At 31.5% G+C, this 139,705-nt stretch overlaps 19 protein-coding genes, 1 non-coding gene and 2 pseudogenes across 34 annotated transcripts; 10 read left to right on the top strand and 12 right to left on the bottom strand.

Moving 5' to 3' along the window:
- Positions 1–12,705: 12,705 nt before the first annotated feature.
- Positions 12,706–14,138, top strand: LOC111309486 (lectin-like protein). Its single transcript, XM_022908526.2, has one exon. The coding sequence runs from the start codon at positions 12,881–12,883 to the stop codon at positions 13,946–13,948; it is 1,068 nt and encodes a 355-aa protein (XP_022764261.2). The 5' UTR covers positions 12,706–12,880; the 3' UTR covers positions 13,949–14,138.
- Positions 14,139–15,156: 1,018 nt separating this feature from the next.
- LOC111309754 (inositol transporter 4-like) lies at positions 15,157–18,445 on the bottom strand. Its single transcript, XM_022908763.2, has 7 exons — positions 18,218–18,445; positions 17,458–17,842; positions 17,297–17,367; positions 16,834–17,169; positions 16,598–16,705; positions 15,918–16,520; positions 15,157–15,756 (listed from the first exon to the last, which is right to left on the bottom strand). Exons 2-7 carry the CDS (start codon positions 17,594–17,596, stop codon positions 15,262–15,264), a joined length of 1,752 nt encoding a protein of 583 aa, XP_022764498.2. The 5' UTR covers positions 17,597–17,842; positions 18,218–18,445; the 3' UTR covers positions 15,157–15,261.
- Positions 18,446–23,986: 5,541 nt separating this feature from the next.
- Positions 23,987–28,238, top strand: LOC111309753 (proline transporter 2-like). The gene is made up of 7 exons (XM_022908762.2): positions 23,987–24,259; positions 25,125–25,349; positions 25,455–25,549; positions 25,806–25,995; positions 27,084–27,208; positions 27,441–27,656; positions 27,754–28,238. The coding sequence occupies exons 1-7, from the start codon at positions 24,175–24,177 to the stop codon at positions 28,129–28,131; spliced, it is 1,314 nt and encodes a 437-aa protein (XP_022764497.1). The 5' UTR covers positions 23,987–24,174; the 3' UTR covers positions 28,132–28,238.
- A 1,027-nt stretch (positions 28,239–29,265) lies between these two features.
- LOC111309752 (uncharacterized) lies at positions 29,266–31,311 on the bottom strand (annotated as a pseudogene). 3 transcript variants are annotated; one of them, XR_016330254.1, is made up of 3 exons: positions 31,234–31,311; positions 30,369–30,616; positions 29,266–29,578 (listed from the first exon to the last, which is right to left on the bottom strand). The product of XR_016330254.1 is annotated as an uncharacterized LOC111309752, transcript variant X3 (transcript). The 3 variants fall into 3 exon arrangements; XR_016330253.1 differs by having other exon boundaries at positions 31,230–31,309; XR_016330252.1 differs by lacking the exon at positions 31,234–31,311 and having other exon boundaries at positions 30,369–30,639.
- Positions 31,312–39,453: 8,142 nt separating this feature from the next.
- LOC149513299 (uncharacterized) lies at positions 39,454–41,236 on the bottom strand (annotated as a pseudogene). The gene is made up of 2 exons (XR_016330502.1): positions 41,160–41,236; positions 39,454–40,550 (listed from the first exon to the last, which is right to left on the bottom strand). The product of XR_016330502.1 is annotated as an uncharacterized LOC149513299 (transcript).
- Positions 41,237–44,684: 3,448 nt separating this feature from the next.
- On the top strand, positions 44,685–46,233 carry LOC111310159 (large ribosomal subunit protein eL33w-like). Its single transcript, XM_022909331.2, has 5 exons — positions 44,685–44,836; positions 44,974–45,009; positions 45,405–45,633; positions 45,720–45,762; positions 45,995–46,233. The coding sequence occupies exons 1-4, from the start codon at positions 44,805–44,807 to the stop codon at positions 45,759–45,761; spliced, it is 339 nt and encodes a 112-aa protein (XP_022765066.1). The 5' UTR covers positions 44,685–44,804; the 3' UTR covers position 45,762; positions 45,995–46,233.
- Positions 46,234–50,665: 4,432 nt separating this feature from the next.
- Positions 50,666–54,276, top strand: LOC111310157 (putative sugar phosphate/phosphate translocator At3g11320). The gene is made up of 4 exons (XM_022909327.2): positions 50,666–51,530; positions 52,801–52,904; positions 53,020–53,248; positions 53,720–54,276. Exons 1-4 carry the CDS (start codon positions 51,090–51,092, stop codon positions 53,864–53,866), a joined length of 921 nt encoding a protein of 306 aa, XP_022765062.1. The 5' UTR covers positions 50,666–51,089; the 3' UTR covers positions 53,867–54,276.
- Positions 54,277–54,586: 310 nt separating this feature from the next.
- On the bottom strand, positions 54,587–58,447 carry LOC111310156 (DNA sliding clamp PCNA-like). 4 transcript variants are annotated; one of them, XM_089748268.1, is made up of 7 exons: positions 58,308–58,447; positions 57,955–58,019; positions 57,375–57,467; positions 56,475–57,291; positions 55,703–55,855; positions 55,503–55,600; positions 54,587–55,316 (listed from the first exon to the last, which is right to left on the bottom strand). In XM_089748268.1, exons 4-7 carry the CDS (start codon positions 56,791–56,793, stop codon positions 54,804–54,806), a joined length of 1,083 nt encoding a protein of 360 aa, XP_089604394.1. In that variant the 5' UTR covers positions 56,794–57,291; positions 57,375–57,467; positions 57,955–58,019; positions 58,308–58,447; the 3' UTR covers positions 54,587–54,803. The 4 variants fall into 4 exon arrangements, with proteins under 4 accessions (XP_089604394.1, XP_022765059.2, XP_089604395.1 ...); XM_022909324.2 differs by having other exon boundaries at positions 57,395–57,467; XM_089748269.1 differs by lacking the exon at positions 57,375–57,467.
- A 114-nt stretch (positions 58,448–58,561) lies between these two features.
- On the bottom strand, positions 58,562–61,508 carry LOC111310158 (LIM domain-containing protein WLIM2b-like). Of its 3 annotated transcripts, none has more exons than XM_022909329.2 (7): positions 61,289–61,508; positions 61,118–61,140; positions 60,457–60,687; positions 59,916–60,015; positions 59,785–59,822; positions 59,580–59,669; positions 58,562–58,983 (listed from the first exon to the last, which is right to left on the bottom strand). In XM_022909329.2, exons 3-7 carry the CDS (start codon positions 60,589–60,591, stop codon positions 58,774–58,776), a joined length of 573 nt encoding a protein of 190 aa, XP_022765064.2. In that variant the 5' UTR covers positions 60,592–60,687; positions 61,118–61,140; positions 61,289–61,508; the 3' UTR covers positions 58,562–58,773. The 3 variants fall into 3 exon arrangements, with proteins under 3 accessions (XP_022765064.2, XP_022765065.2, XP_089604397.1); XM_022909330.2 differs by having other exon boundaries at positions 59,785–59,819; positions 61,289–61,501; XM_089748271.1 differs by having other exon boundaries at positions 59,785–59,819; positions 61,118–61,501.
- A 1,675-nt stretch (positions 61,509–63,183) lies between these two features.
- LOC111309751 (glucan endo-1,3-beta-glucosidase 7-like) lies at positions 63,184–64,563 on the top strand. The gene has a single exon (XM_022908757.2). The coding sequence runs from the start codon at positions 63,316–63,318 to the stop codon at positions 64,456–64,458; it is 1,143 nt and encodes a 380-aa protein (XP_022764492.1). The 5' UTR covers positions 63,184–63,315; the 3' UTR covers positions 64,459–64,563.
- A 1,121-nt stretch (positions 64,564–65,684) lies between these two features.
- Positions 65,685–68,700, bottom strand: LOC111310155 (uncharacterized protein At2g39920-like). Of its 4 annotated transcripts, none has more exons than XM_022909320.2 (5): positions 68,561–68,700; positions 67,743–67,879; positions 66,925–67,378; positions 66,495–66,704; positions 65,685–66,221 (listed from the first exon to the last, which is right to left on the bottom strand). In XM_022909320.2, exons 2-5 carry the CDS (start codon positions 67,810–67,812, stop codon positions 66,011–66,013), a joined length of 945 nt encoding a protein of 314 aa, XP_022765055.2. In that variant the 5' UTR covers positions 67,813–67,879; positions 68,561–68,700; the 3' UTR covers positions 65,685–66,010. The 4 variants fall into 4 exon arrangements, with proteins under 4 accessions (XP_022765055.2, XP_022765054.2, XP_089604393.1 ...); XM_022909319.2 differs by having other exon boundaries at positions 67,995–68,604; XM_089748267.1 differs by lacking the exon at positions 68,561–68,700 and adding an exon at positions 67,995–68,133 and having other exon boundaries at positions 66,079–66,234.
- A 543-nt stretch (positions 68,701–69,243) lies between these two features.
- Positions 69,244–73,332, bottom strand: LOC111310153 (uncharacterized). Its single transcript, XM_022909315.2, has 10 exons — positions 73,054–73,332; positions 72,643–72,795; positions 71,872–72,087; positions 71,607–71,789; positions 71,117–71,338; positions 70,792–70,908; positions 70,557–70,700; positions 70,326–70,427; positions 69,953–70,021; positions 69,244–69,757 (listed from the first exon to the last, which is right to left on the bottom strand). Exons 1-10 carry the CDS (start codon positions 73,243–73,245, stop codon positions 69,512–69,514), a joined length of 1,644 nt encoding a protein of 547 aa, XP_022765050.2. The 5' UTR covers positions 73,246–73,332; the 3' UTR covers positions 69,244–69,511.
- A 687-nt stretch (positions 73,333–74,019) lies between these two features.
- Positions 74,020–76,822, top strand: LOC111310154 (sedoheptulose-1,7-bisphosphatase, chloroplastic-like). Its single transcript, XM_022909318.2, has 8 exons — positions 74,020–74,361; positions 74,532–74,651; positions 74,757–74,942; positions 75,417–75,498; positions 75,598–75,819; positions 76,029–76,129; positions 76,223–76,294; positions 76,383–76,822. The coding sequence occupies exons 1-8, from the start codon at positions 74,248–74,250 to the stop codon at positions 76,662–76,664; spliced, it is 1,179 nt and encodes a 392-aa protein (XP_022765053.1). The 5' UTR covers positions 74,020–74,247; the 3' UTR covers positions 76,665–76,822.
- A 1,059-nt stretch (positions 76,823–77,881) lies between these two features.
- LOC111309484 (lachrymatory-factor synthase-like) lies at positions 77,882–78,585 on the top strand (the record flags this gene model as incomplete). The annotated part of the gene is made up of 1 exon (XM_089748180.1): positions 77,882–78,585. A coding segment is annotated over one exon (567 nt), but the record flags the coding sequence as incomplete, so codon positions are not given.
- A 2,675-nt stretch (positions 78,586–81,260) lies between these two features.
- On the top strand, positions 81,261–84,604 carry LOC111310152 (laccase-22-like). Its single transcript, XM_022909314.2, has 6 exons — positions 81,261–81,444; positions 82,050–82,201; positions 82,304–82,548; positions 82,646–82,774; positions 82,978–83,898; positions 84,155–84,604. Exons 1-6 carry the CDS (start codon positions 81,355–81,357, stop codon positions 84,283–84,285), a joined length of 1,668 nt encoding a protein of 555 aa, XP_022765049.1. The 5' UTR covers positions 81,261–81,354; the 3' UTR covers positions 84,286–84,604.
- Positions 84,605–84,649: 45 nt separating this feature from the next.
- Positions 84,650–84,722, bottom strand: TRNAR-CCU (transfer RNA arginine (anticodon CCU)). The gene has a single exon. It is a non-coding gene; the product is annotated as a tRNA-Arg (tRNA).
- A 656-nt stretch (positions 84,723–85,378) lies between these two features.
- LOC111309750 (transcription factor DIVARICATA-like) lies at positions 85,379–87,494 on the top strand. The gene is made up of 2 exons (XM_022908756.2): positions 85,379–86,435; positions 86,923–87,494. The coding sequence occupies exons 1-2, from the start codon at positions 85,894–85,896 to the stop codon at positions 87,230–87,232; spliced, it is 852 nt and encodes a 283-aa protein (XP_022764491.1). The 5' UTR covers positions 85,379–85,893; the 3' UTR covers positions 87,233–87,494.
- A 4,551-nt stretch (positions 87,495–92,045) lies between these two features.
- LOC111310151 (coronatine-insensitive protein 1-like) lies at positions 92,046–96,298 on the bottom strand. Of its 2 annotated transcripts, none has more exons than XM_022909311.2 (3): positions 95,527–96,298; positions 93,595–94,066; positions 92,046–93,168 (listed from the first exon to the last, which is right to left on the bottom strand). In XM_022909311.2, exons 1-3 carry the CDS (start codon positions 96,021–96,023, stop codon positions 92,356–92,358), a joined length of 1,782 nt encoding a protein of 593 aa, XP_022765046.2. In that variant the 5' UTR covers positions 96,024–96,298; the 3' UTR covers positions 92,046–92,355. The 2 variants fall into 2 exon arrangements, with proteins under 2 accessions (XP_022765046.2, XP_022765048.1); XM_022909313.2 differs by having other exon boundaries at positions 93,940–94,066.
- A 10,369-nt stretch (positions 96,299–106,667) lies between these two features.
- LOC111310150 (uncharacterized) lies at positions 106,668–111,755 on the bottom strand. Its single transcript, XM_022909310.2, has 4 exons — positions 111,060–111,755; positions 110,837–110,952; positions 108,383–108,626; positions 106,668–108,176 (listed from the first exon to the last, which is right to left on the bottom strand). Exons 1-4 carry the CDS (start codon positions 111,444–111,446, stop codon positions 106,812–106,814), a joined length of 2,112 nt encoding a protein of 703 aa, XP_022765045.1. The 5' UTR covers positions 111,447–111,755; the 3' UTR covers positions 106,668–106,811.
- Positions 111,756–112,755: 1,000 nt separating this feature from the next.
- LOC111310148 (signal peptidase complex subunit 2-like) lies at positions 112,756–115,528 on the bottom strand. Its single transcript, XM_022909306.2, has 5 exons — positions 115,309–115,528; positions 115,038–115,189; positions 114,205–114,286; positions 113,170–113,312; positions 112,756–113,073 (listed from the first exon to the last, which is right to left on the bottom strand). The coding sequence occupies exons 1-5, from the start codon at positions 115,408–115,410 to the stop codon at positions 112,977–112,979; spliced, it is 576 nt and encodes a 191-aa protein (XP_022765041.1). The 5' UTR covers positions 115,411–115,528; the 3' UTR covers positions 112,756–112,976.
- A 271-nt stretch (positions 115,529–115,799) lies between these two features.
- On the bottom strand, positions 115,800–119,907 carry LOC111310147 (peroxisomal nicotinamide adenine dinucleotide carrier-like). 2 transcript variants are annotated; one of them, XM_022909305.2, is made up of 11 exons: positions 119,626–119,907; positions 119,462–119,539; positions 119,112–119,186; positions 118,141–118,271; positions 117,883–117,937; positions 117,345–117,455; positions 117,095–117,163; positions 116,920–117,027; positions 116,730–116,798; positions 116,470–116,524; positions 115,800–116,199 (listed from the first exon to the last, which is right to left on the bottom strand). In XM_022909305.2, the coding sequence occupies exons 1-11, from the start codon at positions 119,704–119,706 to the stop codon at positions 116,006–116,008; spliced, it is 1,026 nt and encodes a 341-aa protein (XP_022765040.2). In that variant the 5' UTR covers positions 119,707–119,907; the 3' UTR covers positions 115,800–116,005. The 2 variants fall into 2 exon arrangements, with proteins under 2 accessions (XP_022765040.2, XP_089604390.1); XM_089748264.1 differs by lacking the exons at positions 119,462–119,539; positions 119,626–119,907 and adding an exon at positions 118,561–118,670 and having other exon boundaries at positions 119,112–119,160.
- A 5,854-nt stretch (positions 119,908–125,761) lies between these two features.
- Positions 125,762–127,000, top strand: LOC111310146 (uncharacterized). Its single transcript, XM_022909304.2, has one exon. It carries the CDS (start codon positions 125,866–125,868, stop codon positions 126,781–126,783), a length of 918 nt encoding a protein of 305 aa, XP_022765039.2. The 5' UTR covers positions 125,762–125,865; the 3' UTR covers positions 126,784–127,000.
- The last annotated feature ends 12,705 nt before the right edge of the window (positions 127,001–139,705 follow it).

Raw genomic sequence — 139,705 nt, 5'->3', positions numbered from 1 at the left:
CAATACTATATATATATGTGCACTGTTTATCCAAATATTACATGTAGTCATGAAGTGCTGTTTCTGTCACAGCATATCTTCAATTTGGAATATTTGTTCCTCAAGAACAAGATTTTTGTGTTTCTGAAATGAAGATTGGGCAAATATTGGCATATTCTTTCTTTAATGGTCCCATTTCCTTTAAAATTTATGTGGAAGCTAGCCAAGTTTCATGTCAGTAACACTGAGGGCCTCTCCCAAATTTTTTGTCATCAGATTTCCCTAGCATTACATGTTTTTCCAAGAGCCTTTTGTTAAAGCTAGAACAGAAGAAAGATCAAAAGACAAAGAAAAGAAGTTGATGGATGATGGATCCATGGAAATCACTTTCGGAAACCAGCAATGGCATTTAAAGAGCTAAAGAGATATATTGGGTGCAAGTTTTTCAACCAACCAAAGTGCCATGGACCAAGTTTCCAATCTCTCATTTGCCCCATTGTTTTCACATGAGACCAATGCCTGTTTCTAGACAGACACGAAAGCCCCACAAAAAAGAAAAGAAATCGGCATTAAACCCAAAATTTAATGTAATTGATTCAAGCAATTATTTTAAGAGATAGAATCTAATAAATTTGAATTCAAATATTAATATCTACAATTCCTTTTGCCGTCGCTAAACTACGTTTCTTTTATAAAAAAAAAAAAATGGGCATTTCATCATAGTGTAAGCAAACGAGGGGCTGAAAATTCGTGGCGTGCAATCCCTTTGACATGACTCAGATTTGCACCCATTTTTGTTAACTAAAGTGAGGAAAACAACATTTTGAGATAAGTTTTTCCTTGGACCAATGACTTAGGAGTATGTTTTTTCAATTCTGCTAGAAAAAAATTGTCGGGTCCCAAAGATCACTAATGGGAATTGAGTAAGAAAAGAAAGAGAAGAAATTAAAAACGACCATATTTGCTTGAATAAATGCTTTGCCTCAAAAAGTAATTAGGTACCAAAAACTAAAAAAAAAAACTGATTATATTCTAACTTTGATAGGAAAAGATGCTTCTCACAATTTAGTAATAACATTTCACTTTATTATTTGTTGTTCGCATTTTCATTTTGTTGGATGAAATGTATAATCAATAAAAAAAAACTTTATCAACTAAACTAGATGACACTTTTTATATTGGCCATCTTCATTTTTTAATTCAATCAAGGCATCTTTTAGACTTTTATCTGGTTTTTTTTAACGATCTTGATGATACAAGCACTCTTTCACATTAATTTATACAAAGATTGAACCCAAATAGGTAAGTTTTGTATGAGATAATGTCTCAAAAACATTCATAGAAAGTAAACAAAGGTACGTTTTGCAATCTGCATGATTAATGGATAGGTTTCAAACTTCTATGATATGAAAACATCAAAGAAAAAGTTGGAATTTACGTCAAAATATAGAAGTGCAAATCAAACTAGAAAGCATTTAATTTCCATGTTGCCATAGGCAACCTGATGATGACTCCATTCCAAACAATTAAGCCTATGTTTGAATATAACTGCACTTCTAGTGAAGAGAGGTTAAGTTCCAACCATCACCAATTGAATATAAATATCAATTTTAGTTGTAAAGTCTATTTAATATAAATTTTTTATTAAATTTTTTTTTTCAATTGCAGTTATAATAATTTTTATTACTATTTTTAATTTTACTAAAATTAATCTTATCACTTATCCAAATGGATCCTATATCAGGTAGACATATCCCAAAACATGATGAATAATGACAACAACTAGGGTCAATTTCAAAATTCAAATTTTTTTTTTAGAAACAAGAATATGAACAAAATTAAAAAAAAAAAAAAAAAAAACCCTAATTTTCTTATCAGGCACACAATGTCCCACTTCTTACAAACATACACCAGATTGAAAGCTACAAACATTGATGCCCAACAAACAAATTGGAGCTAGCTAGGATAGAGAGGGTGGGGTAGGGAAATGTCCTTAGCACTAATTGAATTGTCTTTTATATGAAGACCCTCCTAATTGATGTATATCCATGTGACATTGAAAGTCCATGTGCCCTTAAGGAAAAACAATACGGTGTACCTCTTAATACCTTACCTAATCATTTGTAATCCCCTTATCATATACTTATATTTGGGGTTTCGACTTTTTTAATTTTTTCAAATCCACTCATCTGTCAATACTATGTTAAAATTTGAATTGAATATATGTTCATGGATGGATGAATTAATCAAAACAAATTCAAAGATCGTGAATAAAAATTTTTTCTTAAATCATAGATAAAAATGAAATTTTGTGAAAAAAAATCATAGATTAACGATGAAATATACTCAGATATGAACCTCTTTGAACTAATTTTAATTAATCAGTACTCGTATCCACAACTGAAAATGAATCCTCAAGACAACACCTTATATAAGAATTAATCAATACTTGTTTCAGAAAAAAAGATAGCTATAAGATTTTAATTACCAGATAAATTGATAAATTGCTATATATTGAAAGATCTGAAGTTATCAAAAGCCTTTGATCCTAGGCTATGTAGGCAGTTTTAATTTGCATCCAGGTCGAAACTTTGGTTCAAAGAACCATGAAGATATAATTTTCTGAGCATGCAACAGATCAATAAAAAGTTCAGTACAACTTCCTAGAGTTATGAAAATCAAGGTGGTGGCAGCTGGAGGAAAACATATAGATATAGATATAGATATAGATATATATATATATATATATATATTATAGGACAAGGATCATTTATATTTGTATCTATGTTAGTATTCATGATTTAAAATTTTGCTACAGCTGGTTCAAATTATGGGGCAGAAGCACTGAAAACATTTTTTCATCTTAGAAAGAATAATGATATGCCAGCGATTTGTGGTCCAAGCCTCAAACATCCAATTTAATAAAGGAATAGTTGTAGAGGTTAGAAACTAGCTGTAGGACCACCAAATGATAATTGCAAATGAATGAGAAGCACAAGATTTCAAATTTTGGAAAACCCCCCAAAGATTTTTTTTTTTTAAGTTGCCAATAGAGTGTGGTTTGCAAGTGCCGGATATGTTTAGTTTCAGTTACCAAAATTCAATCTTATAACTTCAAATACCTAAAGAAAAACTTGATCTATTGATAGAGTAATTGATGAATTTTTAGTTTCAATGATCAAAACTCGATCACGATATCTTGAAACACCTAAAGAAAATTTTTTAATTAAACATCCATGCTTAATAAGTTAACTTGGATGTATATACTGGTATAGCATCAAATTTTCATTAATTATATATGTGGGGCTATTTTAAGAAGGTAATGTGTCAACAAGTATGCTCCCTAAAATTATTAGGTTAAATTTAAATCCATACCCAAAACTCACATGATATTAATTATTTGGATTAAACCAATTCAGACACCCAAAGTACTTAGTGAAGTTTCTTGTTTGACAAAAGCAAAAAGAAAAAGGGAAATAATTAATCACTAAAATACAACAAAGGTAATAGGGTGACTTAATAATGTTATCATGTCATCATGAGTTAGGCCAACTGAACTGAAGAGTCCATTCTAAACAACAGTGAAATCCAAACAAAAAAAAAATGAAAAACTGTGTGTTGGGAGAGAGTGATCAATTTCATGCACATTTATATGCAGCTAATGGCAGGGTTTGATTTATGTCCTTTGCTCCACCATATGGGTAACAATCACTGGGTGGGTATGAAATTTTTGTCCTTCAAAGAAGGGACATGTATGTCCTCAAAGGTGCTTACCCTCCCACTGCAGCTGAGGGGGACAAACCAAAGATTCAACCAAAAACCCTACTTTCATATATATCAGACAGTATCATCCAACCATATATTTACGCCTCCCCTTCCCACTATACACTTTGGCCTGTCTAAGCATGGCATCCCAAATTTCACGTTGAAAAATTGTAAAGGTATATTATGGTTGTCGATAATGATACGATCCGTTGATAAAATATTAGATTTTTAATTAATTTTAATTATCATTGTTCAATCTATAACAACTTTAAATAAAAAAAATTTACTATGATATATATGTAAAGATTTAAATTTGTATTTTTGTCGACAAAACCTGTAAGTTTCCATAATGCAGAAACATGAGAGAGTAAATATTTTTTTTGGTGGTGGGGTCTTAATAGCACCATGAAAAAAAAAAAAAAAAAAGCCTGCACTTTGCATGTGGTCCATTTATACTTCACTCGTGTGAACAAGATCTGGCACCATATACATCATGATCTGGATCAGGTCAACTGAGACCCTTTCACAGATATTTGATTGCCTATCCAATGGTTCATATTGGTTCTGGAGAAATTAACTAAGCATTGCCGTTGCTGCAGAGAAGCAGCTAGCTTATACATATGCATGTTTTTCTGTACTAAAATTTTTTACTAGATAATTGCTATAGTTGGACCTAGAAATTTTTAGAGTTTTACATGCACATGGATGACTGAAATCATCAGAATGGAAATAGAAACTAAAGCTTCTCTCACTTTTCTAGTTAGGAAGTAACTAGAAAAATGATAAGGCTTGGAAAAAGCAGCACACTGACAGAAAAGGTAAACATGACATAGCTCATTGCCTCATTTCACATGCTAGAAACTGTCCTATAGCCTTCAGGATTTGGTGAAAACTACATTAAAATTAGTCTTTCCCATACTATATATTTCAGTTATATGCATGGATAAAGGGCCTTACCCTACATATTAGTTACCACTTATCAGTAATAATCAAAGGTTAAACTTAACATAATTCCTCTATACCATGTTGAAAAACCAAGCCTATTTTAATACAATTGATGATACAATTGAGTTAAAATATATTTATATACTATTCTTCATCCGATTCTGAAGTATGAAAAGTACCATAATGTCAAAGTGATGAAATTATGACATCCACATTACTGTACTGAGATCGAATTTTTTGAAATGAAATTGATCTAAACTTATTGATTTTGTCAAACAATGGACTGATTTTGATTAAAACCCTTTTTGATTTTTTGGTTTTTCATATTGGAAAGTTGAACATTATGTTGTTCCATCACATATACCAAATTGGAAGGCAGTAAAAACATCTGTTCAAGCAATAAAAGGTAACAAAGGGAAATCTTTTCTAAAAAATATAATAAAAAGAATCCAGGACCAATTAAATTACTCAATATCAGCCGAAAGAGCCTCAAATATCATGCATCTTTGACCATATGCTGCTACAAGCCTGTCTATCTCACTCATCTTGGATTGCTTTGGATCAATTAATTAATATAGTCTATGATATAAATAAATAAATTATAAATCATATGATATACAAATAAATAAATTTATAAAATGAGAATGTATCCCTTGAAAAAAAAGCATATAAAAGAGTTTGGTGTAAGAGAGGTAACATGGAATGGACCACAAAACTTCATTACAATAAGTAGGCAACAAATAAAATTATTAATTCTGCCCACCCAACTTGTTGGGAATTTCTAAGAAGGGATAGGTGACCCACTACTAGTAAAAACCTTTTCCATGTGTCTGGTTGGCTAGAAAATGGGGTCTACAATTAAAATAAAATTAAAATAGCATTTTTTTTGACAAATAAAAACTCTTTCAATTTATATAATTAAAACCCCAAAAAAAGAAAATATTTTAGTCTTTTTTTTATTACTTAACCTTCTCTTTTATATTGGAGGCCTCCCGTTCAAACCACTTTCCTCTGTGAGAGAAAGGAAGAAAAAAAAGGGAGAAGAAGGGTCTTTGAGAGAGGAGTAGCCGTCTGGTTAACACTGCAATAAGTACTAGAGGAGGCATCCAAAGGGATCGCATTGATCCTTTATTTTCAACCCTTTTTTTCCCTCACAATTTTGGATCATGCTATCCCTTTGGATTCATCCTTTGGTAGCTTCAAAGACAAGTATGATGCATACTCCTCCCCTCCTTTGGCAGCTTCTTGCCTTGAATAACAGGAAAATCCGCTGACTTGACCGGATAATTCATCGGAGAATGGCCTGCCAAAGGACTTCAACATCCTCCAAATCAAGTAAGTGAAGATCACAATTAAACTTTGATGTAATACCTTTACTTTCAAGTGTATATCTTTTGTTGGCTTTTTCATGTGTGTTTGAAATCTTTTGCATGAGTTTTTCTTTTCTTTTCTTTTTTTTCATTTTGGTCGGGTAGGGTTTTTCTAGTTTCTTCCTTGTTTTGCTTTTTTTGGAAAAAGATTTTTTTCTCTAATCTTTTGTTTTCCCTATGATCTAATCAATTAAGCTTAATTTAAAGTTAAATGAACAAAATCCCATGATTCAAACCCAAAATCCTAGATGATGAACACATTGGATCTGATTTCATGAAAAAATTTTATAGCTCGACCGACGGATATCGGTCCCCAAGAAAATTATAGAAATTTACCCCAATTTTGTCATCATTATAGTTGTTAACAGTTGTCATGAATTTGATTTTTTTTTTTTTTTACATTTTATATAACAACATGTTTTATTCTTTTGTCAACAATTATGTATATCTTGAGATGAATTTTTAATTTTAGTGATTAAATTTAAATTTTTAATATTTGTAAATATAAAACAATATGTTATCTTCTTTCTATTCATGAACTAAAAACTCAAATATATATATTTCTTTCTAATTATTTTTTTCAGCTCTCTTTGAGAAAGTGTGAGGATCTTTTGATAGATTTGCCAATACTTTTTCTATGATTTCAAGCACCATGCAAAAGTTGAAAAATCAATATTTTATCTTGACCATTTAGTAGTGGAGGATCTAGAAAAACCCAAAAATATTTTGTTTTTAATTCATCAAGAACATGTAATTTTGAGAGAAAAAAAAATTAAATGGTACGTATTGTTTTGTTTTGATGTAATTTCTTGAATGAAATATTTTGTTTCTTGGAATAAGTCATGACCCTGTCCATGAATAAATCATCATTGACAGATAACCAAGTGGAAGCTAGCTTGCTATTCATAATCATTATGAATAAAACAGTGCCTAAAATTACAGACAATAATTCATACATGCCTAGGGCTACAATTTTTTACACCCATTTTTGGAAAGCTTTTTTGATAATTTTACATAATACTTCCAACAATTTGCTTTCACCTTTTTGAAAAATGACTTTATTTTTTTTCTAGAAATGATTCAAACACTGAAAATTAACTTGTCAAATTGTGAAATTTTATAGGTTTTTTTTTTTTTTTTTTTTTTTTTTTTTTGTGGCTCAACCTAAGTTTAAACTGACAAAAACAGTTCCTATATAGAGAAAGCTTGAAAGATATGGATGAATTGTCCTAGAAACAGACTAGCATGGTCACTCCCACACCCCAGTGGCTCTAAGTCAAGACTCCAAATCACATGCTTAAAGGACTTTAATTAGAATCCAAGGCAGTGATAGATAGTTTTTAAGGACTTTTTTTTTCCCCTTCCACTTTTGGGACCTTACATTGAGTGCCCCAAAGCCAAAGGAATCACACACGTGATAAGAGACCTTAAAAAAAGTCCTATGAATCCTTATTATAATTTTGAAAAAAGAAAAGGGTCTTCAATTTTTTTTTTAATCTTCTTGATCTCTCCAATCACATGACCTCTTAACATTCTAATATCTGTACTTTATAATATAGAGGAGGGATACAGCATAAATTTTTTTTTGTTTTATAAAATTTTGATAATTGATTTCAATAAATCCAAAAGATGAGAGAAATAAACAAAAATAAAAAAATATTTAATTTCATCCTTTAGATCTATTAAATTCAGTGATTAAAAAATATATATATATATAAAATTAAAAAAGTTTTATATTGTATAAGTTGATCTCATATATATATATATATATATATATATATATGTGTGTGTGTGTGCGCGCGCGCCTAAACAATATATACTAATAACTACCCTTTTGTAGAATTGCTCGAAGCATTGTATATTTGCATTATTAACATCCTTTGATGAATGAAGGGATCATTTTCTTCAAAGTGAAGAAACAACATCTATCCTCCTTGAAGAAGAAAGCAACAGACATTGACCCTTGAAAATGGGGATTTTACCATACATGTTTGAGACATTTCAATTTCATTGATCACTAGGTGTAAGCTATTAACTTGAAAATAATCAGACCTGACCTAAATACCAGACAGGCTTCAAGAGAATATTGCCTTGAAACTCTTTGCTATGATCTTTACTATAATTTACTAAACCAGTAGTACTTTTTTTTTCTGGTTCAATGCATCATTTCTGTTCAACTCACTTGTACTCAGATCTTTCAGAATATAATAATAATAATAATACTATTAATTTTCTATGCTTTTAACTGTTTGAGAATGAATATAACTCCACTTTCTTTGTAAGTTCAGAGAGACAAATGTATTGTTTCACACATTTTATGAGAAATATTGTCTCATCAAATGTGCATTTGAGTGCGTGCCTGATGATCACACATTGCTTGGAAACTTCCGACTATGCTTTTATTTTTTCACGTTGTTGAGGGTAACATTTTAATTTCTCCGATAAATAATTTGTGTAAATTTGCTATGATATATGTACCACACTTGAATCCATTTTTGCGAGACAGCTTTCGAAAATAAAATTGTAAAACTTTTGGAGTAAATGGGACATGCACTAATCAAGTTAATTTGCTTGCAGTGATTAGATAAACATATATTACATTCAAAAGAATCACGAAATAGTTAAAAGTTTCTTTTGTTTTTGTTTTTACCATATACATAGATTAATGTCATGAAAATAAAAATTTAAAAGTTCTACAATATTCCAATTTACAAGAAGAATATAGATTTCAGAAATTTCCTTATATAAATCTTTGAAAAACGTTCAGAGGAGATTTGTTCGTGAAGAACATGGGTAGGTCAAAATGATCATTTTCTTCAGTATAAACGAAAAAAAAAAGTTGAATTTGTTACTGAAATGAAATGAAATGAAATTGAAAATGGCAAGCAAAATATGGGGTCCCTGGCATCAGAGGGGAAGAATTTATTTGGACAATAGAGTGTACAAACTGTCCTTTGAATGAGAAATATGTAGTTCAAATGTCTCCTCCTTGGACTACACAAGCTTTATGAAGGACACATAAACTGCCAAAGGAAAACCATGGATATCATCTTTTTCCAAGTCACAGGTGAAAAGATTGGATGCCCCTTGCCTGGGGACCCCAACACCTTGACTTCCCTCCATTTTCAAACTTATACCAATTACCCAAAATTTCTTCTTATACCCCCTTTAATTATCTACTTTGTGAAACACATTTTCATCATGTGGTCATGAATTGAATGAAGCTTTGTTAATTTGACTTCATTGGGATATGTACTCATTCATGTTGGAAAAAGTTGTTAACCTTGTATCATTGTTTTTAATGCAACCATTATAATTTCTCTCTTTCTTTCTTTTTTGATTCAAATGATAGGGGACCATTGACATAAAATCCTAACTTAGCACCAATTATGTAATAGACTCTGATTAGCTTGGAAAAAAGAAAAACTTTATTTGGTTATATAAAAAAGTTCAATTAGCCAGCCAGTAAAAGAAAAAGAACAAAGTGACTCTTCATTTGAACTATTTATTTTATAATATAGTAAAAAAAATCCTCAGATTTTGTCCGAGGTTAATCTCTCATCAAACAGTTTTGAAAATTTTAAGGATGCACTCCTCGCATGGGCTTGGTGTATTCAGAATTTTATCCGGATTAACTTTTATGAGTCATTTGGACTAATAATTGTATTATATCATGTGAAACTCAATATATATATATATATATATATGATAATACTATAAATTTATACTAATGGCTATGAATTAATTGGTTTGGGTTCAAAGCTTTATTAAGGCAGAAATTCAAATTCAATTAATCATACTGAGTCCCATTCATTTTTAGACACTGAAAGCCACATGAGAAATTTGCAGATTCCTTCAAATAATGACACTAATAATTGTATCAACAGCCTGTAGAACTTATTTGATAACACCCATTTCAACTCAAATGAAAATAATCTGTTGAAGCAGAGTGGCAAATCCAAATTCAACTTACAAAATGGATGGGCCACCATAGATGTTGGGGAAGAATATGTCCTCCAATTACGTGGTAGTTGCAATCCTTGTTGGTATGAAATCATCAAAGGAAATAAAATTCCATGGCCTCTCCATTTATTTCCTAAGTTGAATGGAACACAAGCTGCAAAGAGTCCTCTGCACCATTATGTTGTATTTGACTTACTTTGCAACCTCATACTCCTTTCATCAAGCACAAGGATAATTTCTCTAGGAGCCAAGTCTTTGGTCTGAGTTGAAAAATCCCCCACCTTGCATCATTGTGTCTATAAGATTTAGATCACAAATGATTCCCCTTTTTTTTTTTTTTTGTCTTTTAATTTACAAGCAATAGAACCCCAAGTTTTATGTATAATAATTCTTCATACTTGAACCATAAATGTCCACATAGGTTAGCCAAGTTGGTAAAGAGAGGAACATTCTTTCTTTTTCAATCAGAGTTCGATCTTTATGCAGAGTACTTCGAGAGTAAAATCTTAAATAAACAAGTCGATACGAGAGAGTGCATACTTGAGTTGGGTTGGTGAGGGGGTTAGGCATTGGAGTACCCCTTACCGTACCTCATTTAGGTTAGGAAGCCTTTGATTTTTAGGAAATTTATGACTTCTTTATCTAATCCCCAATATTTGGTAGGCTTTTACTAAAATGTCTGTCAAGAAAAACATACATATTCAGACAAGAGGGAACATGGTGGCTCAGCACCTGGAAATGGGGTTAGTATTCCCTTTAAGTTCAAAAAGACTGAGAAGACAAAAATTCAAGCATGGAGACGGATACAAAATTCTTATGACCCAGCCAGCAGAACAATCAATGAAAGAAAATTAAAAATTGACTGCCTAGCTACCTCAATAATGAGAGGGAGCTTTTATATGATACAAGACAGAAACTAGTTTTCTTCCATACATGTTATGTATTCCAATCCACCTTTTATTCCATCTTATACAGAATTATTGGTAGCAGAAAAGAAAAAAAAAACTAACATTGATCAGAATATACATATTTTATTTTCGACAATCTTCACACGTGTAGTTAATTATAAGAAAAGTTTTCTGTTACCATATCTTCATATATATAGTTGTCAGGAGAATGAGAGCTTGAAGTTATGATCTTTCTCTCCCGTTCTTGGATCAAAATTTTCAGATTTTATGGAGTGTTGGGTAGGATTTGAACAAGGATGTAACTAATAGGTCCACAAGGTTTGTTGAAAAACATGTGTTCTGTCTGTAATTACAATTATGAAAAGATCTTTGTCAACCAGGCAAGCATATGTTCCCACCACATGACAATATTGGCAAACTGGCAATGCCCATGGCTATATGGTAGGTGTGCCTGCTAAATTAAGCACTTCCATACAAATGGTTTATCCAATGGTGCTTTTGAAAGGATTTGCAAAGTCATTTTCAAGCAGATTTCTCTCTCTCTTTTCTTTTTTTTTTATTGTGCAATTGCAAGTTTGCAACAACTCAGTTGCCTTCCATTGAGTATGCTTTCTCTTCTCTCCAATGAACTTTCTTAATCAATGAAATGCAGAAAAGGGATCATCCTATTTGTCTAACAGCACCTATGTCTTCCCCACTACAGTCCTCTTAACTAGTCAATCCAAGGAATAGTTTGGATATATCAGCTTTCACAAACATAAATTATTGAAGACATATCAGTTTCACAAACTTCAATAATTAAAAACTTCAATAATTAATAACCATGGGTCTTATTTGCCAAGTGGTGATAAGCTACAGCCTACAAGTCCAAGGCTCAATTAACTTTGCTCAGCTCCCTTGGATTCTGTCCGTTGAACCAAAAATGGAAAATGTTGGGAAAAAAAAAAGAAAGAATAGATTATATAAGAAACTTAATTTGACAGAAAAAATCAGTTTGACCCTTTTGGGTTACTTCTTCTTTTTTTTTTATCCTACAGTAATTTTTAAGAGAGTTCTCTGAAATCTGAAACACCCTTTCAGTAATGTTCTTTGGAGTGTTTGTAGCTGGCATGGCAGCTGCAGGACACAATTAAAACATAAGGTTGGCATTTACAATTCTAACAAAAAAGTGTTCATATATAGCCTTTTAGTATCAGGATTCAGACTGTTAGGTCAAGTTTTTTGAAAAAGACACTGATGAAATAGCAGTATTCTAAAATGGCCAGAAACTACAGTTTGCTATGGGCTATCATTGCCAGAGTGGAAGAGAATCAGTCCAAGGAAGCTGAGTCTGCACATCTTTGGTTCTTTCTTTGATGGTCTGAGATATTTCAACCCCGCTTAAAAATGGCAAGTCAAATGGTTTTTTTTTTTTTTTTTCTGAAATTTTTTTACTAACGGTTGTTAAGATTTCAGTTCAACATTTTCATTTCTACCAAGTAGTCTTGCAATCTAAAACAGCAACCCACCAATCTTAACATCTAATCCTATGAAAAATGAAATAGGAAATGCATGATTTAAATAAAATTTTAGACTTTTGCAATCGAAAATTTTGCCATTTATTCTTTGATCATCTTCCAAGTTTTTATGAACCAATCCAATTGTTACTTCTTTTGCAAGCATATTTTAAAACACAAATACCAAATAAGAAAAATTCAGTCAAACAAAGTTAAACCATAACATTTTTTTGGTAAAAGAAAATATAATTTTATGCCATCAATGGAACTTTTATACCCTCATTAATATTATTTGGATAAACAAATCAAAATTTAGTTGTGCAAAACACTTCATCCATAACCCAAGAATGGAACCTTTGCAAACTGCCAAAGCCTTGAAACCCTTTTGATTTGGAGCCCCTGATAACTCACCCTCGCACCAATCCTTCCCAAAAACCAAAGAAAATAAAAAACAATGGCAACATTTTTCATTCACAGCTACACTTTCTCTTTTAAGCTCCAAATCTTCATCTTTCTATTCCTTACATCAAAACCCATTTCCCCTTTTGCCCATCAAGCCCTTGATAACAACCCCAGCTTTGGTCCCCACATTTCCCTCTTTGGTGATGCCAGGGTTGAAGATGGAGGCTCCCATGTGCTGCTCACACGCTCTCACGCGCCGAGTTCTGGACTTTTATTGCTGGATAAGCCCTTCAAATTCGTGGAGGAGAGGAATGTGGGTAAACCCTTGTCGTTTTCAACTGAGTTTTCCTTTTCTATCTCTCCTGGTAATGGTGATGGTTTAGCTTTTGTTCTTATTCCAAATGGTTTTCAGACAAGGTTTCAGGCTCAAGGGTCTTTTGGTCTTTTTGGTGAAAATATGTTTCTGGGTATTGAATTTGATACAAAGAAAGATGATAAAGTTGGTGACTTTAATGCAAATCATGTAGTAATCGATGTTAGGAGTCATGAATCCGTTAAAGTTAGCAATTTGTCATCTCTGAATTTGGTGTTGAACAATGGGGAAGTATTGAAATCTTGGGTTGATTATGATTCAAACTCCGAATTTTTAGAGGTTAGATTGAGTAAATTGGATGACAAAAGGCCTTTCAATCCAATTCTAGCATACCATGTTGATTTGTTGGAAATGTGGGGTAATAAGGATGTTTTTGTTGGTATAATATCTACAACCAATGAGGAATCTTCACAGAGTAGTAGCAATGTTTATTCATGGAGATTTAAGGTAAGGGATGCTTCTAGTTGGATGCATTCGTTGCCTGCGGATCCACAAGGTTATGTCGATAAGGGTAGTCAGAAATTTAGAGCAGAAAGAAGGAAGTTTTGTGCTTTTACAATTTTCTCTGGGTTAATCTTTGCTACAGTATGTGGAGCCTTGTTTGCGTTTGTGATGCTGTTTATGTGGGCAATTTTGGTTACCAGGCACACGGCATTCCGGGTTGAGTGTCATGCCAGTCCTGAAGATTTCAGGTATGAGAAGGTCAATGTGATTGTAGAGAAGGAGAATCAATGGGATGAGGATTAGCAGATGTAGCTTATAAGGTTATGATGTGAATTTTGTGTTGTTGTTGTTGTTGTTACCTTACGTAGTTATGTGACAAACTTTGTTTTTTGTTGTTGTGCATTGTTGTATGTATCTGTAATGCAATGTAGCCAAGTTTTTACTGTAACACATTCTAAATTCTGATGTATGAAAACCATTTTAAGACATATAACCCCTAATGCCACTATCAGCAATTTTGTTGCTTGGATTAAAGACATGTGGTTTAGATTCTTTGAAATGCAAGATCTATTGCTTAGACTCGCATCTTCTCTGAAATTCAAGAAATGTACGCTACATGAGAAGAGCCAAAAACAGAAAAACTTCAGTAATATGAAGAAATGCTTCTTGTGAAAGTTCAGAATCTTGTAGACAAGGCTGCCAGTAATCATACACTAAATGGACTGTTTTAGAGGTGAACCTGTTATATCATCTTAATTCACCGTGGCTTTTCCTGTACTGAATCTATATACAGAGTGCTGCTGGTATCCGATATGAGAATACTTTTCCATTCTTTGTTTCTGTTTGTTGTAAGTTGTAACTTGTGTTCTAGGATTGTTTATGCGTGCTTAGTTCTACCATCACTGGTATCAAGGGGTATTACAGGTTTTGGATCTGATTGAAGACTCTTGATTTGGATTAGTGGAAGCATGATGTCTTTTGCATGTACTGTTCTTTAGACTCACTTATAACTCTGATTTCTCTTATTTGCACAAGTATAACTCTAGAGTTGGGGACATGGGTTGTCTTCCTGATATATCTCTTCCGCTTTCTCCTCCCCAATCTTCTTGGATGGTAGGATTAAACAGAGGATCGGTTTTTGCACTACTGCTGTATGACTATATCCTCCTCCACTGTATTACTCAACCTTTTTATGATTCTAAATTGATCATATTAAATTGGATTTGATGCCTGACCGCCTACAAAATACACCAGTAATGGTTGCTTTTGTCCAAAAGACCAAACCATTAATGAATTTTATATGCTTATGATTGCTTAGTGGTCTCTTTTTCACTTGCTTCTCCTGCATCCCTTGGCATTTCTTTTTGCTTGTTTCATTGGATTTCAAGCGAATCTATTCGTTCCCCTTTCCACTTTTTCTTTTCTTTTCTTTATTCCTGTATTCTTTCAACAAGATTATATTGTAAAACAGAAGATAATTTATCTAAACTCTTGCTTCTAGCCTGTTGGAATTTAGAACTAAAACCCAATTTTGATGTTATAATGAAGAGAAATTTGCAGAATGTGCCTAATTTGAGCTAAGTACAATAACAAAATCTAAGATCATTATTGATCAGTTAATTTGCAGCTACATGAGCTAAGGCAGACTGGGATTCACCCTTTGACTCGCCCCTCAATAATCTTGGCTTGTAACCGGTCTCCAACATCTGCTCAACCTCCTCAATTTGCAGCCCTTTGGTTTCAGGTACAAGGAGATAGATGAAAATGAATCCAATGGTACAAAACCCAGCAAACAGGAAGAAGGTGCCAGAGGAACCAAGAGCTTTTGTCAGGCTTAAAAATGTAACACTAACGACAAAATTGGAGATCCAGTTAGAGACAGCAGCCAGCCCTCCACCAATGCCTCTGTATCTCAGTGGGTATATCTCAGAGTTCACAATCCATGGGACAGTTCCCATTCCAGGTGAGTAGGAAAGGATGTATAATCCTAGGAAAACCACAGCCAGAAATCCAAATTTGCTAGGGCAACCATCCCTGAACCAAGTACGATTTTGTCCACGGCATGAATCCCTTAGATCTGTGGTGAATGCCAGGCATGTTCCAGGAGAGTACTGCACATAGAGAAGAATAAATCAATCAGACTAAATTTATGCAGTTATGAAAGGGGCCTCCTAATACTAATTTAACCAAAATTCAACTCATGGATTGCTTGGTGGCTGTTACATGTTATAGTTTAGATCCATCAATGACTAAAAAAGGTAAATTTACTTGCCTCATTTGCCCTATTAGAGCAGAAGCCACAACCAGCTTTCAAGCAAGACATGCAGTTCCAAGATAAGGGTTTAGGTGATGACAAAAAACTAGGACATGTAGCATTTGTAGGAAAGTCGGTGTCAAACTGGTTGATTTCGGGAGCATGACTGGCAGCTTCAAGGAACATAATTGATAATGTCACAAGGCAAAGGATGATACCAGCCATAGAAATAAGCATCAGTCTCCTCCTGCCATATCTATCAACAAAAGTCATACTGACGATTGAGCCAAAGGCATTAAGACCAGAAGTGATCAGAGAAAGCGCCATTGCTGTCTTGTTTGAAGCAAATCCAGCAAATTGAACTATTGTTGGGCTGTAATACATAACAGTATTGATGCCTGAGAACTGCTGAGCCATCTGAACGGTTATACCAGCATAGAGTCCCCTTCGAACTACAACATTGCTCAAAGCGCCCTTCACCTTTTGTGTTAGACTGTCCCCAATAGCATGCTCATCAGCTTTTTCTGCTTCAAGAGAGAGTTTCAAGGCATTCATCTCATCATCAACTTCATTAGCAGGAAATATTTTCCCTAGAATGGACCTGGCCTCTTCTACCTTGTTCTGAAAAATAATAGAAATTTAGCAACATTTACTTCAACAAAACTTCAAGATTGGATCAATTAGGACAAGGTTTTAACCTGTCGGTAAAGCCATCTAGGAGACTCAGGAAGTGATATCATCAAGATTAATTGAACTAACGCTGGGACAGCTGCAATTCCAAGCATCCAACGCCATGTCCATCTAGTCTGAAACACAATTTTAGGATGAATTGAGTATTAATTCTGAAGATTTTCCTTTTCTGTTGGAGAGACTGCATGGAGTGTTCAATCAAACTTTCCAATGTACTGAAAGTGATAAGAAAGGATAAACTTACCTTAGTGAAGGCCAGATTGATAAGGTAAGACAGAAACTGCCCTCCTGTAATTAGCAAACCATTTGTGCTAACAAGTGCACCTCGAATTCGAGCAGGGGAAGCTTCTGAAATATAAAGAGGTGATGTCATTGAAGCCATCCCGACTCCTAAACCAACAAAAAGCCTTCCAAGAATAATCATCCATGGATCATAAGCTAATGCCATAACAAAGGCACCCACAGCAAAGAGCCCATCAGCAAGCAAAATTGATTTTTTCCTGCCGAACCTGTCATTAATCCATCCTCCAATTGCAGCACCAAAAATAGCACCTAATACAGCCATACTCACTATGATTTCCTGCAAATCAACACATTATAAAACATTGAATCAGTGAGGAAACCAGCCATTTGATGAAGACTGTTTTCTTTCAGCCTTATACTCTTTCATAAACGTGAAATAAGGCAATGGAGAATTATCTAATTACCTGTAAGAATGTGTTCCTGTCAACTTGTTTGAAATCGTCTCGTATATAGAGTAAGGCACCAGAAATCACTCCTGTACTCCAACAAGGGTTACAAATTAAACCAACATATTCAAAAAGAATGACTAAAAATCATTTATCCACTAGCATAGACCTCATCTTACCTGTGTCATAACCAAATAGGAGGCCCCCAATCCCAGCTGACAGTGCAAGCCTCATAATGTATGGAGTCTTCCATGTTGTCTTCCAGCACTCAGTGAACTCTGTCTTGTCTGCTTTTGAAATATTACCACCTTCCACCATTTTTGTCACAACTCACGAGCAAAATAACCAGAAATTTCCTTTGCTGAGAACCTTGGTGATAAGTTCAAAAGCAATACTTACAGTGAAACAGCAACAGAAAAGTTTAGAAGGGATTCAAATTGGTTGCCAAATACATCAGTAGCACTAAACTAAATACGAATATTCCAGGGTTCAATCATGGTGGGAGCACTCCGGGAGTAAAATCATGACTGCATCAGGCTAAATCATGAAGTGGGCCCCTATAACCTGTTCGAATTATAAAAAGAAAAAATAAAAATAAAAAAGAAGCACGCAAGTTAGAAATCTGAATACAATATATCTTGTTCAGCTCCAGATCAAGCTTTCCAAATTGATATAAGCCATGGATAAATGGCATAATGCTGCTCAAAGAACAACCTAAATTTCGAAATAAAATTTATCAATCATAAAATCAGAATCTGTACCAAGGTTCAAGGCAAAAGAAAGTTAAGATACTGGAAAGAAAACATCAGATTGACCATTCTCATTCATGCAAACACCATTAATCTAACTTGCATTATGCCATTAAGCAAAGAAAAAAAAAACCCACAACCGGAAAACTTTTTTGAAAAAAGCATTTGCCACGAAAGTTGGAAACAAAACCTGAAAGAACAGAAGCAAATCGAGAAATGCCTTGAAACAACACCAATTTCACCTCATCGGCCAGTTAAAATTATCCCAAGGAGCAAACTCTTTTTCGCATGCAAGGTTTTGTATGGCTAATGGATTAAATTCCAGGCTTTGAAATTCTTATTAAACTATAAATAATGCAAAAATCAGATTTCTAGTTGGACTCTGGGACTAGTATTTCGAGTTTCCATGTGAAAACCTGACACTGAAAAGTCCAAGTCTATTGAATTTCTATTATCCGCAGCCAAAAAAATGAAGTTAAAACCAAAAGGCTAAAACAGGTCCAAAAAGAGGATTTGAATCTGCTTTTTGAAGTAACAAAATTATATATTAATTATGAATCAAATGTTCTATACATCTTTTTATTAAAACTTATAATAGAGCATTTCAATCTATATTTTGAGTAAAAAAAATCTAAAGAAATTAATATAAATTAATTTTTAAAAATTTTTTACCAAGAGAACAAGTACTATAGTGTTAGGAGTCCATAATCAATTAAAATGTAATTTTAACTAGATATCTAAACAAAAAGAAAAACAATAAGAAGTCAAAACAAATAATAAAATTATAGAAATCCAAGATAAATTAAGAGTTAATCATAATCAAATTTATGTCCTCGACGAACAAATTTTATGCCTCTTGTGTTTTGAAGCTAAATCTCTTACTAAAAAAATTGTGTTCTTTGGTAGTGGATTTGTATTATAGGGTGCTGATTTTCAAAACTTGTCCATATTTTTAGTGACTTGAAAAAGATTCAACAAAAGACTGGGAATTTCAAGCAATACGTGAAATAACTCTTTGATATAACAATAAAAGCAAGACTTGTAAGCGGATCTACTCGTCAAATTCCCATTAAAATAGAATCTACATAAAGAAAAACACTTATCATTTGTTGGTTATTAAAGGTATCTCATAAACGTCCTAATCGAAATATGACTTTCAAATTAAATTTATTAACTAGTCACAGAAAGTAAAACATTGAACTTATCATTGCATTAACTTATTTAGCTCCACCAGACTTTGCTTGATAGGATGGATATTCTTGCTTTTATATATATATATATATATATAAAATAATAATTTTTTCAAAATTTAAAATTTTTTTTCTCCCTTATCAAATATTAGTAAAAGGTATTTTCTTTTCGCTTTTTCATCCGTCTTTGTGTTAGCTTCCATGATTCTAAATTGTCCACAAAGATTTTGATCGTATAAATACTGAAATCTTTTTTCGTTAGCTCTTTTCATATGCTTGTTTTAGCTTTTTGGTTTTTGAACTATTTATATAAATGGTTAGTTTCTATTACAAACTTTTCTTTTTTAAAAAAAATTATCATCTATTTGATATTCATCTTTAATGATATATCATCACCGAGTTCAAAGTCTATTTTAGATTTTCATGTCGAAATAAAAAAAAATAAAATAATTAAATTTTACAAATCAATATATATATATATATATTTTCGTTCAAATCATAATCACGCTCTTAGAACAAATTCTAATTGTTAATTCTAAATTATGTCAATGAAGAAAGACATTTTCCACTATACTTTTCTTTATTCTACACACAACTCAATGATTAAGATATTGTGTTTGCATAAGTACACTGCATTTATACTATTACTTCCCCAATTTTCATGGATTAGTAATAGTCGTAACTTGATCATTAGATTAAAAGTTTTTTTTTTTTTTATCAATAAGAATGCTAGAACCATTAGAATCCAATCATAAAATGATATCCGACACGGTAAGAACTTTAATCATGTTGTGAAAGGGAAACCCAGTGTGTCTTACATTTATTTTGTGCTTAAAATTATGATCCACTAGAACAAATTACAATTAAAATACCACTAATCAACATATAATTAAAGTATTACGGAACATAATTATTTTCCTGACAGCAGCTCTATAGTGGAGGAAAAACCTGGAAAATTCTTGCCTTTGATTCCCTTTATGACTTTCTTTTGATTGGATCTTACCAAAGTGAAATGCAGATATGCAACACTGTCTGGCCTGCATTCTCAATTCCGAGGCTCAAATTTGACCAAAAATGATGCTATCTCTTCTTTAGGGACGAATTTAATTATTTTAATTGTTACTTACCAGAAGAAGTGTTATGGAATTAGGAGTCCATTATCAATTAAAATATAATTTTGATTCGATTCCTAAATAACAAAAAAATAAAAATTATAAAACTTTTGAAATACAATGACTGATTAGAATTTAATTTTTATTAAATTATGGTTCGGGATCAATTAATTTTATGTCTCTTGTTTTTAATCTAAAATTAATCTCTTAATAATAAAATTGTAATTGGTGGTGAATTTGAAAATAGGGTGCTGATTTTCAAAATTTTTAGTGACTTTTTTTCATTATCATCTTTCATTACAATTGGTAAAGCATTGAACTTATCTATGCATTAACTGATTTAGGTCCATAATGTCTTCCATGATTCTAAATTATTCATAATAAATATTAAATCGATCCTTATCTATATATAAGATTATTAGGATTTAAATTTTGATTATTAAAATTAAAAATTCTTTTATTCTAACAACAAATGATACAATTATAGGTAAAATTTTCTTGTAACTCTGTGTTAGGGGTATTTTAGTGTACAAAGTGTAAAAGATCATTTACTTCTAAAATATAAGTTAACTATTAAACAGAGATATTTCGAACGTTTTGATTGAGTTAACGTATCAAATTTATTTAAAATCTTAAGTTTCACGTCAATTCGATCATTTTAGCACTCTATTTGCAAGCACATAAGGGTGCTGATTTATCATCTCCCAAGTGGATCATCAATTGTCAGCTCAACTCGGGCCTACAACTTGAGCTCTAATTCCCATCTTTGAACTTGAGCCACGTAGGTGCAACTTACTCCATTATACAGGTATAAGTCTCCCATTCTAAATGCTTCTAAGCTAACTGGAACTAGCTTCCAAGCATATATATCTTTTATCTTATTCTCTTTTCTACTCTTTAACCAAACACTGATTTAAGCACCAGAATATAAATATATAAAAAAAAAAAACTCTCAATCTTTGTCGTTGACGTTAACCGATCTTGTTATGCTCTCAGATTCTTATCCTTACAGACAGCTATGTTTTGTTTGATCATATTTTCACACATTTTTCTCAAGGCTTATAATTTGGATAACACCAACAAGATTTAAATCGTAAAAAGAGATGATTCTTTCGTTTTTTTTTTCCCAATTAAGTAAAACCCCATTCACTTTGATTCTTGGACGAAGACAATATCATTAAATTTTTTTTTTTTTGACAAAACTCCTGCAAAAGTGAAGCTTAATTCTACTTTCTTAGATGCCAAATCGATGTAGGATACAAGGATAAAATCTTCCATAGCAAAATATGAGGTGATTGTTTCTCAGTCAATTTGATTGGACAGCAAAGTTCCTCCCATTAATTTCAGCTCCAAATTATGAAACCAACTCAGCAGAATATATTGCAATATTACTACTTTTTCATAGGTAAAAAATAAACAAATTCCATGATAATTCTTTTAAAAAACATTTTATTTTACTTTTCCTTTAGAAATCTCTGATTAAAATTGTTTTAATTGCCTTTTATTTTTAATAATTTGGGACAATAAAGGGTAGTCTCCCTCAATGAACGGTCAGGAATACCTAAAATTTGTTCTTGGGGGCCGACAATAAAATAAAATTATTCTTTCAAAATTAAAAAAAAATGCTAAACATTTTTTACATGATGAAACTCTTATAACCATCAAAATTTATATTGAACAAAAACCTTTATGTTTTGGAGTTTAGACTCTTTTTCAGATAAGTTTATGATATGATTAAAAATTTTACGAGAAAAAAAAAGTAGATTTTCAATTGATAAAACTATTTTGATGATTTGAAACACTTATTTTACTCTAAGTTTTTAAATATTAATAAAAAAAGAAAATTTTGTATAAATATTAAAATTTAAATAAAAATTATTTTTATTCATTGAAATAAGATAATTTCAATTTTTTAAAAATTCTCTCCGAAAATTTTCCCTACTTATCGAATTTATAATTAAAATTTTAATGATTTTGAAATTTTTATTCGATTGGTCAATTTTTCTTTTTTTTTTTTGGCAATGTTGTCATATCTAACTTCCACTCCTTTTGTATTGATATTGATAAAGTCTTCTATAATAAGAAGGTGAAGAACAAATGGAAACGAAAAATTTTAATAAAATTAAAACATACCAGCATTATGTTTATGTAAAAAAATTTAGGAAAATAATTTAGAAAAAAATGAAAATGACATTGTTTTTTTTAAGGTGTGTTGACTAGGTTGTCGTTTGCTGTTGTAAGAGCAACACACAGATCTTCCTTAAAAACACTAAAACGTAAGTATAACCGTACAAGAAATTCTTAATTGTGGATTAGATTCTTTACTTATGAACTTATTAAATCCAATGTCTCACATCATCATCTACTGTTAGATGATTAACTTCATCAATGATTAAAATCATCGTTATTGTTCAAAGATCCACGGAAGAAAGAGAATGTCATGATTTCGAGGATGTGATTTTTTTTTTTTATATACCTTTTTTATTTAATGATTAAAAAAGTTTGATTCAATGATTAAAGATATTTAAAAAAATATCAATAATTTAATTTTGAGTCAAATCTCTCTTTTTTTTTATTTGTATTAAAATTTTATCATCATGATATAACAAAAAAAAAAATCTTTTTTTTTAAGTATTAAATGAAAATTTTTGTTGATCATTAGATAAAAAATCATGTTACCATAAATCAAATTTATGTATTTTTATATTAAAATTTTTTTTTTATTTTTTATCAAATATTTTTTTTATTTATAACTCTTAAATTTTACCATTAACAAAATTCTTTATTTAATATTAAAAAAAGACCAGATTATTTATCGAAATAAAAGCATCAAATCAATGATTGAAACGTGAAAAAGAAATTAAAAATAAAACATATTTCTTAGTTTGGTTTTTTAAATTTCTTTTTAAAAGATTTAAAAAAATGAAGTTGTCGTTGTTAGTCAACGTTAAAAATGTTGACGAATAAGTTATTTGTTATTTTTTAAGTATTCATAATCGATTTTGTTAGGAGACTCGAATTTATTAATTACTTGAATTTTTTTCTTCAAATATTACTCATAAAATATAAAAATACTCGTTAATTACTTGAACATGTTAAATATATATTTATTGAGTTAAAATTGGATTTTTAAACTTAAATTTAAAATTTTGATGAAAAAATTTTAAATTTTAAATTAATTTTTAATACATTTTATTAAAAATTTATATTAATAAAATTAAAATTAACTCATTAATAATAAATTAAAATATTTAATGAATTAATTTAGGTAAGATTTTTATTAATAATAAATAATTGATAAATAAAATTATATAATATTAAAAATATATTATTTATAACTGGATTCGGGTAACAAGAATTTTAATATTACAGTTTAAATCCGTCACAAATAATAATTGTACTAATCAAACTCTACTCTAATCCGATTATAAAATACTTTAATTTTACGTAGTCGGATCGAATAATTTCGGGTATCCGTTTAGAGGGTATCCATGGCCGACAACGGCCGTTATCTTTTCTGCAACATGGATAAGGAAATATGTGCTTAAGAAAAGGAAAAAACGGCGGGGTTGAAGAGACATTTCTGACAAACGCCAAACAAGGAGCATTGTTTTGGTTCTTTGAAAAAACCCGGTTTTTCTATATTTGGAAAGCAATGTTCTTGATTGGCTGTGATAATTTTGGCATCAAATTAAAAGGGAAAGCCAGAGAGAGAAAAAGAACTAGAATCGCAGTATAATGACCCTGGCTGTTCCAAATATATATGAAGAGTAACAAGAAGAAGAAGACCAAGAGTTGGAAACAGATTGCCTTCTGAGAGAGAGGAAGGACAGATAGAGCCAAACATGGTATATGATGACAGAAATAAGGTCGAGAAGGGTGATAAGTTACCTGTTGTGGTCCCTGAAACTGCCCATCAAGTCAGCACTGGTATATTTTTAGCCATTTTTATTGTGAAATATTGTTCTTTTCTTAGTATTTATTGATTTTTCTTTTCCCTCCTGTTGTATTTTATTTGATAGTTTCATTCTGCAACACTTTATTATGAAAGATTGATTGTTTGGAAATCTGGGATTTTGTTTTTCTTTTTATCTGCATAGTGAAAAGTAGTTTGATGTCACAAAATTTCATCTTTTTGGGATTTTAGATGATAATTGATTTTTTATCTTTTTATTGCATGTTGTACAGGAGTTCAACTTTTTTCTTGTTCTATCTCTTATTATTTTGTATTTGATGCTGCTAAATTTGATCTTTTCTTTTTGTGGCATTTTCAATTTTTCCTAGTCATAATAAATTCTCTTTTATATATTTTTCTTTTCTGTTTGGGGCTCTGTCATGGTTTTAAAAAGTTATGAGTTTAAAGTAAACTTAGGATATACCCAATAGCCTCTCTTAAACTGTATCTATTTAGATTATATGATTTGTTTGAACAAAGTTCTTCAGTGGCTTCTTGTTTTTTTTTCTTTTTTGTAAGATGAATATAAATGAATAGAGAAAATTTATTTTGATTGTTCTCTGATTTTTTATATACAAAGGAGACCGAGTCCTAGGAATGAGGAAGGGGAATTTGCAAGTGCTGGGACCAAACCCAACCTTGCTGGAATCCACTTCCTAAGAGAGATTAGTGAAACATTTCGGTTCTCTGATTTTGCTTTGTCCAATTTGGGAACCATATTCCATAATAGTGAAATAAATAGGAATCGATTGTCTATAATACTTGATCTTGGGTCAGTTTTTATCTGATGATGTTCCATTTTGCTTTTTAGCTCATTAGACCTTTTTGGTGAATTTTCAGATTCATGGTTCCAAGTAGGTTTTGTCCTGACCACTGGTATTAACAGTGTATTTGTCTTGGGATATTCCGGCACCATCATGGTCCCTCTTGGCTGGATAGGAGGTGTAGTCGGTTTACTTTTAGCCACGGCGATATCATTATATGCAAATATGCTTGTTGCCAAGCTTCATGAATTTGGGGGAAGAAGGCATATCAGATACAGAGATCTTGCAGCCCAAATATACGGTATGAACATAAGTAATTTGAAAGTTGTAGAATCTCATTTAGTATGGATCTTACTGTTGCAATTATTTATTTCATTTGTTGCTTGATGGACATTTCTTTTAACAGGTAGGAAAGCTTATTATATGACATGGGCATTGCAATATGTCAATCTGTTCATGATTAACATTGGATATCTCATTTTGGGTGGTTCTGCTTTGAAGGTAAGACCAGAATGACTAAATACACTTATTTTTCTTGTCACATCTATACCTTTAAGTTAAAGATAATGTTACAGAAGTTTGCAAAACATCTGAAAGAGGATTCGATAGTCTGCTATTCTGATATTTACCTCCTTGTTTATGGTTATCCGCTTTATCAATTAACTTTGTTAATAATTTATATGACGTTCATAGATACCATAGTTAATATTGCTTAAAGTTTCTTTTGAAATTCTTGACATATGGATATGCAATGCAGGCTTGTTATATTCTTTTTAGGGATGACAATACCATGAAGCTTCCATACTTTATTGCCATAGCTGGATTTGTGTGTGCTTTGTTTGCCATAGCAACACCCCATCTATCATCTCTAAGAGTATGGTTAGGATGTTCAACACTTCTCAGCCTGATGTATATCATTGTGGCATGCGTGCTGGCAGCTAAAGATGGTGAGTTATATTTGATATTCATGCTGTCATGTTTTTTTTTTTTTTTCTTACCACATGGAAAGTTTCTTTTAATACTCTTAACTTGTGATTGAAGTGTAGACAAAAATGAAGATAGAATCCTTACTAAATATGTTATTTATAAATTATAGTTTTCCTTCTCGACTTCTCTTTTAGCCCCATCTTTAGTTTCTCTTAAAGAATGGACCTCAACATACAATGACCCCTAGTCAATGAGCAACCTTCCTTACAAAGTAAAGAAAATATTCAGGCCTTTTGACAATTTGGTTCTCTTGTGTGGAATACACTTGTACAAATTCAAGCCTCCATTGATTTCTTGCGTGATATTTGGGTGGGTTTCCCGCCTCTAAACCCTGTGTAGGTGAGCCAGCTTTACGTGATTCATTAAAAATGAGGGCTTTCCAAGAAATCTGACCTTTTGGCCTATTTAGTTCATTGTTATCCTTTTGGAACCACTATGTTGTATGTTCCATTAGCTTGGATTTGGGATATTGTCTTGATTAATGACGTAGGCATTGGTGTCTTTGTTGTTAACTTGTCTCTCAAACTTTTGGACAAAATAAAAATATGAAAATTCAAGCAACTGGATGAAGTCTTCTAGTTTAAAACTAGAAATAGTTACCTTGAAGTCAATCACTTTAGAGCTTTAATTTATGGCGCTGAATATTGCAGTCAAATCATGCTTTCAAGTAACTAAAATCTTGATTGATGTTGCATAGTTTGAACCTTAAAGAGCTTTTGAGCCTCATTTGTATATACACAAGAAACTGGCTAGATCTATGTCGATCGAGTATTAAATAAAGTTGGCTACCGCTTAGCACCTGCAACATGGAGGGAAATTTGCTTTAGCAGTTAGCTGGTTCCATTAAGGCTGTCATCTTACCTTGGGTACATGCTAGGCAATGAAAGAAACATAACCTATTTGTATGAGTGATTCATGTTAACATCATTTAGTTTCGGTCGAGTTTGATTTGGAACACTGATGTACTTTTTGTTGTTATAATGTTGCTGATGCAAATTATAGTTTTTGCTGCATTTATATGGCAATAATGATTCTCTTTCTGTTATAGGAATCAATGCACCATCCAGAGACTATAGCATAACAGGGAAATCAACCGGCAGAATTTTTACAACCATAGGGGCATCTGCAAATCTTGTGTTTGCATTCAATACTGGAATGCTTCCAGAAATACAGGTGGGCCAGATTATTTTAATGATTAAAAGTTCTGCCTTCCAATGTAGTTAGAACCTTGAAACTTCTTTTGAAACTTCTTCCTAACCACTATGAATTAGTTTCACAGGCAAACTGTCTTCTATTCCTTCCTCCCCCACCCCCCACCCCCTTCTTTTATCTCCTTCAGTATTCTGACTACTATCTTTCTGTGTTTAATTTTGTCTCTGATTCGGGAACATTTTTCTCATAACAGGCAACAGTGAGGGAGCCTGCTGTGAAGAACATGCTGAGAGCTCTGTACTTTCAGTTCACCGTAGGAGTTTTACCGATGTATGCTGTTACATTCATCGGCTACTGGGCATATGGATCTTCAACATCAACATATTTGCTTAACAGTGTAAGCGGCCCAGTTTGGGTGAAGGCAGCTGCTAACATTTCTGCCTTCCTGCAATCCGTCATTGCTTTGCATGTAAGCGTACTTGTTTGTATTTCCTGCTTTTCAATAATACTATTAGCCATTTTTCGCAAACCTCCACGAACCTGATTACCTTTCTCTGCTGCTGTAGATATTTGCGAGTCCAACTTACGAGTATTTAGACACGAAGTTTGGAATTAGAGGAAATGCATTGAAATTTACCAACTTATCCTTCAGATTTGTAGCAAGAGGTGGCTACCTTGCTATCAGTACACTGGTGTCTGCTCTTCTCCCATTCCTTGGAGATTTTGAGAGCCTTACAGGGGCATTGAGCACATTCCCTCTAACATTTATCCTCGCAAACCACATGTACCTTGTGGCAAAGAAGCACAAGTTGAGTTCCTTACAACAGTACTGGCATTGGCTCAATGTTGCTTTCTTTGGTCTCATGTCTATTGCTGCAACAGTTGCATCTTTGAGGCTCATAGCTGTGGATTCCAAAGAATATCATGTATTTGCTGATCTTTGATATCTACAAATTCGAAACCTATTTACAGGGAATAAGATCTCTATTACAGATCGTTAGCATTTTTAGACTTCCATTCCTTGAATGATAGTTTTGCCTTTTCTTTTTCATTGGCTTAAGAGTTTGTATTCATTTAACTTGCATCCTTCGATTTAGGCTCTTTTTATTTCACGAAAAATGACTTTCAAAATATAATTTTCACATTTTCAAATGTTTATTTGATTAAATATTAACTGATCAACAAAAAATGATTTATTGATCAATAAAAAATGAGATCATTTTTTTTTAGTTATCTTACAAATTTGAAAAAAAAAACACATTTTTCGAAAAATAACTTAGTATAAGTAAAATTATTCATCAATACTCTTGAGCATAATTTTACTTATAAATAATATTATATTAATAAATAATATTATAAATAATATATTAATAAAGAATATTAAATAAATAAATAATATTATATTATATTAATAAATAATTTATAATATATTAATAAATAATATAAAAATAATAAATAGTTTTATTTCAAGTATTTTTACTAACATAATATTTTAATATTAAATATTATTATTAAAATATAATTATTTTTTAATAATAATAATTTTAATAATAATAATTTCAATACATTTTAATGATAAATAATTTTTAATATTTTAATAGTTATATTAATAATATTTGGAAAAAAAAATTTCATAAAACAATCAAATAAAAAAAAATATTTTTTTAACTCATCCAAATAACAAAAAATCTTTTTCAATTCAAAAAAATGTAAAATTTTTCAAATATTATTTTTTAAAAATCATTTTCTACGAACGTAAATGAATAAAGCATTTTATTCGTTTGTGCTCATTTATCAAGTTAAAACAAATTATTTTTGAACAAAATTAAAGCTCGTATTATAAAAGAGCATATCTCAAATAAAATGTCATTTATGTTGATGAACAAACTTGATTATAGATTGATTATCTCGTTTAGTTACAATCCTTGGTTTAGATTTATCATATTATACATTATAGACGATTTGTTCCCTCTTAACTGGAAAAGCACTTTAATTCCATATCAGATGCAAAGCCTATAACATCAGAATTTTGAGTGATGAAGGGGCATGTTGAATCTAAACCAAAGAACAGATGCATGGATCAGTAGAACCTTGCAAATCGTGTTCATAGAGCAACAATTAAGTGGTGCCAACATAATAGCAATTCCAGCCACAATAAATTGTATATTTCAGAATGACAGTGCAGAGTCTGACCCAATGATGATACAAATGCTCGAGCCATCACATTTCCAGGTTCGATACAATCCAATCATCAAACCTCAAACTCGATTTTAAAAATGGGTATACAACCTTAGAATATAACTGGTTACACAACAGGCATACCAGCTAATTTCTGAAATGAATGCTTCTGTCTTTCAATAACCATCTGCAAATTCCTATGTTCCATGAATTCTGCAAATAAAGAACAGATAAGGAGTCACATTCTAAGAATATCAGGAATGGCTGCAACAATTAAATTCATAGCAAAATTAGCATCTTTCATATTCCTGACAAGGGTGAAATTTGTGGCATGCTTAAGAGAGAAAAGGGAAAGAATAATTCACAATAAAATGAACAAATATAAAGCAACAGAAAAGCCTTTAGGTACAAATGCAGTTATGCCCAACCAAGAGCTGCTTATCTCTGTGATGGATGGCAATTCGAACCATCAATCTTGTTACTTAATTTATGTGTTTTAGTAAAATGAATTTATATTTATCAGATCTGGAAAAAGGATTAAAAGGCCATTTCAGCCTTCCTTGCTCTGACCTACTCAACATTTGGATCATGTAACACATGAAGAACTTGCAGTAATAAATGCTTTTATTTGAACTCCAGTTATTCATAGAGAAACTTTGCAATCATTGTCCAGTTACTTCCAAGTGTCTGGTGTATATTTTAACAATACTAACTGACAAATTGATCTAAGAGTTTGACTTTTTCACCATAAAGTCGACAAGTTAATAGCTTCTCCAAATTTAGAAATAACTATGATCAGTGTGCTTCTGTTTCACAGTCATTTCAAATCCATGTCAATTTGTGGAAATCAGAAAATAAAACCCAATAAAATGGGATGCCTGACCCCACCCCTATATATCACCCACTGATAAGCATGTTCTCAGATACATAAAAACAAGGGAGATTGGGTTGAGAACCTAATACAAATTCAACGAATCATCAGTCATAGACATAAACATCTTACCTAGAGCAGAATCAACCAGAAACTAACTTTACGACAATGCAGATTGCATTGAGTAGTATGAGAGGAACTCTCATGTATTGTGATGCGTAAATGAGACCGATAAGCTGCCCTTTAAATGACTTTGTCTGCCCTGCAGAGAATTCGGAGAAACTCCATCCTCTGGGAGCAAGAAAACGGTCCTCGTTTAATATTGCCAAAGCATTTGCAAGAAGCAAAAAACCTTCCAATATTGTCCACAAGCCCATTTTCTGCATAACAAAGGGTTTCTATCCATCTTCAAACAACTCAACTTCAAAACATTCCATATACAAGCTAAGCTATGAAAACCAAGCAAAATCTGTTAATCATGAATTTGACGAACATAACAAAAATAACAAAAAGATTCCTTAAACACAATCACAGCAAGTATAAGTAAAAACCCATTACAGCATTTTCAGTTCCAGCTACAACAAAATCGTAAATGCAAACTTAACATCAATAAAATTTAGCGTTTATTTTCATTTTTATAATAACAATAAGAGGATTTAGTAAAACCCCATATCAGATATGCAAGCTATGGCAAATAGAGTAAACTCAGAAAAGCAGATCAAAGGAAGTCCAATTTGGACTAAAAATTAAAACCCGTTCGAAAAATCAATGTTTTATTGGATTTAGAAAGCACTGGAGTCATGGGTTTTTAGCGAAATATAGAACACAAAAACAACACAAAACATCAAAATCTATGAAATTTGGAAAAAAAAATCAAATTATCATGCATAAATCAGAAAAAAAGACCATCTTTAAACATTGAACAACAAAAAGCACAAGAATCAAATTGATTAAACGGAAAGATTGGGAACAAAAACAGTAATTAAAGGTTACCTACAATAGATGTGAAGATTTGGTAGTTGCAGATTGAGAGAGCTGGCTCTTTCTCTTTTCCGATTATAAGTAGATTCAATATATAATTAAAAAAAACAAGGGAAAAAACCGTAAATAAATTGGGCGGAAATGGGCCTGTTCGGGTCCAACAAGAAACTAATTTTAAAACCCAAGGCCCAAGAATGTCCTTAAAAAATAGTTGACTTAATGAATATAAAATCAGTATTTTTATAAAAGAGTTGACTAGTCCTGCAGTCTATTATTGACAATACCAAAAATGTATTTAAAATGTATTACGATGAATTAAAATATTTAAAATATATAAAGAAAATAATAAAAAAATTAAAGATATGAAACAACAAAGCCATTTTATCAATAAAATTATGTTTGACAGCAAAAGGACAAGCTTTTGGATATGGGCTTGTAAATTAAACTTTTAAATAAAAAAATAGTTTTTTTTTGTTATTTAGTATTAAGGTTATATAAAAATATTTTTAATGCAAAAGTCAGTTTCAACTTCAATACTAAATTCACTCTAAATTAAATTATAAACACGAAATAATTGTATTGAACAAAATTTCAATAGTTAAATATTGTATTGAACAAAATGATATTTTTTATCCATGTAATATTAAAATCAAATTAAATTAAAAAAATTATGATGGAAATATATATGAATAAGTTATTAATCCAACAATTGGTTTGTTAAAATATTAAGAGAAAAGGTTAATAATTTTTAAATTATAGTTAAATGTTTAATATAATATTTAAATTTTAAAAATATTTAATATAATATTTAAATTATAAATCTATTAATTAATTAATATATTACCTGAATTTTAGTTTGAGAACAAAAACATAAATAGCTATGAAATTATCAACCCCGCAATGTAGTCTCCCATCTGCTAAATCGGATTGACAAAGTGATTATATATTGCTTCGAGGGATATCAATCAACCATAGCTTATCCTTGGCATTCTTGTGATCATATGCTGCAATAATATTTCTACCTAGAAATCATTGTATAATCCCTCCACTTTCGATGCCGGTTGCCGAATTAAGTAGAAGGAAACAATCAGGTGCAGTGACTACAGATTTTTCACTATCCCACTGGCAGGTTCGAGATGAATACATCAGAATACACAGTTTGTTGCCAGTTTTTAGCTTCAGCTCCAACTACTATGTAAGAGCCATCTTCAACATTGTGAGAAAAAGCAGCAGATACATTCACTTTGTTGCTGGTGTGATCCTCACTATCAATGGGGTTGGCAAGAAACAAGGTCGTCCTAGAAACCCTAGTCAGTCGAATAGCCCTCACAAAAAAAAAATCCCAAAAATGCTTGGGCAAGATATACATAATAGAAATTGCTTTGGAAAGACCTTTCCGACATCATTGTGTCATAAATCAACAAGGTTGGTGTGCTCTGCACATTCCTTTTCATTACTTAGCAATTGCTTTTCTGCTATCTCATCTTCAGCTGATTTTTTTTCCTCTCCTTGCTTTTCGTGCCAATCACCTATTCACAATCTTTTTCTGTTCATAACAATAATAAAAATTGAGATCTAAGAATAGCTAAGTGTAGTGCTGGCCATATTAAATCATAAAACTTCACAAAATGTAACTGAATGTAACTGCTGAAATAATTCACAGATTCGCAACTAAATAAATAATTGAAGAAGAACAAACTAACTTGCATGTAAGCCATATATGGACTTGGATTCGCAACTCTCAAAGCTCCATATATTTTTAAAGAAGTCAGCAAATGTTCACCATTCAAAATGTTGACTTAATACATTCCGGAACGTATCCCCTAAACCAGAAAGGTTTTCGATTCCTTTTTAAATTTTAACTTCAAGATCAACCAAAACTTTTCAATTCAGATAAATAATTTCACACAAACCCAACCACTTGTTTTTTTTTCTTTTTTATATATTTGTTATTTTTTTAATTAACAAAAACATATTAAAACTCCAGACATATTGAAATGTCTACATACTTAATCAAAACAAATGCTACAGTATTGTAGTTGCTCACCAAAGGAGTGCTGATATAGCCTCACCAAGAGAATTACATATGCTTTCTACAAATAAAAACAACAGTTAACTAAATCTCCGTCACGCTGCCTATATTTCTAACAGAACTGATTGATTGGAACTAAAATCCTCAACTCAGTTTCCCTTGCAAGACAAAGTGCATTGTTGATGGAGTTAAGGAATACCTTTCCTACACGATCAAATACAATCACATCATTATAAAACCCTAGATGTATGTCTGGGAGGTTTCCGTCATCATGTGGTGCCCTTGAGAATGGAAGCCTTTTCTTCTCCACATAGCAAACTGTATTATATGAGAAATTGCAACGGCATGGATATTGTTTCATAATTACTTTTATTTTTAGTGAGAATGGAAGAAAGATAGAGAATTATTTCAGCAGCCTCAATTGTGTTCTAAGCATCTTTATTTATAAAGATTAAATCCAAAGGTGGTGACCTTTTCATTGTAATGCTTCATTAAACAATCATTTCATTTACTTAAAATACATATTTTTATTCATATGTAATTATTCATGCAAATGCATTGATTTAAATTGCGATTTCGTCATGTTTTCGGTCACGTGTTTGCGGACATTTTTCAAAATTTTTATGAATGTTGTTCTCAAAATCTATTTTTTAAATATATATATATATATATGATACAAGTTACAACATGTTCTGAAATTAAAAATAAAAAAAGTTTTTATGAGATTTCACACCTAATGCCACCACTAATTCCTATGTAACATTGATACAGAATTAATTTAATTTGAAAGTCTCAAATCAGTTTTCTTTAATTTGAATAAAATGCATCGATTTATTTGATTTTATACATATAAATCTTTTTTTTTTTATATAAAGTTGTGACCTTTAACAACACAAGAAAATAAACATAATTATTTTTTAGCAAATATGTAAATTACAAATAGAATATGAAGAGCAAAAAAATGTAGATAAAGATATATGGTAATTATCAATTCACATATATTATTTGAACAGATTAATTCATAGTTTATTTCAAATACAAATAATCTATTTTTATTTTATATAAACTTGCAGGTGTTAGTGTGTATAAGATTATTACAGAAAAGGAAAATGAAAATTGAAAAAATTAGTTTTACTTAATAGAAACTTTTATTTATTTTTATCATTTTTCTTTCTAAATAATATTGTTTAATATATTTAGAATTTTGTCACTCTTTAGTTTTTTAAAAAAATTTAAATTTTTTATAATATCTTAGTTAGATATATAAATTATGAGAATTTAAATATAATTTGAAAAAAATATTAATTTTTATGTATTTATATATATTTTAAAAATTAAAATTACTTTATATATCACACGGATAATAAGCTAATTGATAAATAAATTCATATTGCTACCCACTGCAGCCTTTCCGTTTTTACAATTTTCCCATATTCTTGATTTTTTTTTCAATTTGTTGCTTTTAGTTTTTTTTATTTAAATGCTTATAATTATTAATTTAAAATGACGAATAAATTCATATTTTATAATAAATAAATAAACAATAATTTTAAATAAATATGTATAAAATAAATAATCTTATTATTTTAAATCTAATCAGAATTACCATTCAAGAAGACTAGAAGTGACACATGTTTCCTTACCATCCTTCTCTAGTCTTTTTGTTTTTAAGATTAAAAATAATAATAATTATTATTATTATTATGATTGAAAATAAAAATTATTATAATTATGATTAAAAAAATTTATACTAAATGAATTTTATTAGAATTAACATGTAAATTCAATTAATAAAGTGACGAGTACAACAACACAACACTGATGGGACTGTAAAGTCTAAAACCCACTAAAAGTACAAGGAAAACAAATTCCAAAATTGAGGGAAGAGAGTTATTACCAGAAATCTAGCAACAGTGTCTCTGCATAAAGTTGCACTCCTGAGAAAATCTCAGGAAATCCTCAGTTATCCATTCCAGCTGGAAGCTGCATTCAGTGGATTAATGAAGTTTATAAAAAGTCAAAAGTCTTTAGTAAATGGGGGGAAAGTTTTAAAACAGACATTCATAATCGAACTTACAAAAACCCACCAACTGACAAATAAACTAAGTATATATGTAGATGACCGACTTAGTCAACTGAATATTAGGTTAAACAACTCATGGCCCGATATGCTCAATTGCTTCGGCTTCACTCAAATATCCAATTCTGACTCTCTTCCTACTCTTTGTGCAGAAGCTAAGTCCGCTAAACTTGAGTTCTGCTTTAGTGGAGCGTGGACGAGAATAGCAGCGCCATGACCTCTATAACCTCCATGAACGTTATTGCTGTGACTTCGGGTGGTGGAAGGTGTCCGATGTGAAAGAACTGGTTGTTATCTGTTGGAACGTGGACTGGAATAGAGGTACCAAAATCGCCTGGATTGCCTTGAAAATTAGCACCACCGCCACCTGCTATACCACCGCCACGAGTGTCGCAACCTTGGATCATATTTCTGCGTTGACCATGCAAATAAAAAAACTTAGTAAACAATCTGAAAACTGAGAAAATAAAAAGAAATGAAGGAAATCATCTCAAAAGATTAGGTTCTTCTATAGCGTATTTATAGAAGAAAGGTGTTAGAAAATTACAAATATTAAACCTACCTTGAATACCTACAACTACCAGTTCCACTGCCATTTCTCTCCAATTTTACCTTTTCCTTTCTCTCTCTGGGCCAACCAAGGGAAACTCCTTCTCCTATTTCAATTTTTTTTTTTAGATTTGCTCTCTCCAAAGTCCACAGTGGCCTCTGTTTTCGTAGCTCTACGTTAGTTCATTTTAAGTTTCAGATTTTTAGTTGTCTTAGAAATTTTCATTTTTCTTTTGTTTGGTAATTTAATTATATTTGATTTGATATGATCAATGTAGTTGCCCAGCAAACTGCCCCAAAGTCTCCAAGAAAGCCGATTGCTCAGCCCCCCAAAAAATAAATTCTGGCGTGAAAAGCCTCACAAATGCCGACCTGGAACTGTTGCTGTTCATTGAGTCATGCAATCAATTTTTTATTATTCTTATTAAATTTTAAATTTTTTGCCGGAATTTGATTTGGGATTCTCCATTGGATGCAGTGAAATCCTTAAGTACCAGATTTCAGTTCTATATTTCAATCCAATTCCATAAAATATTTAATTAAAAATTAAAAAATCTTAAAAACTCAACAAAATTGGAAAAAGCAGTTGAAAATCACAAACATGCTTTTTTTTTAATGAATATAAAATCAGTATTTTATAGAAGAGTTGACTAGTCCTATTGTCTAATATTGACAATTTAAAAAATGTATTTAAAATGTATTACAATGAATTAAAATATTTAAAAATATATAAAGAAAATAATAGAAAATTAAAGATATAAAAATAAGAAATCATTTTATCAATAAAATTATGATTGACAGCAAAAGTACAAACTTTTGGATTTGGGTTTGTAAATTAAACTTTTAAATCAAAAATTATATTTTTTTATTATTTAGTATTAAGATTAATGCAAAAGTCAGTTGCAACTTCAATACTAAATTTATTCTAAATTAAATTATAAACACGAAATAATTGCAGACAACAAAGTAAATAAAAAAATAAGAACATAAAATATATGTGGTTAGTTTCTTTGGCTCTTTGTTTTTAGTTATGGAGCATTTAATTGACAAGGTTAGAGAGGAATTATTTTGGTGTTTTTATGTTAGACACATGCTAGCTAGTTTGTAACAATTTTAATTAGCCTTCAAAATTCAAAGAAATTAATGAGTAAATAATAATAGAGAAGCCAACATCTTATAATTTTTTTTCAAGAAATTAATTTTAGATAAGAGAATAATTCTTATGCAATTTAATTTTACTGTTAGCTGATATATAAAATTTCAATAGTTAAATAGTATATTGAACAAAATGATATTTTTGATAGATGTAATATTAAAATCAAATTAAATTAAAACATTATGATAGAAATAGATATGAATAAGTTATTAATCCAATAATTGGTTTGTTAAAATATTTAAAAAAATGGTTAATATCATAAATAACATTTAAATTATAGTGAAATATTTAATATGGTATCTAAATTTTAAAAATATGTAATGTGGTACTTAAATTATGAATATATTAATTAATGTGATATTAACCCCTAAAATGACTAGTTTCAAATGATGATATGTGGTGGATAAATAACATTCTAAGTATTTAACTAGTTAACAAATTCATAATTTAAGTATCATATTACAAATTTTTTAAACTCAAATATCACATTGAATATTTTATTATAATTTAAAAATAATTTATGATATTAACTAAAGAATCATTTAAAGAATATTGTGAGAAAAAAAATGAATGTAGCAGAGATGAGAATACTTAAATAGATGTGTAATAAAATTAGAAGAGATAAAATTATAAATGCAAATATTTGAAAAAAAAATTAAGGGTAATTCGAATTACAAAGAGGATGAGAGAGAATTGTTTACGATGGTTTGGATATATGACACGTAAGTCTAGTTATGTACTAGTTAGAAGAATTGAGTCTCTAGATCTAAAAAAAATTAAAACATTTACAAGTAAATTACGAATGATATGAATACAAGTAATAAAAAAATAATATAATAATTAAAAAATTAAATAAAAAAATAATTGTTGATAGAAATTAGTATTGTAAAAAAATTCAAATTATAATTTAATTTAATTTTTTTATTTAATTTTTAAACAATTGATCTCATAGTATGAAATATAAAATTTAGTGTATAGTTGATGTAGAGGATATTGACGTTGTAGTGAGAAAAAGCAGCAGATACAATTCACTTTGGTGCTCGTGTGATCCTGACAACCAAAGGGGTTATATACTTGTAAGTATAGGGCCACCTTGCTCACTTGTTGGCAAGAAACAAGGTCGTGATAGAAACCCTAGTCATTCGAATTGCCCCCACAATCGAAACAAAAAAAGAATCTCCAAGAAAACATTGACAAGATACACATAATTAAATGCTTTGAAGAGACCTTTCTAGACTTGGAAAAGCTTTGGGTCAAGCCATTACTTTAGCCGCGTTAAATGCAAAATTAGTGAACCAGAAAAGAGTAGAAAATTTGTTAGAAATTGTTTTTTGACAAATAGCTGGTTTGAAGAATATGGTTACTTTCAAATTTTAATGACCCAAAATGATTATTTGATTTTCTAAAAAAAATAGAAAACCGCAAATTAGGATCTGAAATGATTATTTGGTAATTTTGATGACCCAGATAAAGTAATAATATGTAATAATCAAGAGTAATTCTTTGTAATTTTTGAATACAAATTCAATAAAAAAATATAAATCAAAGAAGCATGAGTCGCCGACATTGAAAACAAAAGCTTTCACCGTGTTACTAGACTTGAAAACAAAGAGAAGAAGCAGTACTTTCCAAAACGGCTGTATCCTTGAAGCCAAAAAGGAAGTCTTTCAAATGGCCTAAAAGATTGGACAACGAATTTTTTTTTCTTGCTTCAAAGAGAAAAATACATGGAGTTTATTTTCCTTATGAAAAATAAAAAACCTATATGAAAGGGTGAGTTCAGTAAGTATATTGGGATAAACAATTTGGAACAAACAATGTAAAACCAAGAAAGCTCAATAAAAAATGGTAAATGAATTTATAATCCATAAACCACGGCAAACGACTCCGTTTACTTAATCTGCACTCAAAACAGCTTCATCTTCAGAGCCTGATTTCTTCGCCTAAACAACCCATAAAAGAATGAAAACCCTACATCTGAAATTAAAGTTCAAACTGCCATGGCCTGCTCAAACCAGGTCATCTATTTGAAAATAAATTCATCTTCCAATTGACCAAAGTGATTCAGAAATCTCATAGTAGTGCATCAGAAAAGAATTTATGTAGTTTATCTAAATGAACAACAAACTATTTGATCTTACAAACTTGTTTAATTTCGGCTCAGGCAAAGTCGAACGCGCATTTCACATCAATTACATCAAACAAGTCGACCGAAAATCAATCAGAGGAATGAACATGCCTTCCCATTTCGCACCCACGTGGCGGAAATTACGAGGAAAACAAATTCCAAAATCGAGGGAAGACAGTTATTACCAGAAATCTAGCAGCAAGGTCCCTGCATAAAGTTGCACTCAAGAAAATCTAGGAAATCCTCAGTTATCCATTCCAACTTCAAGTTGCATTCAGTGGATTAGGGAAGTTTTTAAAAAATTAAAACTCGCAGCGAAAGTATATTACCTTTTAAAATAGACACTCATCATTTAACTTACAAAAAAACTAACCAACAGATAACAAAACTAAGTAGTAGATGATCGACTCAGTCATTTGAATATTAGGCTGTACAGCTCACGGCCAATTAGCTGAATTGCTTCGTCTTCACTCAAACTAACCAATTCTGAATCTCCTACGACTCTTTGTGCAGGTGGCAAGTCCATAAAACTCAAGTTCTGGTCTAGTGGAGCTGGAGCGAGAATAGCAGTGGGAGCTGCAGGTGGTGCTACACCATCGTCACGAGTGTCGTCACCTCGGAACATATTTTCTGCAAGTACTCCAAAGCCATCACGGCGGACATAGGAATCAGGGCCTCGCCAATTGCCTTCATCATAAGCGTCATGACCTCTATAACCTCCTTGAACGCGACCTCCTGGATTGCCTTGAGCACTAGCACCACCTGCTACACCATCGCCAAGAGTGTTGTAATGTCGGAACATATTTTCTGCAAGTACTCCAAAGCCATCACCGCCGACACCGGAATCACCGCCTCCCCAATTGCCTTCATCATAAGCGTCATGACCTCTATAACCTCCTTGAACGCGACCGCCTGGATTGCCTTGAGCACTAGCACCACCTGCTACACCATCGCCAAGAGTGTTGTAATGTCAATTTGTGGAAATCAGAAAATAAAACCCAATAAAATGGGATGCCTGACCCCACCCCTATATATCACCCACTAATAAGCATGTTCTTGGATACATAAAAACAAGGGAGCTTGGGTTGAGAACCTAATACAAATTCAACGAATCATCAGTCATAGACATAAACATCTTACCTAGAGCAGAATCAACCAGAAACTAACTTTACGACAATGCAGATTGCATTGAGTAGTATGAGAGGAACTCTCATGTATTGTGATGCTTAAATGAGACCAATAAGCTGCCCTTTAAATGACTTTGTCCGCCCTGCAGAGAAATCCGAGAAACTCCATTCTCTGGGAGCAAGAAAACGGTCCTCGTTTAATATTGCCAAAGCATTGGAAAGAAGCAAAAAACCTTCCAATATTGTCCACAAGCCCATTTTCTGCATAACAAAGGGTTTCTATCAATCTTCAAACAACTCAACTTCAAAACATTCCATATACAAGCTAAGCTATGAACACCAAGCAAAATCTGTTAATCATGAATTTGACGAACATAACAGAAATAACAAAAAGATTCTTTAAACACAATCACAGCAAGGATAAGTAAAAACCCATTACAGCATTTTCAGTTCCAGCTACAATAAAATCGTAAATGCAAACTTAACATCAATAAACTTTAGCGTTTATTTTCATTTTTATAATAACAATAAGAGGATTTAGTAAAACCCCATATCAGATATGCAAGCTATGGCAAATAGAGTAAACTCCGAAAAGCAGATCAAAGGAAGTCCAATTTGGACTAAAAATTAAAACCCATTCCAAAAATCAATGTTTTATTGGATTTGGAAAGCACTGGAGTCATGGGTTTTTAGCTAAATATAGGATACAAAAACAACATAAAACAGCTCAAAATCTATGAAATTTGGGAAAAAAAAATTATCATGCATGAATCAGAAAAAAAGATCATCTTTAAACATTGAACAACAAAAAGCAAACGAATCAAAGTGATTAAACGGAAATATTGGGAAAAAAAAATAATTAAAGGTTACCTGCAATAGAAGTGAAGATTTGGTAGTTGCAGATTAAGAGGGCTGGCTCTTTCTCTTTTCCGATTGGAAGTAGATTCGATATTTTTTTAAAAAAAAAAAAAAAGGAAAAAACCGTACATAAATTCCGAGGAAATGGGGTCGTTCGGGTCCAACAAGAAAGTAGTTTTAAGACCCAAGAACCAAATCAGTATTTTATAATTTTTTTTAATTTCCCTAATAAATATCCTTAAAAAAAAAGTTGACTTAAAGAACATAAAATCAGTATTTTATAAAAGAGTTGACTAGTCCTATTGTCTATTATTGATAATGCAAAAAATGTATTTAAAATGTATTACGATGAATTAAAATATTTAAAATATATAAAGAAAATAATAAAAAATTAAAGATATAAAAATAACAAAATCATTTTATCAATAAAATTATGGTCGACAGCAAAAGCACAAGCTTTTTGGATATTGGCTTGTAAATTAAACTTTTATATAAAAAAAAAATATTTTTTTTTTGTTATTTAGTATTAAAGTTAGATAAAAAAAATTTTAACGCAAAAGTGATTTTCAATTTCAATACTAAATTTTCTTTAAATTAAATTTTAAGCACAAATTAATTTTAAACAAAAAAATAAATAAAAAACTAAGAACATAAAATATAATTGGTTCGTTTCTTTGGCTCTTTGTTTTAGTTACGTGATGGAGCATTTAATTGACAAGGTTAGAGAGGAATTATTTTGGTGTGTTTATGTTGGACGCATGCTAGCTACTATGTAACCATTTTAATTAGCATTCAAAATTTAAAGAAATTAATGAGTAAATAAATATAGAGAAGCCAACATCTTTAAAAATTTTTTCAAAAAATTAATTTTAGATAAGAGAATAATTCCTATGTAATTTCTATTGTACTGTTAACTGATATATAAAATTTCAATAGTTAAATATTATATTGAACAAAATGATATTTTTTATCAATGTGATATTAAAATTAAATTAAATTGAAACATTACGATATAAATAAGTTATTAATCCAACAATTGGTTTGTTAAAATACTGAGAGAAACGGTTAATATCATAAATAATTCTTAAATTATAATGAAATATTTAATATGATATTTGAATTTTAAAGATATTTAATGTAATATTTAAATTATGAATACATTAATTAATGTGATACAATCACTAATATGACTAGTTTCAAATGATGATATATGATGATCAAATAATACTTTAAGTATCTTATTAGTTAATAAATTCATAATTTAAGTATTATATTATAAATTTTTAAATTCTGATATCATATTAAATATTTTATTATAATTTAAAAATTATTTACGATATTAACCCTAAGAATCATTTAAGGAACGATGTGAAAAAAAAGCAGCAGATACATTCACTTTGGTGCTGGTGTGATCCTCACAACCAATGGGGTTGGCAAGAAATTAACAAGGTCATATTAGAAACCCTAGTCATTCCAATTAACCCCGCCATCAAAAAAAAAAAAAAAAAACTCCAAAAATATATGGACAAGATATAGATAATTAAATTGCTTTGGAAAGACCTTTCCAACATCATCGTGTCCCAAATCCTCCAGATTTGGAAAAGCTTTGGGTCAAGCCATTACATTAGCCATGTTAAATGTAAAATTAATGAAAGAAAAAAGTATAGAAGATTTGTTAGAAATTGCCCTATAAAGCTTCAAGTCAGCAGTTGCGTCTCCCAAACTGGCACGTATTTTCCAAACCGCTATATCCTTGAAGTCAAAAAAGGAATCTTTCAAATGGGCTAACAGAGTGGATAAGGAATGAATATGCCATGTGACGGAAATTACGAGGAAAACAAATTCTAAAATCGAGGGAAGACAGTTATTACCAGAAATCTAGCAGCAAGGTCCCTGCATAAAGTTGCACTCAAGAAAATCTAGGAAATCCTCAGTTATCCATTCCAACTGAGGATTTAACTTAAAAAAAAAAAAAAAAAAAACTAAGTAGTAGATGATCGACTCAGTCATCTGAATATTAGGTTGTACAGCTCATGGCCAATTAGCTGAATTGCTTCGGCTTCACTCAAACTATCCAATTCTGACTCTCCTACGACTTCCGTAAAACTCAAGTTCTGGTCGAGTGGAGCTTGAGCGAGAATAGCAGCGGGAGCTGCAGGTGGTGCTACACGATCGCCACGAGTGTCGTAACCTCGGAAAATATTTTCTGAAAGTACTTCAAAGCCATCACTGCGGAAACTGGAATCACGGCCTCCCCAATTGCCTCGATCAGAACCGCCGTGACCTCTATAACCTCCTTGAACGGTATTGTGGCTGTTTGGGAGTAACACCCCGGTGCCTATGGATGGTGGAAGGTGTCCGACGTAAAAGAACCGATTGTTATCTATTAGAACGTTGACCGGAATAGCGGCACCCCGACCTCCTGGATTGCCTTGAGCACTAGCACCACCTGCTACACCATCGCCTCGAGTTTCGTAACCTCGGAACATATTTTCTGCAACTATTCCAAAGCCATCACCGCCGACACCGGAATCACGGCCTCCCCAATTGCCTCGATCATAAGCGCCATGACCTCTATAACCTCCTAGAACGCGACCGCCTGGATTGCCTTGAGCACTAGCACCACTTGCTACACCATCAGCACGAGTGTTGTAACCTCGGAACATATTTTCTGCATTGACGATGGAAAAAAAATAGTAAGCAATATGAAAATTTTGAGAGAATATGAAGAAAAGATGACGAGGGAAATCATGTCACAAGATTAGGTTCTTCTTCAGCGTCTTCCCGGATGTCTTTTTTCAAAGGCGCAGTTCATTACATGTTATATAGAGGAAGTGATCTGAGGTGGTGGAATGGAAATGAAGTATCAATGCTCGCACATAATTTTCAAATGGCGAGGAAATTTTCGGAAAGTCAGCAGCAACAATATTATTATATTCCTTGACAACATTGTTTGCCCTATTGGAACCCTCTAAAACCCTTGTGACCATAAATTTCTCTCCATCAATATTCAAGTCTTGAAGAGCCTTCAACAAAGCAAACTTGGCAAGCAATATCATGAAGGGTAACACCATCAAACACCACAACATGCACCTCCACAAGTAACTCCCCGGCCTCAACAGCGCCCCTTTCCGACGTAAAAATGTCCGGTTTTTACCGGCAATGTGTTGCCGTCTTGCTTATCTATCGTCTCCGAAACTCTCCTCTTTGTCATGAACCCTAACAGCCTCGACGAGTTAATTATCTGTTAAACTTGTCATGGAAATGGTTAACACTGAAATAAACCATAAAAAAAAAAAACGGTTTAAGACAAAATTTTGAAATATGAGGCGAAGCTAACTCTTTGCTTGTCATGATATTTAGCATCTTTTTGGGCATTCCCTTTTATTTAAAATAAAACTTTTTTATGTTTGAGCGATATGGGATTTTGGAATTAATAAAAGCCCACAAAAGAATAATGGCCCAATTCTAAGGCCCAAATCAACTTCATAATTTCCTATACCCTAAGCGCTTATACATCGGATAACCCACCTATAAACTTCAGGCCTTCCATATAAATTCCCAAAACTTGGCCCTACTTAGGGTTTTAGGTCTAGCTCTTGCAGTCGCCTTTATCAGAATCGAAACGAATAAGCATCACCTTCCAGATCGGAAAAAATGGTGAAGGGACGCCAAGGAGAGCGAGTCAGGTCCCATTCATCTCTTTATTTATTCTTTCAAAGCCCTTTTTTTTTTTTTTTCAATTTCCCATTTTTACGTATGGAATATAGTTTTTAGATTTAGCTTACTATTTTCTTTTTTCTTTTTTTTTGAATTTTTATTGCAGACTCTATGTAAGAGGAACCATATTGGGTTACAAGAGGTAATAAAACTTTGATAACCTTTTTTAGTTCATTTATTTTCTTTTTTTTTTTGTTGTTTTTAAGCTGCGTTTTCTTGGGAATTAAAGAGAATTTTGAAGGTAATTGAATATTTAGTTAAATGCATGAGTAAAGGAAACAAGAATTGAGTTGCATTTATTTGTAGAAGTTGGGTTTTTATAGGCTATAAGGGCATGCTATTAACTTCATTTTTGAACTGAAATTAGTGATTGGGGAATAAAGGGTGATTGAATTTCTTGGTTTTGCTTTGTGGGGCAGAATAGTTTTGGGTTATCTTGTGTTTTTGAAATTGTTGAACTGAGTGGAAGAACCGAAAATTGGTTTAAGAGTTTTTTTATGGGTTGGTTCTTATGATTTGTTTGGTGGTGGGTGTTAGGTCAAAGTCAAACCAGTATCCAAACACTTCATTGATCCAGATTGAGGGAGTTAACACCAAGGAGGAAGTAGCTTGGTACGCTGGCAAGCGTATGGCTTATATTTACAAGGCTAAGGTGAAGAAGAATGGCTCACACTATCGCTGCATTTGGGGAAAGGTTACTAGACCTCATGGTAACAGTGGTGTTGTTCGTGCTAAATTCAAGTCTAACCTTCCCCCCAAATCTATGGTAAGTATGTTATATTGTTGTTATTTAATGGGCTTCTCTACATTGTGCTTTTGATCTATCATGTTTGTTTTTTGGTTCCTTTGCAGGGAGATAAAGTCAGAGTCTTCATGTACCCCAGCAATATATGAGGTAATCTTGACTTCCCAATATGTGATCTTAGTTGTTTGAATTGTTAATATAGGGATATTAAGCTCTCGTTTAAAAATGGAATCTAGCTTGTGAAAAAATTATAATAACTATTGATGAATGAATATTTCCTCTGTAGACTTGGAACAATTTGTCCAATGGCTAGCTAGTATAGCCATGAATGCTTGTTTTGTTTGCCAACTCCTAATTTTGAAGTTTTCTTCCTTCCTTGCAGTTGTCTGGATCCCTGATGGAGTTCGATTGATGACTCAAGTGACTCTGCCTTTTCACTTTGTTTCTATAAACTTAGTAAAATGTTTTGCGTTTTGGAGCAGTCATTTTGTTTCTTTAGGATGGTGGATGAGACAACTTTTGTTTACATATTTCTATCATGGATTTTCCACCTATTCATTTCTTGACTTTGAAGTTTTGGTTAATCAATCAATTATGGAACTGAATAGCATTTCCGATCCACTGGGGAGCATGTGTCATTATCTGTTAGCTTTAACAACTTAATTCATTACTTGCAAAAGCTTGCATGGTAATATATGTTGTTTGGTTCACTACTTTTAAATCATTGCCTTGCTTTGCGGCGGTTTAGTGCTGGATAGTTGAGCAATGTGAGTACGAATGTTGATTGAATGATTTGATGAAAATATGTGATGTGCGAGCAATGAGTTTTGTGTCACGTCTGCATGTTATGACTAGGATTTGATTTATGTTCAAGTTGCTAAATAATTAGCGGACTCCCTGGTCCGAAGTATTTGCAAATGATTGTATCCTTGGTTAGGGTATTAGGGGTTCTACTTGGATTGAGTAGTTTATTCTTCTTTTACCTCGGTTTTTTGTTCAAGTTTAGGGTGGAAGACTGACGAGGTTCTGGGTTACTAGTTGTTCTTTAGTGACCAAACCTGGAAGATGTGTTGTGCTTTTAAAAATAGTGGGTTGAACTCTAATAAAGCTGAAGAAGTGACCATGATGATCAGGCTGCAGAAAGCTTGTGGAATTTCATTTCCTTTTAGAACTTTTGGTTTTGTAGAAAATCGTCCTCGAGTCAAGAAAAAGCTATGTAAGCATCTTCTAACAGGCTTAGAAAGGCTTAGAAACGCCAAGCACGAATCTGCTACCAAAAAAAAAAAAAGAGCAAAACTCTTGTAAACGACACTACTTTAGGACGGAATCTATGGATCTAAGCTATTTGGCATTGTTGCTGATGAAGTGTTTAAGCATGTTCCTTCCTTCACCTTTCTTTTAGAAGATTTGGCTGGCAAAGTGAGTGGCAGTACGTCGTATTCTGCAGCTTATTGCCTACTAACTCTGACTTGACTTTTTTTTTTCTATAAAAAAATATGTAAAATAAAATTTTACCTGTATTTTGGTACATTGATATGTATATATATTGGTGTATAGTTACACTAATATATGTTTTGTTGAATAAAAACAGACCCATAAAATTAAAAAAAAAACCCCAATGTTAGTTATAATGTCCCAAGGAAATAAATAATGAACCTAACTAACAGAAATTAGAAGAGAGAGATTAGAAATATTATTCTATTAGCTTGTCCTACATTGAGTCCTAATAGAGGGAAATATTAGAGTTCTTTACCAAAAGCAGGATTTGAATTCCACTTTTTCTATAAAAACTCTAAAATTGGGGTTTTATTTTTTTCACTTTAACGTAATATCGAATAATATAAATATATTTTTTTTAATAAAAAAAAAGGGTACTTTGAGAATAAATATATTACAAATTCTATTTCGAACCATATAAATATTTTTTATATATATAAGAAATCCAGACTCGAGAAATTAAAGAAGGAAAATTTATAAGTGCTGAAAATAGAACCGGGTCTTATTGAAAATCACCTTTTTAATTTGGGTAAAACTTTAGTTTAAACTATATAAATATCTTTGACTTCAAATTTTTTGTTCCGTATGGTCATTAAACAAAGTACTAAATGTAATATTAAATGCATTTAAGGCTTTTGGAGCTAAGAATCAAATTAACAGGCAGCTGGTCCCATTCTTCTTTGGTTCAGTGCCAATTTTATTTGTGTTCAACTGCTTTAATTATTGTAGCATTTAATTGAACTCAAAAAAAAAAAAAAAAAAAAAAAGAAAAAGACTCCACATGTTAGAAATTCTTGACGGAGATTGGAGCTTTAGATCATTTTATTATCTATTTTGATTTTTTATAGAGATATTTTTTAGATGGGCAATACTAAATTATACATATATATATATATAAATATACGTGATTATGTATAAACATGCGTGACAAAGTACGTACATACATACATCAAGTTAGGTATTTCTTTTTTTTTTTTTATGTTGTTTTAAGGTGTGAAAATTGCAATAATTAGGTGACACTATTGAATGAGATGAATAAGGAAGAAATTAAGAATAAATGAAAAAAATTTGTTATTGGTTTCTTCCAAGTTGACTTTAAGTAAGTTACATGTTACATGCATGCAAGTGGAGAAGTCTGAATAATCTGACTTGGTCTCCAACAATTAAGCCTGCTTCATATATTGAATAAACAACACTCAAAGGTGATGATGAAAGTTTCAAATTAATCCTAAAAATATGGCATAGAATAATAAATTCATGAAAGAAATTTCAAAAAAAAAAAAAGAACATTTACGGACTGTGGGAAGTTTAAGTGTGTAACAATGGACAGCATTGGACTTTACATTTTGTTTTTGGTGCCAATATTTAATTCTCTTCATTGTTGCCTTAACTAAAAATGCAAAACATGAAATTTCATTCGTCTATTAAAAATTCAAATTAGATATGATAATTTGTATATTTATATCACATAAAATATTAAAATTAGTATATTCATATTATATTTTACATAATAATTATCTATCATATCACAATTCGTATCAATACGAAAATATGACATATTTTTTTTATTTTGTTAAATATATATAATTATTATTAAAATTTTAAATTGTATTATCTTTATATTTTATATTTGTATTATGTTTATATCATATCATTGTGTTATATTTTAAATTATTATATCTAATTTAAATACCTAAACATAGAATAGATCAAGAGAAGGGAAAAATTGGCAACCCTTGTTATTATGTGGATTGAAAATGGTTGGTAGCAATGTCTCTAGATAAAAAAATAATTATTCATAAATTTATTAGACTTTATATAAATAAACTTGCTTAAAACGATAGAAAAAAATTAATGTGTTAAATTAAGTCTAAAAAACTCTTCTGGCTAAAAAAAAATTAGGTGAATTACTCCGCAACTTGCATTCCATGGAACCAATATCGCAAGAAAGGTAAGATCCAAATTTTATAATAAAGAAAATGAAAGACAACAACCCTTTGATTACAGCTCAACAAGCCTAGACATTGACATTGCCAACACCCAAAGCTTTTGATGTATATTAAGAAGGGTTGGTCCAAATTTTATAATAATCTTATGGTGTCTACTTGAACAATTTATTAATTTATTTCGAGAATTATGTATAAAAAAATATTAAAAATAAAAACAATGTTGCTTTAGTGAAAAAAAATGTTGCTTCTTTGCATGATCCATTTCTATATAGGAAATGGGAATTCATAATTTCAAAACACATGGAGCCACGTTCACATAATCTTAGAATTTTAATTAAAAATTAAAGGATGCATTTGGACCAACTTTTGCACCAAACTTTTTTACTAGTATACTCTTTCTAACTAAACATGTTAGGATATTTTCCATAGAATATGGTCTAAGTTATGGAATTGGAAAATTGTGATGTTGACTTCTATATCATTTGCTAGGGTTTTACTCAATTTGGTTTCCAAACAAATTGGGAAGACAAATTTTAATTCCATTTTTTCTCTTTTCTTGTGAAAATGGAATTAAGAGAGAGGGATATATATATATATATATATTTATAGTTTTTATGCTTACAACAAGACAATGCCATTTAATTAATAAAAATTTATCATTTCCCATCTGAACTTTATTTTTAACAAAAAATATTAAAAAGTTCAAAAATTTTAATTAAAGATTTTAAATTATAAAATCTTAAAAATAAACACAAAATTTATATATATCTTGATAAAAACAAAAAACAAAAAGGTTGTAGAATTAAAGAGAATTATTTCTCACTACTTATTAAATATTCTAAGATTCAAAAATAATAGTTTCTTTTAAAAATTCAATGAATTTACATATATATAAAAAAATTCATCAGACTAAAAAGATTGATTCAATCAATGAATTTATAACATCAATTGCCAAAAAAGAATTTTATTTATCAATCCAACACAGTGGAAGTCCATCCCACTTTCCATATAAAATTATATTACCAATTTACCGTTCCCACTTAAAAAAAAAAAGAAACATTTTAAAAATTTCTGAAAATTACAAGTCAAATTCCCCTTCCGTATGCCATACATTTTCCACGATTAATATTGACCTTTCAAGCAAAACCCAAACAAATAAAAATTAAAAATAATCCTAAATAATTAAATCAAAATTAATTAATTAGCAACCCCCTTTCTTTAATAAACCAAAGGAATAATACCTCTTTTGTCTCCTAAATTATTTTTTTTAATATAATCCTTAAATAAAATGTTTTTAATCAAATACTTAAATGCTGTGGATGATATATGTCTATCATATAGATTTAGATGTGACTGTTAGTGTAAATTTTAAAATATAAAAAAAATTTTAAAAATAATATATGATAATCACATAATTATTATGTAACAATAACGTGTTATTCACTTTAACGTATAAATATCATATCAATTTTAATTTAAAATATAAAAAAAATTGAAATAATTTAATATATAAAAATAAAATTTAAATATTTAATTAAAAAAATTTTAATTTAAATACCACGGTAGAAAAATTATAATAGTTTAAGGGTCAAATGGGGTATTATCCCCAAACAAATAAATAACATTAAAAAAAAAAATACAAACGCGTTTACCTGCTCTGCGTTAAAATCCTTTTGTTTATCTCTCTTCTTCCTTCTCTCCGGAGGAATTTGCAGAAATAGGCAGCCACATTCTTTTCCTTTGGTCTTCCTCAAAACACGAAAAGCTTTTGTTTCTTAATGTGAATTTTTCTAATTTTTCTTCTCTTTGGGTTTCCTTGATTTTCTAATGAGAAATTTGATTCAGATCCATGGAAGCTAATTCCAACAAATCATCCCAAAAGAATCCTTCTTTTTCTACCAAAAAAACCCATATTTTCCCAAACTCAACCCAGATCCACCTTCATTGAATCCCCATTTTATTAGTTGTTTTAAACCCAGATTATTTTCATCAAAATAAGGATACCCAGATCTTAAAACCCCTAAAAAAAAAATGAAAAACAAGTCCAAATTATTCACGATCGGGCTTGTAACAGCCTGGTACTCGTCCAACATTGGTGTCTTGTTGTTAAACAAATATTTACTAAGCAATTACGGTTTCAAATACCCAATCTTCTTAACCATGTGTCACATGACAGCTTGTTCTTTGTTAAGCTATATCGCAATTGCATGGATGAAGATGGTTCCCATGCAAACCATTCGATCTAGGGTTCAGTTTTTTAAGATCTCGGCTTTGAGTTTGGTATTTTGTGTGTCGGTGGTGTTTGGGAATATTTCTTTGAGGTTCCTGCCGGTTAGTTTTAATCAGGCCATTGGTGCTACGACGCCGTTTTTTACGGCGGTTTTCGCTTACTTGATGACATTGAAGAGGGAGGCTTGGCTTACTTATCTTACCCTTGTTCCTGTTGTTACTGGGGTTATCATTGCCAGCGGGGTATGCATTTGTCTAATTTTTGTTTATATTTTAATTGGTTAATGAAATTATTAGCCTTTTTTTTTTGGAAACGGGTTGGCTTTATTTGTTGGTTTGATATAATTTTAAGTGATGATAAAAGGGTTAATGAAAATTCTTGCTTATTTTTTTTTTGGTGGGGGGGGGGGGGGGGGGGGGGAGGATTTATTGAGGATTTAATTGGAATGTGGAAATATGTTTTGCTTTATATTGTTGAAATATGTGTTGGTTTGTCTGCTAATTTTGTTTGTTTTATTATTATTGTTATTTTTTGATTAATGGGAATGGTAGCTTTTTTAGGGGGTTTATTGAGGATTTGATTGGCATGTGAAAATTGGTTACTTTATTTTGTTCAAAATTGTGTTGATTTGCTTTTTTTTTTTTTTGTTAAGGTTCATATATTTGATTGGATAATGGAAATGTTAGCTCTTTTATATTTATAGAGGATTTGAACGGAACGTGGAAAGGATTGGCTTTATTTTATTGAATTGTGTTGGTTTTATATGATTTTAAGCGATAATAGAGAGGGAAAGAATGTGGGAATCTGATGCTGTTTTCCCCCATACTTTTAGGCTATAATATGTTTATTTTGATGTGAGATGAGAGGTTCAAAGTATTGTCTAGTTGTGAAAAAGTGGATTCTTAGTTCTTATTTGGATTTCATGACTGTCATGTAAGTCTGAAGAATCCATTAATAGTTGAAGGATTATGGTATGTTGAAGTTAGAGTTATGAACTGAAGTATTTGCTTTAAGCTTATTCAGTTGCTGAAACAAGGAATGGAAAGAAAAGAATTGCAAGATTGAAAATTTTGGTGCTTGTTATTTGGAAGTTGGAACGAATGGGAATGTCCAAATTTTTAGCTTAATTTGAAGGTTTTCCAATGATTACAATTTGTGGATTTTCTTTTCCTTTTTCTTGGGTTTCAAATGGATGATTATATCATTAACTCTGATATGAAAATCTTGTTATCGATTATGATTCATCAATGCTTCTCTTAGATTCTGCCTCTTTCCTCCTTTTCCTTTCTCTCCTTTTCCTCCTACATTTCTCATATCGTGTGTTTTGGTTGTGGCATTTAGAAGTGCGTGGTCTGAAATTTTGTCCTCTATTTGATTTGAGAACCTTCAAATTTCCTCTTTTTGTCTTTATAAATTTAAAATTTTGTGTTTTGCATTATTCACATTATTTATTTTATTTAACTAATCTGCTCTCTGATTGTTTTCTTATTTCATTTTTTTACATGGCCATAGGGTGAACCAAGTTTCCATCTATTTGGTTTCATCATGTGCGTTGCAGCTACAGCTGCAAGAGCTCTCAAGTCAGTTTTACAAGGCATTTTGCTTTCTTCTGAAGGGTGAGGAATTCTTATGCCTTTGCTTCTGCTTTATATTGTGGTTGATGGCTTAACTTTTATATATTTAAATTAATTCAGAGACTGGTACTGAATGATTCTTCTAATTTTATTTTAGAGAGAAGCTGAATTCCATGAACCTTCTTCTCTACATGGCTCCAATAGCAGTTGTATTTCTACTTCCTGCAACACTCATTATGGAACAAAACGTGGTTGGTATTACCCTTGCCCTGGCCAGAGATGACATCAAGATCATTTGGTATCTATTATTCAATTCAGCACTAGCATATTTTGTGAACTTGACCAACTTTTTGGTCACAAAACACACCAGTGCCTTGACCTTACAGGTATGACATGCATGATACTTGTTGCAGGCTTTTCTCAGCTTCTTCCCACCACCACCCCCCCCACCCTATTTTTTGGCTTTTAGGAATTTGGTACATTTGTTTTGTATCTTTTTTTAAAAGAAAAAAAAAAAGTTGAAGAGAATGGATTGTTTAAATCTTTTTATGCAATATGAAATTAAAGTCCAGTAAGTACACTTACTAGAATGATCAAACAAAAAAGTGATTCTGAAGGTTTGACCATTTTAGTTGTTTATAGAAACCAGCTTGATTACTATAAGTGTTTGTTCTTTATAAACTTTCCATAGGAATGACCATTGTATTGTATGGTTAATTGTGCTTTCTGCCTTTCATTTTCCATGCACACATTCCCTTCCCCCCCCTCCTCCCCATCTTATTTTTGCTTGATTATGCCAATATTCAAACAGACATTAATGTAAACTTTTCGAGATACTGAGATGTTTACTGTTGCAGGTTCTAGGAAACGCAAAAGGAGCTGTAGCTGTGGTGGTTTCAATTCTAATTTTTAGAAATCCAGTTTCTGTTACCGGAATGCTTGGTTATACACTCACAGTCTTTGGGGTTGTACTCTACAGTGAAGCCAAGAAACGAAGCAAATGAGACATCATCCTAGGAACATCATATATGTATGATCTCCATATATTTTGTTTCCTTTATTGCGAGGACAGCGACAATGTTCAAAGAGGCAGGTTTGGGCCTTGTGGTAGCATATGATGCCATGGATTTTGCGCCCTAGATTCTATTTTTTTTCTCCCCACTGGAAGCCTGGGAAAACCGGTTTTTCAATTGTATCGGCAACAGCTGCGGGATTAGTTAAAAATTAGAAAACTCCAATAAGTTAATGGTTGGTCTCTATCATTCCCAGCTTGGGGTTGTAGAGGAATATCATTTTAATGTTTTTTATTCTTTCAGGAAAAGGTTGTAGAATTGGTCTTTACACAGCCAGTCTGTTATTAACATTTCTAATATTGATTAATTAATGAAAAAAGCCTCATAAGTTTACCATTTTATTGTATAAATGTGTTAATATATAGTCTTTTTGTATATGGTAACTATGGATGTATGATGGTGTGATCAACACTCTTTGGTTTTTCTTGGCCACGGTATTGACTCTTTATTCATCAAACATTCATGATAACCATGTGATCATGATATTCAAAGATCTCACACCCAACAAGGGGACCTCTATAAGCCCTTAGTTGCCATAAATGAAGCTCTTTCTTATGAAGAAGCTTAATCAATAGTCCTCTCTATAGCCCTGGAAGGAAGCCTTTGGCTAGGAACAAGTGTAGATTCATGCCACATTGAGGGAATGATAAGAATCCATAACATCCATATCTTTTTTCATTCACAAACTATCCAAAAGTTGTTGGTAATTTGCCCAAGTCAAAGGTTCCATACATGTCATCATTAAACCTACTATTTCCTAACATTTCCTAACATCTTCACATCCTATATCCAAAATACTGACCAGTGATTATACAAAAAAAGTTATGTAATAGTTGGATAATGAAGTTAATGTAGTCAGATGCAGCTATTATTCAACATCCATTGCTTCAACCTCTGCCTTAGCTTCCACTTGAGGATTAGTTTCATCCATTTCTATCTCCTCTTTAGGTTTGATATCTATCTCAGGCTTGCTCTCCACCTTGGGCTCACTTTCATCATCACTTTCAATCTTCTCCAGCTTAGTTTTTGGCTCCACCTCTAGTTCGTTCCCCTCTTCGATTTCAATCACCTCCTTAGATTTGATCTTCTTAGGTTTTCTCTCCACTTTAGGATTGACATCTGCTTTAGTCTTGGTGCCCACTTTAGGAACATTCTCCTCCTGAGGTCCAGTTCCCTCATCTTCTTCAATCTTGGGAGCCAAGTAGAACCTCATGTAACCCATAGTTTCCATCTTGTACTCAACTACAATTGGCATATCATAGGACATGCTGATTGTCACTTGCCCTGCCAATGGAGTTGCCTTTGTGAATGCAATCAGGTACCTCGATGCAAACGTCAGAGAAACTGGCTCCTCCATTTCTATAACAGTAGCTTCTTCCTTCTGTCAATGCATAAAACAACCATCAGCTGCCCAGTTTCTAATGCCTATGCCATCTTCTAGATAAAGTTCATGAAACCAGAAGCAGACATCCAAGAACACATTGGAAATATCCACTGTTTTCATGCCGTGACAAACAACTAGAGGAAGTTTCAGGCAAAGTATGATGAAGATAAAACATAATGTTACCTTATCTACTGCAGTGTTTTTCCTGCAAATGATATTGGCAGTCCCAATATCACCTTTGGTAGAGAATTGCACACCTTCTTTTGTCACAGATATTATGACTGCAATCAAGACATCGACCATTGAATCAGAATTCAAAATCTTGATGAATAAACAGAAAAGATGCAATTCTTGCAATGAAATATGGTGGGGGCACCCTGTACCAGTATCACCAATGGTGCCTAAATCCTTGCAAATTCGAGCAAACTCAGATGCTGACATTCTAACAATGGCTTGGTATTCTGCTTCTGGGATCCCAAGGTGCTCACTATCAATATCCATCAGCTTCATCTCATAATCAGAAATCTTATCTTGAGCTGCAAAACCATGAAAGAAGAACCGACAATAAACAGTCAAGCCTCAATAATTTAAATATAAAATCAGTTTAATAACAGTGTCCGTAAAACCTTCTATCAGATTCTCATGAAATTTCATTTTCCAGGATAAAAAGATTCATTTTATTACCTTAAAAACGATAGAGCAAAGCAAGAGTTGATATTTAGTCAGAGATTCAAAAAATAGATCCCTCTTCTTTTCTTGATTTTCTTGACAACCAAAGAACAAATAACTATCAAAACTACGAAAGAAGAACCAGGAATAAACCGACAGGCCTCGAAACTTTAACATAAAATCATTGTAAGAACAATGTCCCTAAAATCTGGTACTAAAATCCCATGAAATTTCATTTTCTAGGATAAAAGATTCATTTTATTACCTAAAAGACAATAGAGCAAAGCAAGATTTGATTTTTAGCCACAGAAGACAAGAAAAAGACCCCTTTTCTTTTTCTTGATTTTCTAGTTAACCAAACAACAAAACCAAGAGTTCACAAACAAAAAAAAATCCCATCAAAACCCAAGAACTCTTTTATACACTTCAACCAATTAAACGAGATTTAAAAAAAAAAAAACGAGAAAGAGAAAAGAACGTTCTTACAAGGGCTTTCAAACATAAACGTGACAGTATCACTACCATCATCAGCTTTTATAGTGACAATGTCATCATCGGAGGCGCAACGTAGCATCTTAGCCATGTTACCCAGGTTCATCCCCATGGAAATGTTACGGTCACAGCGGTAATGTTCAAATCCATCAGAGCGAAGAAGGAGAGCCACCAGGGCCACATGGCTTGAATCCATGGCCTGAAGAGAAAACCCAGTTGCTGAACAGTCGAAGTTTGCATCTGTTACCAAGTCTTTGATAGATTCCAACACTTTCTTCAGCAAACCCGCCTGTGTTAGCCTTAACTCCAACATTGTTTTTTTGGATTTTTCAAAATTTATTTTTGAGTTCTAAGGAAAGAGAGAGGTTTGTGTTTGCTTCTTTATAGTTATAGGGGGTGTGGGGCTTGTTTACTTGGCGGGAAAAAGACCATTCCCGCCAGAAACTTACCATCTAAACGTTGTCGTTAAGACTTAACATGAATAACATAAAATTTTCTCTTAAATGGGAAAGTTTATTCATTTGCTACTTTAACCTTGTCCTGGTTAAATTAAGAAAAACGAAACAAAAGGGAACAAGTTCAGGCTTTTTTTCTTCCATGAGCTTACTCTCAAGCTACACATAAACATTGTTTCCAACTATAAAAATGAAAGGAAATGTACATAGGAAAATATATCTCATTGAATTCTCAATAGCTCTAAATCCCCTGGCTGGCCACGCCTCCGCAGATATTACTCTCTGCTTTCAAAGTTGGATCGTTTGGATCATCCCTGCGCTTTTTCCAGGCTGTTTCAAACTGTTGGCCTTTGCATCTGGGATTACAGAAAAAAAGGATTGGGGAAATGGATAAAAGATTGTTTAGAAAATGCTTGACAGATTTGTAATGTGACTTTACTGCTGAAGTATATTAAGAACATCTATTCGAATTTCTTCACGTGCCCTTCTCAGTGCTGCTTCTTTGAATGATACAATAAGTTCATCTACCAATCTGAACATAATGGGATGTGAACAAGATTGATAATCATGGAGAAAGGAATCCGGGAAGTAAAGTCAATTCAATCAAAAGTAAATGCTTTAGTTAATAATACACACCGTTAAGAGATGGCATGTGGAAAAATTATAGAATCTTCAAACCAGAGTTTGCAACAAACAGTAAGTGGAAAGAAGAGGACGATAACAGGTTTTGAAGTTTAGAGCAACTAAAATTGTGTCTAGGAGGAACTTCAAAGAAGAAATTTTTCGAAGGATCACAAATGAAATTCACATGATTGAAATTCCTAAAATGAGACAGCATTAAGAAAATATCTGCATTGTATTTCATTTTTCTCTAATCATTTCAACAATCATTGAGCATAAAACCAGTTTTAAAAATGGCATTTAAAATGATGGAACAGATTAATATTCAGTTCGATTGAACTATAAAATCACCTAACTATAAATCAAGAGTAACGATGAAGCATAGTTACTTAGTTTACCTTTCAACATATGGTGTGTTTCGTATGCATGTTATCCTAACGACCGTTTGAACACGTTTGAGAACCTGCAAAACATTGAAATGTTGAATGAAAGATTCATTCCCATGACTTCCCAAAAACTCCAGCACCGGTTAATTACTTTTTAATTTGAACCAGTAGTTAAACTTAAATTTGCTGAGCAAGAAGATACAATAATTTCACCAGTGGAACTGTTTCATCATCATCAACATGCATTCACTGGAAGAAAAGTAGGAAAATATGCCTAAAATGGGCTAATAACAACAGGCCAATGGCATTGTGAACTGGAGCTATTCTCCGTGCATTGTCTTTGGAGTTTCGTTTTCTAACTTCACCTGCTTGCTAGTACCCTCATCTCTATCAACGCCAGTGGACTTAAGAAGAAGTCTTTGACTGATGATTTTGTTGATAGGAGAGAATCGAGCGTTGATTTTGTGGAGAAATTCGTGGTTTCTTGAGTATATGGCGTTTCGAGAGCGAGGATTGGCTTCGTTAATCCAAAAAAGAATTCACATGACAATTTCTTTTACAAATGAGGGGAACTTTATAAATTCATCTACAAAACAAAAACAAGACCAAACATCAAAGGTCCCGAGAAACATCCACTTCTTCATATGGTATCTTGCAAGAGTTGTTTTATAATCAATCAAAAAAACCATTAACATAGTCGCAGATCAATGAGCTAAAGTGAAATATAGAGAAACCCGAGTTTTTTTGTTAGATCCTCTTGAACATAAATCAAAGAAAACACACCAACAAACATGAGGAAAGATGGAAAACATGGAAATAATATAGATAGATTCAAATTTCTGGAACAGAGGCGGTCGTGCGCTTAATTGATGCAGACTTGATAAGGTGGTTGTAGCTTCCTTTCTCCTTGAAAAGCTGGGAAAAGTGGTGTTTGCAATACAAGATACCCTCAAGGGCTGCATAGTTTGAAGGGCTTATAGGACAGCCACCGTGAGAGCACTTGAAACATGATTTGTGGTAAGACTGTCCTTCCACTGTTACCTGTTCAAATTTGGCACAAAAAAAGCCTCATTTTAGCAAGGGACATTTTACTAGACTAGCGGGCATTGAAGTGTGACACCGTTACAAAGAAAATTAATATGGCTTGTGCATTATTAAGCATTTCAATGATGTTTGTAAGCAGATATAGTTGAGAAAACATGCAGTAGTTTTAACAGATTGAAATTTATAAATCATCAACTGTTAAGAATTATCAACAGTTTGACCTCTTCTTGAAAACATACTTCAATTCGTACAGGCTTTAACTAAAATATTTCATCAGTTCAAGAACTTGCCCAGCTAGAAATTTTTATTTTTAGAAACTAAGTCTTATCACCTTTAAAGAAGGAATTAACAAAAAAGGAAACTCCAAAATCACCTAAATATAAAAAAGTGAAACGGAACATATTTCACTGGGAGTAAACCTTGTAAAGATTCAGATGAAAGTACTAGGCTTAAACGCACCAATAAGTTAGGACTAAGTTAACAAGAATGAGGGTAAAAAAGGGGGACAGGTAGGCAGAAATTAAAGTCTTGCAATTGTAGGAAAAAAAAAAACATTTTCAGCACAATGACTAATTGGGATCTTTAAATTTTACCTTCTCAAGCGGATAAGCAGTTTTGCCACAAGTAGCACATTTTTCTTGTGTGCCTGAAAACATGCCGGCAGCTTTGCTAGGTGATCTTGTCTGAAATCAACACAAGCTATTGGGAATTAGCAAAAACATCCAGTAACCTAAAACACACCCTATGATGAAATTTTTGACTTAATAAAACACATGCAGTGTTGCAAGGGAGATTTACCAGTTCAGGAGTTAACTTCTCAGCTGACTTCACAGCTGCTGACAATAAAATTAATGGCAAATTAAACCAACAAAACAAAACTATCAAGAAATCATATAAAGGATTTCATCCAGCAAGAGCAAAAGACTTACGTGACTGAAAATTCTTGTTGAAGTTACCCGTCTCCTTGAAGAGTTGCTCAAAATGAGGCTTGCAATAAAGGACACCTTCCATCGAGGAGTAATTACCCAACTGGAAATATACAAGTCAAGCTGCTAAGTTAGAAGCAGAAACTTCATTACATAAATTGACAAAGTTGGTAAACAGAATCTATCATGTAAACAACTCTTGTTCACAGAGCCAATTCTCTAACAAATTATGAGCGTATAACATGGAAAATTCTTTTTTAATGAAAAAGTAAATTAAAAAAACCTGTAGTAAGATAAGGACAGCGTCCAAGTTACTCCTTAGAATACCGTCTGATTACACATTTTAACTATGAGCTACTAAATTAACTGAGGAACAAAATAAAAGGCCTTAGTAACTTTAGCAAAAATGCAATAAATGGCAATAGATATTTCTTATGCCATTTACTTTAAACCTAATCAATGTACAAAACAAGCATGTCAACTATATTTTCATCTATATCAACAAATAAGGCAGAAAATGATCGAAAGCAATTAAAAGCATTACCTTTAGCGTCCCTTTGCAATGACTGCATTTGAAACAAGACTTATGGTAAGGAACCCCATCTGCTGACAAAAGTTCCACTGGATAAACAGTCTTCTCACAAGCCTTACATTTTTGCTGGGTACCGATAAAAGACATGGCTAGAATATGCTTTAGATATAACCGTACTGTTCTTTATCTAATTCCACAGATCAGCTTTAATTCAATTTCCTCTCTTATATTTGCCAATATCAACTGCTCAAAGATGTTAAACAAGCAACCAGAAACACAATTCAGAATCAGACTATGTCAAATTCAACTAAATTAGCTATAAAATTTAGAACTTGGAATCAGTTATTAATCATTAATTATGGTCTAAAGAAAACCTAAATGCCTATCCATAGAACTTTTATACTCCTTTTTTAACAGTAAAAGCAACACAAACAAAACATTATCTCATAAACTTAATGAACTTTAACCCTTATTTAAAATCATCAAAACCCAAGATCTGGGGCTTCAAAAAGAATCATAAACAAAACAAAAAATCCCATGCAAAACCAAATTAGCTGATCTAATTTGAAAAACTTAGAACAAAAAAAAAAGTACCCAAAAAGAAATAATCAAACAACAGATAGTAACAAAAATGGGTCAAACATTAAAGCTGAAAAGGCAATAAAAAATGTACCTTGATCGATGAAGTCCCTGGATCTATGAAATAACAAGAAACAAGAACAAAATGAGAAAATGAGAGTTAAAGATTCAAATGTTCTTTTGGGGATTTAAGGATAAAGAAAAGGAGACTGAGGTCTAAGAAAAAATAGTGAAGGAGAGTCAAAGAGGAGGTGGGATTGGGTACCTTTTGCAGCGAGCAGATGCTGTTGAAGGGGATGATGATGATGATTGTTGGGGAGAGATAATGAGAAAGTATTGGGATTTCGATTTAAAGAAAGAAGAAAAGAAATTTCTTTGTTATGTTTTGCTGAATGGAACAGGTTCGGCTTTACCCTGTCTTGTTTCAATTCCAACCCAACAACTATGGTGGCTGTTGCTGTTTGAGATTAAATTGACAACGTTAACCCCTTTGTTTGTTTTCAGACACAATCTAAATTTATTTTAGCTTTACCCTACTTTTACTTCTAACTGAATGCTGTTCACCCTTGATATTTATAATTATTTATAAATTAAAATAAATAAAAAATATTTTACCAAAAAACTCTTATTTTGAAATAAAATTTATAATTTAAATTTCAAAAAACATTTTTTAAATGATAGCATGAATTAAACTTTGAAAAATTATTAAAAATTTTAGTTATATGCAGTGAGTTTCATGTTGTATTATAAAAAAATTATAAATGCATTTCAAGTGAAAGGATGGTTGATAATTCAAAATATTTGATTGTTTTTTAAGTATAAATATATGGTTCATTGTACATGAAGAAAGGGTAAATCATGGATTTTATTTTTAAGACTTTGTGCCACGGCTTCGCTGCAATGTGACCGAGGGAGCGCAGTCTTGGATTGTTATTAAATTTGGTAATTTAAAATATGATATAATAATATAATATTAATAAAATATAAATAATTTAAAAATAATATAATTTAAAATTTTAATAATTATTATATATAATTTAATAATATTAACAAAATATTTTTTATGTTTTTTGTTAATCTAAATTATAACAAATATTTTTATATAAAATATAATTTAAATATATAAGTTTTAATATTTTATATTATGTGAATAAATAAATCATTAAATTTAATTATGAACAAAATGGGATAATTGATTTTTATAAATTTCACTACGACTATTTTTTTTTATATTATAAGGCAAAGGGGGTGAAAATCGTGCTAGACATTTTCAAATGCCATTGCGCACGCTGTTGGCAACTTCTATAATGACCTATAATTACCTTAAACCACGAAAAAAAAGTTAAAAAGCATCTTTATGATGTCTCTTTTTTTTTTCTTGTCAATTTTTTATCAAAATAATTAAGAAATGTACTTCACTTTTTCTTGTTAATCGAAATTCAATCTTTATAATTAACATTTAGAATAAAATTCTAAATGTAACATAGCATTATCATCAAATATATATTTAAATTCACGACTAGAGATAATAATGATTTAAATTACATTCGATTCGGTTCTATTATTTTAAATAATATATAATATTATAAATTTTTTAAATTTAATTTAAATTTGAATTGATTTTTTTTTTAAATCGATTTGATACAAATTTAATTTTATCAGTTTAATTTTGTTTATTAATTTTTATTTTTATATATTATTTTAATATATTTTAATATATTTAAATAAATTTATATATAAATTAATTATTTTTATTTTATAAAATTTAAAATATATATATAAATTAATAAAAATATATAATTTGATTCAATTTGATTCGATTTGATTTTTACATTTTAATCTGAAATTCAATCTAAATTTAATATATATTTAATATCTAACTTTGATCTAAATTAAATAAAAAAATCAATTCAAACTAAATCAAATAATATAATTTTTAATTATTTTTTAATTATTTTTAATTTTTTTCTCATCGAGGGTTTTATTTGCTTTTTCAAAATAGACCCGGTTTAATTATTCATAAAAGTGAGTGGGATGGTCCAAAGTTGATATCAATTTGGACTAGGCCGATAACCCGATCCATATTTCATTCGATCACCCTCTCCTTTCAGGCTGAGCCCAAATAAATGAAATCTGTAACCTTCCGCACACAATCCCCACCTCGACAACTAACCTTCCCGCCCAAAATAACGAACCCTTCGTCTTTCTGCACTAACTGCCTCAGCTTAACTAACTTGCTTTTTCGCTTCATTTCCCAAGCAGAAAAAAGAAGCTCTTTGAAACACCAAGAAAATGCCTTCCTTTCTCTTCTTTTCCCTCCTTTTCCTCTCCTTCTTCCACTCCACCTCCGCTCTCCCTTCCATCGGAGTCACCTACTCCTCCCCTTCCCCCGCCGCCACAACCACCAACCATCCACCACCATCACCTGATAAAATTTCAACCACCATCTCGACCCTCAAGATCACCAGCGTCCGCCTCCCAAACGCTGACCCGTCTCTCATAAAAGCCTTTGCATTCACCAACACTTCCATTTTCCTCTCCATCGCAAACCCTCTCCTCCCTGCTCTCGCCTCCAACCGTTCCCTCGCTCTCCGCTGGCTTTACCGCCATGTCCTCCCTTTTTACCCTCGTTCCAAAATTACCCTCATCTCCGTAGGCAACGCCGTACTCGATTACTCCACCGCCCAAGAAGACTTCTCCCCTTTTTTGCTTCCAGCAATGAGGAACCTCTACCTGGCACTTCAAGAACTGGGTATTAACAAAATCCCAATCTCCACCACTTTCTCTTTCTTCTCCACAATCACCACCGCTTTCCCGCCGTCCTCCGCCGAGTTCCAACAACCCGCCGGTGACCTTATCATAAAACCCTTGCTCCAATTCTTGGAACAAACAAATTCCTCTTTCTTGATCAATATTTACCCTTACAATCTTTTTCGTCTCAACAGCGAAATCCCAATTGGTTTTGCTTTATTCCAAGACTACCCTTTTAACTTCCGAGACGATTTGGTCACTGGGGTTAGGTATTTCAACCTGTTTGATATGATGGCAGACGCTGTATTAACTGCCATGGCGGTAATGGGGCACGAGAATATTCCGCTGGTCGTGGCGGAAACAGGGTGGCCAAGTGGTGGAGGTGAGGCTGGGGAAGTTGAGGCAAATGGGGTTTATGCGGAGATGTATTTGAAGGGATTGGTGAGGCATTTGAAGTCAGGGGTTGGAACGCCATTGAAGAAAGATGGGGTGGCTCAGGTTTATGTTTACGAGTTGATGGATCATGAGGGAGGCGATCATAGGGAAAGAGCGAGGCAATGGGGCATTTTATCGGAGAACATGACAAGGAAATATAATGTTGAGTTTTCCGGTGCGCCTAAGATTTCTGGGTCGTTTGGGATTTATTTCTTAGGCGTCATGTGGTTATTACTTGGGTGCTTTTGATCTTTGTGAATGTGGGTATGTGGCTTTTGCACATATCTGACAGAGAGTTGGGATTGACAGCTGAAGATTCTTGAAGATTTTAGCTGGCTTTTGTCTGTTTGTTTTGTAGAAGAGATTATAGTGGCATCCCTTTTGTGTATTTCTGGGATTGTTTCAGGCTGGTATTTTAGCTTAGTTTGATGTTTCTATGGGTTTTCTGGGGTTTCTTTCAATGAAGGCAAGACAGTTTTAGGTGCTAAATCTTTTAGCAATTTAGTGGATACGAGTAGTTAGGGATTTCTATCGGGAATCTGATGATTATGTACTTGAGTTCAAAGTTCGGAGTAATGAGGCTTTTCAATGAGATTTTGGCTTTGTTCTTCATATTACTATTTCTTGTTTTATCTTTTTGCTAAATTCATCTTGTTTCAGCTTTGCTTGTTTTCTACAATGAGTCATTTCTCATTTGTCATCCTCAATTGTTAATTACTGCTGGAGGCTAAATTTTAGCCCTTTTGAGGTCACAAAGAAATGTCTCATTAAGCAATGTTTATGTGGCTATAATTGAAAGTTTCATGCAGAACAAGCAAATTAGAGCCCATGGGTCCTCCACCTCTTGGTCTAATGGCTAAGTAGGCTTTAAGAGGATATAGAGATCCTAATTTCAAGTCAAGATCTCTTTTTGTTTTTATTCTTGGAAAGGTCATGCCTGCTTTTTTAAAAAAAAAAGTGACGGTCCATTCCATATTTCCACAGCATGGACAAAGTTGATGGGCCAGATTTTGGGATGGGATTGGGGTAATGTTTGATGGATATGCTCAGTTTATGGTGTTAATGAACAACTGATCCATGTTTTAAGCTGGGTGAAATGGATTCAGCAATTGGGTCACAAAACCAAAAAATATTATCCTGGGCCTAATGGATTCACATTTCATGCTTTGCCTATTTTGGAGGTAAAGAAGTATCATCAATTCATCGTCTCCAGGTTTTATAGTCACCCGAAGAATCTTAAATGCAGCTCTCTCGATCTAGCAGGTATTGATCACCATTTCACTCTTTCTTCTCAGTAGTTTTTCATTCTAGCTTCTTCATGGAGAATTTTGATTTAATGCCCATTAATTTTACCAATAATGTGTGAAATAGGGATTATCTTATTTCTACTTCTTGAACATGCAATAGGTATTGGTGGCTGAGGATTATATACTGAAAAGTCTAATTACCAGGGCCACTGGTAATGGAATGGATCATGAAATTGGAATTGAGGCCTTTTCTAGAGGTCAATGGAAAGATACAAATGTCTGGAAGCCAATAGAGATTCAATCTAGCACTCAAAGAATCTCAAATAATCTCAAGACACCTAAGCTGATAAATAACTACTACTGTACAAGTCATTTCTCTCTTTGAAAGCCGCAACCGAAGATGAAAAATGGTTTTGAAGAACATTGCTGGATGTCAAATTATGTTGGAATGAAATTCAGCTAAGCCCCTGGTTCCCAGATGACAGTGTGTTAAACTTTGCTGCAGAAGAAATTCGAAAATCACTATGCAAAGAACAACTCATTGGACACAAGATCTAGTGTGAAAGTCTCCATCTTTCAATGTGATTTTGGGAATAGTAGTATAGAGGGTTCGGAAGCTTAAAAACATGTCTTCCAACAGACAAGCCTGTTAAGGCATCCATTTGGCTGCTAATCACACTGACTATTTCAGTACCCATTTTCTCCATTGCCGCTCTTCGTCTAGAAAAGTATTCGCGTGTATCCATTTTCATTTCGCTATCCAACCTGCAAGAGTTCCCTGGAAATTTTAACCAGCTGCATTGAACACAGGCACTCCAGAAATACAAAACAAAGCTGATAGTGTTAATGCTCTCAAATGAAACAAGCATCATCTGTACCCCCATAAAACAACCATCATTAACCTGAATTCAAGCAGAACATTTATTTTGGAAGATATGTAGAGGTGATAAGCAAACATAAAATTTCAAAATTACCTTGCCAATTAACTACTAATGCCCATAAGATCAAATTTTCGAGAAGATGAAAAGAAAGCAATACCTCATAATCAAAGATGACCAACCACTATATCCTAGAGAATTAAGGTGTTCAATAGTGACATTTTGCTGTCTCTCAGGCTTCCTGGATAACAGGATCAAAGACCATCCTCTGGACTGAAGTTTCACGTACAATTCCAGAGTTCGCAGGTGCCTCAGATAGGTTGCATCTTCAATGTAACCACTAGGTTCGCTATTGCCATATTGTTTGAACCTGAGGCAAAACACAGATTTTAACCCTGTTAAGTGATGTATAATAAATAGTTTTACTAGCAGAAAAACTGAAAGGCAAAACCGATAGAGAAAAACACAAAACATTCAGAATCAATCAATTTGGCTAAGATTGAGAAAATGGTCAAGATAAAAAATAACATGGGTGAAAGATGAACTATTATCCAAATGCAGAAAATGTGTAGATCAATTGAGGGGATTACTGGTGCATTAATTGTTTGGAGTACTGTGGATCTGAAGCAGGGATGTCATCTATGTCCATTAACACCACATCCAGATGATTATTTGATGGTGAAACAGTATTGAAAAAACTTTCAATCATCCACATTGTGAAATTTAAATCTCGTGCATATTCTCCTCCTTTGATATATTGAATGGCAAGACTCCTGCAGACTGAAGGAACCTCATCGGCTTCCAAGCTGTTGAGCTCTCCATGAAGTGCAAAAAGATTGCAATAATGGTAGCTATCACTTGCTTTCTCAATTTCCACAACTCCCTTGCTCCTGCTTTCACAGGATTGCAACATTACTGCTAATGTGACCAGCAAAGTTACTAATAGAATCCCAACGGTTACAAGAGCAGCAATGAAGATTGTTGCAGCAAAAGATGTCATGTAGAATCCTGACTCAACCACGTAGCGGCTTCCCATCTCCGTTCCTAAAGAGAACAACCAAGATTAATATGTATATGTCAGACATCAAAAGGTTCAGCAGTAGCAATCTCATAAAGAAACATCTATGCATGGATCCGAAATCAAATAATTAAATAGATGAAGCACTTAACCTATTAAAACAATGCTGCATACTACATATTTTCCCCCAAACTGTTTAGATCTTTGGGCAAATTTAACTAGTTGACATCAGAGTTTTGGATAATAAATTCAACCATGATATTATCAAATTCAGTCCAGGCATGCCAAGTGCTTAAAAGCCTCTCAGGAAAGGGACTTCTAATATGTGAATTGAAACAACTCTTGAAATCTACAAGGAAAGTGAAATCAAATCAACAAGTGCATGTATACCAGTATCTCCCCTACTTAAAAGACTCCGAGCGGAGAACTGCCGCTCCATTTGATGGCCGTAAGCTGACATTGTGATTCAGATAGCAGGCTGCAAATATATCTAGATCCAGATCCCTTGCAAATTAAAGAAGGGTCACCTGCAACAACAAATAAAAACCAACTGATATATATAAATCCTCCCTTTAGCTGCCATATTGAGGCAAACACAGGGGTGACAATCAAGACAAAATCCCAAATATAAAGCCAAAAAACCTTGCAAGCAGCTTCATCTACCATGGTATGAGCTAACAGTAGCCCATCTCAACTTCATTGCCCACATTTTTAGCCACAAAAGGAGGGAAAAGATAAGGCTAGAAATAATAAAAAGGGGTATTCCTTAAAAGCTCCTCATGTTTCATATATATTAGAATTCAGAAAGGTTTTAGAAAACTACAGAGACAACCAAGATCCATCTCTCTTTTAAAGCATAGCCAAAAAACTGAGGAAACAAGTTTTGACACGACAAAACCAACCATCCATTTTCGTTAAAAATATTTCCAAAAGGATGAAAAGGGTCCACAAATCTTTAACTTATTAGACATAATCACAAACAACAGTCCAAATTTTGCTGATCAACTCACTGCTTAACAGAACAGTGTGGTAAAAAGAATAAAACAACAATTAAAAAAACGAAACAACTTCCTAACTTAAGCACCATGAGACATGAAACAAAGCTGAATCCAACCAAATCAAATTCTGATGCAATTATTTATTGCAAAAACTGGTATATTCCCACAATCTCAAACAACCTTAAAACAAGACAGAGGGAGAGAGAGAACCTGAGAGAGGCATTTGAAGAATTGGGCAAAAGTGGGAAGAGAGCAGAAGATAAGAAAATGAAACATCAACTAAACTAAAAGCTTAGAACTGATTCAAGACAAGTAAATAACAACTGTGCCTTTCTCGTGGAGAAGCTTTCCTTTTTGTACTGTTTTGATTATTGCTAATGGCCTTTTGTCACGGACGATGATGACTTTAATATGTGACAATTTGTGGAGTTTTTTCCGTGAAAACAAGGAGATTGTTCCAGGGCTACAACTTTTTGCTTAATTTAATTTTAGTTACAACTTTCTTAAATTTATTGAAAATATAAAACGTGGGGTCCACCATCTCAATAATTCAATGTACTCATTGCATCGCACTCTGCACCAATAATGTTGGAACAAAGACAAAAGACAAAAGATTCTGTTCTGTTTGTTAAGGTAACGTGTAATGAAATTCTAAAGGTAAACCTGCTGAAGAATCTCTCAGAAACGTTTCAAACTTCGTCTAATCTCTCCGTTGTTCGATTATGGTTAAGATTGAATGGTAAATTCTAGCGTACAAATATGGTCGTAGAACTTACTTACCAAGTACAAAGTCTTACCGGTTAAAGAAAACCATGGTTTTGTTGCAATGGGGGAAAGATAAGGAACTTGATTAAGAATCCATAGGGAATGGGGGAAATTTTAGGAACAGAAGCTTCAGCACAACAATTTCAAGTTTATTTTCATAAAGACCGCTTTCAAAATTTCACCTCAGACTTACGAACCAATGTACATGATAAAATTATTACAACATGTGATCAATGAGGGATTGTTCACCTGTACCATGTCCGAGTTTGTTTTTTTAAGGATAACTATCATACGATATCATTTTAACTCTTAACAGTCTCATCTAATGCAAGAAAATCATCTAATGCAAGGAACAATGAATTGCCGGTTCAACAATTATTTTCATGGCTAATTCTTTCAACTACATGTTTCTAAGACCTTGGTTCCATTTATCACGTTCACAGTTGAATCTACTGTCCTGGCTAATTCAATAGCTGCTCCGACGTAGGAATGTGGTGTTAAGTTCAAAAGATGGGTCTTCGCTTCTTTGGGTAATTCCAAGCCTTCAATAAATTCCCTTATACTTTCTTTGGTAACCGCCCTTCCCCTAGTTAGCTCCTTTAGCTTCTCATAAGGCTCTGGAACACCATATCTCCGCATGACCTATACATAAGTTAAAAACAAACAAAAATGAAGCGGATTTTATATGGGAGAAAAAGGAGCCTGAAAATTGAGCACTAGCATCTCATCCAAGCGACAAGGTATCAAACGAAAGGATCTAACCCACTACTGTTTTATGCTTGAAAAAAGATAAACCAACATATGGAATAAGATAAATGAAGACCAGAAGATACATACAGTCTGTATTGGCTCTGCCAGTACCTCCCATGCCTCGTTCAAGTCTTCACTTATTCGAGCTTCATTAACCTAAAATGAAAATGGAGTTTAAAAGGGATGGAAGCATGCAGCAGAAGAAGCTTTTAGAGTAAAGAACCCAATACTACAATTTGGCGAAGAATCAGCAAAAGCTGTTGCTTCATAGGTGATATCAAGCTTATGAGTTGAAGAAAACATACCAATGTGCCTTACAATAAGTCATTGATGTATCACAGAGTCCAAAATTTTGCAGATAAATAACTAAAAAGTTGCACTCATCTACTAAATACCTTCAGCACTAAAATGACGACCATGCACTTCAAGGAGATTGGAACTTTTCTGTTAAGTGGCATACCTGGAGCTTTCCTATTCCTTGTAATGCACTTTTGTAAGCAAGAAGAGAATGGCCTAGTCCTCCCCCCATGTTCCTCAAGACAGTTGAATCAGTCAAATCTCTCTGCATATTCAACACATAAGAAGAAATGTATTCTTTGTTAGAATAGACTTCTAATAGCTATGAAGTTTACATGCATAAAATCATGCCCGCTATCTAAAATATTAGAATAGAACTAGCATATGGTCTTACCTGCCAACGTGAAATGGGCAACTTCATGCTTAGGTAAGATAGATCTTCATTAGCCTTACCAAGATTACCTTCACTGTTTTCAAAATCAATAGGGTTTACTTTATGAGGCATTGTTGACGAGCCAATCTCACCAGCCTTAGTTATCTGCTCCAAATTTTTATCACAAAAAGATATTAGGTTGGCATAATAATGATACTTATAAATTTAAGTCAACATCCTGAATCAAAACACTCACCTGCTTAAAGTATCCTAAAGATATGTAGCCCCACATATCTCTGTCAAAGTCAATCAATATATTGTTAAAACGGATAATTGCATAATAAAGTTTTGCCATGTAATCGTGCGTCTCAATCTGCAAACAGCAAAACCAGATATATTCAATCAGAAGAATACATCAACACTTTGACAAGATTGCATAATTACCAGTTCTATTCCAGGTGAAGCACATAAACTCATTACTGATCATATCCACGTGAGGCTAACTAGAAGTGTTATTCCTTCAGGCTTCAGTTGACATATATACTTTTACTATATAAGATTAAGGAGTGCAGGAAACATACCTGAGTAACATAGGGGTTAAACTTTAATCCAAGAGAAGTCACAAATTCTTCTGCAATTTGAGGCCAGTTAATATTAGGATATGCAACAAGATGGGCATTGTAATTTCCAACTGCACCAGCAAACTTGCCCATCATCTCAACTTGAGAAATTTCTCGCCTTTCTCTGCTTAGCCTGACGGTAAAAATGGCCATCTCCTTTCCTAACGTTGTAGGTGAAGCTGGCTGAAAGAAACCAAAGATTTAAGTGATCAAGTAATAACAGCATTTTCTTGAGTAATTAATAGTAATAAATCACATGCAATTAAAGAAAATTTAAGCAATCATGGGATTAAACATGGTCTTTCTTTCTCTTCTCTCAAAAAAAAAAGAAAAAGTGTGATTAATTTGAGAGTTCAAAGACTGATGTATGAATCAAAAAATCATTCGATGAGTACCTTATGACACATTAACAGTGAGATGATTAATTCTAAGCATGAAATCACTCTTCTACCTGGCCATGTGTGCGAGAAAGCATAGAAATGCTTGCATTAGCCTTAGCCATCTTACATATTGCCTCAATCAATTTCTCCATAGTTGGAAACATGACTTTGGTCATTGCTTCTTTCAGCATCAATGCATGGGCAAGGTTGTTTATGTCCTCGGATGTGCAAGCAAAATGGAAAAATTCAAGCACCTGAAACCAGAGAGAAAATGTAATTTAATCGTAAAATTCCCAAAGAATTTAAGTCAAACAGAAAGGATAGTGTGGCAATAACCTTAGCAATCTCAGGATGTGATTGGCATTTCTGTTTCAGGAAGTATTCCACTGCTTTTACATCATGGTTAGTTACTCTCTCTATTCTTTTAACTTCCAAAGCATCATCCATACTAAATCCATCAATCAATCCTTGCAAATAAGACTGAGCTTCTACACTGAAGCTTGGAACCTCAGTGACTTCAGGAATTTGTGAAAGCTTCAGCAACCATTTAATCTGACAGAGTATTTATATTTAAAAAGGGTCCTTCAAGAAAGCACATAAAAAGAAAGAAAATGAAGTTCATTGACTTATATGACGAAACTATACATAGATTTTAACTTTATTGGGTTTGGAAATCAGTCAATGAACTCTATACATCAACCACAAGTGTGCTCATATAGTTTACATTTCACCGACTTATCTCTAAAGTTGGAAACCTTCAGTCAAGTGTTACAGAATTTGTCTTGCCCTTAGATTCACAGCACCCACAGTTTCCAATATTTCCAATAAGATTATGCTGGTCAGCTTGACATTTATCACAGTTGAAGTTCATCAAATCAAGCCATAATTCAACTATGCTAAGCTGAATTTCTAAATCAATTCAATTTCTAAGATGTACATGAATTAGGTTTGCTCCAACAATGATCAAGTTGTCAAAAACAATTCATTTCAACAATGTGCAAAAAACAAGAGACTGAAACAAAGCAAGTAGGCATATAGAACCAACAATTCAAAACGAAATTACATTACAAAATGAATATATCAAGAGGATGCTGATTAGAAGATTACCTCAACAAGAACTCTAAAGTAAATAAGCCCATATTCACTCATATAGAGGGACAAGTCCTTCACTTTGCCCCAATAACGACCGTCCAAAGGTGACAATGCTGTTAAAGTCGACAATTCGAACTCACAAGAATTATCTCTAGACATGTTAATCACCTACAAAAAAAAAAAAAAAAACTAATCTTTCACCCCAAAAGCCACTTGCAATCCTCTAGACAATCATACATGACAATTTAAAACCCAAAAAGAAATGTAGGTACTTGTTAAAACTAGCATTTACCACCCTAAAATCAAATTTAACAAATACCCAGATTAAAAAAAATCAACTTTTTTTCCAAAACCCAAACAGAAACTGAGTTCCATCATTAAAAAATAAATCTCGAAAAAGCTAGAGCCAGGAGGATTAAGTGAAACCTGTCTGAAGCCATGGCTTCTGCTTGAAAAAGCTATGGAAAGCTGAAAGGGAGCATTAGAGAATTGATGGGTATGTTTAGTAGTGTACAAACTAGAGATGTTTCTTAGAGATCGGAGTTTTCTTGGTTGCAAAGGGCTTAAAAGGGAGGCTTGATTTTTAGTTAAAACCCCAGAAGAAACCATGGACTCCATAGAAAAGGAGTAGAGCTTTGAACTGCGATGATAACTGATAAGAGAGGATGAAGTCAGGGCAGGGCAGGGCAGAAATGGAGAGTGTCCAAGAAGGTATTTTTTTTTACAGGTTTTAAGGTATAAAGCCTAATCTTCAAAGCCCAATCAAATTGGGTTCTTTTTGGGTTCAAATTTTGCTTCAGCCTAATTTAAGGTCCAGCCCAAAGTGTACAAAGCCCAAATTTAAAGCCTTTTGGTTTTATTTTTGCTGATGATTGACTTGAAAGATCATGACGGAATAAAATCCAAACCATCCATTAAGGTTTAATATCAGCTATAATCCAACTTATTTTTTACATAATGTGGTATCTAAATATCATAAATTAACATTAAATAGTTAGAATGTTATTGTCTAATAGTCAAATAAATTTTTTTAAAATTTTTAATCTATTTTAATCATTCAATTTGTATCATTTAATTTATTTAAAAAATACGATAAATATTTAATTTTTTTCGAATTCATTAATCATTAACTTTTATTTACTTAATTTATAAAACAATTACATTACTCGTCTAAATCATTTCAAATCCACAACTTTAAAAAAATTTAACTAACAAGTATTCCATCTAAAATTAGTACTTAGTTGGCTGCAATAACTCAAAGTTAATATATATATATATATATATATATTTGTTGGCTGTAAATATGCAGAAAAACAAAGGAAGGCCCCCTTCCAAGGCATAGCCTTCACTATCACATCTCTTCAAAATATTGGACCATAGCCACACATTAATGAGAGATGCTCAGTTAAGCTCATACCCTTTCCTTTCCTCTTCCCCTATTTCCCCACTTGATTTTAAGCCTATCCTCTCACCATCTGCCTCTTGTCACAACACTGTTAACTGCTTATCTACTGTCCTCCTCCCTTGCTACATGAAAGAGATTTTTGAAGATTGATATCAGGCCTTCTTGCAGGATTTATAATTCCTTGTCCTTCGAAGTTGAAACTTTTTTTGCCAACAATGGAGACTGGTGTCACGTGCTATGCGCGTGGGATTGTTCTTCCTAGTGTCTCCTCTAAGCATTCCACTGCATTAGTCTCCCCACCATCAACATCTCCTTCCTTCAGCTCAAGGGTATGATTATATATTTCAGTTAATACCATGCATGCTTGGCTTGCATTAATTCATGTCAAGCTTCCTTTTCTTATATTCATGGTCTGATAAATAACTTAGGTTACGTGAATCATTTTGCCATGAGTATATATTTCTATAAAGGATTATTGTACTGAATATTTGTATGGCAGAGCCTTAAATCAAGCTCGATTTTTGGGGAATCACTGAGGGTTGTGCCAAGATCATCATTGAAAGTCTCAAAGACAGAGAACTGTTCCCTTGTGACAAGATGTGAGATTGGAGACAGTCTGGTAAGTTGACATAGGCAAAACTTTGATAGTTTTGCTTTGGCTACTTGAATCAAGGAATGAGTTGAATATAAAAAGTTAATTTTGAATGGTTTTATGTGGTTTTAGGAGGAGTTCCTTACAAAGGCAACCCCAGACAAGAGACTGATTACATTGATGATGTGCATGGGAGAAGCATTGAGGACAATCGCTTTCAAGGTCAGGACAGCTTCATGTGGAGGTACAGCTTGTGTCAATTCCTTTGGAGATGAGCAGCTTGCTGTGGATTTGCTTGCCAACAAGCTTCTTTTTGAGGTTAGAATTACCATTAAAAGAGGCTCCTATAAGCTATTCGGGTGACATTTGGACGAAGAATATTAAAAATGTTCTCTAACTTGACTTCTGCATAGCCTTTTTTGACATATCAGTTATTAATCCTGGTGAAAAATAACTATAAGAGAGGTAAATCATATATATTGTTGGGCAAATAAAACACTCTATTTGGTCATTTTTAAAAGATTTCTTACAGGTTCCATGATCATATTTTAAGAGTTTTTATCTGTCTTATTCAGATTATCGGAAAAGCATTGAATTTCCAATATTTTATTCTTAGATTGAGTTCTAAAAGGAATGCCCTTTTCTGCCACCTAATTTTTTCTTTATTTTTTCAATTGTTAAGTTATTTTCATCAAGGAACAATAATTTCTACAACCATTCATGTCCATATCTTCTAGCAATTTGACTATGAATTATGAAATTAATGATTTTTTGGTTATGATCCACGTACAGGCCTTGACTTACTCACACTTCTGTAAATATGCATGCTCAGAAGAAATTCCTGAGCTTCAAGACATGGGAGGCCCTGCTGAAGGTAGGCTTTTTTTTCCTCTGTTAAAAATTTTGACCCAAATTTCAAAACTTGTAGACTCAATGATCAAGTAAAACTGAATGGCTGGTCATATATGAACAGGTGGATTCAGTGTTGCTTTTGATCCCCTTGACGGCTCTAGTATTGTCGACACAAATTTCACCGTAGGCACCATCTTTGGAGTGTGGCCTGGTGATAAGTTAACTGGAGTAACAGGAAGAGATCAAGTTGCTGCAGCAATGGGAATTTTCGGTCCTCGAACTACATATGTCCTTGCACTTAAGGACATTCCTGGCACCCATGAATTCCTCCTCCTTGATGAAGGTACGTGCAAGTTGCAACAACATTTAGTATCAAATTTGCAATCAGAAAATGACCATCCTATTTAGTTGGACAAGTCTCAGTTCAGAAGCAGTACCTAACTTTTTGAAGATTATTCCTACACAAATGTAGGCAAGGATTAAGGAATAAGTATCGAGTACCTAAGTCCTCTTTTTCACTCTAAAATGATGTTTCCCTGCTGCATTTATCAGGAAAATGGCAACATGTCAAGGACACCACAGAAATTGGTGAGGGAAAAATGTTTTCCCCTGGAAATTTGAGAGCCACATTTGACAACCCTGAATATGATAAGGTTCAAGTCAACTAAATTTAACTTTTCCTAATTCTTTTAATGAGGGAATATTATTGCTTTAACTCTTATTGTCTTTTATATTTTAAAAAACAGTTGATCAACTACTATGTGAGAGAGAAATACACATTGAGGTACACTGGTGGAATGGTACCTGATGTCAACCAGGTATGCCCATCTTCTTCCATAACTTGGTTTTCCCTATAGTTCACATTGTTTTCAATTTTAAATGATTTACTATTTGTTTTATCTAAAGATCATTGTAAAAGAGAAAGGTATCTTCACAAATGTGGCATCACCATCTGCCAAAGCCAAGCTGAGGCTGTTATTTGAGGTAGCTCCATTAGGATTCTTGATTGAGAAAGCCGGTGGTTACAGTAGTGATGGTCATCGGTCAGTTCTAGACAAAGTGATCAATAACCTTGATGATAGAACTCAAGTTGCATATGGTTCCAAGAATGAGATTATCCGCTTCGAAGAAACTCTATACGGATCCTCAAGGCTCAAACCAGGGATACCTGTTGGAGCTGCTGCCTAAGCAACAATGTTTTTTTATTTCCTTTCAGCCTTTTCTTTTCTTTTTGTCTCAACTCTCAAAACTTAAGCTATTCCATATAGAAGTTGTAAAATAGTGGATGAAATGTTCCAATTATGATGAGACTTAAGAGTTATAAAAAGGCTGAGCTCCTTTCAGCATATTTTTTCCCTGAAAAGTATTTGCTTCTTGACCTTTAATGGGACTTGAAGCAAAGCTGCAGAAGTGCGCATAAAATTATTCCAGGGCCAATGAACCTCATTCTTCTATGAATATGATTACAAGTTATATTCATCAAGCTTAGAATTTTCGGGTTTGATCGCTCAGCAGGTTAAGAAAAACAATTCCAACAATTTTCTTTTCACAATTCCAATCATTTTTAAGTTGGAATAAGAAGAACAACTTTGATGCTATAAGAAGCAACATCTTCCTATAATAGGAAGCAATTTGGATATCCATATCCTTAATTAGAAGAATTGTAAAATATAAGACACCCCCTAATCATTTCTAATAATCAATTAATCATGTTGTATTCTTTAGATATCATTTTATAACCTCTGCTTATAGAGTAATTATCGGATTGATCTATCCAAATGATACAACTAAATCCAAAAAGTGAATATAGTCACTAACATGGATGATAGTATGTCCTTCAACACTTTCAAAATACATATCAATGATCTGTTGGACCTTTCCTAAAAACCAAGGTTGTTTAACTGTTGAAAGGAATTATAAGGAACAAAGAACACCTAGAATTATGATTAAAATATAGTGAATACTTAAGAAGTTAAGCCTAGGATTTAACCCCCTTGCGTGCTGTCTTCGGCATATCCAAAGAATAATGCCAAAGCCTAACACTTTTTTCTAAGATTCATTCAGAAGAAACTATGGACTGCTATGAGCATTAGAGCTGCAGATTGTTACATTACAACATTTATGTCAATACCAAGAATAAATCATAAATCTTAGCATTATTTTGCTAGCAGGGAACCTTCTGCTTTCAATCGAACTACCAATCACCAAACATAACCGAAAAATAAAAATATGGTACATATTTGGCAGATTACATTCACTTATCCTTGCAATTTTAGGTGTTTTCCCCCCTTTGATTTGTATCATTGTATGAAATACTAGTCTCATATTGTTTATTGAAGATTCTAGGTTCATGCTGCATGTCAAAATTTGTGGTCTGCATCAACCTTATTAGTTATAGAACTTAAATTCCAACTAATAATTGGGAGATATTGAATGTATTGCCTTTTTTTAAGTTTCAATTTTCTTTGCAGGCAATTGAAACAGGACAGAGGAAATGGCATGGATCAGTCAGTGGAATAGTCGAGTCACCCCTTGACAAAGTCTGGACCATTGTTTCTCAAACAAAAAGATTATCTGAATGGATGCCAATGGTTGAGAGATGCACTGACTTAGCAGGAAATGAAGGTATACCTGGCTATACAAGACTAGTCTCCGGCTTCATGTTCCCTCAACAAGATGGCGAAAGGTCATGGATCAAAGAGAAGCTGGTTGCAATGGACACAACATCACACAGTTATGTTTACAAAATGGAAGCAAGCAATATGGGTTTAGATGGATCCATAAACTCCTTAAAGCTTATAGATTATGGAGATGACTCAACGCTTGTTAACTGGTCATTTGAGATAGATCCCTTGGAAGGTGCATTGGAGGACAGCATCATTGATTATCTAGGATTTCTCTATAAATCTTGCATTAGCAGGATCCAGGGTGCCATTGAGGCTGAATCCAAGAAAGTTCCAGTAACTTGTTGATTAATGTCAGTATCATTACCTTCTTCAACAAATTTTTGGGGGCAAAATTAACTTCCATATTGTACTGTATTATCTTGAAAATACCATTTTACAATACTATAACACCCCAAATCTCATATAATACTTCATAAGTCACGTGCCGGTGTTAACAGCTACAAACTTGACGCTAAATTGTCTGTGTTCCTAGGAGAACAGAACAGGTACCTTAATTGATTTTATGTTTTTTGGTCAGACTTGTAGGTAACATTCGTTTGGAGACAACTCAAACACGCCTCCTCACATCCAATCTTGGGACTTTTACAGGTTTCGGGGATTGATCTATTAGGTCAAACAAAATGCTCAAACATTAAAATTCAATCAAACACTCTTAAATTAATAAAGTGAAAGCTCTGCACCAACTTATCAAATTCAATTTCCTTCTCTTCGGAATGATATTTTTTATAGCATTTTGAGCCATGCAATATTGATCACATCCCCATCTTTCACTGGAACTTTACGGTCACTCCGTAAGTATCCAGATTGAGCTATGTGCCTACAATCAGCTGACATATTTTATATTTCTGAAGTTAAATATTGAGCTTGGTGAGATTGATCTGCTAGTGGAAATATGTACTCTTATAAACTAACTTCTGCAACAATCCTGTTTTTAATCTGAAATGGTAGTTCATAAGTGTCAATTTGTTAGGATGTCAAATGCAAAAATTCTTTCTGAAGAATTAAAAAATGGAAAGAAAATGCATTACTCATCTGCACAGAAATGGAAATACGACTCATTTATTAAGCTTTTTGAGTTCTTAGGTCAAGGTGGTGTATTTTATCCTTAAAGGCTGCTACCAGCAATCCTCAAAAAGTCACCTTCCTAGCAAATTTTTTTTAATAATACTTTTTTTAACCTAATTTCCTCTCCAAACAATCTTAAAGTTGCATAGTTGCACTTCTCTACTTCGGCTTAATGCATGCAAAGTTTTAATCTCGAAGTGCTTCTTACGAAAATCGAACTTTAATTGACAAAGAAAAGAAACTTCTCTCTTTACCAACTGGACTAATTTTCGCTAGTTCTTCCTAGCAAAATGATCCTACTAATTAATCAACTATTAGTTTGGTTGTCTTTGAGGCTAAGGATCCCAACCAAAAAAAAAAAAATCACCACCTTTAAAACAAGTAGAATGGTAATTAGTTAGTAAGAAATGTGGGGTTTGAAACAAAAAAAAAAGGTGAAAAAGATGTGAGATTTGAGATCAATTTCTAGGCAAGTTGAGTGTTACTGCAAAGAGCAGAAACACCCATCTAATTAAATTCCTCAAAGCTTCTGGACAGCTGACAAGGCCATTGATCCATCATCTTTGAAAACTATTTCTCAACTATAAAGTTATCCCTTATTCCTCCACATCAATACATTTATACATTGACCATTACCCACCACCATAGCTCCCATATATTCTATATTTCATGTATTTATACTCTTCTGGAAGGTCGGCTGCTGTTATAATTAAAATCTAGAATCATAAATTCAGAAGCTTTAGCTATACCAAATCTAGAATCATATTTCAGCCAGGAAAACAGCTATCAATGCCATGCAATTAAAATCAAAGTTTAAAACTACCATTTAAGTGCTTTAACCCAAAAAGTAAACTTCTTAAGTGATAGAGATACATCCTAGCTCCCTCTAATTAATACACATTTTATGTAAATTTTGAGAATATATTTAAAATCAATTGTAATAATCTCTTATTATTATATTATTGATTTGAAAAAATATATTTAAAATTATTAAAGTATAAAAATTTTTTTAACTAAAATTAAATAATCATCCAAATTTCTGTGGTTTTGTTGCAATTAATAGAGCTTCAAACATCTGTTTCATTCGATTAAACCCATATTGACAATTGATTATTAAATTTCTATTCAAATGAAAGTCTAATTGGATGAAAATAGATATTTGAAGGATCAATTAAAAGAAAATAAATATTCAAAACTCGATTAATTGCAATAAAACAATAAGATTTGAATAATTATTTAGTTTTACTTTAAGAAAGTCTTTATATTTAAACCATTTAAATCAAATGTAATAATTAAGTTGTCATCTCTATATTTCTCATTCTTGTGTTGCATGAATTGATCTACAACAATGTATTCAAAAGGATTTTTATGTATTGTTTCATAACAACTTAGAAGAATTTAACCGTTCATAGGATATAGGATTTTACTATATTTTATGTATTGCTTTTCTCTCGTGAATGTACATCATCATTATAAAAACCATGGATTTCATAGTATTCTTGTGTTCTTATCTTCTCTATTACTCATTTTTCATCGACTAAATGGAAACTAAAGTTGCAGAAACATGTATATGTTCTAACATATATGCTTTTTCATATGTTATATGCTTAAAAAGTTGGGGCCTTTGCCATTAAAAAATAGAATGGTATTAAACTATATGCATTTTCATAATAATACGAAAACAACTAGAGAAAGACATGTACAAATGGAAACTAAGTGCCCAAAACTACATGAAATTAAAATATTTGTAATGAAGAAGGAAGCCTTTGAAAACAGGATATATATAAATGTTGTAGAGATAGAGAAACAAATGCAGATGGGAAGTAAGTTTCAAACTCAAATGAAGTATCAGTCAGTTGAAAATGGCAACTCCAAAACCGTACCATGACTTTGCTACTTTATGTAACATCCAAGGAAACTTTGAGAAGCAAATACCTGTCTATATGCATCTTTTCATTCACCTAACCAGGTAAAATGACATTACATCAAAGATTTTATTCCTTTATATATGAAGTTATAAAGGTAGTGTCAGACATTGGTTTCTTCTAAAGATAGCTGGAAATAAATCAATCTTGGAAGAGACCGAGTTGGAGATAAAGGGAGAGTGAGAGTCTGAAAGAGCAAGGATGGTCATGTACTGGGTTCAAGCATTGCTGTTTATGACTGTTCTATTTCCGGCATTGGTAGACTGTAAGATTCGGCATTACAGTTTCACTGTAAGTACTTTTATAGGTGTCTGTTGCAGTTCTTCATTGTAGTTTACGTCTATTCTATTTTCGGACATGTCATATGTTTTGTTGGTAGAATGCTGAAATTTTAATTTAAACGACTAGGATTCAATCTCCGGCAAACTCAAGTACCTAGAGGTGGGAATATTGTTTTGTTTCATTGAGAAAGCCATAAGAACAGTGATAATTTCAGATTAATCATTGACTATCGGAAGTAAAATCCTTGATACTTTCAAAAAATTAATGCCTTTTACTTTTAACCATTTGGGTTTAAAAGGGTCAAAAAGTTGCTACTTCAATGGAAAACCTGACAGAATCAGGAGGAAACATTATCATATTTCCCAATGAAGCCAAGCTACATATTCTCATTTGACTTTTGCTCTCATCTTCCATATACCTACCTCATTTGAACACTTAATTTTCTTACCCAATGCCAAGAAAATGGCTGAGCATCTGTAAAAGTTGTCAGCAAATAGGATACTATTATTTTTACACATTGTTTTTTGAAAGAAATGTACAGGCCAGAAATAACTGTAAAAAGAAAAGAATTAAAAACAGTAGAACAGAGAAATTTATCTTAATTTTCTGATCAGGTGGTCTTGAAAAACACAACAAGGCTTTGTGCCACCAAGCCTATTGTGACTGTCAATGGGAAGTTTCCAGGGCCAACTCTTTATGCAAGAGAAGACGATAACGTACTCGTAAGGGTCACCAATCATGTTCAATACAATGTTACAATCCACTGGTAAGCAAGTTTATCAGAAAGATCTCCTAGAACTCAATAACTGATTTACTAAAATCTACAAATTGCAGCCTGATGACTTTTTTTTTCTTGCTATATTTGCAGGCATGGGGTCAGACAATTTCGAACAGGTTGGTCTGATGGACCAGCATATATCACACAGTGCCCAATTCAGCCAGGTCAGAACTTCCTTTACAACTTCACCCTCACAGGTCAAAGAGGGACACTCCTTTGGCATGCACATATTTCCTGGCTGAGGTCAACCATGCATGGTGCCATTGTTATCTTGCCCAAGAAAAGTGTCCCTTATCCATTTCCCAAGCCTGATAAGGAAAAAGTAATCATATTAGGTGAGCTGCGGTTAACTTTGGGCTTGTTTTTGCCTGCATCAAATAATATAATGAAACCAATATGTTAATAAAGTGGATTATGTTCTTTGAATTTTAGGGGAATGGTGGAAGGCAGATACTGAAGCTGTGGTCAATCAGGCAATGCAAACTGGTTTGCCTCCAAATATATCAGATGCACACACAATTAATGGCCATGCAGGGCCAGTTCCTAACTGTTCTTCTGAAGGTACTAGCATGGGCTATATATAACCTTATGCTTTGTTTGATCACAATCATAACATTTGTATTTTCTTTCCATTGTAAGGGCGGAAAAGCGCATGGAAAATCACTTTTTTAGGGAAAAAAAAAAGAAGCTTAGACTAGTAAGTAAGTGTGTAGCTGATCATGCCTCAGTTCAGTTAACAAAGTTCTGTCATTCTGTGAATGCAGGTGCATATACTTTGCATGTCCAAAATGGAAGGACCTATTTGCTACGGGTTGTCAATGCAGCTGTGAATGATGAGCTCTTCTTCAAAATTGCCGGCCATAATCTGACTGTTGTGGAAGTTGATGCAGCTTACACTAAACCTTTTAAAACTGACACATTATTTCTTGGTCCAGGACAAACAACAACTGCTCTTCTTACAGCAGATCAGGGCATTGGGAAGTATTTAATAGCCATATCTCCATTCATGGACACCATTGTTGCCGTTGACAATTTGACCGGAATGGGATTCTTACGCTACAACCACACCCTTGCCTTTACTCCAACTACCTTGACCAGCATTCCTCCTGTAAATGCAACAGCCGTAACATCAGTTTTTTCTGAAGCTCTTCGAAGCCTTAATTCGAAAGAATATCCAGCCAATGTCCCTTTAACCGTTGATCACTCACTATTTTTCACCATTGGGGTTGGGATCAACCCTTGTGCTACGTGCTTTAATGGTAGCAGGGGTGTAGCAGCTATAAACAATGTCTCTTTTGTCATGCCAACTACAGCTCTGCTTCAAGCACATTACTATAGCATAAAAGGGGTTTTCACAGATGATTTTCCAGGACAGCCACTAATACCTTTCAATTATACCGGAACTCCACCATCCAATCTACAAACAATGAATGGCACCAGAGTATACAGACTGGCCTATAATTCAACAGTTCAATTAGTAATTCAAGGAAACTCTATAATAGCACCTGAGAGTCATCCAACCCATCTGCATGGATTCAACTTCTTTGTAATTGGAAGAGGGGTGGGAAATTTTGATCCGAACAAGGATCCACTGAAATTCAATCTAGTTGATCCTGTCGAGAGGAACACGATAAGTGTACCAACTGCTGGATGGACTGCAATCAGATTCAGAGCAGATAACCCGGGTACGTTGAATTAGTTTGGAACTTAATGCTTTGTTGCTATCAATCTTATTCCTGATAACGAGCTTGCAACTTCTATCTGTCTTTTATAGAGAAATTTAACACTTTTTTTTCTATTTTCTTCGAAATGAAACTGCTACTATTTTACTTCCATATCAAGCAAGCTCTTCATGAACTGTCTATTCAGCTTGCTTTCACTACCAGCAACCAAAATTTCTTACAATAGACAATGTTCTAATATTATAAACTTGTTTTTTAGGGGTCTGGTTTTTCCATTGCCATTTAGAAGTTCATACAACATGGGGACTTAAGATGGCATTCCTGGTAGACAATGGTAAAGGCCCGAACGAGTCAATTCTACCGCCTCCGATTGACCTTCCACAATGCTAGACAAACTTTCCTGACAGCTTTGAGAATCAAAGCTTAAGAGTAGACACGAGAATGAAAGAGGCCAGAAGAATGTGAAAATTTGTGACTGAAAAACAATGAGAAAAAAAAGATTTGATAAAGCTAATAAACAGCAGATGATCAAAGGATTGTTGTTTTTTTTTCTCCATGTAATAATTTTAAATCCATGTAATAATCTCTATTGTCTTTGGTGGTGCAGAGGGATCATATACTTTGAGTGTACGTTAGTAAAAGATGTAATTATCAGAGTTCCAATCATATTTTATGATGAAATTAAAGCTTGGAAAGCTCTTCATTTCTCAATCTTTTTCAGTCATAAAATTTATATATTGACAGGAAAAAAATGCGCGCCAGGTAGGGGTCGAACCTACGACTTTCTGCTTAGGAAACAGACGCTCTATCCACTGAGCTACGAGCGCTATGTTTGGAAGCCAATGCCTGTAATACATAAGGAAGTTACTTATTGATGAATTTTTCTTTGGCAGTTTTTCAATTAAAATTTGCATGAAATTACGAAGAATAAGATATTTTTATCTCCATGTTAAAAGTTATGAAAGCTTATGTTGATTTTGATATGATGACTTTTTGGACTTATTAGTAGTATTAATTTTGTATTTCTTCATTTGATTAAGTTTTATATTAATGGTTAATTTATCATAACTCTTTTTTTTTAATCCAGATTTGAAATCAGCAGAGCAACAGCACACCGACAAAATTAAAAGTTTACGAAAGGACAAATTAGATGATGATAAATGAAAAATAGCTCTCATTTGTCATGATTTTTTACTTATTTTTTTCTATCTCCTTTTCCAGATTATCATTACACCTTTGTACAAAATTTTAGCTGATAATTTTAATGGAACAAAAAAATAAAAAGTAAAATCAATAAAAATAGTATATAAATTTGATAAAAATTTAAAAAATATTTTTATGGTTGATCCAGTTTCACTGCATCAAACCTTTGAACCCAAAAATAAAATTAAATAAAATTCAAAGAAACTATTACTCCATAGAAAAAACCATAGGTTTAGAAAAGTTAAAAAATAAGGAAAATTTGCACTTGAATCCAATCCTAGCAAGCCATCTTTCTTAGCTTCGTTTTCTCTGTACCAACTCTTGTCTCATTGAATTCATCTACATTCCCAAACAATTAAAGCTTAAAGCCAATTCTCTTCTACATTTCCCTTTGATCAAATTCATTTTTGTCTGTTTCATTTTTCAAAGCAAAGCAAACAAAGAAAACCAGTTTTTTTCCCACTATTTTCTCTCAGTTTAATTATCCAAATAATAATCTTTTCATGTTTTTTTTACTTAATTGGGTCTGGTCTCTGTCCACTATATTTCATCATCCTGCTCTTTATTGCCTTGTTTTTAGGATAAACTCTTAAGTTCCAAGCTTGGGTTGTTTACAATTCTTAAAGAGTTCAGCTTGTTTAATTGTCATATATAAATAAAGCAAAGATAAAAAGGAAACCCAGATTTTCCTAGATTCTCTTGATACTTAAAAAGATTGTCTTTTTAGATTCTTCAATAATGCTGTTGAAAAAAGAAGATTGACTCTTGATTCCCAAGTAATTGCTTCCCATATTAATGCTCTCACAAGCATCTAAATCTCTTTACTTTCTGGCTTCATTTAGTACCCTCTCCTCCTTGGCTTCATACTTCTTTCAATTACCAAAAACTTTTTTTTTCAAGGTAAAAAATTGCTTTCTCTTTGTTTTCAGAATTTGTCTGGAAACTTTGTTTGCAACTTCTATTATGTCAAATTCGGATTGGTTTGATCAAGAAAGCAACAGCAACAACAACACATATTGGACTAAAGAAGAAAACAAAAGATTTGAGAGTGCTTTAGCAATATATGGTGAAGATATTCCTGATAGATGGAAAAGGATAGCTGCAATGATACCAGGAAAAACTGTTGCGGATGTGATTAAACAGTATAGGGAATTGGAAGAAGATGTTTTCGATATAGAAGCAGGCCGAGTTCCAATACCTGGTTATCTTAGCTCATCTTTTACATTAGAATTGGTTGATAATCGTGATTTTGATACGTATAGGAAGAGGTCCACTGGGGCTAGAGGTCCTGATCAGGAGAGGAAGAAAGGAGTGCCATGGACAGAAGAAGAACACAGGTAATTTTCCTTCAAAAACCTTATTTTTTGTTGGTGATGATTTTAAAAACTTTGATGAAAGTTTTAGAGCTTTTGATTTGTGGTAAAAGTATGAATGGAAGTATAATTTTTGCTTTGATCTTTTCCTTTCATCAGGTTTTTTTATCCTGCAAGTAAGTTTTACCTGTGCATTGCATTGTCAATTTTTTATAAAATTCATATTAACTGGGTAGTAAATTTCAATGTTTTGGTTTTCCATATCAAAATTCATTCAATTCTTAGTAGTTCAATTGATAATTCAATATAACTTTGTAGTTAATATTTTTCTTTATTGTCTAACCTAAAACTTGGGTGTTTTCCGTTCTAGTTCTAACCATGGTTTTTTTTATCATGACAGCTAGGCGGTTCAATATAACTTTGTAGTTATATTTTTCTTTATTGTCTAACCTGAAACTTAGGTGTTTTCTGTTCTGGTTCTAACCATGGTTATTTTGATCATGGCATATAGGCGGTTTCTGATGGGACTTCTAAAGTATGGTAAAGGGGACTGGAGAAATATCTCCAGAAATTTTGTGGTTTCTAAGACTCCAACTCAAGTTGCAAGCCATGCTCAAAAATACTATCAGAGGCAGCTTTCAGGAGGGAAAGATAAGAAGCGACCAAGCATCCATGACATCACAACTGTCAATCTCACCAATACATCTTTTTCAGGCAACCATAAGCCGCCTTTAGTAAATCAGTCTAATTTGCTTGCATTGCAGCAAAAGCTGGCCAGCATGCAAAAAGTGGGCCATAATTGGAATCACCCCTTTGACTAATCAGCTACGGCCTTCAATTCAACTCACGGGAACTGGTTTACATCTTCTCAATACCAGACGGCTTCAAGTGGCCTAAGACTTCAGGGGCAAAATCTATATGGTAGTGCTTATCATAGAGCTCATATCAAACCCCAAAGCTTATTGTTCTAAACCCTTACACAGGATATGAAATGCATGGATATATAAGGCAATTGTTTTCTCTTTTCTGTTGTACTCAGCGTTTCAATTTCAAATCTAATAATGTTGAGAAGGGTTTTGCAAACTGCTCTTTTTTATCATCTCCTGTGACAGATAAAATGGTTTTGCTTATTACACAATGGTGGAATCATGTATGGCTTAAACACCAGTGTCAAAACTGTAAAGGGCTGTTGGGAGTGTGAATGAAACAAAAATCATCTCAGGCCCTTATTATTTTAGCATTTATTTGCCAGACAAACATTTGTCCAAGTGCTGGATTCTCCATTAGCTTTATTTTCCATCCTGATGCAGGCTAAAAGCCTTGTTGGATGATTATGACACTTTGTCCATAGCTGAACTGGACCTTGTGAGACCAAGAATCAAAAGACAATGGCATTACCGGGTCTGTACGAGGCAAAATCAATGATTTGTTACTGAGATATTAAAATTTGCTGCATTTGTCTAGGATTGATCCGAAGAAACCTTGTGCTACTTTTTACACCTATAATAGTTTTCCTAATGGTTTCGAACACGCTGCCATGTCATTCAGTGATGTGGCCTAATTGGCTGACTCACTTGGCACTCTTTTGAAAATTCCCCAGTGTCTGATTGCTTACTTTCTGTTAGGACGCTTTCCGCCATTTTCACCTTTACGAATCCAATAAGGCCAAGTTGACCAAGCTTGATTGCCACCACTTAGTCGAAGCTGAGTATGCATTCCACTTAATTGAGCATCACATGCTTCAATCTGCCATAGAATATAGAAAGGCGCGATGTGGTTTACATTTTCCTTTTTTTTTTTTTTTGCTGATCATCTTTATTTTAGTCCAATCCAATTTTGCCTTTCTTCTTTGATGTTTCTCTTTCTGCCGACCCCTTTGTCAATGGTGGCAAGACTGATTCATCAGCATAATAGCTTCTTTTACCGGTCTCTGGAGGAATCATGCCTTTTTGTGGTTCATATGTTTACTTGAGAACCAAAAAAAGAATCTAACTGTGCTTGTATTTTGGCTTGTTGTAACCATGTTTGAAAGGAAAAGAAAATCTAGCTTTGAAATTAAGGCAGAATCAACCAACAGTTGCGTAATTTGTTGATAAAATGTTAGACTTTTAATTTTAATAATCAGATTCAAATCCTGATAGTCCCAAATAAAAAAAAAATTAGGCTGAATCAAATGTTGACCTATACCTTCACCTTGAGAGAATATGTTTCTTCTCTTTTTTTTTTTCTTATGGGTACAGGAAAGAATATGATTTTACTTTTTTTTTTTTCTTATTGGTTGGAGCTCTGCTCATTTACTACTTTACGTGTTTAAGTTTATGCCATATGACCCTGGAAATGAAGCAACTGTAACTTTCAACCCTTTGGCAGTATCCTGCTTACAATCCATTCCTAGAAAAACGGCAGTTAATCTTCTGATAAGAATCTGACAAAATATTATGGTTCATCAGATCATGAAAATCTGAGAATACAGTCCATAAATCATGTTTTGAAAAAGGGTTGTTAAAAATATCATCTCTTTGCCAATATAGATTGATACAAACCAAGAATAGGAACAGCTACTCCCTTAACAGTGCAAAACATGCTCCAAGACAAAGAAAGAATAGTATGGAAAATATGAAAAAAAGAATCACCTTTATTAAATACTCTTGTTGGGCAAATGGGTTAACATACCAAATATGTGCATCTTTGTGTTATGTTATTTGGACTCTGGTTAATATTAGATATAAGTATGTTTTCGACACGAGTATGCTCAATTTTTCTAAGTTTTTCTATATATTTGAAGAGTAAGAGTTTCATAACCACTTACATTATATATGTATCTAATACGAATATTTTAAAAAGATAAAAATAAAAAGAATATAGCATCTTTGGATTTGATTCTTAATTTACCCTGAGAGCCTAAACTCAATCGATATCCATATCTTCCTGATTCCAAGATTTACTAGAACTCCTGTCAACAGTATAAAAAAATGCTGGGAATTCTACTCTTTAGATGCTTTAGTGGGATCTTAATGAAATGAAATGGTTGATGATGATGATCACTCTATCTTCATCGGTAGGCAAATAGGCATTCCACATATGAAAAAAAATTGTCACTGCATTTGTTTTCTTTTCAATTACAACTGTGGGATCTACCCCGCACCATTGCTACCCTTATTGCTGCTGGCCTACTGCCCTACCCATGTCACTTTTGCATGTATATCTATCATTTTCTAAGCCACACAAATTTAAGGTTCCAAAAGCTACACTACAATGCAAACATGATCAACATGATTGTTTTTTCCAACTTTTTTTTTCTCAGAAATGGACAAAAACTAACTACTTTATATTATATTTTTCTAAGAGGGGCAACTTGATATATTTCACAGACTGGCCTACTTTATTTAAGGTTGATCTTGGTTTCTCAACTTTTTGTCGTCAGATCTCAAACAATATGATAAAGTTGTGTTGATATTATCACTAGATACAAAATTTTGTTTATATATTTCATGGCTTGGCGTAGTTTTAGAAGATGCTATGAAAGTTAATACAGTCTTGATGTAAGACAGCAGGGCAATGTAAGAGAAATGACTTTGGCTTCTTTGTTGCCATTTCATTGCATTAGATCAATTAAGGTTGCATTTGAAATCACGGTGGAAAAGGAGTTCTCACTGTGTTGAAGTGTCGTTTTGACATTGAATTCACTCAACGAGATCGGAAGGGGTGCCACTTTAATCTCCATTGCGCTTCCAAATGTACTCTTAAGTCATCCAAGCGAATTATAAACTTTTGCCTTAGAAATGGCATTCAAATTGTTTATACCGCAACCTACCATACCACGTAAGATGTGTTTGGTCTTTTAAGGGGAACATAACCACTTTTCGAAAAAATTATAAAAAAGGACAGGACTCAGAACTCTAAATTACTTTATAGGGTTTCTTAACACATTGCTTTGGTTGATACCAGAAAATGGAACATAACCATTGGTTTGGTTGGTTGGTTGCTTTGGTTCATTGGAATTGACCTTTATATTCATGTGAAATCGCCTACCTTTTATCATGTTAGGGCCCCAATTATGATTCCTTTTTGTTGTAATTGTCGTCAAATAATGATTTACAGTGGATAAATATATAAACAATTCCTAGAGCCCTTGATATCTCAATGTTCTCTTCCTGGAGATTTTTTATTAGAGATTTTACAATATTCAAGTCATATTAATCTCAATTTTTGTACTTTTGAGCACTTGCTGCTGATGAAATCCAGTTCTGATGAACTCTGCTTTGAACTATCCATAAATGCAGAATGCTAACAGCAAAGAGTCACCAGTCAAATACATGCTTTTTTGTAGATAACATTGTCATCTGCAGCATGTGATTGAAATTTTCAGACATGACTTTCAGCATATAAGGGATTTAATCCTCTTAAATTCGATGGAACTCAAACCTGATCGGGTTTAGTGCATAATTCGATTTCTTGGGTGTGCATTTATTCCTTGATCTTGTGGAGATTCTCTCAAGGATGTGTATGATCTTGAGAAACTTGGTGTATAATGGGCTCAATATCTTCCCCCAAGTTTCCATAATCTGTTTGTTCCATTGGAACTTGTATTTGAACTTTGAAGGGACAAATGACTGCAAATTGAAAAACATGAGATATCTACCGACTGAAATGTAAATGTAGATTCATGAAATATAATTTCCTTTCAGTTTGCAGCATCATGGAAGCAACCAGCTACTTCTTGGTAAGAACATCAAATTGGATGAAGGGAGACCAGAATCAGAACATTGGATCACTAGGGAACAGAAACCAGAAAGAAGATGGCAGTGTTCTCCATAGGCCTTAATATGTTCAAACAGGTTCATTTAACTGTTAAGTAAACTCTAGTTGTAGTCTATTTATAATGATTTCAGTAATCACTTGCAGGTTGATTCTTGCCTCAAGACACCAAGCAAAAGGAGGGCTTCATATTTGGGTCATAAAGGAATTCCTTCAACTTTCTGAAGTAATTTTCCGAAAACATTTCTACACTAGAAACTGAAATCTCTGAAATGGGTCCTAAAACTGAAGCTAATATGACCCAGAGTCAGCCCTAAACTGTCAGCATATTAAAAAGTTATGGGTCCAAAAGAATAGACCAGATAACAGCAGCTAAAATGTGCGAGTGCTGATCAGAATTACAAACCCCATTTTTACTCCTAGGGCTGCTGCTGATGCAATCGTTTGAAACAGATCTTTTATCTCTAGGATTTGATACTTTTCTACCTTGTGGAAGGGAGGAAAATGACAGGAAAGAGAGGGAGAATAGCCCTGGAATTTTCAGGGTTCAATATCATGCAATACAGATCTCTTACTTCAGCCACCAAGCAGTACCCTTTAATTTTACTCATTTGGCTCCTCACAGCAAAGCTTCAATTCTTTGATGCCACTAGAAACATCATATGAAAATTGAAATCCAATTTTGATGGCATCTTTCACAGGCAAATTCATTTGAAAAACCTTTTCAATTATTCCACCATTTTATTAAAAAATTCCAAGCCAACAAATCCTCTGCAAGAATAAAGATCGGTGTCATAATGGATTTTTATGCAATAACAGTTCCATCTATCACAAAAACAAAAGCACTTAAAATTGATCATTTCCAATGTCCGCCACTATCAAAAGTTTCGGTTAAGATTCATTCGGCAGAATCAATATAAAAATCAGTAAGGCTTAAAACTTAAGCCACACTTCCATGGACAAGGGACAAAACAGTAGCCCGACAACCGTGTAAGACTGCAAAGTGCTTTCAAAATTACAGAGGAAATCGAAATCTTATTACATGACCAAGTCTAGAAATAAAATCGAAAATCAAATATCAAATCGAAACCATCTAACCAAAAGGGAAAAATACAGGTACATAAACTTTATAAACAGGACGTGGATGGGAAAAATGGATAATCGGAAAGTGGTCATATTTACAGCTCTACTCCAAAAGCAAATGGTCCAAAGGAATAACAGTATCTGGAAAATCTTTTCTTGGACCAGCTAGGGAGTAATAGGCAAGTATATGAGCTGGATGCTCAACCATAACAGCCTCTCCAGCCTGATCAGTCATAACTGTTTGTCTAGCAGGAATTATCTCAATATTCCAAAATGGACGAGCCATTGCTAACAGATCATGACCTGATCGTGTTGATCTATATCCTTGCACCCACAAGTACCTCAAAGAAGTTAATTGCGTCACAGAAACTGCTAGAGCATGCTCACTGAAGCAACAACCTCTCATTTCTAGTTTCTGCAAGCTAGGGCATCCCTTAGAGAACTCCAAAAGCCCAGCATCAGTCTCCCCAACATAACCCAGAAGCATCCATCTGACCTTCGGACTATATTGCCCAATATATCCGAGACCCACATCAGTCAAACCACCAGGTCGGAGATACAGAGCAAATCTTCTAAGCTTTTCACAGCCCCTCAATAAAGCCCGGACTCCATAGTCAAGAGGCAAATCTGTTATCCTTTCTTCTCGATCAAGCAAGACTAGACGAAAATCACAGAGATTTTTTGAGTGTGTTCCAATGTGTTCCAACGATGCATTGGTGATATCAGATACATAAACAGCCAAGTATTCCAATTCAAGGCATCCCTGAGCTAAAGCCATTAATCCTCTTTGTGAAACCACACCTTCTTCATCCTCCATTTCCTGCTCATCAGCACCTCGCTCAATTCTAAGCCTCTTTAGTCTCTTACAACTTCGAGCAAGAACTTCTAATCCTCTATCTCCTATAACATTCCTTGTCTGTCCATCCAGCAAACACATTTAATAAGACCCGATTAAAGATTAGAATGAATAATAACAGACTGTCTTTTCTATAATTCCTCAGCATCTTAGCATTTTGCATTATCCAAAAATTTCCATGACCTCTTTTGACCATTTGGTACATTCAACTTCCGAAATATCAATGCCAGATAAAATTTACCACACAAAAAATGCTGACATTCAACAACATACTACTATGTTAAAGCTCAAACTGGAAGGCAAAGTCAAAAGTGTCTTAATAATGGGCCATATTTTAAGAAACATTTCAAAAAAGAAAAAAGTTAAACAATTAAACAATAAAATGCTAACTTTATAAACAAACCAAAAAGTTCACTTGGATGCCAGACCAAAAAATAACAAGATAAGAGATGCAAATTAAGACAAACAATGGTTTTAGGATTCTACCTCGAGAACTTCCAAGTTTGGGCATCTTTGAATTAACAAGCAGTGATCTTCTGTGTCAAGTAATGCATAGAGAAGATCCAACTTTTTAAGCAATGATGCAAAAGGAAACACAATTGGCATTTCATTCTTCCCCATGTATGTTAAACCCAAACGGCATAACCTAGTGGGGAATGCTACAGCAGTGTACTTGTCTGGTTGCTCATTGAAAGAACCACCACAAAATTCTTCTAAAACAGAAGCAGCACGAAAGAAACCAACGAGATCCAAAATTTCACAATCGTTAATTTTCACAGAGACCAAGTTACGACCATTTTTCGCAATAAGTTCAAGGTCTTCAAAACTCACTTTGACAAGATCCGTCATGTAAAAGTTTAAAGTCTCAAGAACCGAGTTATTTAAAGCAATCTCATGAAGCCACTGACCATCTTTCTCAATAATTGAGCTCTCTTCCAGGAACAAGGTTTTTAATTGCCTGAGGAAACATATAAAGATACAAGTCATAACCTAGGAATAGAAAGGCATAATTAACAGACTATCCAGCAGGGCTCCAAAACAAACATTCAAACAGACTGGTACTCTATAGCTGCAAATTGTGAAAAAGAACATGTATAATCCCTCTAAGCATGAAAAATGTCATGAACAAGCATAAGCCATACAGCAAGAATATTGAACACTGCTGCTCCTTGAACTTCAGTCAATACAAATTTGTATTTTCAATGCACAGACAACGTGATGCCAGATATATCCACACGGAAAAAACAAACAAGTCATGTACTAAAAGTATGGAAGTAAATCACATGACTATCAAAGTGAAAATAAACAACTAATTGGCAACCTCAGGAAAAACCTCATGTATGCGCGCACTAATGGTAAATGGAAAATAAAAGAAGTAAACCTATGTCCTAAGGCAAAAATGATGAGATTACATAAAGTTAGAATAGAAATGCTTCCAGAGTATCTATGTTGGTAACTACTAATATTACATCAATAGCCTAACCAGCGAACCGTTTTTCTTTACTTCTTTTGAATGGCCTATTCAGCAATTATATGCACTTTGCTGATTCATCTAAGGTTATTAAATAGCTAAGAAACCTTTTTTACTGCATGAAATCTCAAGTCTAAATATCTCCAGATGGACCACAGCACATGCATTTATAAATGAACCATTAATGGGTCAATCAAGCAAAAACTCAGCAAATGCTATCAGTATCCTGTCATTTATACCAGAGTGCCTTACTGCAACATCACAAAAGCTCCTTGACATGGTATGGCAATACTCTATGCAACTTCAAGCAGCATAAAACCAAACCAAATTTCCACCATTGCTCCTTCCCTGACTTGATCAGTCACTACCTCCTAAAGTTTCAAGATTCGACCCAATAAAATTCATGCAACTTTTAAGCACTGCTGTTATCTCAAATACAACAGTAATGTTTAAAGCAATTGCCACATCTATAAATGCAATACTTACAGGCTGAGAAAAAGAAAGATTCAGCTAAACTTCAAAACAATTGAACATTTACAAATAGAAGACATTGAGCTTGCATCTAAGCAAGTAATATAGATACAAAAAGAAATACAGGTTTCATGAAACATGATCACTTCCGTTCTTTCCCAAGAAACAAAAACCAAGCCAATATTTCCTCCAGTTCAACTCAACCTAACTCAAGTCAACTCAACTAAACTTTGACACCCAAGTAAGCTGGAAGTAACTAAATCAATCCTTTTTACTCTATTCCACTCAGTTCAAGCCATATGTCATCATAAACGCTCAACTTAACACTATCAAGCTTATTCATTTCACATATATCGAATTAAAGAACAAACTTCGTCGCACTTTACAAGCGAAATTAACACTACCCAAGATTAAAATTTTCACAAAGAAACAAAAAAAAAAATAAATAAATTACACTAAAATTAAAAAGAAATTACCGGCACAAGCGGCCAACGTGCAAGAGACCATCAGTAGAAAAACCAGAGCATTTATCAAGCTTTAAAACCTGCAAAACCTTCCCTCTAGACCTAGCCAAAACCGCCAGATCCGAATCTTTAACAATCATCCTTCTAAAATGCACAGATTTCAAGCAATTGAAATTCTCCGCTATTTCATTCACCCACGGCGTCACGTATCCTCCCCAATCTTCAGGTATCAAGTTAAACATCGCCGCCCTAGGTTTTCCTTTTAATTTCAAAGACTCTAAGTGTTGGAACCGCCGTCGCAACCGATCAGGACTCGTCGTGTAACAGAGCGCGATCGTTATGTGCTTACGTGTCAACGCGTCGAGCTCGTACCAACGTCGGCAAACTAGCGAAACGGCGTCGCGGTCTTTCGGGTCGTCTATGTACAGCATCACGCAGCCTAAAACGACGTCGGACATACCGGTTTGTGACGTCATCGGTTTGCTCAACTTGTTATCATTTTCCTCCATCCAATAAATCAAATCGAATTTCCTTTTTTTTTTAAGCTAAACGAAGGATAAAATAAATAAATAAAAAGAGCGATTTGGAGAAGAAAATAAGAAGCCAGAAACGTTTTTTTCTTTTATTTTTCACTGAAGTAGAAGAAAGGAAACGGTGGCATGATCTGAAACACAACGGAGCTCGGCCAGGGATAAACGAATCGGGTCAGACATGGGTCGGGTTGAGAAGGCATGGTCCTAAAAGAGGGGAAGAAGAAGAGAGTTGAGGGAGCACACAGAAAAGTGAGGACACAGCAGAGAAAACAATTCAGTAGATAAAAGAGAGGAGTAGAAATGGACGGTGAAGATTGATTGGACAAAGAAGATCGAGCGGTTGAGAACAAAATTATGAGATCAGACAGGCCATTCAGCTGATTATGTGGCTCTAAAATTTAAAAAAGAAAAAAAAAAAGAAAACTAATAAAATAAAATTTTGTTGAGTGAATCATAAATGGAGGGTAAATTTGGATTTAAAAATAATAAATTTGGGTGGGATGTGTCAGCTAGATAATGGCATCTTTTAGTACAATCGAATCTTTTTTGTTTTTTGTATTTTATTTTTATTACATATAAAATGCAAATTTTGTTATATTATAATTTAAATTTATAAATTAAATATAAAATATTTTTATCAAATATATATAATTTTTACGTAAAATTTTTAAATTTTTTTATTATTTATCATATCATCATATTATAATTAAAATAATCAAATTATTCAACAATAAAAAAAAGCCAATGTTAGAAAATTTTAAAACATTTTTATAATTTTGTTAATGACTCCGATTCTTAAATTTTTGTCCAAATTTTATTTTAATTTTATGACTTAAACTAAACCCATTTTGTAACGGTGTATTAAAAACATTCTAAGATTGTTGTTATTTAAGAGAAAATATATAATTAAGTTATACAAATTTTTAATAATAAAATTATCTAGCATGATTCTAGTATTTGATTAAATGGTATAAATGCATTAAGTATATATTTTTATTCAAAAAATATTAGAATTATTTATTTTTGAATTAAAAAAAAGCTTAACAATTGCTTTAAACTCAAAATAAAAACATATAAGCAAAAAAAAAAAATGATTTGATATTTAAATATTTATTTATATTATATAAAAAATATTACTCATCCTATTATTTTTGTTCGAATTCGATTTTTTTTCAATTCATAAAAAATTAAAACCAGAATTTTAACTTTGATCGCATGTAGGTTTTGCAATAAGTATCAAGTTTTTTTTTTTTTCTTTTCAAAACAACTAATAATAAAGCAAAATATTTACTAAGATTTATTTTTCTTTTGTAAAATGCAGCAAAAGAGTTTAAAAAAAGAACAAAAAAAAAAAGAAAAGAAATACAAAGGCAGCTATTCATTCTACCTCTTCTTTTTTTTTAACTATTCCATGAAATGAAAAGCAAGCAATTACTTATGCTTTTTAGTATCTCTTTTGTAATGGGTATCTTTTTTTTATTGTCCAAACAACTTTATGTTTATTTTATTTTGCCAAAACATGATCTCAAGAATGTATTCCCTTTGTCTTTTGTATTTGAACCATATATTTTTCAATCAATTAGTGGCTTTTAGTTTTAGATGGATTTATATGGATAAAATAAATCGTAAATAAAACAATATGAATTAAATCTTATACTAAAAATAATAATAAAACTATTGAAATTTGAAAAGTAATAAGAATATGTAAAGTAGACATTACCATATCTTGAGTTAGTTTTTTAAAATTTGGTATTTATTAATTAATTAGAACAAAAGTGATAAGTTGATTGACAATATGACCTTACTCATTGATGATAGCATAAAATGCTTTATTTATTTATTTTTTTACATATAAGTAATTATAAGGAAGAGAGGGATTTAAATCTCACATTTCTAACTTTCTTACGAAATTATAAAAACTTTGGTGATAAAATTAATTACCCTTATTCTTAAATTGAATGCAACTAGCCAAAAATAACTATAATTGGTATTGATTGTATCCACCATACAAATTGACATTTGAAATATCTCATTAAAATTAGTATTTTTGGTTAAAATAACAAAAGAAGTCCTTGAATTTTATCATTTTATTTAGATAAATCCTCATACTTTTTATAATACCGATATAAACCATTTATCTTTAATTTGCTCTGAAATAAATTATTAACCTTTAATTTGTATTCAATTAAGGCATTAACTTTTAATATGTACTTAAATAAACCCTTAACATAAATTTATTATTTTTTTAAAATAAAGACTTATTTAGATACAAATTAAAAAATAAAAAATTATTTGAATGCAATAAAAATAAAAATTAAGTGTTTATCTAAACAAAATAACAAAGTTAATAATTTTTTTTTTTACAAATGATATCATAATTTATGAATAAAAAAACGAGTTATAAGTACTGATATCTAAATTTTATACTCTTTGAATATAATTTGTTTTTATACGAACCAATTAAATTATTATTGGTCATATATCAATAAATATAATAAGGGACAATTGTTTACAAAATCACAACTATTTTGAAAATTTTTTAATTAATTAAAGAAATAATTATAGCAAAGTGGAGCAAAGATGGTATCTCATATTTTGATCAATTTCATTAATAATTTATTTAATGTTATAAAAACAGTTTCTTTCCTTTTCAAGATAAAGATGTCTACTCAATGCTTACAAATCCTTTTATTTGTTTATGCAAATTGATCGATTTCATCGATAATTTATTCAATATTATATATATATATATATAACCCACCTTATGGAAAGGAGAAAATATCAAAGAGGTGCTAACACATCTAGCAATCTTTCATTTTTATTTCTTATTTATTGTATTTTGATTATAAATTTTTTTTAAATATTCCATCCGTCTCAAATATATTTGTCATATATTGATTTTTATAATGTTTTAAAAAATTTTAATTTTAATTTATTTAATATTAAAATTTTTTTTTATAAAATTAAATTTTTTTATTTTTAATATAAAAAATAAAAAAAATCATAAAAATTAATTGTAAAATATAAAAAAAGAATTTTAAATGTTAAAAAAATATAATTTTAAGACATCTCAAAAAAACACACAGACAAAAAAAAAAAAAGACAAGAAATATCAGATTTTCTTGGTAATATTTTTATACAAATGAGGCATTGGTGTGTGTGTATATATATATATATATATAAAATAAAACATATTTAAAATTTTAATGGGTATCTCTAGATTATTTTTCCCAAATTTTTTATTAATACTTTTACTTTCAATTCTTCCATAGACAACTAACAAAGTATAAACCTAAAAGGTGTCACCATCAAATCAAATCAAGAAGTTCAAATACGAAAGAGACTTTAGGAAACTGATAATAATGAAAAGGCAAAAATTGTGGCAATATTAAATGAAATGAACGAGAAATTTAGCGACCATTTTTTTAGTGGACCCTTGCATCACCTATAATCTAGAACCTTTTTCTTTTGTAAATTAATTTTGTAAAAATTGGCATACATATTAATTTAATATCATAAACTTCAAATGTTAGTCAAATTGGTTGAATGTAAAATTTAAATTTTATTTTTATTATAAATAATTTTTTAAAATATATATAAATATATTTAAAATTTTATTATATATCTTAATTTTAAAATAGAATTACTACACAATATATAGTATCAATTTTAGTACATCAAATTAAAATTAATTAAATTGATAATCACTAATTTATTAAAATAAACCAGTTTATTTTATTGTCAAAATCCAATTTTTTTATCAAAAGTTGGAAATTCAAGTATGATCGATTATTTATGGAATTTAAAAATTTTATCAATAAAATTAAAAATAGAGACATATATTGAAAAAATAAAAACTCAATTTGATGAAAAAAACACATTTATTAATTCCTAAATTTCGATGTGAAGTTTTAAAAAATAACTCTTTTATTTAATAAAATATTTTATTTTATTTGGATTTATTTTTTTTTATTTAAATATTATATAAAAATATTTGTATCAAGTGAAAGACACGTGGCATAAACTAATTGAAGGCGGTTTGTCTATATCATATGACAGTTGGAACGCAAACAATGTTGTGGGCGCAAAAAAGTCAGAATTAAACGCTATCGTGACGTGGCCGCCGAGATTCGAGGTTCTATGACGAGTATTGTTAAAATCACAGTGCGAGGCAGTCATTTTACACGTGTTTCTCTGTAATTGGATGATCGTTTTGGCATATTATAATTTGGGCCAAAAACACCTGTAAAGGCTGCAACTTGATGAAATTGACTTTACTTTCTTATAAAATGCCAAAATTAATTATTGATATCGATTTGTCAATAAATTTTGCTAAAATTAAAAAAAAAATTATTACCTTATTTTATATTTTTATTTTATTTATATATATATATCTTACTTATTTTTGCCTTAATGTCATCTTAATAAAATATTATGCTGTGATTATAATTCAATTTTTAATTTTAAATACAAAAATTAGATTGTATGTAGATAATATAATTTATAGTTAAATATATAATAGGGTGAAAAAATTAAAGAAACCTTATTCATTTTGAAATTTTAGGTGTATGTAAATATTATTTTAACAAATAAAAAAATTAAAATTAATTACTCACCCAACTTATTTGAAATTATAAATGCTAATAAACAAATGTCAAGTTTAAAATACTAAAAAAACACTCAAACTTCTTTACTATTCTTAAATAAAACTCTTATATTTTTATTATACTCAAATAAACTCTTAATTTTTTTTATTTGCATCTAAATAAATCCTTTTTTCAAACAAAATTTCGGTTTATGTTAAGTGTTTATTTATGTACAAATTAATAGTTAAGGGTTTATTTGGATAAAACATAAAGTTTAATGATTTATTTGAAAATAATAAAAATATAAGAATTTATCTAAATAAAATAATAAAATTCAAAGTTTTTTTTTTTGGCCAAATATCAATCTTGAATGTACTAAAAAGAGAGAATGAACTCTTAAAATCCTTGATATACCAATATTATATAAGAATCATGTATGTCTAAATTAACATATCTTTTGTCAAATTGGGGTTTGTTTTTCATTCATATAAATTTTTTTGGCATTAATAGCAATACAAATTTAAATATTCATTCACTTGACTAATTCTATAATTTTTTATTTGACTTGCCACTTGCTATGATCTACTAAAGAATCCGATAGGATTATGGTTTCTAGCCTAACAATTGGGAATTTAATTTATAAGAACAAATCATCCCCAAAAGTCTACTTCTATATTCTAATAATATTTAGCCCACAAACTTTGATTGCCATTTGCAACTTTATAATTCTCAAAGACCCTTACATACATATATACATTATATATTTATTTTTGAAAAAAAAATTATATAAAAAATCATCAAAATTTAAAATTTATTTGCTAAATTAAAAATTTAACATTCTTTTAACATATCACTATGGACTTTTATAAATTGATTATCCATATATAATTTCAAAGAGTATAATAATAAGATCCCATAGGGACTAAAAAGAAAAATAATGGGAGAGGATGATGGCTTATACACTAAGTAGTACATCCCTATAGTTATTATTTATACCACTATAATTTATTATATACACTATTAGTGACATGTAATGATAACTACATTGACTATTTGGGTTTTTATATTTATTATAAAGATAGAAAATTTTGGAAATATATGTCACAAACATTTCATTTGATGAGATCTCTCAATATTATTTTTTTTAATACAATATATTGTATATTATTGCTCATAATTAATTTCTATTTAATTCTCTCATGTTTCTCACATTGTAAACTACTTTGAGAACCATTTTTGAAGTTTTTTTTGTGACTTTTGAGGCCAAAAAAATCCAAAAACAGTGGGATTATTGATTTATTTATATGAATTTAATATATTTAAAGATGACATGATTTGTAAGCATTTTTTTTATACTTTTTGTTTGGTCAAAAAGGGAAAAATTTTAATTCAAAGAAGTTATTATTATCTTTCCATTGTTAGTCCATACTTGTGCTTGATAACAGTTAATATCCATTGATCAAGGATATAATTATCATCATCAATAATCAACCTTTTTTTCTTTTTGTTTTTTACTTTTCACATTTGGTGTTAGGGTTTAGGATTGTGAAGAAAATTGTCAGCAAGATTGATTATTAACATTTGGTGTTGACAATTATCTATTGATCTTGATTATTAACAAGATTGTCAAGAAAAAAATTATGCATAAAAATATAAAAAAAATCTGTGAAATAAATCAAAAGTTCAATTTGATGATGGAAATGAGATTAATTACTCGCAATAAATATAAAATGCATCAATTATTTATGATTTTTTTGTAATATTTTATTATCATTTGCTATATTTAAAGCTTAATTTTTGGATTAATGATTTTGTAAAAATGTGTCTAATTCATCTATTGTGTCAACTAGTATTAAAGATTCAATGAAAAATGCCACATCAAAACTCATGCAAGTCCTTTTTTTTTTGTCGTGTGAACATTTATATGGATGTAACTCGATGTTGAGATGTTAAATTATATAACATTTTAATAGCAATTAACAAAAAGAAAAATTCAAAACAAATTTAAAAAATAATAAATTTAGTTGAGTTTTAAAGATTACGGACAAAAATAAAATATTACAAACTCATGAATATGTAATCATTTTAAATTTTAAAACTTTTATTCTCTATTTTTTATCAAAAATTTTTGAAATGTTTAAAATTATATTATATTTTATTTTTTGAACATCTAAAATTCTTATTTTTTTATATTTAAAATTATTTTTATGATTTTTTTTAATTTTTGAAGTTAAAAATTATAAAATTTTAATTTTATATTAAAGTTATTTTTTAAAATTTTATTAAAATTAATAATATTTAAATAATTTGAGACGAAAGGAGTATAATTTATGAATAATCAACCACTTTCTTGAAATTTATGGAAGTGAAATGCATAGTTGGATACATTTTTAATGCAATGTACCAAGACAATTTGCTTGAGTTCCCTTTGCTGCAAATGGTCAAGTTATAGACCAAAAATAATCGGGGGGGAGGGCGGGGGGGTTCACATGGACAAGTTGGTTGTCCACTTTGAAAACAACATGGTCCCTCAGATTTCGTTGTTTTTAACGTAAATTAAGACATTTTAACCTCTTTTGTTATCTTAAATTTCACTTCAAACATCTTGTCTTTCAATCAATCAATCAATCAATTACGCTTAGCTGTATGGTTTCAATTTGATTCCCCTGTTTTTTTTTTTTTGGCCTGCATTTCTTGCGGCTTGACTAGATGTTCAAGCCGGACAAACTTTTGTTTTAGATTGATACTTTGTCTTAACATTGTGTATTCAAGATATTAAAAATGATGTTAGGGTTAGAGATGACATCCAACGGTTTTAAAGCAGATTTTTCTTGTTTCGAATTTAATTTGATTTTTTATGATAAATATTTAAATTGATATTAAAATATTATTTTTTATTTGATTTAATTTGTTTTAGGATAAAATGTAATTAATTCAATTCAATTTAAAACTAATAAAATATTACTTTTAAATATAAATAAAAAATTATATATATATATATATATACCAAGTCAAGTTTATTTAAAACTTGATCATGACTTTTTTATTTGTAAAAATTCCAATCCAAAACTTAATTGTTAAAAAAAAAAAATTTCTTATAAAATCAAATAGGATTAGAATCGAGCGAATTTGAGTTGGATTAACAACCCTAGATAAGGTTTCAATTTATTAACATTTTAATTTATTATTTTTAATATAGTCATTTGAACCATTTAAATTTAAGAATTTATTTATAAATTAGGAAAATTATTATTTAAATAATAATTAAAGTTGTATTAAAAATAATAAAAAATCAAATCCAAAAAAAGATAGCAGGCCAACGATTTTAACTAATTGATTTTTTTTTGTTGAATATAATTTTTTATTTAAAATTTATTTTCAATAATACTTGACAAGTATTGCTAATTTAACAATTTAATGGTATTTGTGTAGAAAATACCGCTCACGTATTCAATATAACATGGAAATTGATGGTGTTTTAAGTGAAATGCCATTGAAAAACCATAAATATATATTATTGTAACGAATTAACGATAATCCATTATCATTTAATTGTATGTCTTGTGAGTTTTATTTTAATCGTTTTAAGATTTTAACTCAAAATTTTAAAAATAAAATCTTAAATTTTAATAGTTGAAATCTCATTTGAAGACTTGCATACATATAATAGTACTTAAATATTATATAACTTTGCTTAATAATAAGTAGCTTAACCCTTTGCAAATGTAGGATAAAACTTATATAAAGTTTTTTAAATAAAATTTGTGAAGTTTTTTTTTAAATGATTTAATTAAAAATTTAATAATTTTAATCGATAGATTGATAGAGTTTAATTGAAAGAACAATAATATATAAAAAATATTAACAATATTATTTATAATTTAAATTTGATTGATACTTATTTAATAATAAAAATTCTATCAATATTTTTATTAAAAAGATCTATCTAACAATATATATCAAAATTTATTAAATTTTTTTAAAATTTTACACTCTTAATTTATATAATAAAATTTTTTAATATATTAATTTAATTTTTATTTAATCATTTATAATAAAAAATTTTACGAATTTCACTTAAAAAATTTCATTTAAGTATTTCCTTGCAAATGTAACCATTCTGTTTAACACCTAACTTGACAACAATAGATTAGATAGGTTAGACTGTGTTACAACATGGACAAAATATAGGCATGTGGCTAAGATAGCCAAAATGGCACTTTTTTTCTCGTTTCCTTCGTCGTGGTGAATCACACAGTCATATAATATATGATTGAATCAGTGTTCTCTCATTGTCCTCAATCTTCATCCTCATCTCAATTTGAAATATATATCTCAAAGTCTTGGTAGGGAAATTTTCATTGCCAAAAGCAGAGAATCAAAGTTTTATGGTTGTGTTTCATAATGCATAATTAACTAAATTGTCATTGATAATTGTCTTCACATTTCTTCTTATTGATATCAAATTTACCCATAGAATTTTCTTTTCTATTTCAATAAATAAAATGTAGGAAAGATAGGTTATTTACTAAGAAAAGCAAAAAAACCCTCCCATGGCTTTGGCTTTGGGATTTGCCAATTGAGCTTAATAGAGGCATTCATTAGAGTGGTTGGGATTTTGAGATTTTGTAGCCAAAAAAAAAAAAGTATCCAATAAGAGAAGTGAGCAAAGGAGATTAACTTTAGGCTTTATTAAGGCATAAAGTTTTGCCAGGGCCAACAATACCCACCAATCAAGCTACCGAACAGTACTCAGTAAGAATAAACTTTTCTTTTGCTATTCCTTTTCTTGTCCAATATCTTAAAGACTCAATGTTTAAAGTCATTTCATGGAAGTGGTTTCCAAAGATAATGGACTACTATTGGTGTTATTCTGCCCCATCATTAAACTATGTTTTATATATAATTTTAATTAGGTTCAAAAATTTAATCCATCTTTGACGGTTTCGATCCAATTTGATTTTATAAGATTGATTTTTTTTTTTTTTAAATTGAGTTTTGAGTTATGTTAAGTCGAGTATTACTAAAAAAAAATTAGAGTTTGGTCAGGTTTAAATTTTAGACAAACCCGATTCAACTTGACGCGATATTTATATAAAAATTAAATTTTAAATTATTTATTTATATAATTATATAATTAAATATTTATATTTTAAAAATAATATTTTATATTTAAAAATAATATTTTATTAATTTCAATTCGGGTTGATTGGGTACGGTTTATACAATATCGAATTGGGTCGGATATAAAAAAAATAAAAAAAAATTTCGGGTTATGTTCAAATTTGATAAATACAACGTCGGGTTAAGTTCAGGGCGAGCAAAAATCCATCCCGTCTCGATCCGTTATTAACCTTAATCTCAACAATCGTATGATTCATTGGTAAAATATTATATTTTAAATTTGAATTATTAAGATTTAAATTTTGATAATTTTAAATAAAAAATTATAAATTCATAGATTTATAGCTATTAATTTGTGCAAAATTTTTCATTATTCGAAATCTGAGTATAATCGAAAAAGCATTTTGATGTTATCTATAATGCAATTAGACATTGCCATCTCTTTCACCAATCCATTATGCTTGGTTTCCATGACTCCCTGAACAGGGTTGCTTTTGATGTTGGTCTGCCATTATAGATCTCAGAAGATGCCGTCTCTATTCAACTTTCCATATATAAATATATAGTAAAAGCAAATCTGGCTGGCGAATCTATCATCAAATTCAAATATATAATCCAATTTGCTCCTAGGTCCCCCCCTCCTACGAGGCTGGAGACGTGAAAACCTTTAATTTCAAATGAAGGTGACAATGATTTCGAACTGGCCATGTTCATGGGCAGGTATAATATACTACTTTTTTAAATGTTGTTCGAAAATTTCATGGTGTATGGGAGATTTTATTACTTGAAAGTGGTGATTTCACGGCAATGTTATTGTTTGTAGCCTTTCCTGATTTCTTTTTATTTTATCTATTTATAACCAAATCCTTGTTTCACCATTGACTACTATCAAACTAAAAAGCAAAAGGAATACTACAGAGAACAAATCCCCCCAATGGATAAGGATTGGAACTAATTACAATTAAAATATGATAAAACTGCAGATATATTATCTACAATTTTCATTTTTAAGGAACAAAAAGATCTACAGAGGAAATAAAACACATGTAATTGTTTAATCACTATTTCCTGCTTCTTTCGAGTCTGAAAGTTTAGCTCCATTACTGTTTGAACAAGATCCATCTAAACCACTTGATCCCAACTGCTTCTTAGCATCGGGATTGTCAGAGCTGCTGCTGCTACATTGTTTTATAAAGCCATCTACCATGGAGCTAGAAGAAAATGTAACCAAACTCGTGGCGGCAATGCCATCAGGAATGGCGCTAACGTCTCTTGTTCCACTGTACAGACCCCTACTTCCGGCGACAAGGATACCTTTTCTCTCATCAGCATTGGTCAGAACTGCTGGCAATACGTCAATCAATGGAGGGTTGCTCTGTGTTGAACCACTGATGAGCAGCCGAAGAGTTTCTCTAGCACCCTTTTCCACCACGGAATCAGTATTGGGTAATAACGGGTTCACCAGTTTTGGATGCAATGGAGGAATTGTAGTTGAAATAGCGGGACCAGCACTAACCAAGTAACCTTGTCCTGAAGAGCAAACATCAATGACTGGAATATGAACAATGGGATCACAAATCAAAGGTGTGAAGGTTGGAATTTGGTGTGAACTGGCCATTGGCAATCGGACCAATGGTTCTGGGGGAAAAGCTGGAAAATCCAGAGAAGGAACATCAGCCAGATCAAGAGAGGATGTTGGTTTGAACAAGCACGAAGAACCATTCACTGGTAATATTGAAGAAAGAGGTGGCAGCTTAAGAGGTTCAATTGATGAGGTTGGAAGTTCGGAGGCAGCTGGGTGTTGTAGAGTTGATCCTGGGGGACACCAACAATAATAGGGAGAAAAGAGAGGTGGTCCCAACGAGGAAACTTGAGATACAGAGCTTAGAGTTGGTGAAACAGCAAGTTTTCCGATTGACTCCAGGAAGTTAGGAGTGAATGGACAACTCTTGACGTCTGGAAGCTTGTCATTTTCAGCTTGGTTGCAATTAGAGGAATCATTCGTAATAGGTGAAGCAATTGAAAGGCTCTCGGTTACTAAAAGATGGTTATCTCCACGCCTTCGTAACTTATCCCTGGCAGTGCTCCTCAGGGAAGACAAGTTTCGCGTCATACCCTCCTTGAAAGAACTTGATCTTGGACTTAAGCTACCTTGATACAGTGCATTGACCTTGAGTACTTGACTGCTAGAGTGCCTAGATCGCAAAGATTTTGATGTCGATGAAGATTGTCCCCCGTGCACATCGATGGTGTCATGTTCAGTATTGGCTGAAGGTCGACCTAAACAACTTGCTTGTCTATTACTCACTGTTGATCCTACAAGATAAGCACGAAGCTGAGTTGCAAAGCAGCCAAGTCGTGACTCACTGATTCCAGTTAATTCAGCAATAGATGGTTTTCTTTTGATTAAATCCTTCATCTGTCATGGAAAGAACATGATATTAGATAGAAATCGCTTGACAGATAAAGCAATTTGCATATCTGCTAGTGAGAGTATTAAAGAGTAGCACCAATTGCCTAGGTGATGCTAGACTGGTGTAAACACAAAATACAATTTTACAAAATTTCTAATTTTTTGTAGGTATGCACATCAAGGACAGTTACTAATGAGAAAACCACAAATACCTTTGAGAGCAATTCAATTCCCAAGAGCTTTGACATCTCTGAGCACCAATAGTAAAAAACTTTGCCATCTGGGGTCTTCACAAGGAAAGATCGTCCAGAATTGTCTGCTGGGATCTCATTAATGGAAAAAGCGGCACACTGAGGTTTGCTACTTAAGGTAAACAGTCTCTCTGTTAGACCATCATCCCCAACAAATGAAAGGCGCAAGTCTGATGTTGGCAAGAGTGTAAGACTCAAATTTCCCCTGCAAAAATTCAAAAAGATTTGGTAAACATTTTAGACAAAGTAGAAAGGAAAATTACAAATAAAGTATAAACAGCAATAAGAGAAAATCAAGTTATAAGCACAAATATCAAATCTATTACATTACACCTTGCAAGTAGCAAGCTGTAAGATTCAACAGTTTATATCATCCAAAAAAAGCCCTAGTGAAAATTCTGAAAGGAGACAAGATTGAAGGAAATTTGAATTACAGGTAACCAAATAGGATTTAAACAAAAAAAAAAGGAACAAAGGTTTTGGCAAGGACTGTTATCATGGATGTTCAGGGAAGGCTGAGAGCTTAACGTTAATTGGTTCATTGTGTCTTCAGCAAGCAGAAGGATAACTATCTCCGCAACTAGAAAAGTCTGAATAACATATCCATATAGAAATTGAGTTCTATCTATCTCAAGAATCACGTATGATTCACAAAGTACTATCTGCCATAAGCATTAACCATGTAAAAGTTAATATTTAGTTCTTTTTTTTCCTTAGAAAGAACTCACTACACCAATAATAAGATGCTCTCCTCAATGCTTTAATGTCAACTAAAGACCCAGCCTTACATTTTAGATATTTTTCAAGCATATTGTTTTTATGAATTCGGCAATTAAAAACTAATCTGGTTACATCATGTGATACTTCTTACACATTTTTACACAAATATGGACAAATTGAACAGCTATAAGAGGTCATCACAAATCCTTTCCAGAATTTTATCATTCATGACCATAAAACAAAATCATCAATCAAAACAACGAATGGCATCATATAGCAAATGAATAACCACAAGATAACAGAGAATTGCACAGAAAATATACAATTAAGACTTCGACAAAATTTACAGCAAAAATGGAAAGTACTGACACTAACAAAGCAGCATACCATAATTCATACAATGTCATTAGCACTCAATACTACTTATAATTGATTCATTGAATGTCAACCCTATAGATCCACAAAACAGGCAGCGGCAAACTATATAATATAGGAGATGAAACTACCTTTACTTCGTCATAATTCAGAGATCATTATAGAATACGCCCACTTTACCTACAAGTCAAAAGATATATTTATTTGGAAGCATGAACACGATGACCAACAACAAACTAAAATAGAACCCTGCAATTCCTACCAACTATTAACCACTAAATATACACCTTCCAGTCAAATAATATTGTAGCATAAACCTAGTACTAAAGGAAAGATTCCAACATGTGAAATCAAGTAATGTAGTTGCTAAATCAAAGCACTATTGAGAAACTTATAATGTAGGATCCAGATATAGGATTTTTTAAAAATAAAAGCTATGAAAACCATGCTGAAATGCAACCAGAAAAGATGCAGCAATCCAATAAATCATGAAAATCAATCAAATATCGACTCGGCACAAGGCCAAATTAAACAAAAATGCCTTTAGATAATAAAGTAATAAGCATTACGTGGGTTCATGCATCAAAAAGTAAATAGAATAAAAAGTCAATACAATTAAGAAATAATCCGAGAATGATAGAGTACAATGGCACTTCAATAATATGACCAAGTCCAAAGATCAAATAAAGGGTCAGTACTATCAATTGCAGCAGTGTAATTTAAAGAAATGCATCACTTGCAAACGTAAGCACATATAATCATGAAAATACATGCCATACAAACTTACAGGTAGTAAACGTGTGACATACTGAGAAAGACCAGAACATTTCTAAATCATGTATATTTTTAAACCCACTGCCTGCATAGGATATTGAAATCATTACCGTATGACATAATACAATCAATTAATATCATCTTAGTTCCCAAATGAAGACAGCAGGGAGAAAAAAGAGTTGTACCAATCCAAGTAATTTGCCAAAAAGCTATATGCAATTTAAGAGTATGAAAGACCAAATAAAAGAGGAGTTAATTATAATGACACCCTTAATGAATATAAAGTATGGATCCAAGAATTGTAACTATACCCATAATGGGTCTTTATTATTTCAAACCAAGCATTACCTATCTAATTTGATAATTCCAAACTTAAGTAAAACAAAAAAAAAAAAAAAAAAGAGAGAATCAACCCAAAATGTTTAGTTTCTAAAGAGAGCTGAATATAACGATCCTAAGACAATTACATAATTGCACCTAGGCAAATCCGAAGCAGATGAATCTACGATAAATTAGAGACTCCAATATCAATAAGACTTCAATTACCTTATAGAAGTAGGGTGAAAATGAGTCCCTTGTTTGTTAATCTTCCCTGCTCGAATCGAAACCAAAGGTATGCAAAAACACCTCGCCAGCATACCGACTTCCGATGGCTCAAAGTGCTGAAAATTTTATACAAGAAATAAAATAAAATTAAAATTTTTATAAAAGGAAAAAACAAACTTGAATCATATTTACATCAATTGAAATTCCAAATTACAAAATATACCTGACTCAAATGAGCTAATAATCGATCCTCAGCGACGCCGTTTGAAACGTTGACTTTCAACAAAGGCTTTAACCTTTCATCGGTTCGACAAGCGCCGATTACATGCATATCTAAAGTTTGTAACCATTGTAGAACCGTATCTTCTCGATCGCTTTGTTGAAGCAACAAATCTCCGTCGTTTTCCTCTACCAATGTGTCGGTTAATCGTTCCGTGAGTCCGAATCCGTTCCTTGTCTCACCGTTTTGTCTCGATGTTGTTCCAGATCCAACGGTAGAGGTCTCAACAACGCCGTTGGTTGACGACGATGAGCCAGATGAATCGATTACTTCGTCGTCGTTTAGATCCACATGATCGTCAACAAATTCTCCGTTTCTAGAATTAGTCATAGTTGAATTTAACTAAATTTAAAAAAAAAAATCTTATAAATCAAGTTCTTTCAGATTCTTCGATTTATTAAGACAAAAATTAGAATTAAAAGCGTAAGGTTGGATATTTTTAGAGAGAGAAAAGATGGGAAATTGTTAGAGAGAGACGGAACTTCTGATTCACAAAAAAATTAATTGGTCTAGGAAAGATATTAAGAAAATATCGGAGTCGGTTGTTATATAAAGAAAGAAAAATATAAAATATAAAAAAAAGGCGGACGTCAAGGTGTTTTGTGGAATACGGTTAATTGTTGTCGATCTCAGATCCGCGGTTTGATTGATTGGTTAAAGCGCACGTCGGCTTTTTGTTTCTTAGCTGTGTGGACCCCACTTGAAAGGAAATGCCACGTCTGCGCTCTGACAATGACAGACTGACTTGTTGACTTTGTTTGGGGACCGAGAAAGTAAAAGAAAATAGTATTATTAGTGTAATAATTAGGGCATGGAAAAGGATCGGTTAAGATTGTAGTAGGAATTTTGAGAGGAAAGGGGGAATATTCGTGGCTTGAAGAGAGACGAGAATTCGAAGTTAGTGACAAACAAATATTTAAAAGTGGGTTCATTAAAGGGACTGAATTGATAGTAGGGGCAAATAACAACAATATGAATGAACAATTTTCATTTATTGCTAATTATAATAAATTTATACATTTTATTTATACGACATGAAAAAAATATAGCTCACAATTTAATATGAAATTCTATATCTTTTAGATTACTTAAATAAATTTTGAATCAAGTATAAATATTATTACATTCAATAAAAAATTTAAATTATACAAGTAAAATTAATAAAAATAACACATCATTAAAATATAATTAAAAATAAAATAAAAATACGTGACAATCTCTTCTCAATTGTAAAATTAAAAAATTCTATTATCAATGTATAAAAAGTAAACTCTATATCTAACGAAATTTAAAAACTCTTGATATATATATTAGGTATAAATAAAAAATTTTACTTATTTTATAGTAATTTAAATAAAATAAATAACTAACGAAAATAAGTGGCACTACCAATAACAAAATCAGAGAACCATGCCGTGGGAAACAAGCAAATGTAAAAAGTGCTAACTGTCGGAAAGAGCTGCATCTGCTGGGCTGCGCGGTACTGCATCTATAGAGATCAGTAGCAGCCGGGCAACCGAGGCAAGAGAAACTGCAGTTGATAACCCAATGCTGGTACTAACAGAAATTAAACTAGGAAGATATATGATAGTTACTAGGAATCATAATCAGTATATTTAATAAAACAAAGCGATAGATATAAGTTTCAATAAAGCTAAAGATGACAAATCTTTTTCATTAACAGGAATTCGTCTTTGAATGTAAATTGTAGTCTAATCTTCAGGCAAAGTCGAATTTCTTTTTAGCTCAAAATTTTCAACACAAACAATAATTTTAGTGAACATCTATATCAAAGTCACAACATGCCAGAATTCACTTTCTAACAGCAAGCCTATCAATGTGAGCCTTACTCTCTATAGATCACTTCTTTTTCTTTGGTTCTGCTGCATAATCATTTATTAGTGCTTCAACATCTTTCCAGAATAGACCCTCCACCAATATTCCATCCTTAGTGAACCTGAAATATTTTCAAATGGTTAGAAATGTAAAGGGACTGCAGGTCTGCAAGTGGGAGAGTAAGGAACAAAAGAAGGGAAAAGGAAAAGGGAGATACCATTGGGTAACACTTTTGGTAAACTCTACTGGTTTACCTGCAGATATTGACTTGGGATCTGCACTCGCTATAGTAAGTGTATAAAGATCAGAGAATCTGGGAAACTTTGAAGAGACCACCAAACCAGTGCTCGTGACAGATCCCTGCAAACATGAAATCAGTACTTAGATGTAGAAAACAACGCACACAGGGATTGGTACACAAGCACAAACAAAGGGCATCTTAGGAAACTCATAAACTAGGTCTATTAATTATAGTGGATTTACTTTTACTCTTTTTAATTTGGTAAGTTCATTCAGCCAAAGGCACACAGAAAGCATATGCCCATACTGTATAAACTTTTTGAAAGATCAATAGAGGTTAGACAATAACAGGGGTTTGTTTATGTAGTTTGTACAAGAAATATAATTGCCTTGGGCAATATTCAAGAATTTAGATATCTAATGGGATGCTAGGCCTTATTCCACATCATAAGTATAAAGCATTGGTGGACTAAAAAAAGCAACATTGCAAAATGTTAAGGATGAAATTTAACAGTTTCACTATAAAAAAACACAAAATAAAAGTAGATAGTCATACAAGTCCTTCCTTTTTTTTTTTTTGATGGAAAAAACTCCTATAAGCCATGTGGCAGTAGAATGAAAAGCACAGAACTGAGCTAATGATTAGAAAAAAGGCAACACTTGCAAAAGATTAAATTGCTCTCATTCAATTTCATTTATGATGCAAATACTTTTTGACTTTCTAATAGAAACTTGGTCACGGTGTTAGATGACAATGAATTATAATTAAAAGCTGTCAAACTCAAGCCAAAATCATCATACCAATAAGATAAAATAGAGTTAGATGGTAATCTCAAGAATCAGTAACCATGAAAATGCTGAGGAAAGTTCAAGATCACAGGCTTAAGCACATGAAGACCAAAGTCCAAACTAATCATACATGAAGATAATCTCAGCTTACGGAAAAAGAAATCAACACATAGCACAAGATAAAACATAAGGAAATGTTCAATTAGAAAGCAAAGGAACTTACAGCGGGAGGATAAGTAAATAGAATTGCATGCTTTTCCTTTGCGTAGATGATTAGCTGCAGTAACCCATTGAAAACTACATACTTGCCAGAGTCAAGAATCAAACTAACATGAAAGTGACATAAAAGACTATACTTTGGTTGCCAAGAAAAGCAAGGGAAGAAAAAAAGAAACCGAGATGAAATATTGAACACCATCTTGTCTTCGTAGTAAATACAACTCTGACCAAATCTTTAACCATAAGAAACTAAAAAAAAAAAACAATTGTAATCATTTTGGTCTCTATTCACAAGTTAACACAAAAAACCCTGACATGGGTGAGAGTTTCTTCCTCAAAGCTCTTAATCACTAAAAACAGTAGTAAATAAATGGGAATTTCAACAGAATTCACTTTCACAAACAAAATTTTCCGTATGAGACCAAAATAAATATATTTAGTTCTTTGGTTACTCTTTTTTACATGAAGAAGTAAAAAAAAAAAAAAAAGGTTAATTTGTTTACAAAAGCTAATATACTTTTTCATAATTAAAATTAAAAGTTTATTTTTTTTTTATTTACAAATAGCTGATTTCAATTACAAATGGATCAATTGTGCGTTCAATAAATATAATTTCTCATATTACTATTTCTTTCCATTAAATAACAAAATTAACAACCAAACAGAGCCTAAATTAGACTCTTTCTGGTTTATCATAACAAAATTTCAATTAAAAATGATTAAAAAACAGCAATTCAATTCCAATTCATCCAAAACATTCTTAAATAACTAATTTATCTAGCAATTACGATAAATCAAAACCACAAATTCTAAAAAAAATAATGAGAAAAAGGATATAACACGATGCAACCGATGAGGAAATTACGGTTTTCAGGGAACTTTTTTTTGTAAAATTGAGCAAAAAGAGCGATTACAATTATAATCGTTCCAAGCAATAATCTGACATTGCTCATCCTCACATCTTCTATATATCCACGACTCGTAACAATCTATTTCAAAATCCAAAATTGAAAAAAAAAAAAAAAAAAAAGAGAAATAATTATTAAAAATTTGAGCTGTAATCGCGAAGATTAATGAATCTAGGGTTTTTTTTCCTTTTTTTTTTTACCTCAGAGACGGATTCGTCGAGGATGTTTTTGATGGAGTGATGATCTAAGAGATTCGCCTTCTTTGCGTTTTTGCTTCCCGTTTCTGCCTTTTTCTCTTGCATTTTTGGTGGGCTTTCCAGTGGAAATGGCGCTGCCGATATTTTGAGACCAGAAGAGGGAAGAAAGGTGCTGCACGACGTCAAGGTTTATAAGTGGTTTTCGGTCCTTCGACACGGCGTCGTTCATGCTCGGGCAATGGTTTTCATTTTTTTTTTTTAATTTTTTTATTTTGAAGTTCAATAAAACTTTTATCTTAAAAATTGAAAATTTTAGATTGGGAGAACATATTACAAATAATTCCAAGTAAACCAAAAGATAGAGTTGGGCTGATCCACTGAAAATTAAAAAAAAAAAAAATTTGTTAAAACTTGAATTTAAATAAATCAATTAAACTTAAATTCTGATTTTTAAACCACCAAGTTTTTATACAGAAAATTGGAAGAATAAGACAAACAGAGAATAAATTGAACTTGTTTATAGGACCCGTAAATGATTTTATTTTCAACAAGTAATCTTTTTGTATCCTTTTAATTTCAAGGTACATGGCCTGATAAATACTACTATAATCCAAGTTTGAATATTTTGACCAACAACTTGTTAGTGTCGAAACAAATGGAGTAGGAGGCGGAGTGGGGAGATAGTGAGACAGCTTCACAGTCAAGGAGGCTTTGATTTCACCGTGTTGATGCCATCCTTAACAAGCAACAATCGAACACCCTTGACGAGTTCCTCTTTAACCATGAATAAAACAGCAGCTGCGAGAACACTTTGCACGATTTTCGTGTTCATGCCTTTGTAAAAGCCGGAGAAGCCTTCATAGCGGATCATCTTTAGAATAGCATCCACAGTCCCTATATCGATGCACATGACGGTAATAGAACAGATTAATACCAAGTTTAAAGAAATGGAAAGTAAAATAACTCCAGACATAAACAAGGAGAGTTTCAATTCGTTAAAACCCTTTTAAAACTTAGCCTTGATCTTCTAAAATGATGAGAATCCCAAGGCAATAACCCTACCGGTTATTTGCCTGTCAATTTCATTAATGATTCATTTAAAACATTCACATCATATAAACTTCAACATCCATATCATGTAAACTTCATCATAATGATTCAAACCTTTGTAATGATGCCTTCTGTCCCCAGTTGTAACTTGTTTTGCTTGAAGTCTTGACTGTAAAAGCAACAAAAAATGGATAAGACTGAAAGTTTATCACTTATCATGACTAATTCCAATGGTTCATGGTTATGATTTTGGTAGGCGATAGGATTTTCACATAGCAATTTTTAAAATTCGTTTATCCAATTTCAACAAATTCAGAATGGTTCAAAACAAGTTTTTATCTATGGACACATGCCTACACGTCATATAATCATACCTTTACAACGAGAAGAGGATATGTCACAACAGTAGCTCCAAGTTTTGCCAGAGCTCCAAGAAGAAAAATCTAGCATAATTAGACAACTCATTAAGAGATTAAAACTAGAGAAGAAACAGACATTTGCAAGGAAAACTGACATAAGAAGATGACATAATTATTAGTAAAGGGAGATGAACTCAGAGCCAACCTCCAAAGCAGTTACTCCATTGTTGCCCTTCTTACTACGAGATCGTCTTTTCTTCAGATTCTTCAACATCGTTTCATATAGCATAAATTGTATAGAAGGATTGCTCACCTACGAGGAACAGCAGGAACAATTAGTGATACACCCTTAGAAGATGCAATGGTCACTTCTCACTTACCATGATCAATGTTGGGAATACACCTTTCCAGAAGCCCCAAAATCCAGCTTCATCATAGACTTCTTGAATCTGCAAGTATTCCAAAAGCAGAATAATGTAACGAACTTTTGAAGAATCCAAATCACTGTATTTCTATTATAGAGTTTAAAACTGCATTAGTCAACCATTCCATTAGAAAGAACTTGTACAAGCTTCAATCTTATAAGTGAACTAAATAGAGGACTCTATAGACCAAGCAACTAGTGCGTACCGCATGGCTAGTTCCATAAGGAAGAGGCTCAATGACAGAAAGAACTTTTTCCTCTGGAGCAGTAGTTGGCAACCTATCAGGATGGTCTTTCTTTGAGGTTTTTGTGTGAGTCTGCAGCACAATATTTGTTTAATTTAAATATGAACAAACATGCAAACTGAAAAAAAAACAGGTCCTTTCAAATTGCAATGCACAATTCAGAACTTTAAAGAAGTACAAATCTTTATGTATGATCTGAAACAAATGTGGATATTCTACGCATTAATGAATGTTAGACATACTGATCAAGAACACATAATTACACCCATGAGGACATATTAGTCGCCCCTATTTTCTCAAGGCAGACTTCTGGCCTGGGAATATAGGATAATTGGAGAATTATGGCCATTGGCATAGCCCAAAGCACCATGCTTATTGCAATGGATATTTGGCTATAAATTTCTTTGTGAACTTGGCAAAGAATGCATATATTAAAGTTCATTCTTTCTATGTTTTACAGAAAATAAGAAGCTTTCTGAAATGTGTCTTTGCTTTTTACCTGCATGCGTGTCACAACTACCCAAATGGGGTTTGTCAACAGCACATTTACGCACCTACACCAAAATGATTAAGCATGTATTTAGCTCACAAATATATGGAGAAAAGAAAATTACTACCACAATTTTGGATGTTAGTTGAAAGAAACTGGCGCACTAGATTTACATTTTATAACAGAGCTTTTAAACAGATTTTATAACAACAGACACAGACAATCAGATCTGAGGCAACATTGAAAATAAATAAAAAAGGAGATTACCCAGCTAAAGCAGCTACAATAAGTGAGGAAAGCATCCCAACAGATCCATCTCCAATCCCTTTTTTATGGCGTTCAAGTGCTGTAGTTTCAACTTTGTTCCTGAATATTTGATAGAAATAATAGTAAACACCCTGTATCATAGAAATAGTAAGTACTTATGAATCCAGAAAAAACTAAACAAACAGAATACTGCAAATTTACAGAGTCATTTAAATAAAAAAAACAGTTTATGCAAGACAAAAGCATGCAATCCACTCCAAAGATAGATCAGTAAGAAAGTCCAGTTCGCTAAACAATGTATAAAGAATGTATTTAAGCTACAGAAATAGCTCCATGCAAAATATTCTTTAAAGGTTGCAAGATAGTGATCAGGAATGCCATTTAACTCAATGGCATCTTAACATCAATAAGAACACGCACATGGTGCACAAGGCTCCTCACTATGCGAGGGTTGGGGTGAAGGTCCATAGTACGTAGCCTTCCCTCTACATTTATGCAGACAGGCTGTTACAAAGACTCGAACCCATGACCTTGCAATCACAAAGGAGCAACCTTAACATCAATAAGAACATTCGAATTCTAAATCTCAAAATTAGCTTTAGTTTGGCTTAAACATAGCATATGGTATTCAGGATACAAGTTTTCACTAATATTAACAAAATTAAAGATCTGGGGCAAACTACTAACTTTTCTCAGTTTCAATGTAAAACTAAATCATAGCATACCAAATTTGGTGCATTTCAATGATTCTTAAGTTCATAAATCCACTTCTCTTTTCTCCCATCACACTCTCAGCAACCAATCAAAGCAATCAAACAGTACTCAAACAACACAACAAAAAAAAATTTACTTCTCTGCTTTATTAATTGAAAATTTATTCTAATTTGTTTCACTTGGCGACGTTACTATTAGTCTAGTTAAAGCAATACAATACCAAGAAAAATTGTGCTAGAAATCAAAAAATTCGTCACCTGAGATGCAGATGTACCAACCAAAGAAGGCGTTAAGCCGCCGTACAACCGCGCCCATCCTTCTTGTTTTACAACCTATTTCACCAAAATAAGCAAACAAATCAAGCGTAAACACAAAATTACTAAATCTCCATTCAATTGCTACTTTTACTACTTGCTTTTTGCTTTTGTATCAAAACTAGATGAAAAATCAACAACCAAACAGTACCTAACTTAGAACCGCTCATACAATAATCTCCAATAACATATTCCGTTTAAATGTTCAGAACATTCCGTTAATTATGACGTAAAAAAGTCATCTAACAAAAAATTTGAAAAAAAAGGAAAAAAAAAAGAAGAAAAAAAGAAACCTGGCACATTTGTTCAATCGTTCCAAGTTTCCGTTTCTCTCTCTTGAGATCACGCTCTGTTTGTTGACGAGTATTGACCTGTAGATCAAAGCAAAAAAACAAAAAATTATTGTCAAATAAAAAATTTACATTAAAAAAAAAAGAAAAGGAAAAGAGAATCGTACAGTTTGAAGAGGATACGTGATGAGTTGAGCTATGATCCCTCCACCGGCTCCTGCCAGCCCATTGATCAAAGCGTCCGACATCGTTTCAATCCCTAAGAAATAAAAAACTAATATTTTCTCGAGAAAATCCGGTGTTTGGTTACGTAGAAAACAGATCTAACGTTTTAGAGAGATAGAAGAGAGAGAAGCAGTAAATGCTATCTCTGACTTTGGCCGTAGCGAAGAAGCGTGTAAAACAGATTAAAAAGGGCCATTTTGTGGAGGGAGACGGCGTTCGCTATCGAAAATTCCAACTGCCAGTTTCTTTCCTTTTATAGTGGTCGTCGCTGTTCCGTTTAAGAAAGCAAACGAAAATGAACTTGATGAAAGTGTTATAAACGTAAAGTATATTTCATGAAGTGGATAAAACAATTTTAATTTCGTATAAGTGTACTACTTTCAAGACAATTTCAAAATTAAAGATTTAAAAATTTCAAATTTAAATTTTAATAATAGTTTAAAAGATTAAAAAATGTTACCCATCATTGATGTCTATTAAAATTATTTAAGATAGAGCAATTTTTATAAAAATAAATTTGATAAGAATAATATTGTATTATTTTTTTATAAATATTCACTCACAAAACCTACTATTATGATAAAAGATATTACAACTATTAAAAGAAAAATAAGTGTTTATAAAAACTATCTAAAGTGATTTTTTTAAACTTGTAAAATTAAAGTGTTGCATATAAAAAAATAATTTTGTTTGATTCAATTTTATTTAGAAATTTAATAGAAGAGACATGAATTAAAAAATATGTTTTAAAATGATATTTTACTCAATAATTATAACTACATATTTAATAAAATAAAAATTAAAATGTAAATATCTATTATTTTTAACTTAAAAAACCTTTTTAAATTGTTTTTTAAATACACAAAAGAAATAAGGTAAGAATTGTGCCCCTATATATGTATATAGATTATATCAGATACACTTGCTAGGATTTATTTTTCTTCCTTTGATTTTTATGTCATTCAACACAAATTAAAAGCGAGTTAGGTAGCCGATTTGACCAGTGTGTCCTCCAGACTACCGAAACTATCCTTTCCTTGAGTTCGTCATCGATAATAATAATATCTTAATATTCCTCTTCTTCGAATGTGTGCAGAAATGGATGCAGAATTGGTTATATATACTGAAGATTAAATTAAATAATTTTTAACATTTTAATTTAATGGGATAATGCACTGTTTGCACTTTTTTTAGTATACACTTAGATAAAAAAAATTTTAATAAGATATCTAAACTATATTTTTCTTAATAAAATTACTTTAAACTTTAATACTATTAAAATAACACAGATATAGTATTTAAATTTTGATATGAATTATATATGGTTGTCATATGATTTAAATGTATTTATTACGTCATTTTTAAAAAATAAAAAAATATAATATAAATATTATAAAAAAAATTTATTTTTTAAAAATAATAAATAACAGTTACCTCATTATCACATGATAATTGCATTATATATATCAATATTTAAGTCTCACGTTGATATTATTCTAATAATATTAAAAGGTTAATATAATTTAATATACGAAATTAAAATTTAGGTACCTAATTAAAAGTTTTTAAATTTAAGTATCATATTAAAATATTTACAATAATTTAAGAGGTGATATTATAAGAAATTTTATTATTTCTTTTTTCACAACAAAATTAGTTATAAAAGTTTTTTTAACATAACAAATAAAAGTTAAAAAAAAAGAAAAAAAAACTAGTAAGTTGCGTTAATCCAGCCATTATTGATGCAATGAATCAATATTATTGATGTAAAATTTATTGAACTTGCATTAAGGTAAAACTAAATATAAATAGTTCATAGTTTAAACATATAATTAAAGTATTTTAACCGATGTTTAACACTTGATGCCCTCTTGACATAATATCAAACTGATAACTTGATTTTTATAAAAACAAGCTTTTTATTATGATAATCTATTTTAGTAAGACCTTAATACAGTAATTTTTATTCTCTTAAGTGGATCAATAATCTGTTTGATAATTTTATAAGATTTTTTGATGTAGAAGATTCATAATATTATGATAACTGTAAAATATATTTAACTTGTATCATTGTAAATTATGATATAAAATTTTTTTTTAATTTGAAACCTAATAACTAAAGAGAAAAAAAAAATACTAAAAGAAAGAAGAATTTGTAGCAAAACATATTTATAAAAGAGGATTTCTTACATGAGATAAGTTATTAGGGAAGTTATTTTTCCAATCCCTTTAAAGATTCAAAAGTTTGTCTTCACTATTTTATCATTTTTTAAAAAAAATTACATTTTGATATAAAAAAGTGTTTTTTACTTTAAAATTTCAATTCAACCCTTAACTATCAAATATGATCTTTCACCTGTTGCATTGATTTTTTTATTAAAAAACATAATTGTTAATTTTTTTTATATTTAAGATTATAAATAATCAAACTTTGATTACTAAAATTAATAATTCATCATTTTATCAATATAATTGTTAGATTTAATTATGTAATATTTCACTAATTCATGTTGGTCATGTGTTTGGTGGATTATTCAAAGTCAAACAAAATTTCTAGTTCATAAAATATTTATAGATATTTTCTCAAAATAATTAAATTTAAATCGAAATTAAACTTGATTAATAAAATATTTCGATGGTTTTATATAAAATTCGAGACTAATTCCAATTTCATCAGCACTTGATGATGAGAAGTTAGTGAAATGATACAAAGAGTTTTGCCAATCATTAGAAAGGAAATTAAATTCACTTTATAGTTCATACCGTTGTGAGTAAAATAATTACTTATATTTTAGTTGTAGAGTAATAAAATAATAATAGTACCCAACTGAAATAAAATAATAAATAATTATTAGCAAAAGAAGGATTATTTTTTATCCAACTCTAATTTCATCAAGATGAAAGTTTTTGTAAAAGATGGCATAATAGAAAAAAAATCATTTTTTGAGATAAAAAATTCAATTTTAGTTTGTAGTAATTATGAGTAAAAATAATAATTTTTTAATTTTTTAAATTATTGATGGATAAATTTTAATTTTAAATTAAATATTTATTTTGAAATTTTAAAACTTTCGTTTAGATTTTATTAAAAATATAATTTGACCATATGATTAGTGGATTATTATTATTTTTTATGCTATTAGAGGATTTTTTATAACAAAAATTTGATTTTATATTCTAAATTAAATGCATAAACCTCGTGACTTAGTTAATGAAATTTAAAATTTTTGAATGATTTTCTTTATTGAATGTCAATTATGCTAATTAAAGTAAGTCTGGTATCCAAAATTTTGTGAGTTAAGCTTACTTTAATTATAATTAATTAATGTATCTAAATTATTTTATCTATTATATCAAACAACAAATTTGAGCAAGGTTTATATGTTGGATACCATTTTTTCCTTAATTGGAAAAGAAAAATAAATTTGTTGGGTGCTTCTAATTTATAATTATCTTATCTATTATATCAAATTATCATACCTAAACTATCTTATCTATTATATCAAGCAACAAAATTAAGCAAGGTTTATATCATGGGTACTTTTTTTTCCCTTAATTGGAGAAAAAGAAAAGAATTTTTTTTGTGCTTCTAAGCCTAATTTTTTTATCTCTTTACACTTTTTTTTCAAAAATATTTTTAAGTGAAATTACTTAATTACTCTTTCTAAAACTCTTTTTCACTTTTAAGTTTTCAAAATTTTAAATACGAAAGCTTTTAAAAGTTTTCAAATTTGTAAATCTAAAAATTTTTAAAAGCTCCTCGTTTTGTATATTTGAATAGTTTTAAAGTTTTTGTCTCAAATCGTTTAGATAAAAAAAAATCTAAAGAGCCACATATATAATTTTTTATATTAATTTATAAATGAACTTATAAATTATTTGAAATAAATAGTGTTTTTTCTTTGACACGTTGAGCAAATTCTTTAGGATATGAGTTTTTTTCCTAAACTTTAAATGTAACTTATCGGATATGAAAATTCGACAACTTATGTAACTTATCAAATTTTCATTTCGATATAAAACTTATTGAATATACATGTCCGATATAATAATAATAATAATAATAATAATAATAATAATAAACTAAATTTTACATCCCAAACTCTAGAATTAATTGCTTGAAATGTCAAAAAAAGAATTATATTAAATCATAATTTTGAATCTTTTTGTGTCATTCGTTTAAATAAAAAACAACAATTTCATTTACTTCTTTAATCTTCGTGTTATATTTCTTATTATTTGTATCCACGTTTTTCGTGATCTATCTTTAAAAGTTTTTGTCTTTTCAAAATCTAAAAACTTATTTCTCATAATTGGTGCACAAACATAGATAGGCATACATTTCACATATCCAACCATTTCAAATAGCTTTCTCTCATATTTTCTTCAATTCGAACTATTTCTAATTTTTCTTGAATTTTTGTGTTTCTAATTTTGTTCCTTTTAATTTTACCACACATCCATCTAAATATTCTCATCTTAGCTACACTAATTTTCTTCTTATGTTCGTTATTAATAACGTAATACTTAATAACATATAATAATGTAAGCTTTATAGTTGTTTTATACAACTTTTAACTTTAAAGGCATGTTAAGATCACATAACACACCTAACACACTGTGTCACCTCACCCATCTTGTTTGAATTATATGATTTACATCATTTTTTATCTCAATATCGCTCTAAATAATTGGTCCATAAATATAAAAAATAACTTCACTTTGGTACCACCTCATTATCCAACTTAATCACATTAAAACTCACTTTTCTATGATTTCTAAACTTACATTTTATATATTAATTTTAGATTTATTAAATTTAAAGCTTTGAAACTCCAACGTATACCTCCATAATTTTAATTTTGCATTAAGATCATCACTAGTTTAAGCAATTAAGACTATATCTTCGATAAATAACATACTCATGGCACATTGTTTTCGATATGTCTAATGAACTCGTCCATAACTAATGCAAAAAAAAAAAAGATTTAGTGTTGAGCCTTGATGTAATATTAAAAAAATAGGAAAGCTATTAGTCAAGTCACCAAACATTCTCATATTCGTTACAACTTCTTTATACATATCTTTAATTATGTTAATATATTTTAAAAGAACTTATTTCTTCATTAAGACCTACCAAAGCATCTATTGATAAACTCTATTGTATATTTTATCTAAATCAATAAATATTATATATAAATCTTTTTTTTTTGACATAAAAATCCTTTAACAAAAGTCTTAATAGGTGAATTGTCTTTGTTGTGGAGCATCCTAGCATAAACTCAAATTGATTTTCAAAAATTGTAACTTCATGCCGCAATTTACATTTAATTACTCTTTCCCAAAATTTCTTAGTATTACCCGTAAGCTTTATTTCTCAATAGTTAGATCAATTTTGTATTTCACTTTTATTTTTGTATAAAGGTATTAAAGTATGTTTTTCTCCATTCTTTGAGCATCTTTTGAGTACATTAAATCTTGTTGAAAAAATCAATCAACCATTCAATCTCTATTTCATCCAACTATTTTCAAATTTCAATCGATATTTCATCTAGTCCTATAATTTTTTTTACTTTCATTTTTTTCAAAAGCCTCTTTAATTTCATACATTTTAATATTATGTTTAAATACATAATTTATGTGTTTAAAAGATATGTTAAACTCATTTATATTATGCTTAAATTTATCATTAAAGAAATTATCAAAATAATCTCTATATAATTCTTAATCTTTTCATCATTTATTAAAAGACTTTCATAATTGTCTTTAAATATATCTATAAGTTATAAAATTGATCGACATGCATATCCAAAAATTTTAAAATCGAAATAAAATATAAAATTTTTAATATAATTTTTGAATAAAAAATAAATGTGGAGAGAAAATAATTTTTGAGAGTCTAATTAAAAGTAGCAATTTTTTTTCCTTCGTGAGACAAAAAAAAAAAAAAAAGCCATAAAGAGTGAGTGACTTTGGATTGCAATACCCAAAAATCCCCATAGAAACTCGTCGAAACTCCACAATCACCAAGGTTAAAACTGTCATTTCATTACTATCTCTATTTTCACCCCTTCTCAAGCGAATTATCTCCCCCACTCTAAAAAGTCCAACAATCGACGCAACTCTTTATCCGGTTTAGTTAGCATCATCATCTACCAAAAACTGCTGCCACAGCCACCGCCATGGCCACTTCCTCTCGACCACCGCCACCAAGACTACTCGACCTTGACCTCACGATCGTGTCAGCCAAGCATCTAAAAAACGTCAATTGGCGAAACGGCGATCTCAAACCCTACGCTGTCTTTTGGGTCGATCCAGACCGACGTCTCTCAACTCGCTCAGACGATTCCGGTTCAACAAGACCGGTCTGGAACGAGCGTTTCACCCTTCACCTCCCCGCCCCTCTCCACGACGCCGTTTTAACCCTCGAGATCTTCCACTCCAAACCCTCGGAAACTCCGAAGCCTTTAGTGGCAACCCTCCGGGTTGAACTTAAAGAATTACCCGACCCGGATGATAGTTCCAAGATCCGAACTTTTTCTCTCCTCCGACCCTCCGGTCGTCCCCAAGGTAAGATTCGCGTGAAGCTAGGAATCCGCGAACGTCCCCTTCCTCCACCTCATGATTACCATTTTGCCCCTCCTCCTAGCTATTATTACACAAATACCCCTCCTCCACCGAGATACTCTGTTTCGCCCTATGTTTCTCTCCCTCCGCCACCTCCTCCACCCTCTGTCTCTCCTCCTCCACCATCACCGTACTCCTCCATCCCCGACGCTTACCCTCCCTATTACTCTAGCCACTACTATTCCTCTCCGCCACCGCCTATGCCTCCACGTCCCTTCTTCGAACGCAGTTCCAGCTACGGCACCCCATCGGCGCCAGTAGATTACTCGCCATACGATCAGAAGCCTCGAGGAGGTCCCAAATTGGGGCTGGGGACCGGATTAGCTGTTGGAGCCGTCGCGGGGGCTTTGGGTGGACTGGCCTTAGAAGAAGGATTGAAGTACGAAGAAGAAAAGATTGGTGAAAGGGTAGAGCATGACGTGGCATCAAGGGAAAGGGACGATTATAGTGATTATCATCGTCCCGATTATTGATTGGTGTTTTAATGCATCGATGATGGTCATCATGGGGTATATTATAAATATTTATGTAAATAATTTGTGATCTGATAATCGGTTTGTGTTTTTAATGGTTGCGGATTAAAATGATCAGAGAAAGAGTGAGCTTCAGAATGACTCTTTTGATGTTCATTACTATGTGCTACGAGAATAAATTGTTAATGTTTAATTTGAAGTTTAACTTTTGTTGTTAGTTTTATGTTGAATCTTTCTCATTTCGCAAGTTAATTGTAGAATTTTTTTATGATTTGCTGAATATGATGGTAGGTGATTGAACTTGAACATTAGGATTAATACAGAAATGCCTTCATTATTGAGTCTTGCTGGATGATGCTTGAAAGGCTTTTATCTGTTTATGTTAAACTAGATGGAATTGTAAGATTATGGTAGAATAATACTGTTTTGATGTGATTTTTTGGTATGCTTGCTTTTTTAAGATTATGTTGATGACTTTTATTGGAGGTTTAATGGGGTTATTGAGCTGAATTATTAACCAAATTATTGCTCGCCGGACCTTGTTAGGGTAAGTAAGTAATGTTTTTGATGACAAAGAAGGGTATGGTTAGGGGGATTAGGTCAAGGACCAAACTATATTTATCAATTTATGTTACATGGGTGTTTGAAAGTGGGAGTCATATTTGCAGACGCTTTATTTTTTGGAAGTTATAACTTTAGTTCTTCCAGGTTATACTTCTTCTTAGTTAATAGAACTGCTGGTGTGAATGATACTTGGAACGCTTTGGGAAGGTTTTTTTTTTTTTTTTTCTTCTTTGGCTGCTATAGATGCTTTGCTGTGAGCTCTTACCGGCCCCCTTGTTTGTGTATTATAAAACATTATTTAGCCTCGTGTGTGCTGTGCGGTATTTAAAGCCAAATCCGGAGAAAGGTAAACTGTTAATTGGCTCCATATACAAGTTCTTTTATCTGAGTAGTTAACATGTATTTCTGTCACATTCCTTATGCTCTTCTATCCAAGTATTTAACGAGTGCTCGCATTAGGGAAGATGTTTATCTATGGTGTCCTGTTTCCCATTGGAACTTACAAGAGCCGTTCTAGTTTAAATCCAGGATATTAAGGTAGGCATGCTGTTACATGTGTGTTGAAATCTTTGCATGATTCTTGATTACAATGAATGCAAGACAAAAGAGGCAACCTGTCATTCGGCTCCATGTATAAGTTTTTATTCTAGTAGTTAACATGTGTACGTGTTGCATAACATGCTCTTTTATCCAAGTAGGTGACATGTGCTCGTGTTTGGGAAGATGTTTGTCTATGGTGTCCTCTTGTCCTTTAGAAACTCCAATACCCTATCTCTGACATAGGTAAGGTTGGCATCATGTTGCATGTGTGTTAAAAACTTAAAATCTTTGATTGATTCCAGATCACAATAGGTGCAACAGGAAGGAACTATTAGTGGTGCCGAGAGACCAGAGATGTTGACTTTATTATTCCAGCTTGTTTGCCATTGCCTGCAAATTTTGCTACTATATAAACTACTCTGAGACTGGTTATGCTATCCATTCTTTCCTTGCCATGCTTCTCTTTACTCTCTGCTTTTCTGGTTTCCCTTGGTTGTTTTCCTTCTTATAAACTTTTTGATATTAATAGGAGGAATGTGTGATTAATTAGGTGTGATTGCATTCAAATGACTTGTGTGCATGTTTTGGAGCCAACTGTCCTGAGCTCTTTCATTAATCCTGTGGTTGAATGTCCTGATTTCAAACTTTTAAAAGCCCAAAATAAAATCAAAACTTTGTCCAATCATAATCATATATGTTTGAGAGAAGCTAAGTTAGATGTGATGATTGGGATGTAACATAAATGGCTTCTTATTAAGGATCTCAACTTTATCCATACTCAATGATAAACTTAACTTTTTATTTGAATAGACAAAGGGATAGGTATTATATTGTTGATATGGGTTGTGAATGGGTATGATTTTAAATTTTTATTGGGTACGAGAATTGATACGTCTTGTATTCATATTCGTACTTACAAATATGTTTATATATATTTAGTAAATAAATTTTTTATTAAATAATATAAATTAACATTTTAGATTAATTAAAATTAATATATTTTTATTAAAAAATATTAATATATGTTTATAAAAAATTACCTAAACATAGAAGATAAAAATAAAAAAATAAAATTTAGTTTTTTCTTCTTTTAAAACTTATGATTTTCATGCTTATTAAATATTTACGAAAATAGAGATGATAATAAATTTAAAATATTTGTTAGATATGAATACAAAAGAATATAATATAAAACTCTGAATACTATGATAGAAAATGCTTTGCCTTATCCATTTTATCCCTACTTTTTACGATATTTTTCGGTACTATAATCTTTCAAACAACAGTTCCAGTTCGACAAGAATCTAAATCCTTCTCAAACAAAAACATAAAAGAACATGTTTATCAACTCAATGGCCAAAAACCTTGAAAATGTCCAAATGCTTTGGGTTTAATTTGAAGTGAAGCACTGGATTGGTTGAGCCCAGGGTGCACAGTCCAAATGATTTTCTGTCAGGTCCATGATACAGTTGAAGATTGGGGTTTCTTTTCTTGGACTGGGTCTGGATTCAAAACAGAGTAGTGAGGACCATGTTTCGTCTGATCAGCTTAGGCTAAGACTTCTTTCTGTGTTACAGCCTCTTTCAGTTTTGACCATTGAGCTATGAAGGTTTGGGCTGAGTTCAGTTCCTCTACAGAAAGTTGCAGTGAATTCCATCAAAAGTTGATTCATGAATGAAGGAAAGAAAAGTTTCTAGTTATTAAAGGTCGAACTTTTCTTGTAACTAATATTTCATTATAAACATTTGAGCATTTGGTTTAATGATCGAAATTTAATCAGTTGCTCGAAAAATAAAGCTCGAATCCTCTTTTCTTTAAAATAAAAAATGTATATTCTGATAAAAATATCTCTACTTTTTATTCAAAAACATAGATATATGAATTCAAAACAGAAACTTGTATTTTACTTCTACAGAATTAGATAAGATCAAAACTTTTTCTATAAGAAAGAATATGTTGGAGGTGAATGGAGATATCAACTTGTCCATTCCACACATGTTTCACTATTCTGTTCTTGTTTGATACGTGTTTCACATGTATGGAACTTAATCATTAAGTATACAAACTATTCTTTCACCATCAACCCTTCATATCAAACACAAATCATATTATAGCAGACATGTAGAAATAAAAATGTGATTGTTTAGCAGTATTCCATTTCATCGTTATCACATTCAAAATGACAAGACTTGCCACATGACAATATGTAGTTTCATTCCTGCATAAATAGTGTGATAGGATGACAACAACGGCAATTCCTTCGACGAAGTCATCTGATATTATATATGCATGCACCATAATCAAACAGCAAAAATTCTATTCAGAAATTGAGTGGAGCTAAGCTTGACTTTACTATATAGGGGTCCCATTTTGTACAACAAATCCTAATCCCAACTTTATTTTATGCTCCACCACCAACAAATATTGGTGTCCAATGCATATTTCCCCCCAAAATAAAAGCAATGTCTTTTCCTAGGGTTTCACTCCTTTGGAATTTTCCATCATTCACCCCCTTCTTTCTCTAGGTGTCTTGTCTTTCCTTCAGGATTAATCGTATGTTTTTGTTGTTTTGACAACCATCATGGGCTTTGCACCAAGTACAAATCCCCACCCATTTGCATAATTGCAAGTTGAAGGTGGGTTATCCATGCTTGACAGATTAGAGTGGAATCTTAACATCTTTTAGCCTATATAGCTAGGCTGAGAAGAAAAAACTATTGTTTTTGGAAACTATGTTTTTTGGCCTTTTTTCTTTTTTTATAATTCAATCAGGCTATTCTCAAACTTTTCTCAGACCTAATCCTAGAAGTGATAGTGCTTGGTTGTCATTGCTTTATTATTCTTTCTTGTAATTGAATTAAGCTTTGGAGGTTTTTTTTTTTTTAGAAAGAAAATAGTAATATGAGATCAAAAGAAAGATTATAAGTATTAAAATTTAAAATTTAAAATTATTAGATGCTAAGAGAGTAGCTGCATGAGTAATAAGTCTAAACGCTTCTAAGACTCAATTTGGATCACCGATTATCAATGGTGCTGCACCATTTGAAGCTTCATCTGTCATTGGAGTATGTTCAGATCTCATGCTTCGGTGTGATTGAAGTTTTTCTGATCGTGCTAGAGGTGCCAATCGTTATCGGACCTTATGGCACCAGTGAAATTTTTTTTTTACCGTAATTATTGTTTTTTCATTTAAATATATTTTTTATTATTAATTTTAATCTTATCATTATAATAATTAATTTTATATTTACTATTATTTTTAATCTCATTCAAACTAATCTCATTACCTATTCAAATGAACACTAAAACTAATTGAAAAACGTTTAAACTATGGATGATAATAATAATAATACTTAATTCTTCAGGTTTTGCCTTCAGGTTTCTGTAAATTCAGGTCCTTTAGCATTACTTTTTTATTAGCTAGTTGGTTTTTAGTGATATATAGCCATTGCAGCCACATCATTTAAAGGGTTTTTAAATGCAGCAATTAATAATCTGATTCATGAATCTTGGTGTGACTTTTTTGGTTTGTTCAGATTCAAATTGAAGTTGAACTTGTATGCTTGATAACAACTAGTTCATGCCACCTGTAAAGAAAAAAGTTTCAATGTTTTCATCATGATGATATGATAATGCTTAACCAAACCATAGTTGTTTCTGAAATCTGGAAGGGAATTTGCAGATTCAGAAGATTGAAAATTTGAATTTGTAAAACTTGTTTATGGAAGGCATCAGCTTTTGCTTATACCAACTGCTGACCAGTGGTTGATAATTTTAGAGTATGTACATATGATACAGACTGCATTAATTTTACAGCTTAATTTGTTATTCAGATTCGAATGAGTGTCAAATACGTGTATATATCCCATATATATATTTAAATTTTTAAAAAAATTTCCATATATTTGGTAGGTCTAATTTTTATATATTTATGTTTGCATTTGTTGGATACAGATATTTAAAAAAAAAAATTAAGAATCAGAATAACATAACTTTGTATTATCTTAGAAACCGAAATAATAGTATTTCATGTAGCTTTAGGAAAATCTATAAAAAAAAATAAAAAAAAAAAGAAAAATGCAATTGCAGCACTGTAAGAAGTGTGGCAAACATATGGAACTGAAAGTTTTCTGCAACAGACAAAAGTGGTTTAATGTAGTTAAGAGATGAGCACTACTACATTAGAGTTGACTAAGAATTTTCCTGGTCAGATTTATAAAAAGATATTAAGAAAATAAAAAATAAAAGGTACATAAATTATCAAACCAGACAGAGAAATCATGATGGCTTTTTCCTTATCAAAATTCAATCACTGCAGGGCTCGGACAACCATTGTTGGTGGAGCCTTGGATGTACCCCCTCTATTAGTGGTAAGGGTTTATAATTTTTTAAGCTGTAACAAATTTTATAACGAGATTAATATGAAATAAATTATACATAAAAAATAATATTAAATATGATTCAATTTAATTGTTTATATTTATGAATGAAAAAAAAAATTATAAATAATATAAAACACTATAAATTAACACTAATCTCAAACATATGAAATAATCATAAATTTCATGTTCCTTAATGCATAACCTATGTAGTATCTTTTAACTCATGCAAATAGTGTTTTTCTAAATAAACTTTTTTTTACATTATTATAAACTTATCTCATATAGGGATCTCATATCTCTCTTATAATTTTAAAAGTTAATACTCATTCTATATTTATAAAGTTTTATTACATGATTAGCAAGAATACCTATTTACTAGGAACTCTTAACTATTAAAAATATTTATCCTTAAATAAACTTGATTATTAAGTAATTTTTTAACTAATAAAATTTTTGTAGAATTTAAACCGATTTTCAATTAAAATTTGAGTTAATATCTAACAAATTTTCACCTTAACAAAAATTTTATTACAACATTAACCTTAAAATAAATCCAATTACACATGGCTGAATCAATGTTGTCTCCATTTGATTCATACAAAATAGTCAATATTCACGTGTAGCCAAATCAACTTCATCCTGTTGGCTATACCTACAACTAACGATTCGTTGCAACACATCTTTTCTTGTATATCTCTGATCTCATGGACACAATTTATAACAATAAATCTCTTTTCATAATCGATGTGAAATAACCACAACAATCTCCCCTTTCACATATTGGGTCGTAGGAGAAAGTTTTTATATTCGACTCACGAGGGGATATTAGTAACTTGGCTCTAATATCACTTGTTGAGATTTTTTAAGCAAAAATAAATTTTACAATGAGATCAACTCCAAATAAATTATATGCAAGAGGTAATATTTGACATGATTCGGTTTAATTACTTACATTCATGGATGAGAAAAAAAATTTATTATAAACATAAAAATTACAAAGAGTACAGAACACCATAAATAAATACTAATATTAAACCTCTGAAATAATCATATTTTTCATGTTTCCTAGTGTATAACTTGGAATATTTTTTATCCCATGCAACCGGTATTTTTTAGAACAAACTCTTTTTTACATTCTTATAAATCTGTCTCTCATATTGAGATCTCATCACTTTCTTTTATAATTCTAAAAGTTAATACTTACTTTATATTTATAAAATTATATTACTTGATTATTAAAAATCCTATATATTAAGAACTTTAACTATAAAAATATTTATTCTTAAATAAACTTGATTATCAAATAATTTTTTAATTAATAAAATTTCACTGAAATTTAAATTGATTTTCAATTAAAATTTGAGTTAATAAATAAGAAATATGTAACCAGAGAGAGAGAGAGAGAGAGAGAGAGAGAGAGAGAGAGAGAGAGAGAGAGAGAGAGAGAGAGAGAGTGCTTGGTTCCTTATTGCTTTGTTATTCTTTCTTGTAATTGATTCTGGGGAAGAGAAGGGACCCCAAATTCCCCCACGCCAACAATATATATTCACTTTGTTTGATTAATATTTTCAGAAATTGCTTCAAGTTTTAGCATGTCTGCATCTTTATATATTGTTGTCAAGTAGCAATTTGATGGGTCGGAATGGGTTTGAATCATATTACTTAAAGTGGAATCATTTGGACTTTAGCAGATATTTTTCGAGTTTGGGTCAATTTTGCCAACTCTAACTGTAATACATTAAACTATTTAATATGATCTCCTGATTAATTTTCAAAAGCTAGTTGCTAATCTATATACTATAACAAGGATGCATTTATTTCCCTTATGAAAGTTGAAACGATACCATTCTATCTTTGCATAGCTTTTCAACCTTTCTTAAGCATTATTCAAATCAATTTCAATAGGACTTTACTAACATCATCGATCACTATGACTTGTGCCTGAGCACAGAGAAGTTTTTGGCAGAATTTGCAATACCACCTGCTCCATCCAGCAAATTTTGTTCTGTTAAATCCTTGACACATTGTTCAACGGCTGTCATCATCAATTCTGCAGAACGTGCATTGAATTTGGCAACTTTAGGATTTTCTTCAGCCACAATCATCTATTTATTACTGTAGTTTTAGGCCCATATGTCACTCGGACTCTTCACTTTACCTCAACTTAGCCATTTACGACACTTTTTGGATGCTTCAGTACTGTTGAACGTGACACTTGGATCTTCAAAATAATGTAAAAATTTGTCGTATCCACGTCGGACACATTGTTTTCGAGTCTTATCGAGTTCATGTAACATAGGTTTAGCAATCTCATAAAGCATTTTTGCTTTACTCTTGCACTGTAGCTTAGAATGAACCAAAAGGGCTAAAATCATGAAATCTCAACATTATAATGCATGATGCAATTTGTCGTTTCAAATCTGGAAGCTATAGCGAGAGATTTAGACAAGATCTTCAAGCTATATAGTAGTATTATGAATGAATCATGGGGATTTTAACTTTAGCTTTTGATCTTTGTTTGATCAATTCCAAAAAGAAAAAAAAAAAAAGTCTGTTTTATTACCTTTGATTTTTTTAAAATTAAAATATTTATTAATAAAAATAAGATACAAGGCTGCAAAATCAGAGGATTTATGGCCTCTCATTTTGGTGAGTGAATTCGCAAAATGATAAGCTTTCCGAAAACACGTGTAAAAGATGTGTTCCTTATCCTAGAAAAAGGTTATTCACTCTATTCGCTTTTGTTAGTTAAATATCCTTTTGACAATTTAACGCACAATATAATAATTTTATATGAAAAACATATAAATAAAATATATAAAAATAATATGATTCAAAATTTTAACAAAAATTATATTTAAATATAATAAAATAAAAAATATATTTTTATATTTTTATATGATAAGAATTTAAATAAATAATATTCATGTAAAATATAAAAAATACATAATTTATTAAATATTTTATATAATATAAATATATAAATTTTTAAAAAATAAAGGAGATTTTCAGCACATTACAATGCATTTATTGATTGAATTTTTTAATATTTGAACTGCAAATTCAAATTCTCCATTATTGAACTACCATAAACCTTAGCTTATGGGAAAATAATTTCGCTTTGCTTTGGGGTTTTAGCCAATATTGAAAAAGAAAAAAGGGCCTGTTTTCTCACCACTCAAACATCTTTAGAACTTGATGCAGTTAGACAGTTGTCAGTCTGACAACATTAGGCAACCAAAATAATGCATGAAACGAGGCTTAGCTTGGTTGATAAATTCAAATTCTTTTTTCAAATCCATAGAATTTAATTTTCTTGGGATGCGTCTAGTTGTTGCACTAAAATTTTTCGCATCTATAAGAGGAAGAATTTTGTAATAATTAACATGAATTTGCCGATATCCAAAATGTATCATGCATTTTACTAGAGTAATTTGCATCATTGGTTTTTTTTTTTTTTTTAAACCTTACTGAAAATTGCATCAATTAAAATATTAGTGATAAATTTGGACTATTTACAAAAAATTGGCTCGTAAATTTATACTTTATTCCAATTTATTTTAAATCCATTCATCAATATATACATATATATATTGTCAAGGAATATAAAAGAAATTTGTGACGTAATGCTTTGATGGATATACATGTGATAATTCCATCCAAATATTAATGATATTTTGATGGATATAAATGAATTTAGAGCAAATTCAATAGATTATGGATGAAAAATTAATTAAGTCATTAATGAAAATAAAACTTTACAAAATGATCATGAATTAACGATAAAATTTATTTCATTTATTCTGTTTTAAATGCTTCCATTTTGACTATAACATCTTCCATTCTATCTTCTAAGGCTAGCAAAGATAACGCCATTTTTCTCCGTCAGAAAACATGCATGCATTTGGATTGCTTATGAAAATTTCTCCTCTGCCAAAATCATTTCACAACTCAAATTTATTAATTACCAGTATTATCTGGAGATTAAATTTGATAATTTAAAATAAATTATAATGTTACGATATGAAAATAAAATATAAAAATGATATAATTTAAAATTTTAATAATAATTATATATAAATTTAAAAAATATATATTTTATATTTTTATATCGATATAATTTATAATACATAATATTTATATAAAATATAATATATATACATAAATTTTAATAATTTATATTATATAAATACATAAATAACTGAAAGTACATATTTTCTCATGCTTTTACACTAGAAGTGAATCCATGGGCCAGCCGAAATTACGAAGAAATTAAATAAACTCTATTTGATAGATTTTTAAATTTTTTTGTTTTTTATTAAGTTTTAAATAAAATAAAAAATAAAAAATTCTATCAACTAAAATTTTGAAGGTATGGGCCAAATTTGTCAGGAATTGATAAGACCTTTTGTCTCATATTCCAAACAAGAATTGAAGGTGACGGTGATGATAATGATGATGAACAGGAAGATATGCTCAATAATTTAGGTCTGCTAACTGAAAGAAATTAGTTTAATGCAGGCAACCAAAAGATCGGATAAATTTAAAAAGGTTTTTAAAGATTAATAATGAAAGATGGAAAATGATAGAAAATAATAAAGTAATTCACTGACATAAATCGTAAAGCAAAATTGATTTGATAGTATATTCAAATTCTTATATACGAAAAAGTGCACCGCAAATTATTCTTTCTCGGTTCCGTTGTCTACTTGTTTGCTTTAGATATATCCTTTTTCAATTTGAAAAGATATTACTATAAAATAATTTTTTCTTACACATTAATAACATTATTTTCATGTCAATTTTAATATTATAACCAATATTGTGGTATTGTGTTAATTCAATCAATTCAATTAATTTTGAATTATATTATTTAAAATTAAATTAATTGAATTATATTATTTTATTTTTGTTAATCAAATTAAATTTATTAATTTTTTGATTAAATGAGTAATAAATATATATTCAAGTTAAATTATATTTTAAACTTTTATTTTTTCATATTTTAAATAAATTAAATAAAATATTCAAATACTGAAATATTATGTTAAAAATTCTAATAACTTATGAAATAAAATAATCTATTTAATGTATTTTTCATTTTATATTTGAAGTTTTTTTATATTTTAATTAAAATTTTGGTTAATTTAATTTTCAAATCGTATTAATTGAAAATCAAATTTTTTTAAAAAATTATTTTCATTAACCGATCGAAATTAATTTGATAATCGATCGATTAATCGAATTAAATTGATTTAATTGATTAATTTGATTACTAAATTATGAACACTCCTACAAATCATATTTTACTATAGCAATTAATAAAAACTATATTAGATTAAAGTGATATATAATTTATTTTTATACTTAAATTGTCAAGAATTAAATTTTAATTATTAAAATAAAAAATTTAATACTTTATAAATTACATGATTGTTAAAAAATAAAAATGATAAACAAACTACACGATTGTTAAAATTCATTACTCATCATCATACATATATAATGAATTATTAAAAAAATAAAAATGATAAATAAGTTATAGTTGGATTAATGGAGAAATCAAAATTTGACTTTATTACATATTGGGGTGGTTTGGTTCTCAATGATTGGGGTCTAATCTTGACAATAGCTAGGTTTGCGTTTTAATTTTACAACCAAAATGAAAGGCTTCAGAAGGAGTTTGATGGAAATGGGGATGAAGCCGACCAAATTTGACTGACCGACTTGAACAACAATCTTAAAGATACCGCACATTAACTTTAATTAAATGTCTAATGAAGATTAATCACTAATTATGCAAGTTAATAGAGCTTAATCCTAAAATTATGATAAAAATTAAAAAATTACTTCACAATATTATAACGGTTTTGAAATCGTCAGATGTAAATGGGTTTTAAAATCGAAATAAATGAGGGGAGTCGTTATCAATCTTTATTAGGGTGTGATTGACCACCCACAAGTTTATTTTTTTTAATAAAACTATAAAAATGGGTTTAAAATTTATCAAAAGATAAATTTTGGTCTACAAAAAATTATGTTGGGTCCAGGAGTCGGTTACGTGTGGGGAAAGATTAACACCCTACAACGTCTCTAAATTGGTACCATTTAATTACGCGCTATTTTCGATGTTGGATAAAAATAGTTTTAAATTAAAATTTAGCACTAATTTTCTTCATTTGAAAAAATAAAATTTTGCTAAAATTTTTATTTAGAAATATTGAGAAAATCTTTAAGTTAAAGAATTATCTTAAAATTCTTCAACATCTAGGCATGATTTAAAATAACTTTTTTCGTTTAAGATTTAACACAATAATTTTTAAAATAAAATAACAATCTTTATAGAAAATAATTTTTAGTGACTCTCCAACATCTAAGCAGAGTACCAAGAATTATTTCTTTCGGAATATTATTTTTATTTTTTTTTATAATATCACTAAATTTTTTTTTTTAAAAGTATTATTCTTTTTTTTATTATAAAATATTTTATCATTAAACAGTAAATTAAAGAAAGAATAATGTAGACAATTATCGATGATAACATGTTAACGTATATATGCTAATGAATGTCATATAAAATGAAATGCAATTTAAAAATTTGGTTCTTAAGTATAATTAGACCACCCCGACTCTCCAACATCGAGGCAGAGCTTAAGTGCGACTGTTTATATTTAATATCTCAATTTACTATTATACTTTTTATTTATTAATCTTATTATTAATGTGAATTAAGAACTCGTATGAAAAATTTAATGAAATGGAGTTTCCTAAATACCTCATCATTTAGGCAGCATTTAGGAATAAACCATTTCATGTGAGATTTTCACACCTATCCTTAAAGTTTTGAAATATATTTAAGGTAAAAATTTAGGGTTTAAGTTTAGGGTTTGGAGGTTTAATTAAAACACGAATATCTCTAAAAATCTCCAACATCTAGGCCGACTTTCGGAGCAAGTTCAATTTTTGTAATTTTTTAAAAAATTAATTTAAGAAACATAAAAATTTTTTTATTTAATTTTTTTTAAAAAATCCTTTTTTATGAAAATTATTATCAAAATTATTAACTTGTTTAGTATTTTTATAATAATAATTTCTCAATATCTAGGCAAAATTATTATTTTTGAAACATGATTTAATTTCCTCCAACATCTAGGCAGAAAAATAAAAAAATTTATTCCATTATTATTATTATTTAAGCATTTTTAATATATATTTTTTAGTTATTATCCTATATTGTTTTCATTTTATTATTATTAAAAATAATTAGATATTTATCCTAATAAATTTAAACATTTATTATGTATAAATATAAAAACTTAAAATAACAAAAATAATAATATAAAAAAATTAAAAAAAGTTTTTTTTTACTTGAATCGGATCGGTCAATGGTCTGGTCAAAGCTAGTTTGGGTCGGTTTGATCAGTTCGACGGTTCAA

Source organism: Durio zibethinus, chromosome 19 (genome assembly GCF_047325235.1).
Source record: "Durio zibethinus cultivar Kanyao isolate XHJ-2024 chromosome 19, ASM4732523v1, whole genome shotgun sequence".
NCBI classification, from domain to species: domain Eukaryota; kingdom Viridiplantae; phylum Streptophyta; class Magnoliopsida; order Malvales; family Malvaceae; genus Durio; species Durio zibethinus.
The sequence above is the reverse complement of the archived record's forward strand: the minus strand, read 5'-3'. Positions and strand labels throughout refer to the sequence as shown.

Excerpts from the sequence above, each read along its gene's own strand:
- LOC111309486 (XM_022908526.2), top strand. The coding sequence starts at position 12,881 with ATGGCAACATTTTTCATTCACAGCTACACTTTCTCTTTTAAGCTCCAA.
- LOC111309754 (XM_022908763.2), bottom strand. The coding sequence starts at position 17,596 with ATGGTGGAAGGTGGTAATATTTCAAAAGCAGACAAGACAGAGTTCACT. Across the intron at positions 16,521-16,597 it reads CTAGATGGCTTTACCGACAG|AACAAGGTAGAAGAGGCCAG; the intron begins GTTAAAACCTTG and ends ATTATTTTTCAG. Across the intron at positions 15,757-15,917 it reads GCTCTAATAGGGCAAATGAG|TACTCTCCTGGAACATGCCT; the intron begins GCAAGTAAATTT and ends CTCTATGTGCAG.
- LOC111309753 (XM_022908762.2), top strand. The coding sequence starts at position 24,175 with ATGGTATATGATGACAGAAATAAGGTCGAGAAGGGTGATAAGTTACCT. Across the intron at positions 25,350-25,454 it reads TCTTGCAGCCCAAATATACG|GTAGGAAAGCTTATTATATG; the intron begins GTATGAACATAA and ends TTCTTTTAACAG. Across the intron at positions 25,996-27,083 it reads CGTGCTGGCAGCTAAAGATG|GAATCAATGCACCATCCAGA; the intron begins GTGAGTTATATT and ends TTTCTGTTATAG.
- LOC111310159 (XM_022909331.2), top strand. The coding sequence starts at position 44,805 with ATGGTGAAGGGACGCCAAGGAGAGCGAGTCAG. Across the intron at positions 45,010-45,404 it reads ACCATATTGGGTTACAAGAG|GTCAAAGTCAAACCAGTATC; the intron begins GTAATAAAACTT and ends GGTGGGTGTTAG. Across the intron at positions 45,634-45,719 it reads ACCTTCCCCCCAAATCTATG|GGAGATAAAGTCAGAGTCTT; the intron begins GTAAGTATGTTA and ends GTTCCTTTGCAG.
- LOC111310157 (XM_022909327.2), top strand. The coding sequence starts at position 51,090 with ATGAAAAACAAGTCCAAATTATTCACGATCGGGCTTGTAACAGCCTGG. Across the intron at positions 52,905-53,019 it reads ATTTTGCTTTCTTCTGAAGG|AGAGAAGCTGAATTCCATGA; the intron begins GTGAGGAATTCT and ends ATTTTATTTTAG. Across the intron at positions 53,249-53,719 it reads CCAGTGCCTTGACCTTACAG|GTTCTAGGAAACGCAAAAGG; the intron begins GTATGACATGCA and ends TTACTGTTGCAG.
- LOC111310156 (XM_089748268.1), bottom strand. The coding sequence starts at position 56,793 with ATGTTGGAGTTAAGGCTAACACAGGCGGGTTTGCTGAAGAAAGTGTTG. Across the intron at positions 55,856-56,474 it reads GTTTATGTTTGAAAGCCCTT|CTCAAGATAAGATTTCTGAT; the intron begins GTAAGAACGTTC and ends ATGGTTTTGCAG. Across the intron at positions 55,601-55,702 it reads AGGCACCATTGGTGATACTG|TCATAATATCTGTGACAAAA; the intron begins GTACAGGGTGCC and ends TCTTGATTGCAG.
- LOC111310158 (XM_022909329.2), bottom strand. The coding sequence starts at position 60,591 with ATGTCTTTTATCGGTACCCAGCAAAAATGTAAGGCTTGTGAGAAGACT. Across the intron at positions 59,823-59,915 it reads CAACAAGAATTTTCAGTCAC|CAGCTGTGAAGTCAGCTGAG; the intron begins GTAAGTCTTTTG and ends TTTTATTGTCAG. Across the intron at positions 59,670-59,784 it reads AGAAGTTAACTCCTGAACTG|ACAAGATCACCTAGCAAAGC; the intron begins GTAAATCTCCCT and ends TGTTGATTTCAG.
- LOC111309751 (XM_022908757.2), top strand. The coding sequence starts at position 63,316 with ATGCCTTCCTTTCTCTTCTTTTCCCTCCTTTTCCTCTCCTTCTTCCAC.
- LOC111310155 (XM_022909320.2), bottom strand. The coding sequence starts at position 67,812 with ATGTCAGCTTACGGCCATCAAATGGAGCGGCAGTTCTCCGCTCGGAGT. Across the intron at positions 66,705-66,924 it reads TCCAAACAATTAATGCACCA|GTTCAAACAATATGGCAATA; the intron begins GTAATCCCCTCA and ends GTTTTGCCTCAG. Across the intron at positions 66,222-66,494 it reads TGGTCATCTTTGATTATGAG|GTTGGATAGCGAAATGAAAA; the intron begins GTATTGCTTTCT and ends GAACTCTTGCAG.
- LOC111310153 (XM_022909315.2), bottom strand. The coding sequence starts at position 73,245 with ATGGAGTCCATGGTTTCTTCTGGGGTTTTAACTAAAAATCAAGCCTCC. Across the intron at positions 70,428-70,556 it reads TGCCCATTTCACGTTGGCAG|AGAGATTTGACTGATTCAAC; the intron begins GTAAGACCATAT and ends TTGAATATGCAG. Across the intron at positions 69,758-69,952 it reads TGGCAGAGCCAATACAGACT|GTCATGCGGAGATATGGTGT; the intron begins GTATGTATCTTC and ends ACTTATGTATAG.
- LOC111310154 (XM_022909318.2), top strand. The coding sequence starts at position 74,248 with ATGGAGACTGGTGTCACGTGCTATGCGCGTGGGATTGTTCTTCCTAGT. Across the intron at positions 75,499-75,597 it reads CATGGGAGGCCCTGCTGAAG|GTGGATTCAGTGTTGCTTTT; the intron begins GTAGGCTTTTTT and ends ATATATGAACAG. Across the intron at positions 76,295-76,382 it reads TGGTACCTGATGTCAACCAG|ATCATTGTAAAAGAGAAAGG; the intron begins GTATGCCCATCT and ends TTTTATCTAAAG.
- LOC111310152 (XM_022909314.2), top strand. The coding sequence starts at position 81,355 with ATGGTCATGTACTGGGTTCAAGCATTGCTGTTTATGACTGTTCTATTT. Across the intron at positions 82,549-82,645 it reads GGAAAAAGTAATCATATTAG|GGGAATGGTGGAAGGCAGAT; the intron begins GTGAGCTGCGGT and ends TTTGAATTTTAG. Across the intron at positions 82,775-82,977 it reads TCCTAACTGTTCTTCTGAAG|GTGCATATACTTTGCATGTC; the intron begins GTACTAGCATGG and ends CTGTGAATGCAG.
- LOC111309750 (XM_022908756.2), top strand. The coding sequence starts at position 85,894 with ATGCTCTCACAAGCATCTAAATCTCTTTACTTTCTGGCTTCATTTAGT. Across the intron at positions 86,436-86,922 it reads TGGACAGAAGAAGAACACAG|GCGGTTTCTGATGGGACTTC; the intron begins GTAATTTTCCTT and ends CATGGCATATAG.
- LOC111310151 (XM_022909311.2), bottom strand. The coding sequence starts at position 96,023 with ATGGAGGAAAATGATAACAAGTTGAGCAAACCGATGACGTCACAAACC. Across the intron at positions 94,067-95,526 it reads CACGTTGGCCGCTTGTGCCG|GCAATTAAAAACCTTGTTCC; the intron begins GTAATTTCTTTT and ends ATGTTTCCTCAG. Across the intron at positions 93,169-93,594 it reads CAAACTTGGAAGTTCTCGAG|ACAAGGAATGTTATAGGAGA; the intron begins GTAGAATCCTAA and ends CTGGATGGACAG.
- LOC111310150 (XM_022909310.2), bottom strand. The coding sequence starts at position 111,446 with ATGACTAATTCTAGAAACGGAGAATTTGTTGACGATCATGTGGATCTA. Across the intron at positions 110,953-111,059 it reads TATTAGCTCATTTGAGTCAG|CACTTTGAGCCATCGGAAGT; the intron begins GTATATTTTGTA and ends TAAAATTTTCAG. Across the intron at positions 108,627-110,836 it reads TTTCACCCTACTTCTATAAG|GGGAAATTTGAGTCTTACAC; the intron begins GTAATTGAAGTC and ends GAATTTTTGCAG.
- LOC111310148 (XM_022909306.2), bottom strand. The coding sequence starts at position 115,410 with ATGCAAGAGAAAAAGGCAGAAACGGGAAGCAAAAACGCAAAGAAGGCG. Across the intron at positions 113,313-114,204 it reads TATTTACTTATCCTCCCGCT|GGATCTGTCACGAGCACTGG; the intron begins GTAAGTTCCTTT and ends TCATGTTTGCAG. Across the intron at positions 113,074-113,169 it reads ACCAAAAGTGTTACCCAATG|GTTCACTAAGGATGGAATAT; the intron begins GTATCTCCCTTT and ends AAAATATTTCAG.
- LOC111310147 (XM_022909305.2), bottom strand. The coding sequence starts at position 119,706 with ATGTCGGACGCTTTGATCAATGGGCTGGCAGGAGCCGGTGGAGGGATC. Across the intron at positions 119,187-119,461 it reads CGATTGAACAAATGTGCCAG|GTTGTAAAACAAGAAGGATG; the intron begins GTTTCTTTTTTT and ends TTGGTGAAATAG. Across the intron at positions 117,938-118,140 it reads ATTGTAGCTGCTTTAGCTGG|GTGCGTAAATGTGCTGTTGA; the intron begins GTAATCTCCTTT and ends ATTTTGGTGTAG.
- LOC111310146 (XM_022909304.2), top strand. The coding sequence starts at position 125,866 with ATGGCCACTTCCTCTCGACCACCGCCACCAAGACTACTCGACCTTGAC.